Source organism: Caloenas nicobarica, chromosome 5, assembly GCF_036013445.1.
Source record: "Caloenas nicobarica isolate bCalNic1 chromosome 5, bCalNic1.hap1, whole genome shotgun sequence".
Lineage (NCBI taxonomy): Eukaryota > Metazoa > Chordata > Aves > Columbiformes > Columbidae > Caloenas > Caloenas nicobarica.
Window position 1 is genome coordinate 3,124,189 of NC_088249.1, and position 141,596 is coordinate 3,265,784.

Genomic DNA, 141,596 nt, shown 5'->3' on the forward strand with positions numbered 1-141,596 from the left:
ATCTCTTGGATCAGCTTTGAGAAGCTGTTGTAAGGAACTGAGAAAGAAACCTCTGAAGAGGGGAACTCCTGAGTGATGCAACATGCTCCAGTGTGTCCAAACAGACCATAGGAAAGTGAATGACAAAGCGTCGTTTTCCTTTTAGCTCACTGAAGTGGTTCTGGAGAGACACGCTTACTATTTTGAGCAGTAGCAGATCTTTTTCTGGAGGATAGATTAGCACAGTGGTGGCTCTAAACTGACTTCAGCTTGACAGCAGAAGAAAGCACTTATTGAAGCTGCTTTTCCCCTTCTGCTCTTCCTTCAGTGAGGAGCAATCGCGGCTCGCAGCCAGAAAGTACGCACGCGTGGTGCAAAAGCTTGGGTTCCCTGCCAAGTTCCTGGACTTCAAGATCCAGAACATGGTTGGGAGCTGTGATGTGAGGTTCCCCATCTGGCTGGAAGGTTTGGTTCTCACTCACCAGCAGTTCAGCAGGTAGGTGGAAGTCAGAGTTACAACCCCTGGCAACTTGGAGTGGTGTCTTTGTAAGCTGCAAACAAAACTCAAATTCTGAGGCTGTGCAAGCCTGGGAAAAGAGAGTAATATAATAATTAGATACTGAATATCAAGCAAAAGATGTGCCCACTGATTCAGCAAGTGTGAAGTGGCCGCAGATGCCAAGTGTTAGAATAAAAACAGTGAAGGTTCATCTTCTGCAATAACTCCTGCTCCGAGTGGGGCACAGGCCAAAATGACCCTTTTCTTAATTGCCAGGATGACGTATAGCAACAAGCAGCAAAGCTTCCAGTGCTAAAAACTGCGACTGACACAATTCAGTGGTGAATTGTGAATAACCTGCCCTCCCCTGTCGTGTTCGCTGTTTTCTCCTTGCGGGGACACCATAAACCAGGGGTGTCAAACTCATTTTCACTGGGGGGCACATCAGCCTCCCAGTTGCCTTCAGAGAGCCGAATGTAATTTTAGGACCGGATAAATGTAACTACTCCTACATTTACCCCTAAACCATTGGGGGTCGGACTAGATGAGCTTTGAAGGTCCCTTCCAACCCAAACTATTTTATGATTCTACAATAAACACCAGTTAGAGAACCCTTGCAACTGATAGCATACTGCGCAAGTGTTTGGTCGCTTCTAGGGTAAATTGCATGCACATTAGATCTGGTGAAGATGAAGGCCTGAAGGACTGCAAGGATCTCCTGGTTTATTTGCTCAGTTGGTTAATGAAGATTTTCTCTTTTTTTTAAAAAAAAAAAAACCTCAAATATTTTATCTTTCCTTATTTTCTCAAACACTGTTCACACAATCTTTGCTGTTGCTGCATGTCAGCAATGCGCACCGGAGATTTACATTAATCCGAGCGGTGTTGGTGATCACAATTTTACTGCTCTCCTGTTACTTCCAAATGGGATATCAAATCTTAGTGGGTATTTTTCTTCACTGCAGACTGTGTCAATAGGAAAATAACCACTCTTGATTAAACACTTCAGGTTTAATTGGAGTAGATCCTAAGCTACTTGAGCCTGGTCTATGTCCATGCTCCATTGTGAACCTTTGATGCTAAGCGGGCTGCTTAACTCCTATCAAACCAGCTGCCTGTCTGCAAGGAAAAGGTTTCTAAGCTGTGGGCATGAAGCCAGACTCCAGCTTCAAAATAGAGAACTGAAAATATGGTTTATTTTGGGGATATCACCTCAGTTTTGTCTGTCTGGATGTCTTACTAGCCATTGAGTTCAAGTAAACCTGCAGCTGAGTGGTGGGCACGCTGTGCCTGCAAGATGGGCTTGTTCAGGACTAGTTCTTGCCAGAACTGAGGAAAGGAGGAAGGTTTTGGCACTGACAAAAATCTAAATTCAGTTGTGTCTTTTATTAGCACTGCATTTAATATTTTGCGTTTAATTTGGGGACGGAATATAAAAGATTCATTTGGCTGTCATCTTGTCGTAGTTGCACAGGATGCTTCCTGGTAAGGGCTCTTTGCAGACTGAGAAGGATTGTTTGAAGGCTACAATAATGGTTTTGATGCTGTGGAAAATGAGATCCAGAAGTGGCTCAGAAATATTTAAAAATAAGCATGAAGAACTCCTACCAGCTCCAGCTGGGATTACCAGGTTTCCCTTGATGTCTAAAACCTGACCTGCCTTTCTCTGGGTAGCTAGCTAAAAATCCATTTAATTACTCTGTTAGTATGATTAAAGAGCACTTTATGCATACAATACTGAAACAGTAATTGCATTTTACTAATCTTACCTGCTTGCTTTGAAACAGCTACGAACCTGAACTGTTTCCTGGCCTTATTTATAGGATGGTCAAACCAAGAATAGTGCTGCTTATCTTTGTGTCTGGAAAAGTTGTACTGACTGGTAAGTGGTGTCCCTCTGTGTATCTGTAATTAAGTGCTACCACATCTTCTGAGAAAGGATTTAAATTGAACATTAGCTAAACTAATATCTTGCCACAGTAAAGCCATTCTGATTTTTTTTTTTAATGCTTACTGCTGCTTATCTCTTTTCTGCAGACAAAAATATTAGCATTGTTGCACTAGATTTTCATATTGCTTGATATAGTGTCACAGATCTCCATGTTGTTAAACTTGAGTATTTTTATTTTGTTGAAAGCGCAATGCCACGTGTCAATGTATAGAATCCCAACAGGATGCTGACATGCCAGTAGCTCCTCAGTTATTTAAACATGAATATCACAATAAGCAATTTAAAATTGCTTGGACAGGAAGCAAACTTCTTAAAACACTTGACTGACAACACTTAGCAGGGATTATTAGAGGAAAGGGTGGAGATCTAAGAACTTGTTCCCGACTTTGGCAAAATGCTCGTGAGACAAAAGCCTTGCTAAGTGTGCCCAGATACCCGTGCCTCAGATCCCATATCAAACATGTTGAATTCCTGAGTGCATGTACCTAACACTTTTTGTAAAGCTCCTTAAAATACTTTTATTCAGATTTATTGAAAGGTAAATAGTACTTATTCCCAGAGGACTCAAATGCTAGATGTGTATTCACAATGCAGCTCTGAGATGTGTGAAAGATGAAAGAGAAGCACCTGCCTTTAACCAGGGATTTACAATAATAACTGAAGAATGGGGCCCACAGTACAAAGCTTAAATATGTCCCCCCCACCATCTTTTTAGGTCCAGTAAAATCATACTGGACTGACACTTGCATTTTTGGGTACACTAATTTTAACACCCTTGAGTGCAGCAGGACTAAGGTAAGTCCTTGCCCTTCTCCCCATCACCCACTAAACCTGATCTCAGCTGCTTTGAAATCACAGAGGTGCCCTGACACAGCTGAAAAACATATATACTTTTTTTTAAAAAAACTGCTTAGAACTGGAGGAGGGGAGATCTCAACTGCAGCTCAACTTCCACTGTTGGAATAAATGCCTCTCATTGCTTGTTTCTGTCTTTCCAGTTTATCAACAGGCAGAGCTCTTACTGTTAAGCAGATAACCCCTTGGTTCATCTCATTGGCCTTTTTTTTCCCCTCAAATCCAATGTTTTCGCACCGGTCAAGAGTAGCCAACTGCCGTTTTGCTTCCACAGACTAAATAAAGCTGGTCTAGTCTTAAAGCAAAGCAAGCTGGAAATTGTTCCCTGTGAGGCAGCACCAGTATGATATAAATTCTGCCTTAAAATAATATCAACTCATTTTTAAAGTTGCTTTTGAGCTCTTGTGTTTCTTCAGGGTTTGTAATCTTATCATTAGGTTTGAGTTGCAATCAGTTATTATCAACACTGTTAAGAATTAACCTGTTTGAGGGTGGGGTTTTTTGGGGGGGTGGGTTGGTTGGTTTGGTTTTTTCCCCAAATGTCTTTCCAGGAGCAAAAGAGCGTTCTGAAATCTATGAGGCATTTGAGAACATCTACCCCATTCTAAAAGGCTTCAAGAAAGCATCATAATGTGGCCAATAAAGCAACTTGGAATAATACATGGGTTTGTATCATTACATGTGGAATAGAGACAAGGGGTTTCCTGGGCCCAGTTGTACCATTGTGGATTATTAAGCAAATGATGCTCTTCTGAATGCTATAAATGCTGATGCTTTCTGTATTTTGTGAAATGTTAGGGTTTTGTTTGGTTGGGGTTTTTTGTTGGGGTGTGTTTGTGTGTGTGTGTTATGGTTTGATTGTTTTGTGGGTTTGTTTTTCTATTTTTACTTTCAGATTAGCTGTCTGTAATCCACTTGAGTTCTGACAACTTCTGTCAAACTGGAAAAAATGCCAAATTAATGTACTTCTAATAGAATGTATATTTAGGCAGCACTTACATGGTTTCTATTACAAAATACTTTTTTTGTTTTCCCCTGAACAGTTGTACTTCAAACCAGCTTTATCAAAATCCCCATTTCTAAGTGTACCAAACCTCGCTCTTGCCATGTTGTATTTTCATGTTGAAACTCAAAATATATTTTTGTCTACAACATAGCTTACAAAATCCAGCATGAGCTGATTTCAGTGTTTTAAAGACTGATTGTAGTGGACAAACTGAATTCCTCTGATCCTACTAGTTGGATAAACTCTTGGTTATAAAGGTGTTTGGTGCTCTTTACAGAGGAGACATTCAAGGCCCCTGAACATACCTAGAAAGTGTCGGGGTGGAGGGGTAACTAATCAAATTATCTAATTTGTCATGACACAAATTAGATTTTAACAATTATACCCATTTGTATTACCGAGGTCCCCTCAGATGATGGGAGTTTGCTTGGCCTGGACAAAAATATGCTGGTTAGGAACTGCCTTTAAAATACACTCGAGGAAAATACAGAAAGTCTTGGATGTTCAAGATGTGATTATCCAGGTTATTCAACCAGAATTCTGCCCAATTTCGTAGTTTTGGAGCTGAAACAATGGGGTTCTTGTACTGATTTTAATCTGAGTGACCTCAAGTCTTCCTTTGTGAAAGGTGTCACGCTCAGACTGGTGACATGACTGGGAACAGTGTGAAGATTATCCCTCAAGTCTTCTGGTACCTCCTGTGATTCTGTGGAAGCAACTTTCTGGTTTTGTGGGGTGGGTTTTTGTCTCTTTGCTGTTTGTGGGGTTTGTTTTGGTTGTTTTGTGTTTTGTTGTTTGTGTGTTTTTTTTGGGGGGAGGGGGATGTTTAGTGTTTCATGTGTCTATTTTTGTTGGTGGTGTGCGCGTTGTTGGTTTTGGTTGTGTGTGGGTTTGGTTTTTTTGTGTGTTTTGTTAGTTTGGGGTGGTTTTTTGTTCTGGTTTTTTTTTGTTTGTGGGGCTTTGTATGTTTGGGGTTTATTTTGGTTGGTTTGTTGTTGAGGGTTTTGTTTTGTTTTCCTCTCCCTCCCAGAACAGGGCTATGGTGCTGTTGGGATTTGTCCACTGTCCTCCCCCTGTCCCCTGCTGAAGAGGGGACAGATGTCAGGAATGTCCCTGAGCCACTAGAGGCTGCTGTTAGATGACTTGAGCTCAACCCAGGGCAAAAGCCACCTCTGTCCTGGATGGAAATGCACACAACATTGGGCAATGGCTTCATCCAGAACAGAGTGTCACGGTCTTGCTGGGCTTAGTTTTGCTGTCACAAGTTTATTTCTGATTCGGTGATGATGTGGTTTCAACTTTTGTGTCTGTAACATGTCTCACAAGTGCTTTTATAACTGTCTGTCCACTCTTCTGGGAAAAAAGTTTGAAAAACTTCATTCGCTTCCTTATGATAAACTGGTCCTAACCATGTTATCAGTTTCTTTGTCACAGTCAAACTGTGGATTTCCACACTCAAATCTATTTTAAACAGAGGCTTACTTTTCTGTTTGTTTTCTAATGCTGTAGACTTTCCACAGCTACGGGTGGGACTTTTATTTGCATTGTAGGTGTAATCGCTGATAAGCTTGAGTTACAATAATCTTCAAGTGAAAAACAAGCTGCGCTTACTGGGGTGCTGGGAGAAGTTTGAGATGAGCCTTCTCCAAGAAATTGCATTTTACTTGAGAGCTTGCCACATAATTTCACCAGTAAAGTTAATGCTTTTTAAAAGCATGGATAAAGTCTCAGAGATAAGAAATGGGCTCTGTGCCTTTTCACTGAGCTACTGATAATGTTCACTGTGGTAACACTTGACTTAAAAAAACAGTCTTGGTTCTACCTTAGCAGTGCTGGTCACCGTAGTGGTTTGTAGCACTTAAATACACTAGGAAAGGGAAACAATATAGGTTGGGATTATTTTTTTTTTAACTGGAACATTTTGGGGTATGTTTTGCTTTTGTGGGGTTTTGGGGTTGTGTTTTGTTGTGGGGTTATTTTCTTTCAAGGGGTATTGTTCTAAGTTATTCTGGTTTATGTGAACTCTGGTTCTCTTCTAATTGCCTGGTGTTTCCCACTCTATCCTTGCACACAGGACTAGCCTCTAGATACTGTAATAGTTGATCTCATATCCATTTAACCCTTGATTCTGGCTCCAACCTTGAGGCTGGGGTGAGGAAACCAACTGGCCTGTCACTCTTGAGGATGTATCAATATTTGATCCTTATACAAATTGTTCTTTGTGTTATTGAAAAATAATATGATTGGCAGGTATATGTAATCCATGTGGCAGTGCTATTGCCTGGCTACGGTGCAGATGTCCCTCCTGGGACAGCAGTGAGGACAACTGCAGCTGGGGCCCCGCCACTGGTCAGAGTGTCATGGAATTGTCCCTTCCAACCCAAATTAATCTACTTTTAAGGTCATCTAGTCCAACCCCCTGCAGTGCTGCCTCTCCTGGGTTATGGACTTGTGTGAGGTTCATGTGAACACTCAGCAGCCCAGGCAGCAGGACCCAACCACACTGCTTATTGTGAGGTTTAGTATCTTTTCTGCCTGTTCTTGCAGAGATGCTCCTCCTATATAGACCTTTCTGTTAACAGCTCAGCCAGGTATGTTCTGCTCCTTGTGTGTGTCCTACTGAGGAGGCTGATATGAGTGCTCAAAGAAAGGCACTGGTGCCCTGATTTTAGGTGTCCTTTTTGTAGAAGTGAAGCACCATTACCTCTTGGACAGTTATGTTGAAAAATGCTTAATTCAGAAAAGCTTAAGATAAAAATAAAATGCCTTTTTTTTTTTTTTGTTTTAGACGCGAAGGAGCCTTTTAAAATTCTTCCCTTAGGCTATACAAATGCATCTTCTCTCCCTAAGGAAGAGAGTGGACCAGGTACCTTCATAAGTGAATAGATAAGTCAGGGCCAGGATGCAACATATAGTCTGAAGAGATGTGTGCAGTCAGTAGTCCAGGAGGAACAGTCTTGAGTAAGTCTGAGATCAATAATCCTTTATGGAAAGCAAAATATGAATTTCTATGCAAGACCTTTCCTTTTGCTGAGCCTCTTTAGTTTATAAAACCCTGTCTAAATTATGCCTGTCAGCTTGCAAATATTTTAAAGGAGCTGATGCCTGTGGCTTATTGCTGACCTTTTATTTCTGACTCGGTGGGGTGGAGCATCCCTTTCCTAGGATGAAGCAGTACAGGGAGGAAAAAAGAAAAACCAAACAAACCCAAATACAAAACAGTGGATGCTGCGTACCTTTATTTAATTCATATTTTGATCTTTTCCAAATACAAGAAAAACAGCACAATTTCCTTACCAGGGCCATCCCTCCCTCCTCCACAGAATTCAGATTCTTTTTTTTTCACCACACTCTATTCATAATAGAGGAGTATTACAAAAAATAAAACCCCCAGCTTAATCCCTGGGTTGGTATTGTACTGTTAGCATGAAGTCCTTATTAGTCTCCTTTCTTTTACTAATTAATTCCAACTCGAATGTTAATAAATGTAGTTTTACCTATGCTGCAGTTCATATTCATTAATATACTTTTGAATGTTCTTGGCATTATGAAGCTAAAAGACATGTAAATATTCTGTGTAACAGGGGTTCTAGAATTTCATACTAGTGGACATGCTATCATTGGACTTAAATTTTGTGTGGAATGTTATTAAAAGCTTTCTAGACAAAAGCCACCACTTTCTGTTGATCAGGCATCATCCCATTAGCAGCTGCATATCAAGATTGTTAATGTTTGGACATGATCTTAAAGGTCTTTTTGAATCAAAATGATTCTATGGTTCCTTCAGCAGGTGCTGCAGACAGATTGTGAGGCTGGGAGAAGAAAAACCAAAATGTTTATTTTTAAGGCCATGATTGAGTCTAGTTCCGGGCTTCCCAGTTTAAGAAGGACAAGGAATTACTGGAGAGAGTCTATGGGAGGGACACAGAGATGCTGAGGGGTCTGGAGCGTCTTTGTGATGAGGAGACACTGAGAGAGCTGATAGGACAAGGGGCAATGGATATAAACTGGAACACAGGAGGTTCCACTTAAACATGAGAAGAAACTTCTTCACAGTGAGGGTGCCAGAGCCTGGCCCAGGCTGCCCAGGGAGGTTGTGGAGTCTCCTTCTCTGCAGACATTCCAACCTGCCTGGACACCTTCCTGTGTAACCTCATCTGGGTGTTCCTGCTCTGGCGGGGGGGATTGTACTGGATGAGCTTCCGAGGTCCCTTCCAATCCCTGACATTCTGTGATTCTGTGAACTGGGGCTGTTCAGCCGGAGAAGAGAAGCTGAGAGGGACCTGATCAATGGGATCAATATCTCAGGGTGGGTGTCAGAGGATGGACCAGACTCTGTTCAGTAGTGCCCAATGACAGGATGAGGGGCAACGGGCACAGACTGAAGCACAGGAAGGGTCCATGTGAACATGAGGAGAAACTTCTTTGCTGGGAGGTGCCAGAGCCTGGCCCAGGCTGCCCGGAGCGGGTGTGGAGTCTCCTGCTCTGAGACATTCAAACCCGCCTGGACCGACCCGTGTGCTCTGCTCCGGTGACCCTGCGTGAGCAGGGGGGTTGGACCGGCGGATCTCCTGAGGTCCCCTCAGCCCCGACCTCCGCTCCTGTGCGGACGCCGCTTCCCCGCCCGCCGCCTCCTTCCCGCCCTCCCGCCGCTTCCCACAATGCCCCGGCGCCAACACAAAGTCCCACGTGACCGGCGGCGCGACGAGCCCATCATGGCGTCTCCCAGCGGCTGCCGGCCCCAGCCCGGCGGGCAGGGCGGCGGGGCCGGGCCCGGGCCGGCGGCTCTGCGGGGCGCCGAGGAGGACGCCGAAGGGCTGTACGTGGCGGTGGAGCGGTGCCCGCTTTGCAACACCACCCGCCGCCGCCTCACCTGCGCCAAGTGCGTCCAGAGCGGCGACTTCGTCTTCTTCGACGGCCGCGACTCCGAGAGGTACCGAGCGGCCCTGAGGGGACGGGGCGGGAGCGGGAAACCCTCCCCTGGCCCTGCCCCGCCGCCGGGGGGCCCGCCCCGCCTCACCTCGGGCCGCGGCCGTTGACTGCCCTTCCCCCCGCCCCCCTCGGGGTGGGGGGGGCGGTTTGTCCCCCCCTTGTTGCTCCCTTGTCCCCCTTCCCTGCCCCTTGTCCCCCCCTTCCCCGCCATTCAGCCGCTGCCCCCGGCCGGGGGCCGGTAACCGGGGGTCTGGGGAACCGGTCCCGGGGCTGCCTGAGGCGGGGGGATCGCCCTGTACAAGCAGAGCAGGACCCACAGCGCCTTGCTAATAATGATAGTACTACTAATAATAACAATAATATAACGCCCTGACTTAGGTGCAGCTGTCAACCTGTGTTCATTGTATTTGGTAGAAGCTCCAGACAGTTCAGGGCAAAAAGAGCCATGCGGTGGGATACTTGAAACGCGTTATCTGTTTTTCGGCAGCACGCGTTTTCTTTTAAATCATTAAATAAAATCCGGAAGGTGTGCAAGAAAACAGCACTTTTAAAAATCTCCTTGTCTATATAAATAGTCCTAGTCATAAGCCCCATTTTGGAATTACAAAGAATACCCCACTTGAGTTAATCACGCTCCTTTTTGCGAAGCGCTGGCTCTGCGGGAGGGCGGCTGAATGAGCGATACGTCAATAAGCAAATATTCTTGTTATATGACTCAGATGCAGATCGTCCCCCCATAGCTGTGGTTCACAACACGTCCCTCCGAGATTCTAAAAAACTACGCCCAGCACCGTCTCCAGAATAACTCTGATTTCTGGCTGACGCCGTGTTTGCGGTCCTTCATTTGTAGCTTCGTTAGCAGCTGTTGGGAGTGATTTCTTGAACTATTTTGGGAAGGTGGTGAGCAGCGTGTGGTCCTTGCACCAAAGGTTCTTTGTGTCCTTCTGCCAAACACGGGAACGGCCGAGGGGACGGAGGTGTCTTTGTTCCATTAACGTTGGTGGGAGTGGGCAGAAGACCTCAGCCAGTGTGCATCAACCTGCAAAATTAAGACCTTAGTCTGCCCTGGATGGGTTTTCTCTTTTTTTTACATGAAAGATTGTGGCATGGAACCACAAACTGTATTTAGTCTTTCTAAAATAGACGGAAAACTTGTGTTTGTGTGAGACTGCTCAGGGTTATCCGCAGCTTCCGTGAAAAAAATTTGGTTTGGAGTTTGGAACAAAAACCAACTTTTTTCCTGCTCCTTTTGTAGCCTTAAGATTTTGGGTAAACATCTAGCTTAATTATAGAAATTTAACCGTAGTCTTTGTTACAGTGGAACCACTGTTGTTCCCTGCTAACCAAGGCTTAAGGAATTTCTTTACCCACCAGAAAAATGAAACCATAAAGAAGCAGCTTTAGCCAAAGTACCAGAAGCAACAGCTTGTTGGAAAAAAGACAAACAAAAAAACCCCCTTACTTTATCTTCCTCATGTATTCTCATGTGAGACAAGATCAGCTTTTCAGTCTGCCAGTTTTCACTGCATCCTCCTAGGATTTAACTGTCCCATTTATCTATGGCTAGAAGACATTCAGTATAATTGTGCTGTGTTTTTTGAATGCAGGAGGTATTTTTGCTTTTTTTTGTCTTTTTTTTTTTTTGTTCCCCTCTGCCTGGACATCATGGTCCCATCTGCGGGGGTTGCTGCTGTTCTTTCTACAGCCTCCATTCAGAAACTTTCATTGAAAACAGCAGCTTCACGTTAATAAATTAAAAGAACAGCATAACATATATGAATAACACGGTAACATAAGCGTGCTTGGTTGCAGCAGGAGCGCTCAGAGCACGGACAGAGCCCTGTAAAGCTCGGATTTCTTCTTGTTCTTTTGAGGATAATGGAATTACTTTTTTTTTTTTTTTAAACTGTGCTTGAAATATTTTGTCCGCGTTCTGTAATGCTTAAAATGGCTAATACAAAAGCAAGAAAGAGCCTTTGATTTCAGAGGTCGGTTTTCTTTGTTTCTCCGTCAGCAACGAGTGGGTGTCTATGAATTTCTTGCGATGTGAGCGGAGAGAGGGAGCGACTTTTGAAACGGTGACCCCACAGCGTGGCGAAGTCATGCGGGGACAGGTGCAGTGAACTGGCAGGATTTCAGGCTGTGTTTGCTGTCATCGTTATTTATTTGTTTATTTTATGCCTTCTAGTAGTAGCTGGGTTAATTTTAGACCGGCGAGGAGGCCGGCAGGATCGTGACAAGGGCTTTTCTGTGCGACTCGGTTATAAGCGCAGTGTGAGAAATTCAGAATGTGGAAGCGCGTGGGGTCGCTTGGGCCTCCTGTTCGTCTTTTTGAAGTGTGGCAGGTTGGGGAAAAGGATTGTTCTCTCTCTTGTGGAAGTAAAGAAAGCAAATGTTACTCCTTGTATCCAACAGTGTTTTATTTTTAGAAATTTCTCGTGATTTTTCCTTATAAGAAGATAAATGATTTCATGTTCTAACAGCTAGATTTATTTCGGATTCCTTTTTGTTGGACTACTTTGTGTGCTATCTTTTATAATAGCTACAGTAAGATCGAAGTTGTTCATATGTCTGGCAAAAATCACACCCTGCATCTGTGAGGGGGAGAGACTGAGGAGCTGTTAAGATAAATTATTGAAGTGCAGCTACAATTAAGGATGAGTAATCCGGAAGTCCTCCCGTAGAATAATCACTGACATTCTTCTTTTCATTAGTAATGTGTTGTATATCTGAAAGCTAAGCCAGCATCTTGATGTTGGCTCCAGCTCAGAGTCTCTTCTTCCTCCCAGGACTTTACTCCAGCCTGTCATACACATAAATTTACAAGCGTCCCAAATTGCTTTGCTTTATACATCTGCAGGCGGCAAAAGCCAAAGACAATGTAATTGTGACATCTAAGCCTGTCTGGCTTCTCTAAGCTGGGGGTTATGATTAGGAATGGTGACTTTTTGCAGCAATTATGTTTTATTATAGTGAATAGGTACAGTAATGGCTGCATCTGTTGCTGTCCTCAACTCCTTCAGCATTAATCAATTCCTATAGATTAAGAAGTCCTCTTTTCTGGTTGCTTCTCTGTAATTATGAACGCGTGGAAATAAGCCAGGTAACCATAGAAAATCTCAGCTTAACGTGATAAGACTTGAGGAAAGAGAAACATTTAATGGATAATTTGAGATGTTGAGTTCTCTGCTGCTCTCAGTTTACGTTTTATGGGAGTTCCTGTAATAGTTCATCCAACATTTTGTTTCTTTGCCAAATTGGGAGGCTGTAGATACATAGAGAAAAATTAGTTATACTATGCAATGCAATTAAAATTAGGGCTATATAAAGAAATGGAAATGCTTGTTTAGGAGAAACCTGCTAAAGAAGTTTGTAGGAGCTGTTTGACACAGTTGCTGAAGCGTGTGGTGAGCAGTAATTTTTGCAGGGCTTTCACAAATATTTCTGTCTTCCCTCCCCAGCAAGAACTTAAATTAAGTCTCAGATTCTTGACAGATCATTCAACTTTTCGCCGATGCGACGGACGTGATTTGGGCAGCTGCGTTGAGTCAGACTCCGTGCCCATCAACCCGGCATTGAAAACAAGAATTGCCAAAGCGCCACAGCTCCCGCTCCCTGTGTTGGTGCCCGGTGGCACGTTTCTGCGCCAGGTTATTTTTGGTTGCAGCCAAAGGTCAGGGCTACAGTAGGTGTGTTTGACCGTGGTAAACAGGAGCCTGGTACAAGGTGCTTTTTGCAATTTCCACGATGACTGGTGGGGTGAGGACACGCAGGAAGAATGAACGGGCTCTGGTTGCGCCACATTCCTCTGGCTCACGCGTGGCCTCCGGCTTTTGCGCCAAGCACCTGCGTTTGGTTTGTTTTGGAAGGAAAACAGGTAGTTTTTGGTTGGCTACAAAGGCAGCAGCCGGTGGTTTTGATGTTGTTTTAATGTTAACGTCATCTGGAAGGATGATTACACACTTTCTGAACCCAAGGTTAGTGCCCAAGCTTTCAGGTTGCAGCAATTCAAGGAAAAAAACATGAATTTTAAAGGTTTACCTGAAATCAAACCCACAGAGTTGAGCGGACAGAAAGAGGCCCAAGGTGCCATCCTGTCAAGGCTTACTGTATAATTTTTTCTAAATAAAGCTTAGATATCCCTGAAATAAAGGACTTGGTGGGTTTTAAGTGAAATATTAGATTTTTGTTAGGATGAAATTGTTGATTCTACGTGATCCAGAGGGAAATTAGTGAATTGTTTCTCCGTACATGGACTTAACCCAATACGCGCTGTTGAGGCTGAGAGCAGGACGGTGCTGCAACATGGCAAACACAGAGAAAGCTGGGAAGCCATATGCTGGCAGAAGACAAAGCACATTTGCTTTTTTTTTTTGTCTAAATCTCTTGGCTGTCTCTGCCGTTTGCTCTTTCTGCTAGCTTTGTCACTTCATGCTTCATTGTAATGTCTCAATATGCATTGTTCATACTTTCTTCAGATATATTTCTCAATGCCTTGTGGAACGTGGAGGGGAGCAGAACGTGGTTGCTGCATGTTCAAAGGGTTGAAAACACAGGATGATGAATCTTAAAAAAAAAAAAAAAAAAATCCCTTCTGGTCAGTTCTTTGCAGTTCCCCTACCTGAGACATCTGGTGAAGCTGAACTCAAGCAGACACTTGAGTCACGGACTCGTGACGGCTGCAAGCACCTCGTAGAAATAAAGATAAGGCAATGCAACTTATTGCTGTTACGAATACAAGAAAGATTTGGCTGTCATGTAAAAGGCTTGAGAGCGCGCTGTCCTGTTTGGACCCATTAATGAATAAAGTGTGAGACACGCGATAGAAGGGAGAAAACACAGTGTATAGTGTGTGAAAACCTGCGTTTCCCACTGCCAGAGCGGACCCAGCTAAAACCATCCCAGCTTGTGAAATGACACAGTTCAGACTCACTGTGGTATCTGAGGTAGTACTTTAATTTCTCCAGCCGCTAAAGGTTTTTAGAGTACTATTTTTCTTCGTACACAAAATATTGATGTTGCTAAACTATAAGTCTTCTCAAAATAGCAAGTGATTTGCTTACAAGTTCTGACAAGCTGATGTTTCCTCAGCTTAGAGACTCTGTTGCAATTCCTGTGAGACAGACGCTCTAGGATTCTGCAAGAGTTTTATATGTTTAGCCATTGCTTCCCAAGATTAAGACAGATAGTTGAGGTTTAGAGACTCCCACAAGCTCCAATCCTTTTATTGTTTTCAAACAACTTACAATGCCATATTGTGCAAAATATCGATAAAGCCCATTTAATCTCTTCCAGGTTTTCAGACAAGAAAGAAAGGCTGATGCATCTTAAAACCAAACAGAGGGAATTCCAAAACCAGTAAGTTGTAGTTATTAAATGAAAACAAACTATATGAACTCTCAGAAAAACACAGCAGTCTCTCTAACGCACTGTTGCTGGAGACAGATGTAGTCCAGATAGTCATAAAATTTTCAATCGTGTTTTTTCTTCTAGTGTTTTGAAGGCCATGGAAGGGAAAGAGATAACTGATCAGCTGGTGAGTTGTTCATGTGTCCCATAGTTTTTAAACTCTCTGAATTCCTAGATCTTAAAATTAAAATTTACCTTGAGGGTGTTGTGTTGCTTTCCCAAAAAGCCCGTTGTAAGCAAAACTGAAATTGGCTCTGCAAGCAGAGTGCTCCAAACGGTCAGTATTTTTCATTTCTTCCTAGATATTTGTTCAATAACTTATTATACTGATTGACTTTATACTAAGCATTCAATTTTTTGGTGGTATTCTTCTGTGCACAAAACGGTAAATGAAATATTAATTTGTTCGTCTGATGCAATTAAAAGCATCCTGCTACTTTTGCACTAAAGCTGCTGGCTTTGTTGTTAATCATTAGTCAGGGTGCTTGAAGTCGTTTGTGCCCTAGAGCTGCTGAATGTTGCTTTTTTTTTTTTTCAGAGATGGAAAATAATGTCTTGTAAGATGAGGATTGAGCAGCTGAAACAGACCATTTGCAAAGAAAATGATGAAATGACAAGATGTGAGTAATGCCTGTGCTTTTGCGATGTGCAAAACTCTATGCTTTAGAGTGAAAAATCAATTGATGCGAATTTGAGTGTTAGTTTTTAAAAAATGGTGGATTTCCAAAACCGTCCCTTCTTAAATCAGCTTGAAGGCAAATCGGTGAGTGGAGTTTAGCCTTTTTATGCTCAGGTTTTAATTAGCGAACAGTAGACATTATTCAGCTGGATGGAGATGGTTTTGCAACAGCTTTAAAACTAAATGCTTAGCAGGCGATGACTCTGGCTTTGTCCCTAGAGATGGCTTTATTCAGTATAGCGGTTTTGAAGAGGAGCAAACAGCTCTGCAGCTGTTACAAATTTCATGTAACTGATGAATTTTAACCCCCACCTGTCTAGAAATTCTAAATTCCTACTTGAGCAAGACTGAAATATGGCATAGGCTGGGGAGTTGTTACCATTCAGCAGCTTCAGTTTTGCAACTCATTAAATATTTTATACACGAGAGATTTATAGGGTCGTTTCTCAGAAGAGAATATGCAGCACTCCTGGCAACCTACATGCAAAGGAAAAATAGGATGCATATTCAGAAGCATATTGATTAAGTCAGGAACGTTTTTATGACTTGAAATTCAAGAGGAGCCATAGGAAGGGTGGAAGCACAGGCATATACTTGGGAATAGTTGTAAAGGAATAGCACAAGCTTGTGGTGATAACACCAAAAAGGCTGAGATGCGAAATGATTTTCAATTCATAAGGAGGATGGATAGTAACAAATATATAATAAGAAAAAGATGAGAGAATATGCAAGCCTGTTAGCTAACAGGAAAGAGCAAATAACAGCGCAGAGAAGTCTGAAGCATTCAGCTCCTTCTTTGTTTCATCTTCGCACAAAGAAAATGTGATCAGCTGCTTAGCCAGATTAAATTTTACATCATGGGAGGATTGCAGACTAAGGAAAGAAGAAGCCAGCTAAATATTATGTTGATCGTAAGGCCTTGAAATCAAGATTCACCTTAGGGAACTTAAGGAAGAAGCTGAAGGAGTCTGTGGAGCACTTGAGAACACATGAGGGAGAGAAGATGTCCCAGGAAACAGGGTGAAAACAGCATCTTTTTTCCAAGGGTAGAGGAAGAACTGGTGACACAGTCGTCCTGTTATGAGCCTCTGACCGCTTCGTAGGTAGTTAGAAGGTAGGGAAATGAAAACCAGGCATCGCTTTGTTAAGAATAGGCCATATCAAATCAACCCCTTGTCTGGGGGTCAAGTGGAGGATGAAGATGCAACACACCTTGTCACTGGGCACTACCCCAGACTGGCTCACGAGCAAGAAAAGACATTTTCTCTGGGTGTAATAACTGTAAAGTTGACACCAAAGGCTCGGAAGGCTGCATTCAAAGAGGGGCGATACTTGTCAAACTGAGGGGGTGAGGCAGGTGGAGCTCAGCAGGAACCAGCTCCTGGCCCAGTTTTGTTCAGTGTTTTCCATAATGGCTTGTGTGGTAGAATAGAAGGTGGAATGGAGGAAACCAAGGTGGATGATGATACGACTTCTGTGGAGAGCAGGATCAAATTCAAAATTGTACAGATAAATTGACAATATCATCTGAAAAGAACAAAGTCAAGTGCATGATGTTTGGGAAAGAGAAATAAATATAATCAAAACCTGAAGTGGGGGATGATGGTGAGATTGGACAGGAAGGGACCTGGGGATTTACAAATTAAATAAAAAATATCAATCTAATGCTGTTCCAGAGAGGTTCAGACCTTATTCTGGGTTTTACTTACATGAGCATTGTATTTAAGGTGGAAACAATGATCCTGCTGTTCCCAGTATTGGTGTTACCTCAGTGGAAATCTGGAGTCCAGTTTGAGCAATTTAAGAAAGGTACAAATCAACTGGACAGAGTCTGGAAGAGAATATTAGGAATAAGACACAAGGAATGGTGAAGAAAACTCATGTTTGGTTTGGTTTAGAGAAGAGGAAGGTAAAAGCTTTTCAGTAGGTAGAAGATTATTAGGAAGAAGATAACAACTACTTTTTGTCTTTAGCCTGTGAAGAAAGGAGAAGAGGAAATCAAGAAGACTTTGGGCAACTTTGTCACCTTTTCTGCAAATGCAGCTCTGAAGGTGGCAAAATGTTAGGACCAACTAGGGGAGTGAAGTTCTTCCAGTTTCCTACTATTCTGTGAAGCATATTATCTGCAGCTTCTCTGATTCACACTCAACTTGATTAGATTTAACCTGTTAACTGACCTGTGGCCCAACCAAATTGTTGTTAGCTCAGTTACCTCAAAACTGCCCTTGCAGATAGACCCCAAATCAACTTTTGCCGTGAGTAGCCAATACATCAGGAACTCAACTTGATTCACTCTTTTTTTTCTCTTCTCTTGGATGTGGCATGGTTCATTTTTCTGAAATAAGAACAATTTCTAGAACATTGGTCTCCTGCTTTTGCAGTTGACTGGATAGCTCAGTAATTGGTGCTTCTTAAAATAAGGTTTTAAAATACGTGTGTTTGCCTCGTGTCTGTGGAAAACAATTCAAGGAGACAATCTTGCAAATGTCTGGCAGAGATCGGTGTGCCTGCGCTTGCATTTGTCAGGCGGTGTAGATGTGTGGGACATAATGGTGTCCTGAAATACTGCTGGGGACAAATTGTAATCACCTCATAAACCAGGTCATAAAGCAGAGGTGCTATGCCAAAAAAATAGGACAGTTGTTTCTGCACCAGGACCGCTAAAGAGGAAACGTGTGTGCAGTGTTCTCTGCTTCTCAAATAATTGCTGTTGGACCTGCAGAAAAGGGAGTTGACTCTGTGAAAATGTATCCTTTCAAGTACAACATGGATGTGAAAATTGAACAGATGGACATTTGACTCCTCCTCTGTCTCTTATTCTTTATGCAAAGGGAGAGTTTGGCGATATGAATTCAAGCATTAATTGATTTTTGTGTTGATGTCGCAGGGAGTACTTAAAGGAAACTGAATTACTGGCTGGCACATAAAGGTTCTTGGTATCACTCAGATTAAAGTTGATTTTTCTGCAGTTACTCTAGCACGGGGGTCACTTATTTTATAAATATGAAGACTGAAGTTCTTAGGGACATAGTTTAGAGGTGGACTTGACAGTGCTAAGTTAACAGTTGGACTCAATGATCTTAAAGATATTTTCCAACCAAAACAATTATATGATTCTACTATTAGTTCTATTCTGCATAGGAAAACTACTCTCACCTTCTTTAATTTGGGACTCTGCATCCCCCAGGTATCAGATCTTCCTTCCTACCAAACACATTGTGGATCACAACAGATCAGTTAGATGACTAGAAATAGGATCAGAGAATGGTTCGGGTGGGAAGGGCCCTTCCCAGCTCCCCCAGTGCCCCCCCTGCCATGAGCAGGGACATCTGCACCAGCTCAGGTTGCTCAGAGCCCCGTCCAGCCTGGCCTGGGATGTCTCCAGGGATGGTTCAGCCACTACTTCTCTGGCCAACCTGGGCCAGGCTCTCACCACCCTCAGGGCCAACAATTTCTTCCTCATGTCCTGAATCTCCCTCCTTTAGTTTAAACGCATCACCCCTTGTCCTATCGCAACAGGCCCCTGCTAAAAAGCCTTATAATTAATAATTCCTGCCTTTCAGGGAGAGCAGGGACCAGCTGAGGTCTGGGCAGTTCCAGCTCTGCAGGTCAAACCAGGACTAGCAGGACAGTTTGCACAGACCCAGGGATGGGAATCAGTCTTGAGTCCCATTTTTGGAATGTAGCCTTTAATTTTTGTGCACCCCTGTTGGGAAGACTGACAGTTTGAATGTGGTGTTTGAGGTAGCTAGAGCTGCTTAGAAGTTTTCTTGATTTTCAGTAGTATATAATGCAGCTGCTTTGAGCATTCTTATTGTAGCTCTGGTCTCATCTGTGCCTTGCAATCAAAATATATCAAAGAAATTATGTCAGGGCTTAGCGCTTCCCTTCTGTGCAAGGGACAGTTACCCCACTTCTTGATTACAAGAAAGCAATGCTGTCAGAGAGCCTGACTAATACTGTATCTTTTCAGCCGTAAAAACGGGAAGCGAGGGACTTGTAAATGGGGGGCTTTCGTTCACACCGAGCTCCACTAAGTTTTAGACATGTATTTGGAGAGTGTGTATAAGAAATATTTTCCTACACTTCTGTAAGACAGAGGTGGTTAACTCGCTCTCTTTAGCACCATATGGTTGTGGGAGCATCACCACAGTCAATTATTTTAGAGGAGAATCAGCAGATGCTCCTGAAGGAGATTTTTCCGAGCCGCAGTGTGCCTGACACGTGGAGTAAATTCAAGCAGATGCAGCACTTCAGTAAATAAGCACATTTCTCTTTTTGTGACTGGAAAGGGAGATTGTCAGCGTTTCCATGTGGTAACGAGGAGTCTGCATCGTTGGGATCCAAGCGCTTTAAGAGCACATACGTTGAGTGCGAAGCCCAAATAATATACACAGCTAGCAGCTGTGGTGCCAGAAATGGTGAATGAAGATGCTGTCTGCACTGGATTCTGGCTGCAAGCGATGCGTGTCTTTTTGGCCAGCACCATGCAAATGTGTACAGTCAAGTTATTTCTGTCATGCTGGTTACCTCAGAAGTTTAATTAAACTATGAAATCTTGGCTTTTCTGCTCCAAATCAAAAAATAGCTGGGGAAAGATTAATCCAAATTTCAGTCTGTTTGGAGACTTTCAGAAAGTATCGAGAAATTGTACCACTTATCAGATGGAAAATACTTAGAGTTTAGCAGGGGGTTGTGTTTTAAGCTCCTGTAGATCTTGTTTTCTATAAAGATTAATAACGCTTTTCTCAAGCTTTCTCAAGTTAATAACGCTTTTCTACAAGCACCTCACAGCTCCTTTTCCAGGGTTAACATCTGGTGCTGTTTTCACAGATGCCGAGGGGCTTCTGAGAATTAAAGAGGAGAACCAGAAGCATTATCGCAGGGCTCAGCGGCATCAGGAGAAGAAAGAGAAGATCCAGAGGCATAACCGCAAGCTGGGAGACCTGGTGGAGAAGAAAACCTACGACTTGAAAACCCAGTACGAGCACCTGGCAAACCTTCGTCGGACGCATATCCTGGAGCTGACATCAGTCATATTTCCCATTGAAGAAGTAAAGACAAGCATGAGGTACGGGAGGCTTATCCCTTTGGACTCGTTTTGCTTTGCTTTAGACACCCAGAAGTGAGTCACGTAAGTCTAAGCCAGATGCTCTGGCTCCCTTAGCACCTGTGGGGAGAAGATGTTTCCCAAAAACGAAGCGTCTGACCCAAAGACAGAGGTCCAGAGTAGAAGAATCTGGAGGTGCTAGCATCTCCCCACTGAGAGATCTGAGGTATATGTCCAATGTTAAACCTTCTTAAAATAGATAATTAAAAACCTCAGAAGAAAGGAAACTAGTTTTCGAAACAGGGAGTTTTGCAGGAGTGTTTCTACAAGCATTTTGCTCTTTGTGAAATCTGTCCAAGTTATAATCTGTTCAAGATTATATTTTTTAAAACTTCTGTAAAAACACTTGGTTCCTCTTTGGGTGCTACAGAGATCCTGCAGACCTGTCTTCTGAGAGTGACAATGCCATGACCTCGAGCACTGTGAGCAAGCTCGCGGAAGCCAGGAGAACCACGTATCTCTCGGGGAGATGGGTGTGCGATGATCACAACGGGGACACCAGCATCGGTATCACAGGGCCTTGGATAACCCTTCCTAATAACGGAGATTATTCAGCCTATTACAACTGGGTGGAAGAGAAGAAGACGACGCAAGGGCCAGGTAAGGAGCAAGGTCGGATTAGATGTCTGGGTTACTCCAGAAGCCGCGGAACTTGCAGCCTTGGATGCCAAAAGAAGGTGCTGAGGAGCAGCAGCCTGGTCCATTTGTTCTCGCCCAGACAAACCTGAGTCAGAAATAAATACCAGGACAGGGATTAGTCCGCTGAAAATCCCCTTTTGCAGGAAATGCTCCCCGGGACACAGCACAGTGTAATAGATAGTTAATTATTCACAGTTTTGATATGGTTCACATGCTGTCGTTGTAACAGGAATTCCAAGAATTACTATTTTCTACCAACTTCTGACAGATTTCACTGTAAATGATTGCTGGATTCAGGCTGTTCTCAATACTTACAAATGACATTTTCCAGAGTAGACTTGAGTAACACATTAGCACACCCACTGAGGCTTCATTCAAAATGAGACTTTTCATGATGTTTTTATTTCTTTCAGACATGGAACATAATAACCCTGCTTATACCATCAGTGCTGCTTTGTGCTATGCAACTCAGCTCGTTAACACTTTGTCTCTCATACTTGATGTAAATCTTCCCAAGAAGCTCTGCAACAGGCAAGTAAATTCACCTCTGAGGAGGTGAATCAGTGACCAGTTTTGACTGATCTTAAATTGGTTTGGTTTTGGGAACAAAGTCATTACCCAGAACAGCTTTCGTGGTAGCGGTTGATGGCTCATGGGTTTTTGTGTTGTTTAATTTTGGATGGAGGGCTAGTAGGATTTTAGACCACAGTTAACAGTCCCTCCCTCCTTTTTTACCTCCTGAGAGTGTAGACCAACCATCACAGATAAAAATAACAGCTTTCTAACTGGCTTAAAGCAGCGTCCTCAAATTAGAAATGAAATATGACCTTCCGTGAACAGCACTTTTCATTTTATGAGACCCTACTGTGCTTTACAAAATCCCAGCCCAATTCAGCAGCTCTTAGTCATCTTGAATAACTCTGCTACATTAAGCGCTGTAGAACAAGTCCTTATAATATGGCATGACAGCAGTGTAATTCTTTTTGGGATAAAACACCTATGGGGAACACACCTGCCTGCCAAACGTCTGGGAGTCTATTGCGTAAACCCCATTTGTGATGAAAAGCACTATTAGATTTTTTTTTTATATATATATATATATATGTCTATGTGGAGCAGATGGGATCTGTACAGAAGTAGAACTGAGGGAGCTTGGACCTCGTCAGTCTTCCAAGGTCTTAATTATGTTGTTGAGATTCTTTAGGTGTTTAAAATAGTGGCTGCCAAAGTGAGGGCACAACAGTTGTGTGGGGTCTCTGCATTTTTTTTTTTTTTTGTACTATTATTTGGGTGCTCGGTCTCCGCAGAAGGAAAAGGTTGGGAACGGGAAATGATGCAAGATGTAAAAGGAGAGCTGAAATAGGTTGGCTGCAGTGGACCTTTGAGTTTCCTACAGTTTACATCACTTGTCCTGCTGAAACCGGTGAGACCGGGGCAAGCAGTGCTCGTCGATGAAACGCTCACAGTCTTGCTAGGTGAAAAATTAATCTCCTGAGCACTCCAAAACTGGCTGTACAGTTTAAACAAGTGCATGCTGTGAGGATTTTTACTCTGGGATTTTTTAGGAAGCCAGGGCACAGAATGCTGATGTCTCCAGTAGGTGTATTTTCACAGCACTTTGCTTTCTTTATATATGTATATACATGTGTTTGATGTTTCAACAGCGAGTTCTGTGGAGAGAATCTCAGCAGACACAGGTTCATGCGGGCAGTGAAGAAGCTGAATGCGAATATCCTTCACCTTTGCTTCTCTCAGGTAGGGGGAATGCACATTTGGATTCTTTTGGACGGCTTTTAAAATATCAGCTGTGCCTGCAGGTTTCCTCCTGTAACTGATCATGTATTTTTCTTACCTCCCCCATGGAAGCACGTCAATTTAGACCTGTTGCACCCGCTGCATACGCTCAGGAACCTCATGTACCTGGTCAGCCCAGACACGGAGAATTTGGGCAGGTAAGAAAAGCGATACCTCAGCACCCTTGTGACCCTTTTGGAGATACGCGTTTGCCATGTTACTTACGAGGAAAATTCTTCTCTTCTGCTGTACCTATAGATAAGCCCTCAGCACACCAGAAATCAGGATATTTACAAGGAGAGGACAGAAAAAGGGGGTCCTGAGTAGGAAATTAGGTTTCAGAGATGTGTGGTGTGCTTCTGGCAGGCTCAGCCAGAGGCTTTGTAGCTGATGATGCCAGGCAGTCTCACTCTGCTCTGAATATGACCCTACCAGCATCTTGCCAACAGGTAAATACCTAAGAGAATCCAGCAATATAAACCCTTAAACGAATACTAGGTAAACCTTTCCCAAAATACTTCAGTCAACGAACACTCTAGACCAAAGTCAACACTTCAAATAAACTTAATTTATATGTAAATTAAGATTAAAGACAATTTTTCTGTTAACTTAATACATGATGAAAAGAACATCAGTTCCTGTGGGCTACATGCACCAGATTTAATAATTTTTTTTTTTTTACAACTTATATTTAAGAAAGCCAACAACATTGATTTCCTGATGGGATAATCCAGTCACAAATCACTTGTGTCTGAGGTAGTCTGCAATTATTTGTTTAATCTGACTAGTGCTTTATTCCCCCTTAAACACAGTAATGTTCTGAAACCTACTTTTCCACTTTGTTCTCATGTACAGATCTGGTTTTATTTAAAAACCTGCAGTGCCACTACCAGGACCCGAATGCACGTCTCTAATCACTTACCTTCTGTTCTTTGGGTACATCCCTACTGATTCAACCTGAAGATACAGGGAGCCAAATCTTTGTAACGTAGCTCAGTTTGGAAAAAAAATGATATGCTTTTGCTGCTGCTTCTCTGCAAACCAGGAGAGTGCAGGAAATACCTGGAGAGTGAAGAACTGTGTCCTGGAAAGCAGCTGCTGTAAAGGTGCCACAGATGGGCTCATGTCTCTGTGCAAACGTTACAGAGCATCAAATGCATCAGTTGGGTCCATGTAGTGAACTAAGAGGTTACAAGGAAGAGTCAGAGAAGATCCAGTCTGTATGAAACAGTCTCAGCTCGCTAGAGATGAGATTGAGAGAGAACTTGATTTCCACACCTTCACAGGGAGAAAATACAGGCTATTGAATGGCTTTACAGACACCATTGGAAGTGAAGAGTTTGAGCTAGGTTGAAATAAGGCACATGCGTTTAATGCAGAGATTAATTACATGCAAGAATGAAAGGGGGGATTCTCTTTCCTTATGCTGTCAAGGCTGGATGCATTTCTGGAATGGATGTTTTCATCAGGCAGAGGTTACTGGGCTCCTCAGGACAGGGGGAATGTCTAGAATGTAATCATAAAATCACAGAATTATTTGGGTTGGAAGGGACCTTCCCAGGTCCCCCAGTGCCCCCCGTGCCATGAGCAGGGGCATCTGCACCAGCTCAGGTTGCTCAGAGCCCCGTCCAGCCTGGCCTGGGATGTCTCCAGGGATGGTTCAGCCACCACCTCTCTGGCCAACCTGGGCCAGGCTCTCACCACCCTCAGGGCTAACAATTTCTTCCTCATGTCTGGCTTGAACTTCCCCTTCTTTGTCTTAAACCCATCAGCCCTTGTCCTATCACAACAGGCCCTGCTGAAAAGTCTGTCCCCATCTTTCTTATCAGCCCCTTTTAAGTATGGAGAGGCCGCACTAAGGTCTCCCCAGAGCTTCTCTTCTCCAGCTGATCACCCCAGCTCTCTCAGCCTGTCCTCCCAGCAGAGCTGTTCCAGCCTCGGGTCATTCCTGGGGCTCCTCTGGCCCCTCTCCAGCAGGTCCATGTGTGTCCTGTGCTGAGGCCCCAGAGCTGGCCCAGCACTGCAGGGGGGGCTCACCGAGCGGGGCAGAGGGGCAGAGTCACCTCCCTCCACCTGCTGCCCACGGGGCTGGGGATGCAGCCCAAGATACAAGTGGCTTCTGGGCTGCAAGCGCACTTTGCTGGGTCATGTCCAACCTTTCATCCCCCAGCACCCCCAAGTCCTTCTCCTGGGGGCTGCTCTCCATCCCTGCATCTGATACTGAGGGCTGCCCTGACCCAGGTGCAGGACCTTGCACTTGGCCTTGTTGAACCTCCTGAGGTTCGCATGGGCCCACTTCTTGAGCTTGTCCAGGTCCCTCTGGATGACATCCTGTCCCTCAGGTGTGTCAACTGCACCACTCAGCTCTTTTTTAATGGCCTTTGTGATAGAACAGGTCACTCTAGATGATCTAATGGTCCCTTCTGGCCTTGAACCTGATGACTCTCTTCTCAGGTTGCCTTGTTAAGCAGAATGCTTTGCCAGAAGGCAGTGCTCCCATTCCTTTCCGCATTATGAAAGAGGAGTGTTTACCTTTAATTTCTCAGCTGTCTGCAGAGTTTGCAGCAACCAGCTCTCTTTATTTTCCTTTAGATATCTAGGCCTAGAGTTGCCTGATAGTCTCCTGTATAAGTTACCGTTTTCAGATATAATTTTACCAACCTTCAGTTGCTGTGGGGAGTCCCCCGTGTTTCACCACCTCCGTGAAAACCTCACACAGGGTCACCAGCCTCTGAAACCATCTGTTTTGGCTCAGTAAGGGTATTTCAGATTTTGGCTGCCCGTACTCCAGTGCAAAGCAGCGGGATGGGGCGGATGCAATTGCTTCTCCCACCAGGCAGTGGCAGCAGGTAACACAGAGTCACAGCACGGGTGGGTTTGGCCAGAACCTCCGGAGATCCAGCCCATCGCCCCACTCAAAGCAGAACCGACTGGAGCACGTTGGCAGACCGGGGACAGATGTTTTAGCAGGGCCTGTTGCGATAGGACAAGGGCTGATGGTTTTAAACTAAAGGAGAGAGATTCAGACTGGACATGAGGAAGAAATTGTTGGCCCTGAGGGTGGTGAGAGCCTGGCCCAGGTTGGCCAGAGAGGTGGTGGATGAACCATCCCTGGAGACATCCCAGGCCAGGCTGGACGGGGCTCTGAGCAACCTGAGCTGGTGCAGATGTCCCTGCTCATGGCAGGGGGGGCACTGGGGGAGCTGGGAAGGTCCCTTCCAACCCAAATAATTCTGTGACTCTATGATTCTAAGTTACTCAGGACTGTGGCCGTCAAGATTTTTAATATCTCCAGTTATGGCAACCTCACAGCCTCTCTGGGCAACCTGTTCCAGTGTTTGACCAGCCTCATAGTAAAAAAGTTGTTGAGATGTTGCTCAGGGTAAGTGTTGCTGTGGGCAGTATCTCCAGTGAGTTGTGCCAACCTGGTTCTCTAAGCTGTGAACTCCACCCTTCCGCTGGCTGACAGAGCCGCAGCGTCTCGGCCTGGCCAGGGCTGGTGTTAAAAATAAAAACCGTTCCACATCAAGCTGAGATTTCCACCAGTGGAGCTGTGAGGTATTACCAAAACTGGGGTTTTTTTTGCGTGTGCGTGTTTCGCCATCCGCTGCCAAAGTGGAATAGCTTTTGGGCCATTCCTGCTCTGTGGATCGGAACCAGCTATCGCTTCCTTGGCCAAATGTTTTTGTTTCACCATTGTCAGTTACCTCTGTAGCCAGCGAGTTTCTCTCTTGCTGACTGATAAACAAAGAGATGTTTTAATTTCTCTGCTAGATGCAGGACAGAGCAGGGTGCTTTGGGATGTCTGAGGCTCATACCAGCGAGGTGACCTGGGGATTGGAATAGAAGATCTTTTGGGGTCCCTTCCAATCCCAGAGTGTCAGGGATTGGAAGGGACCTCGAAAGCTCACCCAGTCCAATCCCCCCGCCGGAGCAGGAACACCCAGATGAGGTTACACAGGGAGGTGTCCAGGCGGGTTGGAATGTCTGCAGAGAAGGAGACTCCACAACCTCCCTGGGCAGCCTGGGCCAGGCTCTGGCACCCTCACTGAGTTGTTTCTTCTCATATTTAAGTGGAACCTCCTGTGTTCCAGTTTGTACCCATTGCCCCTTGTCCTATCATTGGTTGTCACCGAGAAGAGCCTGGCTCCATCCTCCTGACACTCACCCTTTCCATATTGATCACCATGAATGAGGTCACCCCTCAGTCTCCTCTCCTCCAAGCTCAAGAGCCCCAGCTCCCTCAGCCTTTCCTCACACGGGAGATGCTCCACTCCCTTCAGCATCTTCGTGGCTGCGCTGGACTCTCTCCAGCAGTTCCCTGTCCTTCTGGAACTGAGGGGCCCAGAACTGGACACAATATTCCAGATGCGGTCTCACCAGGGCAGAGCAGAGGGGCAGGAGAACCTCTCTGACCTACTGACCACCCCCTTCTAATCCACCCCAGGAACCATTGGCCTTCCTGGCCACAAGGGCCCAGTGCTGGCTCATGGTCACCCTGCTGTCCCCAGGACCCCCAGGTCCCTTTCCCCTACACTGCTCTACAACAGGTCATTCCCCAACTTATACTGGAACCTGGGGTTGTTCCTGCCTGACTCTACACTTGCCCTAACATTCTGTGATTCAGTGATTCTGTGACGGTCCCACGCGGGCTGACCCCGTTGTGTCCGCATTCACAGGTCCGGCCCTTTCGAAATCAGTGCCGACCTTGAAGACTCCATGGAATTCGTGGACCCCAGCGCTACCGGCGAAACGGATGAGAGCGGCGACGAGCGCGTCAGCGACGAAGAGACGGACCTGGGGACGGACTGGGAGAACCTGCCGAGCCCCAGGTTCTGCGACATCCCCTCCCAGCAGGCGGAGATGCTGCAGAGCCAGAGCACGCAGGCGTCCCAGCCCATCGCCAGCAGCAGCGCCGGGGGAATGATCTCGTCCGCCGCCGCCTCCGTGACCTCCTGGCTCAAGGCGTACACGGGACATCGCTAACCAGCGCGGGAAAAGGCTCGGAGGGTTCGCCGAAGGGATCCCTCCCCACCGATGCTGTAGTAAAAACCTTACATATTCAGTTTAAGTAGTGCCTGGAACAAAGGAAAGGTCAGACTTTCATTTTGTAAACCAGAAAAAAAAAAACAAAACACAAACCCCAAACCTTTTTATTTACCCAAAATGACTGTGATGGTACCATTTTTGTAAATTAGCTAGTTATGTACTTCTGACGGATTCTGTGATGGCACTTTGTGTCCTGGTTCTGTCTGCGTTATTATCGAGGAAAAAGGACCCGGCAGCCTCCAGCTCTGCTTTCTGAAGAAGAAACAGATTTTGGAGATTTGGATCGGGATCGAGAAGGCTGCTCGGTGTGCAGCCTGGACAGCCCTGCAAATGCAGTTCACATTTTCTTAACTCCTTACAGGGTTTTTTCATTTGTGTGTGTTTTAAATCTGTCTTGCATAATGCAAAAATGCGTATTTCTAAATTTTTTTCATTCAGGACATGAAAATGATGCATTTTTAACATGTTTTCTAATCTCTGTTGCCATATTTTTAATACAAAGAATCAGCATGGACAGGAATTCTCATAGCAAATTGCTCTTATTTTAGATTTGGTTGTGAATCTTTACCCAGTTTTGCCGTAGAAAACTGGCTTGTTTCATGCTGTTTCCACTGGTTGGTAGTCTGGAAGTTTCGTGTTGTGCTGGCCGAAGCACACAGGCTCTTTACTCTTAATATCACACACCAAAGAAACACTGGACATTCTCTTCGCTAGACCCACATTTGACACCAATACAGGATTGCGTTGTTGCAATAATATTTATCGGTTACGCCACCACGTTGCCACTTTTTTAATACTAGAAAAACCTCATTTCATGCTAATTTAATGAAGTCACATGTTCTCCACACTACATGTATTTTAAACCCGATTTTATTTTGTGTTTATGGTGGGGTTTATGTTCTTCTCTAGTTTAGTGAATGCCAAGACGTCGGTTTCATTTCGCTGCAGAGCTGGGACGTGGCGCTTCTCCATGGGGTAAACTGGTGTAAAGGCAGATTCCCAGCCCTCCCAGAGGGAAGATTTCTGCCGTGTTTGCCGTCCCAGCCCCGGGGCTGCTGTCCTGCCGTCTCACGGGGCGTTTTGGGTGGTTTTGCTCTGTTCTGACGCAGGTGGAAACACGGTTTTGGTACTGATGTCCACGTACCCCAGCGAGCTCCACACCAGGGGGATCGGCTGAGCATCGTGTCCCCCAGCCCCTCCTGTACAGCAGCTCCTTCTCTTTGGCCTGGGGGATGGAAATCTATGGTCAGTAGTTTCTTTTTTCTTTTTTTAAACCAAAGATCCTTAACTCCACTTGTTCGATGGGGACACCCTGGGTCCTGCCATTCTTTTGGTCTAAGGCAAGGCTGTCAAACATTCATTACATGAACCTCTTGGTTACCTTCGGAGGGCCGAATGTAATTTTAGGACTGGATAAATGTTGGAGTAGTTACGTTTATACAGACCCAAAATTACATTCAGCCCTTTGAAGGCAAATGCTAGGCTGGTGTGGTCCCCAGCGAAAATGAGTTTGATGCTCCTGGTCTACAGGGTGTTTCAAAAAGATGGACCCAATTTGAAATCGCCGCCTTTTGAAACTGGGTCGAACTTTTTGAAACACCGTGTAAATCCAGCAGTTGGGTTTAAGAGATCAGCCAAGACTCCCTTGACTGTGGTGATGGGCTGGGAGGATTTAGTCTGCTCAGTTCACGGCATTTTACTCGCAACTATTGGACCCTTTGCAATTTTGAGTAACCATCACACACCAGTGCTATATACTGGGTATACTGGGCTCTTAGCATTGCACAGCTCCTTCTGCTCCCCATTTATTTTGCACTGGACTCTGCCATATAAATATCTTCCTTTTTTTTGTTTTTTAATATGCATTTTAGTCACTCTTTCATTGCTGCCTTTGTGCTACTTTGAACCCCTAAAGGTCAGGCCGTGATTCTGCTTTGTGCACTCTCATTTACTTAGGGGTAAAAAAAAAAACAACAACAAACACAACACCATCACAAAAACCTTTTAAAGCCATATACTTCATAACCACGTTTTCCAAATAATTTATTTGCAACCATGTCATATTCTGAAAGTGCACAAGGGCACTGCGAGGAGGTTAAGACACATTGGGGAAGGTCTTTTCACGAAAATGTTTTTTGTACAGAATACAGATTGTGGTTTGTGTTTTTTAAAAGTGTTCTGCACATGTGTAGCTGAGGAAGACTCGTGTGTGTCCAAACCTTGAGTGCAATCACCAGGATTAGTTTTCCAGGTTTGTTTTGGGGGCAGGGGAGGGAATACCTGTAATTATAGATTTGATGACAGCCAGCTGTGGGTTTTACAAAACACTTTGCGTAGCATGAATGCGGGAATTTCGGTTTAGGCCTTGACTTTTGTCCGTGACAGGTGATCTGGGGTGGCTGATTAGAGCCGCCAAGGAAGAGCCTGAAAATCGGGAGCCTTGGCCAGGATGGGCCACCCGGGGTCACTTGTCACCCACAAAATCTCGGGGCCTCTCTCTGCAACTTCCAAACTAGATGTAACTAAACACAAATGGTTTTGTTTTTCTAAATTTTATTGTATTATTGCAATAAATCTTTAACAGTATTTTTTTTTTTAAGTTGTATATTTATAATTGTTACTTCTGTGTGGTTTGTTTTTATCCGTGCTGGGCAAGTACACAAGAATTTCCAGCCTTCAAAGCATCGCAGGGACCGGAGCTGTTACAGTGCAGTCGTACAGCAGTGGAATAATAGTCATCCTACAAAAATACTCTTACATCAAATAACTGCATCTCTGTTGGAGCAGGGAGAGGAGTCCTGCAAAACGTCCGCACACGTATGTAACACGCAAACGGGTAAATCCCTCCTGGCTTGGAGCCGCTCCTCTGCCCAGTGGCATTTGTTTCACCAGGTGCTGAGCCTGAATTATTTCCGTGCACGATTGCGGGAGGACACGAGCGCGCGTCTTTGGAAGGAGGTAATTATTGAAGTGAGCTGTTGTGTGTCTGAGCAACGGGGATGGGAAAGGGCAAGATTTGTCACCAAGAAGCTCTGTCCTGGGTCACTGAATGATGGAGGGGAAGCTGTAGATGTCCCTGCTCATGGCAGGGGTTGGACTAGTTAAGCTTTGAAGGTCCCTGCCCACCCAAACCGTTCTCAATCTACAAAACAACCTGTCCCTGCTCTGAGGTTGCCTGGACCAGCCCAACATCTACAGCTGAGGCTCTCGGGGACATGGTTTAGTGCTAGGTTTAGGTTATGGTTGGACTTGAGCTTAAGGGTCTCTTCCAACCAAAATGATTCTATGATTCTAACAGGCTGGGGAGGACAAACAGCCCTGAGGAGGCTTCAGCACCGTCCCCACCTTGCAAGAAGTGGGACCCTAGACAGACACTGGAGGCATCAGCGCAGTTTGGTGTGAAACGATGGTTCTGCGGGCAGAAACTGCAGAAAGTGAACTGGGGCCAACGGCGGGGAAGGGAACCCTGATAGAGCATCGCAGAACCCCCTTCCAGGGAGCAGAGACACCACGGAGGGGAAAAGCTGCTCTAGGAACGGGCAGGATGGAGCGATGGTGGCTTTTCCAGTGGTGTCCGTGCCAGGAGACCCCGGAGACTGAGGAAAAGTGGCCGCTTATAAACCATGGAAATGTTATTACCACTTCAGGCAGGGCAGTCAAGCACACAGCACCGTCTTTAGTTCTTCTGACCACTGAATTTTGTCAATCCAACACCGGATTTTTTTAATTGCCTCACGAAAAAAAAAAGTTCATCAGGCTTTGGGTTGTCCCTGAACTGGCCCTTAAGGAAACAGAAATCTGCACTTTACGGGGGAGGGAAAAAAAACCCACCAAACAGGCTTGCAGCTCAGCATGGTTAATCTGGATGCAAAAGTGTGTTCTGTAAAATAATTGTTAACAGCAACACTGTGCAACGGGGATGGTTCCGGCAAATAGCGTTAATAAATGATGGATAAAACAGCCCACGTTCCACTGCAGCTTGGGACGAGGGTGGGGATGGGGCAGAGAGCAAATTATCCTCTGTAGTCAACTGCTCCAAGAAGCAAAATAGCCCAGTGCACTTATTTTATTCTCATTTTTTCCCCTTGTTCAACAAAGGTGACCAAAATCTCACACCCTGTTCTGAAAAAAAAATGACCTCACTGGCCTCTTATCTAGTTACAAAATATTTTCCTCTCCCGCTTCTATTTCAGCCTCGCGGGGACTTTCCTCGCTGTCCGCCTGGCAGGTTATCTCGAGTTTTCCAGTCCTGGGTGCGGGGCAGGAAAGCGGCTTCTTCCCCCTCTTCCTTAACTGAAATGAAGCTGGATGCTGATGGTTTTTGCCAAGACAACTCCGGCCAGAAAGTTGTTTTGCTTCTCATTGCGGTGCAGCTGAGCCTGGCTTGGGAGAAGCCTGCGCCCCATTAGAGAACGAAATCACGGATTACCGAGGGGTCCTGCTCTTCCTCTCCCTTTTCGCAGCCGATTCACAGGCGGCCACACCCTCCTCTGAGATTTTTTAATGTCATTCCTGCTTCTCATCATCACATCTGCTGCATTGCAGAGATGGTTGAGCAGCTACTGGGAGGATTCGAACACCCGGGGTGTCAGGCAGTAGGTACAGGAAAAAGAATTTTTTTTTTTATATATATATATATATATATTTTTATATATATATATATATATATATATATATAAAATCCCTTTTAAATCTACTGTGAACACCCTGAGCTTACCCAACCCAGTTTCAGGCTGTAACTGCTCAGTTTTATTTGCCTCGCTGTTAATGGAGAGAACCTTCCTTCTGGAATCGGATTCCTGCAAAGAATCAAACCTTCCCCGTCCTCGTGCTCTGAGCAGGAGGCGGCACCGGCTCTTCTTGCAGAGATTTCATCTCCTCCAGCCGAAGGATGACACCAGGAGTCCGGCCTTGCTCTGAGAAGGGGCAGCAAAACAGCCACAGACAAATTTTGGGGAGAGAAGGGACTTGGAGAAGGCAAAGGCACAAGGGCTGCTCCGCTCATGGGGACCGACCGAAGAGCTGCGAAGGCTCTTCTTGTAAGGGCAAAATTCCATATAGAGCGGACAGCAAAGCTCCCAGCGCATCCTCGAGCTGAGGAGACTCCAATTCCATCCTGCACCAGTCGAGCGAGTCCCAGTTCATCCCAGTTCTTGCCAGTCCTACACCACACGCCAGGGAGAGGAAGGAAAAGCCGGGATGACAGCAGGGAGCTCTCCAAGTGATGCAGGTTGGTTTGTTTTGCAGGGGTAGGGCAGGTTCTCTACAGGAAACACGCTGCAAGTCCCAGCTACATCACAGCACCAAGTTTCTGCCACGCGTTTTACAGTATTTTTTTTTTTTAATTTGGGGGCAGAAGTTTTACAAGAGAAAGTCAGGTAAGGCAGATCTAGAATGCACATTTTATTTAAGTAAAAAAAAAAAAAAAAAAAAAAAAAGAGAGAAAAAAAAACCACCAAAAACCCAAACCAGACAACATGGGTATGGTAGACAAGATATATTTTTTTTTATTCTGACTATACAATAATATTCCTCTTTTTTTATCCACTGCCACACTACTATAATGGATCTGTTCTAGTCTAATTTTAAGGTTGTCCAGTTAAGTTGTCTGAAGATTCTTTAAACAAGTTGACCTTTACCTATTTAGAGTTTCCTCTCGGAAACATTCATATATTATACAGGATATACAGATTTTTGGAACAAGACACTTAAAAACACACACAACTATAGCCGCAACACTATCATAGCTGCATTGTAGTGAGTACGTTGTTCAGCCAGCTGTAGACTCTGTATGTACAATTAGTTTTTATAGTGTTATTTACATAGATGGACTAAAAGCTATCTTTAATCTAAAAGGTAAAGGCTCTTGTGTTTAAGTATGTGCAGTTTCATAGCCCTGTGGAAAAAAAAAAATCAAAAATAATAACCAAGGACGACAATTATATACACTGTAAACAGCACAAGGCATGAGAATCTCCTCCTACCCCAAACAATCTTGCAGGAAAGTGTGCGTGCACTAATATTCCTCTTCCACTTCGGCTCCCGCTCCTCTGCTTTTCTTATGAATCGCGCGATTAAAGCTGTGACAAGCGGGAACCCAATGATTGTCATGAAGCCCCAACTTACAGCCCGGGATGCCCTTCTGAGAGCGGTGACAGCACATCCAGTAGCCGGGCCCGTAGGGTAACGCTTGGCAATAGGGTTTGGGATGCCACCGGCACAGCGATACGTCCCCTTTCACGTATTTCTTCTTGCACTGCTTGCACGGGTCTTCTCTGTACCGGGGATCACGGACCCAGCGGGAATCCGCTGGCCTGATGTTGTAATATTCGATGATGAATTTGAAGTAGTAGCAAGTGCATTTTAGGGCAACCAGGCTCCTGGTGGGAAGCAAACCAAAGATCTTCACTATGATGTGGTGAGGCAAAAAGGCCATGTACTGCTGAGGCTCCAAAAGCTGCTGGATTTTAAACCTGGTCTCCAGAAAGTCATGCGAAACCTGCTTTTTCAAGCAGGAAGGATCAAGTACTTGCAAAGCCCCTTCTGCGGGAGGAACAGAGAGGGCGGATGGCTCTGTGGGGACACTGTTTCTGACAGGTGATCTGTCAGACGCCAAAGGGTCCTCATCCTCATTTTGGGCTACTTCTGGCTTTTCTTGGGCGCTTTCCCGCAGCGGCTGCTGCTCGTGAGCGGCCAGCTGGTCAGCACGGAGGAAAAACAGCCTCCCCGGGAGCGGATCGTCACCAGGACTGGAGTTGCAGAGCTTCTCTTTCCTGCGCCCTTTCTCCGTCTTGGCGACCGATATACTGATGCATAAGGGCTCCTTCCTAGCAGGGTGCAGGCTCTGCTTTGGGAAAATCACAGGCTCTTTCGACGTACAATCGACAGTCGTGTTCTTGCTCCGCAAGGAATTGGCCGGGAAGGCAGCGGGACACGCGGGCTGCAGAGGTCCGGGGGGCTCGATTCGCGTTTCGGCGTCGCTCCTGCCGGCGGTTATCGTCAACACCGCGTGAGCGAGTCCCGAATTCACATTCCCCACCCGAGCATCCAGCCCAGAGGAAAAAGGCTGCCCGGCAGAGGCGGCACCATCCCACAGCCCGGCGTCACCCAGAGCGCCACACCGTCCCCCGTACCCACCCTCGGCTTCCCCAGCCCCCTCCAAACCTTCCCCCGGCGCCGGGACCCCCGAGGAGCCCTTCCCCACGTCTCCGTCGGGCTGGGTGCCGTTGGCCAGGAGCACCCTGCCGACGTTTCGGCGGAAGCTGTTGTTCCGCGAGAGGCTCCCGGCCTCCCGCTCGCTCTGGCGCCTCAAACACTCCGACTCCAGCTTGGCCACCATGTCCAGCACCCGCACGGGCTCGCTCTGCTGCTGCTCGCCGCCGCACGGTCCCCTCTCCGCCGGCACCTCGCACGCCTCGGCGGAGGAGAAAGGGTCTGAGGCGGGGAAGGCGGCTTTCGGCGGAGCGCTCAGCCTCGTGGCGGGAGCGGGAGCGCAGGTTTTAGCGCAGTCCACCAGTAAAGCGCTCGCTCGCTGCTCCAGAAACGCCACCATCTCAACCACGGAGAGGGACCGGCCGGGGAAGATGCCCTCGCCGTGGTCGTTCCCGTAATGCACCGAACAGTGCTCGACGCCGCAGGCGAACGGCTCCGGCTGGGAGCACCTGGCGTTCGCCTCCCTCATTCTTTCCAGTTGAATTTTGGCTTTTTTAAGATCGACGGATTTTTTCCTGCGTTTAGCCGTTCTCCCATCGATGTCCCACGTGCTTTTGATTTTCATGGAGCCCAGGCGGTTGCTGCTGCTGCACTGCTGGGCGGCGAAGAACGCGATCTTCTCCTTCGTATTGCCGGGTTTCACCACAGCCCACACGTCCAGCGGCCCTTCCCCTTCTTCTCCCTGGTGAATCGTCGCGGACAGGGCGTTCTTCTTTTCCCTGGCGCTCAGACCATCCGCTGGACCTTTCCCGTTCATATTGCACATAGTATTTGGATAAATAATCCCCAGAAGCTTTCGAGATGGAGTCACGAGGGAGGGTTTTGGGAAAACGCTCAGTTTGGTGCGGTTGTTGGTGTATTTTTCTTCTTGCGCTGGTCTCTGATGGCTCGCAGGTGGGCCTCTCAGGGAGTCCTGGCTAATTTCTGGAGATCGCTCTTTCTTCTGTAACTTGAGATATGGCTTTAAGTGCATACCAGAAACCCTACAAAAACAGAAAGGAAAGAAGTCAGAGTTGCAAAATATGCCTGCCCGGAATCAGAGAGAGCAGGCACCACCATCGAGCAGCCCCCACCTCAAAAGGAACCACATGAGAAAGGAAAAGCAACAGCCGAGCTGCAGCATCCACCCTTGGAGAACTTCTTGCAACAGGATCATGATCTTCAGGATGGCAGAGATCTTCCCGGGAGAGAAATCTCCGTCCGGGGAGTTGCAAACAGAAATCCTAACGTTTGAGTTCTGTCTGTCATGCAAACGTAGCCAGAGGTTCATTCTACACTGAGAGCCACCCTTGTGTCCGCTCGTTCCTTAATCCAGGTGCAAGGCACACATGGGTCCAAGGGTTTATCTTGATATTAGCTACCAGATATATATATTATATTATATTCATCAGAGATCCCAGCGGATATCCAATCTCCTAACACCACGCAAAATAAAATCTACCCTTTAGTATATCAACAATGGAAATTTGGTGCACTTTCCCACAAGGATCCTTATGCTACACATCAGATGCCACCCCTCAAAAGTGAGAGCAGCATCAGGCACAGCTGAAGAGAACCACTCTCAAGGACGTGTTTTTATTGCTAGGAATTTAAGAGCTGTGAAGGAGACACGTGGATGCTGCGGACACGACAGTCCCAGGCGCTCAGCTCCTCCGCTTTGTCACACCTTCGCTGTCACCTTCAACTCGGAGCTCAAAAAGACACGAAAGCCCAGGGCACTGCCACATAAGATGCAATTATCAGGAGACTTCAGGCTCCTCTCCCAGGAGGATCGCATAAGCATACTGCAGAGCTAACTACAGATTATGTTTCCATGGTAAGGTTTGAATTGTTACATTAAAAGGCCTTTTTGAAACGAGGATAATCTGTGCTTGCTGGTTTAAGAACAGGAGGTTCAATGCCACGTTTAACATGAGCTGATATGGACACATTTGGACACTGAATACATTTCCCTTGACAGCCACCACCAAAACAGTTGCTTTAGTATTGCATTTCTAGCCTAAACCCGACTTTTAATTAAAAACCTCAAGCCATAACATCTATAAAGTTGGACAAATTTATAGGTGTAACACCCCCAGTTAAGACACACGATGAGTTTGTATCAGATGGATGCGGCCGGAGTCCAGACGGGCTCTTCCCGACCGTGCCGTGGTCCAGACACACCAACCTCGGGACACCCTCAGGATGCTACGCAGGGCACCGGTGGGGACGGTGCACGAGGAGGGGACGTGGGATGGCTGTAGCGGGAAGCCAGGAACAGCAGATGCCAACCATGAATAGAGATGGATGTACGAGCAACCTGGAGCGCAGCTCAGGGACGCTGCAGGCAGCTCTGCCCCATGGATCGCAGAATCACGGAGTGGTTGGGGCTGAAGGCACCTCTGGAGATCCCCCAGTGCAGCCCCCCTGCTCAGGCAGGGTCACCAGAGCAGATCACACAGGTCGGGCCAGGCGGGTTTGAATGTCTCAGAGGAGGAGACTCCACAGCCGCTCTGGGCAGCCTGGGCCAGGCTCTGGCACCTCCCAGCAAACAAGTTTCTCCTCATGTTCACATGGACCCTCCTGTGTTTCAGTCTGTGCCCGTTGCCCCTCACCCTGGCGTTGGGCACCACTGAACAGAGTCTGGTCCATCCTCTGACACCCACCCTGAGATATTGATCAGCATTGATCAGATCCCTCTCAGCTTCTCTTCTCCAGCTGAACAGCCCCAGCTCTCTCAGTGTCTCCTCATCACAAAGATGCTCCAGACCCCTCAGCATCTCCGTGTCCCTCCTATGGACTGCCTCCAATAATTCCTTGTCGTTCTTAAACTGGGGAGCCCAGAACTGGACGCAGCAGCCAGGGCTGGGGACCCCGCGCAGTTCCCGAGGGCGGAACGCGGAGCTGGGCCTGGGAGCAGCGGAGCCAGCGCGGGACGGCCTGGGAAGGAAGATGCTCCAGGTCCAGCTGCTGACACCACGCAGGTTTCGGTTCCTCCTGCCGGCCCTAGAGATGAGAGCGAGGGGATGGGCGACAAGCATGGGGAGAGAGGTTTTGGGGAGGTACATCGAGAGGAAGGGGCTCAGTCCACCTTCCTATGAGTGTGCATAGAACCTCGGGGACCCCCTTGGACCCCAGCAGTGCTTTGAAGGCCAGGAGGCAGATACTGCAAAGGATGCAGTTGTGTCCTCTCCCCTCCTGATCCCTCCTGATTTTATAGGAAGATCATCACCTCATTTTTGCAACAAGACAGTGTCAAAACCACCTACCCATCACCTACAGACTGGGGGGGTTAAGAGAGCTCCCATTAAAACAGATACATCTACCCAGTCCCTGGGTTAGTTCTCTCCCCACGCCTTCTGCTGCTGATTCCAGCTCTTGTTGGAACTGGGTCACCTCCCAATTTAGTCTCCTCTGCAAAACACAACAGAGCTGTTCTGTTTGCCTTCTCAGTTGGATGCTAAAAACCAAAATGACCTGATAAAAATAGAACTTCAGGGTGCTGCGACAGATGAATAATAGAGAATGGGAAATCAAGGCTGCTGTAGCTTGTTTCAGCCTCATTCTGCATAGAATCACAGAACAGTTTGGGTTGAAGGGACCTTCAAAGCTCCCCCACCGCCCCCCCTGCCATGAGCAGGGACATCTGCACCAGCTCAGGTTGCTCAGAGCCCCGTCCAGCCTGGCCTGGGATGTCTCCAGGGATGGTTCATCCACCACCTCTCTGGCCAACCTGGGCCAGGCTCTCACCACCCTCAGGGCCAACAATTTCTTCCTCATGTCCAGCCTGAATCTCCCTCCTTTAGTTTAAACCCATCAGCCCTTGTCCTATCACAACAGGCCCTGCTGAAAAGTCTGTCCCCATCTTATAGGCCCCTTTTAAGTACGGAAAACAGAGTCTGCCTCATCTCAGCTGCACTTTAGAGCTGAGCAGGGTCCAGCCACCAACGTGCTCGGACCAGAGCCCGGCCCACAAGAGCATCAGGTGAACTGCAGAGAACGGTGCCTACACCTCCCCATCCCCATCCAGAGAGGAATTTTGGAGCTTCAGATCAGAGCAAAGCTCCAATGGTTGCCCACCACTGTATCCCAGGGAGAAGAGGTGAATACAATTAACTACACAACTTCACATGTTGAAATCTCATGAGCCAAAAGCAGAAGATCCAATTTCATCCGTGAGTTTTCGTGCCGGGGTGTTTGAAAGATGAGCTGAACATGTTTTTAACAGGCGCTCTTCGAGCTGTTTTCAGGAATCTGGCACGACAATCGGTTCAACACCCTTCATTAAAGAGAAGTTGCAAACGAAGGTCAGACCAGGCATTATACGAAGGAGAACAGGACCAAACTGGTTACCCCAACGCGCTGAGAGGACACGTTCAGCCAGCAAAGTTGGTTCAGCTGCTCCCAGCTATTTCTGGTCTCTGGAGAAAGACAAAGGGCAGAGTTCTGCCTCACCTATCACGGATTTCTTGTTTAAGGTTATATTTCCTCCTGTGTTTCAGTTAGTCTCTGGCTCAGCCAACAATACCATTTAAGGTTGAAAAGTTATAATTTACGTAACAAAATTATGCCTTAGTCAGAAGTTCTCCTGCCAGAATAATTGCCTCATTTGAATTCAGCGTTCGGTTCGTTGCACTTGTTTTAATGGATCCAGATTTGAAGAAAACCTTAATTAATAACTCCAGACAGCTCTGAAGAGTACTGCTAACCTGACCAGCTGAATCACGGTGCCACCTGCCTCCCGGTTTTTGGGCAGCGAAGAGAACGTCCATTTTAAACGAGATGTTAGTAATGGACCTTACCTGAAAGCGTCACTTGGAAAAAAAAATGAGCACCCACACACACTTTGCTGTGAACATTAAGAATGAACTTCCAGGCAAACTGAACTTCTCTGCACGTCAGCAGCACATTTCGTTTCTAGCTCCTAGAATTAGAAAGAGGCTTCCCAGCAGAAATCGCTTTGAAGATGAACCAGAGCCCAGTCCCCACCCACAGACTCACTTGTTTCTGCAACATTTCAGCGCTGGCAAGCAGAGAATCGCGGCAGCTCCAGGTAAGTTTTAAATATTTAAAACCACCAAAAATAGCTGTTAAAAGGTGAAGTCACTGACAATTCCCTATGATACCATTCCAGAATAATTCTGTTTGTTTCCTCCACCCTTTAAGTTATCAAGCTTTCTAATTTTATCTTTAGAGACAACGACTCTTCAGAAGTTCATGGAGTAAGCATGAAAAGGTTTTCAGTCCCAAACGTGCGGTTTTGAATTGCTGATAAGAGATAATTCTGCCAGGAATGATCAGCACTGAAACAACCAGCCGTGCTGCCTTTATACTGTTATTCCATCCTTAAGCTGACGAAATAAAAAGGGCCAGGTTTTTTGTTCCTAATCAGCCGTGTCTGAAAAACAGGATACTTGCACACCGACAATTTTTCAAGTCGTAACTACAGCTTATTTCCACTACAGTTTTATCAAGTTAGTTACTACGTGGGATTGATATAGAAATATATGTTTTCATGTGCAGACATGCATGTACCCCTCCTTGCCCTGAAGACCCATAAGCTACTTAGCCAAGCTGGCCAGAATCTTTCTGCATCCTTCTGTATTTTTATATTTTCTAAATCACAGCAGTCTAAAAAAAAAAAATCATATTTGCTTCAGTGGAAACTCCAAAGTTGGAGGAAAAAACTGGTAGAAAAGGCTCAATTTTCACAGCTCCTTTCTAAGGTCCACAGAGAGCCCAGATGCCCCTCGCTGGGCCGGGGACTCTCGCAATGCCCTGTGAAGACAGAAGATTTCAACAACAACAACAACAAGTGTAATCTGCTCAAACACCACAGTCGTACTGCAAGTTCTCTGGCCGAATGACCGGAAGGTTTTATTAAGGCGAAAATTTCAATCAAAACCCCAAAGTTTCCTGTGGATTTCTTTTTGTAAACACTAACTCCAGTCGACAAAAGTTCCTAGCGTTGCTGACTGCACACGCAGTGCCAACTACAACTCTGTAAAAACCCTCAGGACATACTAACACAAAGCAGAAGCAAAAAAAAAAAAAAAAGGAAAAAAAAATCCAACAACAATAAAAACCCACACCAAGCATAACCTCTGGCAAGGCATTTCTCTTCCCTGGCATCCCATTTCTCTGTCCACAGAGCTTAACTCCTCTGTAAAGAACACCGATAATTACAAAGGACTGAGTACTAAATGCAAATTAAACTATGGGCAACCGCTTGTTATTTCTGGAAGGCCCTGGTGGGTCCTTTGGGCTCGATCTCCAGTACCATTCCCATCCCTTTCGCACTGCCGGGACAAGGCGACGCAGACGGAGAGCTGCTTCAAAGGCATTCCAGGGATTCTGCCGGGCGGGAAAGTCCCGGCCGAGCAGTTGGGATGGACGATGCCGCTCACTGGAGCTTGTTCTGCTGCGTGGCAAGTGTCCAAAGGAGGGAAAGGCAGGTTGGGAAGCGAGATGCTCCAGACCAGGGGCGGGTTCCACTTCAGCAGCTGTGGAGGCATCTGATTTCTAGAAAACTCACTCCCTTGCAGCAATAACTTCGCATTAAAGCAACTGTTCCTGACACATAGAATCACAGAACAGTTTGGGTTGTAAGGGATCTTCCCAGCTCCCCCAGTGCCCCCCCTGCCATGAGCAGGGACATCTGCACCAGCTCAGGTTGCTCAGAGCCCCGTCCAGCCTGGCCTGGGATGTCTCCAGGGATGGTTCAGCCACCACCTCTCTGGCCAACCTGGGCCAGGCTCTCACCACCCTCAGGGCCAACAATTCCTTCCTCATGTCCGGCCTGAATCTTCCTCCTTTAGTTTAAAACCATCACCCCTTGTCCTATCACAACAGGCCCTGCTTAAAAGTCCATCCCCGTCTTTCTTATCGGCCCCTTTTTAAGTCTGGAAAGGCCGCACTAAGGTCTCCCCGGAGCTTCTCTTCTCCAGCTGAACAGCCCAACTCTCTCAGCCTGTCCTCCCAGCAGAGCACATCTCCCAGCCGCCGTCTGCATCAATCAAGGGGCAAGTGAGGATTATCACGGGACCGGAGGGCACACAGAAGGTATCAGAGTGCTGAAGCGTTGCTCCGCGCTCCAGCAGCCGGCCTGGGGGGAGCGGGACAAGCCCAGAAGAGCCGAGGAGCTAAATGCAAAGCAGGCACCTAACTCTTAACATTGGATCCCTCTCGGCTTGTTCACCCACGTCAGGTGTTCAAATAACCTGAATTGGGGGGAGAAGACATCAAAATACAGCTGCACACAGGAGCAGCTGTAAAATCCATCCTGTAAAACCCCCCATCTTCACCCAGCAGAGGTTTCAGGTGACAGGCCGCACACGCAAGCCCACGGCACAGACTACTCCAGTTTGAGGGCTCCCACCCATAATAAGTTTTGAACACATTTTTAAGCAAGTGGACACACATGACATCCTTCAGCATAAAGCACAGTAGCCTCGGCTACTTTCTAAATTTTTTTTTTACACAGGAAAAAGCGCTTTGCCAGTCTTTTGTACAAAAGCATGTACCGTAAAGCGAGTGACATAGAAACAATTCTTTGCTGAGCTTAAGGAAGCTCAAACCTGTGCTCCCCGCTTCCCAGCCGTACTACAGATGACACGGGGATGACACCAAGCAGAAGGGAACGGAATAAAGGGAGAGATTTGGCATTCAGGGTTATAAGCTGCTCCAGAAACATGTAGCTCAAAGATGAGGGGATAGCACACATGCCTGGGGTGGAATGGGCTAAGATGAGAAGAAATCACAGAAGAATGGTAAAAAAAAAAAAAGTGGTGGTTTTACAGGGCTTCTGCTGAAAGCTGCCCAGAGCAGCACAGATAAGTGACACATTTCCATCTGGAAATGTTTTATCTTTCTCAATTTAACATTCGTTTTCTAATTTATTACCTGCCAGAGAACCAAGACCTTTTTTAATATCACAGCACAACAAATTTCTTCAAACGGTTAACGAACCAACACAAAGTGACGCTATTTAGTCTTCATTTTTTGCGCATGCATAATGAGAACACATAAAAGGTTGTACGAATTAACCTTGGATTGCACTATCGTTAAGAGATTCAGAATTCAAAAGGAAGAATAAGCAAAAGTAGATCTGAAAGCAAGTTGTCAGGTTGGTTTTTCAAAACTCAAGACCAAAAGGAACTGGCTCATGAAGGATACAAGAAGCAGAGACAGGTTCCAAGTCATCGGGTCACATCGCTTGGAAACTTGTATCTTAGAGATCAAAACTTCTAGGAATAAACATGAGAACTCATCCGGTGTTAAGCCACTGCAAAGATGTTTAAAAACAAAGAGTAAAAGGCTCTTCGGTTTGTGAGAAAGGACAGAGAGATAAACAGGGCTGCAAGCAAGGTCAGGGCAGAGATTAGGAGTACTCTAGGTACAGCTCAAACTACCAGATTGGATTTTGCATCACTTTTGAAGAGGGGTTGTACAGCTGATCATGAGGGCAGAAGCCCAGGGGTTAACCTGAACAAGAACACCAGTAGGGGGAGGATTAAAAAGTTTCATGAAAATTGCCAGGATTGGCTCGTCTCAGTTTTAGAATCCAAAACAGACAGGCTCATGAACTGCCAGCCAAGAAGCAGGATTTATAAAGCTCTTGAAAGGCAAAGAGTTAATAAAATATGTGGCACACTGGAGGTGGTGCTGCAGGAGAGAAAGAGAAGAGACCGCAGCCTGTCCGGGCCTGGCAGTCTGACTTTAATATAAAGGTGCTTTGCAAGCAAAGAGGAGTAAAGGAAACAGCAAGAAAGAGGGAATAGTTCAATAGGCCAGACTAACCCGAACGTTCTCAAAAAAGCAATCTTTTGAGACAAATGTACTACATCTTACTGACATGGACTTGAGAAGGCACAAGGAGATTTACTGGTTAAGACAGATTGGCAGAGGAAGGGGAAAACAGACAAAGGAGCTAGCTTAGCAGCAGACAGCCCCAGGTGATGCTGAATGAGAGAATCCGAGCCTGGAAACCAGAGACATGCCTCAAGAATCAGCCTTGGGAACATCTCACTTTGTCAGGAATGACCTCAACACAAATACTACAGGTGCTCCCACAGAAATGAAGGCACTTCCAAAACAGCAGAGGCACAAAGCACTGAGCATCAGAAACTTAGAGTTTAAAAATCCAGCCGGTGATGCACCGGCAAGCTGAACAGCAGGAAGTTTTGGAGGTATCTAAGAAAGGTGCATTGGCCACCACAGACACGTCCATGGAACAGAGGTAAGGGGAGGTGATTCGTGATGCATTCGAGGCAGCAGCAAAACCCCTCCTGCCAGATCTGCTCTGCACAGCAGCACACGCTTTCTGACATGACTCAGAGGAGACTCATCGACCCTGAGAACGACAACGACAGCAGCTGTTGTTCAAGAAGCTACTGGAGAACACTTGGGCCATTTAGCACAGCAAAACCACAGGGGAAGGTATAGAGGCACAGCAAAAGAGGTAAACCACTGCAAACAAGAAGAGGTCCTTATGCAGAAGGAAAAAAAGGAATATAAGCTCAAACGAGTATATCGACTGGCACAAATATTCAGTCTGGAAATCAAAAGAAGGTTCCTAATCGCACGGCCAGCTCTGTCATCTTCAGTAATGGATTAATCTACAGGAGCAGAAAAAAAAAAGTAACTGTTTTTAGGCTGGACTAAGTTTACAAAAGGGATTACGAGATACTGCTTGGGAAAGGAAGGAGCTGGGTCACCCAGGAAGTCTCTTCCAGCACTAAATTACCTTGAGACTAAAAGAGCAAGTATATGCTGTCTACACAACCACAAAGAACAAAGCTGAAAGCTTGCTTTAAACCCACACAGCTTTTGGAAACCAGAAAGCTGGCTCTCTTCCTCCAGATTGAGGAAGTTTAAGAGTCTTGGTTTCAGAAAAAGAAAAAAAAATACATATATTTTCAAGTAGCTTGAACTCAAACTGGCATGCTCTTGCATTTGCATAAGGACAAGTTGTTCTGTACGGTGTTCCTATAATGAGACACAGTGAGAGGCGTTCACTTAATTGTCACATAAGCACAAGGGTTTGAAATCAGTCGTGCATTTCTGCTTAATAAGAGACGCAGGAGTGAGCAATACAAAATCTGAGCTTAAACTAATCTAATTACTTACTCCAGAGTAAGACAAACCGCAGCAACGATTGCCAGCACTTCCACTTGCTTTAAGCTGACTGCGTGTTTTAGAGTCTCCTATGACAAGCCATTCCCCAATTAAGTTCTTAGTAAAAGTCGTGTTCCCTAATTAACAGCTGTTGCTAAAAAACCCAAAGATTTCTCCAAGTACATACCAGCTGTAGTGAATCTGCAGTTGTCATTATCAAATTAAAATGGCAAAGAACATTTCTCCTCTTAAGCCGTTACAACATTTCTCTTAAGTAAGAATTCAGCCCAAACATTTGAGTGAGGAGAAGGCTAAATCGGTGCTCAACACTCAACTACGGCCAGACCGGCCGCTCCGTTCATACCGTTTGACTTGATGGAAGGTGGAGGATGTGGAATTCAGCGGTTCCCTGTGGAGACCAGCTCTGCAGGAACTCTTCATGGTAACCACCTCTCCAGCTAAGGCACAGCCGTCACAGCCAGTCCATCCTCGCTACGCGCACGGCTTCCCCATCAGCTTCGCCGCGTCTCTGCCGCCTGGAAACTGAGCAAACAGGAGCCACATCAGAAAATCACCGTTGAGTACAGCAGCGGCTGAAGCACAGATGAGCGGGACGAGGACTCTTTCCCGAGAGACAGAAAATAAATATATATATGAGTTATATACATATATATGAGAGCTATATAGAAATATATGAGAGAGATATATACACAAAAATAAAAGAACTTAACATGATCACGCCATTATTGCAGCTGGAGTTTCTCAACACCATTAAAACACAAATTGACGCCCCCCACGACAGCCTGCCTGCACATACAATGCGTCTTCACCTTATATACGACTGCAGGGCCGCCTCGGCACCTCCCGCGGAACGCGCTGTCCGCCGAGCTCTGTGCAAACAGGACGCGCAAGATCTTTCTGTTTGTTAGCACCGCATCAAGCTTCGGGGGGGAAATCGCTGCTCGCAGTTAAGATTTGGCGCTGCCAGGGGTTACGTTAGCGTTCTAATCGAAATAGCGTGGCGGATTTCATAAAGGACAAAAAACATGCCACCGTGAGGCCTCCAAGCCTTGTGAAAACTGCATCACACGCAGATAAGGCAGCAGATTTCAGCAAAACAAAGCTGTCCTGCAGTATCTCCCGTTCGCACTAGGTTGCTGCCTTCGACGCCCTGTCCTTGGAGCAGACGCTATTACTGGCGCTTTGACGGTGAAAGAACAACAACCTTCGAGTTGGAACGTGAAAGGAAAAAGTGACACAGCAAAAGAGCCCTGGAAAAACTCAAAATACTCGAGCCTGAGTTGCCAGCGGATTGTTTTAAAGATTGTTTTGCTTCCTCTCGGGAGGACCCCGCACAATGATGCTGTAATAAAAGAATGTCATTTGAAGATGCTAACTACAGAGCTGCGACCCCAGGGGATTTGTGATTTAGCGGAGCCGGTTGTTCTTTTCTTTTGAGCAGCTTTGCGCCATGTTCCTACCACTGCCCTGTCCCAACAGCAGCATTTCCAGAGCGCAGCAGGTCCGTCCTCGCCAGCGGCCAAGCTCTGGCAGACACGGAGCCTCTCACATCAATCCTTTTGCAACACCTGCCAGAGAAAAAAATCCCCAGACAAAAGAGCACCTACCTAATCAGCACTTGATCAACCCGGTTTACAACTCCGCGCTGCCACTAACCACTCCCAGCCTGGAAAGCCGGCTCTAACTCGGTAGCCACGCTTGCTGAGAAAGTGATGAGGGATGACTTTCCAGGCAGGGAAAACAGAAACTGGTTTAGGTCCAGCTGACTTGATGTCATCGCTACGGCAATTTCACGGTTCCTCTAGTGACGGTGAATGAGAGCTAATCATTCGCCTACGCTTGAGTAAGCGGGAGCCTAAAATAATATGTAAAATATTACATAAACACGTTCCAGTCTTCATGGAGAGATCTCTGCTGAGCTCTACACAAGGCAAAGGAACATGTTGGATGGAGGAGATGGAGGATGACAGTATGTCCTCTACTCCACGAACTCTATAACAGCAGCAGAAATCAAAGCTTTGTAACTAAACACCATTTTCATTAGACTGTCTGGAGCCTACAACAAGGATCCACCTGCAAGAGTGAGACCTAGGCACAAAAAATCAGCCATTTCTGCTGTCTTATGGGCTGTAAAATATATATATATTCACAAGCAGTAATTCAGAGAAAAAAGCATTTGCTTAGTGCTCTACAAAACCAAAAGTTACACACAAAATCATTACTTTTCCATGAACCATCAGTAAGAGGCACTGAGTTTCTGACTTTTATCCAAGCTTTTGTCTGGCTTCTCCTTCTGGCTTTACTGACACCAGCATTTCAGACTCAGCAGGAACTGTATCGCAGAAACACGATTATATCCACACCCAAATAAATGCAACCATACCATTTCAAGAATGCCAGCCGCTTTTTCAACAGCTAAAACTCCATGTATTCCCAGTTAGGAACACCAGACATTTTCTCCTAGTCCTACTCCTCTGCAGATCAATCAAGAAGGAAACAATAAAAAGCCAGGCAAAAAAAAAAAGAAACCGAAAGATACCTCGTTTGCCATAAAGAGCTTAAGAAACAAAATCATCAAGCGAATGTGTTCAGCTCAGGGCAGCCCCAACGCAAGCAAAGGCATCGTATAGGGGGATGTCATGAGTTTAAGAAGGGAGTAGCACCTACTAGAGGAAAATAAAAGCTGACAAAATTGACACAGAGAAGTTCAGCCGGGTGCAGATCCGTGCACAGCTCCACACAAAGCACGCTTTTTCTCCTCCTCGAGCTGCTGGGCTATAGAAAAGAGCTAAAATAGACTATTAATGCCAGCGAGCTACAGACAAATTCCTACTGTGTAAGTAGTAAAAAGCTGTGCTTGTGAATTAAACAAAAAAAGGGAAAAAAAAAATCAGCATCTGAGCTAGCGGAAAGATACTTACTGCCTTTTAACTACCACAGTGTGTTTCTTTACCAAGGCTGATCCTTATCAGTAGGTGCTTCAGCTGATTTGTTAGTTCTGCACAGAGCTGGGTACAGCCCGAAAACTGAAATACAGATACACAGAGGAAAAAAAAAAAAAAAAAACAGAAGAGGAAGTTTAAAACTTAATCGTGTTGCTCTCCCTTCCTGAAACCATCCCCAAACATACGCCTTTAAGCATAAGATGTGGGAAGGGCTCTGATTTTGGCAGCAGTACCACGTCCTCCCAGCAACGGACAGGTCGCTGAATGGTCCCACAAAACTCCCCGTCTTAACCATCAAATTTTGAACGCTGCTGCGGTTTAGGAAAACAAACGTTTTAACTCAGGGTGGATGGGGCGGGGGGGTCAAGGTCTCCTCAGCTGTGCAGCAATACACTATAGCTTCAGATATTCTGACAGCTAAAGCTTTACTGCAAAAGTGTGTTTTAAACCAGTAGCAACTCTTACAAACGAGCACAAAAGTACAGCTCCACGCACAGGTCGCTTTGGGACGCTTGGTGGGGCCATCGCATGGGATCAGCCGGGCAAAGAATCACAGGATGTCAGGGATCGGAAGGGACCTCGAAAGCTCACCCAGTGCAATCCCCCCGCCGGAGCAGGAACACCCAGATGAGGTTACACAGAAGGTGTCCAGGCGGGTTGGAATGTCTGCAGAGAAGGAGACTCCACAACCTCCCTGGGCAGCCTGGGCCAGGCTCTGGCACCCTCACTGAGGGGAAGTTTCTTCTCATATTCAAGTGGAACCTCCTGTGTTCCAGTTTGTACCCATTGCCCCTTGTCCTATCATTGGTTGTCACTGAGAAGAGCCTGGCTCCATCCTCCTGACACTCCCCCTTTCCATATTGATCACCATGAATGAGGTCAACCCTCAAAGAGCATCAGTGAGCTCAGGACACAGAAGAAAGCGACAGCAAGTATTTCAGAGGGGAACTCGGAAGAGTTAACACCAAAAAAAGTCTTTATAAGGGACAAATAATCCTTATTAAAAAAAAAAAAAAAGCCAGTGCTGAGGCCTTATAAAAGAGATCTCCACGTGAGTTTTTTGTTGTTTTCTTGCAATAACCGAGTTGCCAGCTCATTACCTTGCGTCTCACCTGAGGACATGATACTTGTCTGTAAAAGCGTATTTCACCAGATATGCAATTCTGACACCTCTAACAGCACCAGAGTCTCCAGAGCAAGAGGCTTTCCCAGAAATCTTGCCCTAATCCCAACATTCCCACTCTGTGGTAAGAACCAGTGACCCACAGCAGCTCCCAGACTGGGTCAGACCATGAGATGACACACCAGGTCTTCATACTCAGCCTCTTAGACACCGGTAAGAACACAACCCTTTCTTTAAAATAGGTAGATGTTACAGAAGGAACAGTTAAACACTTTAAAGAACTACCTTTTAACGCTAAGTTCACCAGCTAGGTTTTACATCTTTATTTATTAGAACATTCTTAGGCAAAATAAGAGAAAACAAGCACATTTGAACTAAAGCTATCTTAGAAAGAGTTGCTGAGTGACCTCACCTTTATGTTCCACCCACCTGTAGCTGGCAACAAACCTGCACCTGAAACCAGATATTTAGTAAAGACACCATATCCAACTTACAAGCGGTAAGAGATGCCAGGATTAATACCTACAACCAGATGAGGGGAGGTCAGGGAGACGTTATTGCAGCCTTAAAAGGGACTGGTAAGAAAGATGGGGACAGACTTTTCAGCAGGGCCTGTTGTGATAGGACAAGGGGTGATGGGTTTAAACCGAAGGAGGGAGATTCAGGCTGGACATGAGGAAGAAATTGTTGGCCCTGAGGGTGGTGAGAGCCTGGCCCAGGTTGGCCAGAGAGGTGGTGGCTGAACCATCCCTGGAGACATCCCAGGCCAGGCTGGACGGGGCTCTGAGCAACCTGAGCTGGTGCAGATGTCCCTGCTCATGGCAGGGGGGGCACTGGATGAGCTCTGAAGGTCCCTTCCAACACACACCATTCTGTAATTCTATGATTCTATAACACGAGATTCTCTGAGTCCTGCTGAACTGCATTTTGGCCTTGCCATCTGCAGTAAGAGGCTGCAGGAGCCACCACAGACGTCGCTTGCCTTGTGAAACCCTGCGTGCTCAGCTTCCCCTCTATTTGATGGTCACAAGCTCTAAGAACTTTGCACAGATCTGATGTTCTCCAACCTAAAAGCAACAAAGCCAACACAGCTGGAACACGCTGGGGAGGCTCCTGTGCCTCCTTACACACCAAAACCTCCTGATACCACCTCTAGGCACCAGCAACCAGAGCTGGCCAAGCAGCAGGACCTCGTTACCATGGCCCTTGGCTCATTTCCCCATCAAATTCACTTCAGCCCTTCTTAAAGCTCCACCAGCCTCCGGTCCCTACTCTGTACCCTGGATAACACCAGATGGAGCGTTTATATGACCGAAATCTGACCATTCCCATGTAAATTTGACCTTGGGCATCCATGTCAGCAGGGAGCACATGGATGCTCCAAAACATCACGTAGACCCGTGGCCCATCACTAACTCCTGCCGTGATGGGGTCTTCCATCTCTTCCTCCCATCCCTTTCACACCTTCTCACCTGAAGCAGCTGAAGGTGTTGAATTAGGAGAAAATTAACCCAGAAGAGGTCGGTTCCCTGAACCCACTTACCCCTGGACCTGGCAGGCACCAGCAGAGCTGGTGGGACGAGGTTTTCAGGACTCAGACTGGACTCCGCTGTCTCGAATCCACACCTTGAATCGTGCTGGGAAAGGTCTCTGCCACAACGTGGGGTTTAACTTCTTTCAAGTCAGTGGAAAGGAACACTTTTGAATGCACGCTGTGCAAAATACAGAGTGTTTCGGAAGCGGGGAAACAAGCATGTAGAGATCCAAAGCAACGTTTGACTCTTCGCTGCCACCAAACAGCCCTACTTGCTGTACTGATAAGCATATGAAATGCTTATTCTAATGAAGCGCTACAGGGAGGACCTGTCTTCCTTCCAACATCACATCAATAAAGAACGAAAGGTTTCAAATTTGCAGCTGCCGTGATTCCTCTCTGCGAGGTGTGGTTGGCATTGGAAGGACTGTCTGCTCTCCCCTTGAAAGAAAAATCTCAAAAGGGAAAAAGCTCTGCTGCACCTTGTTAGCCCTGTATTTTCATATTGGAAAGCAATAACATCACAAGTGTTTCCCTTGTTTAACTATTCCTGAAAGGTTGCAGCTGTCTTGCACAATTTGGGTAAGGACATCATCCGTTGCTCAACTGGGAAGAAGTTCAGAACTAGCTCATTAGATTTGTTCTCTGCTTGATCCAAGAGGAAAACAAAACCAGCAATCCCTCGCTCGCCAACGCTGCTGCAGCACCCAGATCACACGTTACTCTGCTTTTTAGAAAGCTACCACCTACTTTGGTACTTCTTGTCATCACATAATCTACGGCGTGCCCCGAATGATAAATATGGGGGGGCTGAACACCCCCGAGCAGGGACACGGCAGCTGCGTCCTCAGGGTGCGAGTAAAGATCCTCGGGGTAACACTGCGCACCCCAGGGCACGCGATCTATGAGCCACATCTGGATTATTTAGTGTATAAAACCAGATTTGTTTTGCCATGAAGATGCTGAATTAATGAAAGCTCGGCTGAAAGGGTACTTTCTTGGGGCAAGGGGAAGGAGAAAGCTTCCAGAAGCCTTCCTATTATAGAATAGAGCTGGTTCCAAAAATAGTCGAGGAGCGCTCCCAGAGCTCCGGAGACGTTGTGCCCTCGTTTTGTGGGGCTGAGGTCTCTTCGGACGGCTCCTGTTCATGCAAAGAACGACTGCGAGATGCAGAAGTGACGTTAAATGGGAGTTTTAGGACAAACACCAGAGACGGAAATCAGCCTACATGAAAGACATCAGCCTGAATGACAACAGAGACCCAGCCCGCCCCACTTCAGAGAAAGCCAGTTAAAACCAGCAAGAAGAATCCCGTCTTTTTCAAGAACGCAATGTTCGTTTGCTAAAGAAGATGCCGATTATTGTAACGGCACTGACGGCATGTCAGGATTGTCAACAATAATTTCATCACCCTGTTTCGCCTGTGGAAGCTGGGGGTCCTGGCTGGAGAGGTCCACTGGACTCATTTTGGCAGATTCGTTTTTGCCAGGACAGGTAATAAATTGACCATCACACGGCCTGCCTGGCACTAATTACTCACTAGTTAGCCCGTAATAGTTTGTTAGCGATCCAACAGCCCGGCATAACGATCCACTCCAATGCTTAACATTAAATTTGCCTGTTTTGTGGCAGCTCTTACAACACAGTGAAAATAAATCCATTTGTGATACTCCTCTGATTACGAGTGTATCTTTGTGTACGCTGCCATGGGACTGGCTATTTTATGGGCATATTCTGGCAAAGTAAAATGTCAGCAGGAACCCAAAAAGCTCATACTTGACACTATATGGGCAAGAAGTCTCCCTGCACCATGGCATACAATGCACAGTAGGAACTGTTTCTGTACATCCTTCTGTAAAATATTTATAAATAGTTTCTAAAGTACAAGAGCAAACCTACAGCCAGCATCTAAATATCCAGTATATAACTACATACGGTTCCTTCTTCAGAACTTCGCTAATAAGGAAAAACACAAGAGCGGATGACCCAGTGTTAAACACCAAATTTATCAGCTTTGAAACTTCATTCACTGAATTATATATGGCTTTAACTGGTCTATATGTTATGGATTTCTCTGTCCTATAGCACTGTGGATATTTACCCAACAAAACCCAGGCACAAACAAAACAAACCCCCCCCCCACAAAAACAAGACTCAAAGCCGAATGACATAATTTTGTCCACATGGATTCATTCCACCAATCCATGGCAGAGCTGAGAGGTTACAATTTTCACCAGGCATCTCTAAAACTTCCAATTTTTCCTGAGGGTCTGCAAAACCAAATTCAACCACCAGAAGCCTTGCTCAGCAACATGAACACCAGATTAAATATAACAGTACTCAAAAAAAAAAAAAAAATTCATAAGGAACTGTAAGTAACTGCAAAGATTTCTGTAATTCAAAATGCTCCAATTTTTCTATCATACTCCTGAATCCCCTGACTCCACCCTGTTTTCACACACCAGCATCTTTCCACAATTTTTTGCAGCAATGTCTCATGATTTGTCATGAATTCTTAAATCCTTCCAAATTTTTGTTTAAACAAGGATACTGCTGATGCCCCAATGTCAGGCTTCCACAGAAAACTATCTTGCGTCTTGTCAGGATAATGTAAAAATGCTGAACTCTCAAATTTCAAATTTCTATGTCAGCACTTTACCAAAAATTGCGCTCTGCAAAGTTAGGAAGAACTATACTAAGTATATCCAACTTCAGGACAGAATTCATGTAGAAGTAAGCTCAAACTATTTTTCATGGAACATTTTACAACAAAGTGCATCATTACATCTGCTGAGGACAGAAAACTTCTAAGAGAACAGATTCATTAAGAGCATCTAAAAACAACCCACCCACAAAGAAACAAGACACACCACCACCCACAGCCTCTCAACAAGCTTTGGATTCACTGGTCTTTCCAGTGGTGCCTTATAAAATAATTAAAAAAAAAAAAAATTAAAAAGGGTTGCCAAAGAACAGTCTACAGTCTAAGACAAAAAAAATTAAAATAAACAATAAAAATTAAGATCGCTAATTAGTGTCAGGTCCAGCGTGGCCACTGTGAGAGGAGGTCACCGTGGTCCCAGGTCCTTTCCTGTTGGCTCCACCATGACCCAGCGCAGGACACAGCAAAACCCTCCACTCAAGTGACTGGCACTGCTGGGGAAATGTATTTCTTAAGAAACAACAACAACAACAAAAAACAAAAAACCACAGAGAGTAGGTGGAAAAACCTGCCAAGATCCCAGAGCAAAAGGCTAGAAATGCTTCGAGCCAGGGCAGGTATTCCCCTGCAGCCAAAAGGGAGAGGAAAGGTGTTGGTTTAACATTTCCCTTTTTGTCTCTCACTGCCTAAATCTACTTTAACTGGTAGTAAATTAACGTTTCTGTTTTGCCCTGACTTTATCTTGACCCCGAATCCTTCTGAGCCTGTTGGCACGCTGTGCCGCTGAGGAGAGGGAGCGAGCGAGCAGCTGCGTGAGCGTTTGGCTGGTGGAGAAGGACAACTCGCCACACACCTTGTCACAAAACCTGAAGAGATTAAAGTCATTCTGACTCTGCCGTTAACTGACACCACACACAAGAATCATACATTTTCAATTAGACTGCGTATCAAAGGCTGCCGATCGTCACTCTTCATTAGGAGATTTAATTTGTCAGGGTGCCGGAGAGATTTGCTCGATACAAGCAGGATGAGGCTCCATCATCTCGATCCAGCAGGGTATTTTTTGCATACTGCTGTGCATCGCGCTGCCATCTCTCCAACAGCTCCAGGTCTGCAGTGTGAAGTCATACTGGACATGAGGAAGGAATTGTTGGCCCTGAGGGTGGTAAAACCCTGGCCCAGAGTGCCCAGAGAGGTGGTGGATGAACCATCCCTGGAGACATCCCAGGCCAGGCTGGACGGGGCTCTGAGCAACCTGAGCTGGTGCAGATGTCCCTGCTCATGGCAGGGGGGGCACTGGATAAGCTCTGAAGGTCCCTTCCAACACAAACCATTCTGTAATTCTATGATTCTATAACACGAGATTCTCCGAGTCCTGAACTGCATTTTGGCCTTGCCATCTGCAGTAAGAGGCTGCAGGAGCCACCACAGACGTCGCTTGCCTTGTGAAACCCTGCGTGCTCAGCTTCCCCTCTATTTGATGGTCACAAGCTCTAAGAACTTTGCACAGATCTGATGTTCTCCAACCTAAAAGCAACAAAGCCAACACAGCTGGAACACGCTGGGGAGGCTCCTGTGCCTCCTTACACACCAAAACCTCCTGATACCACCTCAAGGCACCAGCAACCAGAGCTGGCCAAGCAGCAGGACCTCGTTACCATGGCCCTTGGCTCATTTCCCCATCAAATTCACTCCAGCCCTTCTTAAAGCTCCACCAACCTCCCGTCCCTACTCTGTACCCTGGATAACACCAGATGGAGCGGTTATTTGACTGAAATCTGACCATTCCCATGTAAATTTGACCTTGGGCATCCATGTCAGCTCCATGAGCTTTAAGGTCCCCCCAACCCAAACCATCCTGTGATTCTATGATTCTATACACGTGCGTGGCAAGGAAATGGGACAGTAGGGTGTCAAAGCCAGCAAAATAAAGAAATCCAAACCAGGGACAGAAGGAATAACACAGCAACGCAGATGAGACTCGAAGCGGGATACCCGAAAGCACAGGTGTGTGACCAGGGACACGCTGCGGATCCGTTGCTGAAGGGGAAGACAGAGGACAGCAAGAGTAAACACTAAAAGTCTTGTCCAGCCAAAATATCTGGTGGGTTTTTATACCAATTCTTACAAGAACATCCTACACAGAACATCTTCTGCTGAACTAGCTTGGGGTTTTGGTAGGTAGAAACCAGCATTAAACACATTATATTTTTGCATTATTGTTTCAAAAGACTGTTTAAAATCTAAGCTAATTTTGAAACCCACCAACTCTATGGATCTTTAATCTTTTTTTGGCTACATTGTTAAAGATCTTTTTTTCCATTAATAACTCACGAGTTACTTGAAGTAAAAAATAGTTTTATATTTTCAGAGCTTCGTAGTTGATACGCCTAGCAACTAACACAATTAAATTTTCAGAAATTCCGAACATAGCACGAATTCTGCTATAATTCATTCTTTCAAGAAAAAAATAAAGTCCCCAAAATAGCACCTACATTTCAGAAAAGGACGGCTTCTGCATGCTCAAGTGCCTTCATAACTGCGAGAACTTTTGCTGCAAATCTTTCCCTTTCCCTCTTTCATTTTCAAAATTCGGTAGCACAGACCCACGACAAGGACACCAGAAATAATTTTGGTGCAATTCTTTCCAGATTAATGACTATTTTAGAAGTATGAACCTTCCTAATAGTTCACCTGAAAACATCAGGCTCAGGTTTGTTTCGTGCTGCTTTTAGAGTTATTAATGCAAAAGCAGCTTTATAAGCAAAACGCAAAAGGGAAAATATATGTATTGCTGTCTAACTCAGTATTTCCCACTGCTCCCCCACCCACTACAATTGATATTCTTTTTTCACGGCTTCCTCCTCTTGGACAAAACATAGAAAATATGAATAAGGACCACCAAATCACCAAGAAACTAAGCAGAAAATAAGGCACCCACAACGATGTTTTTAAAAAGGAGGGTCTAAGTAAAGCAGATTTTGAGCTGGGGATTGTTACTTTACTGTGCAAATACCCAGCAGAAGATCATAACCTGACAAATCCATCCCGCCAGCTCCAGAGCTCCTGCTCACCCCGCTGGGGTTCGTTTGCTACCAAAACCCCCTCCCCAAAGCCAGCTGAAGTTCGCCAACCTGAAAACTAAATTACCAAAGTAATCGCCAAGCCCTGATCTCTCGCCATTTAACATCTCTTCCTAATTCTCCACGAGCTTGCAGGAAACAGTTTCAAAAGGCTCCCTCAAGAAAATAAGTTTCAGGCCTTAAGTTTTTCCATTCTGAGCCATCCCTGCACTATTTCATAGTTCTGATAATTGTATCACTGACTAACCTCCAACTGGGAATAGCTGTTTTTATCATCACTATTAAAAACAGTCCCTCATGCTGTTAGGAATCTGGAAACTCATTGTAGCTGCATCCCACCCTTCGGCCTCTCAAAACACTACAGAGCGATGAAACTATGTGCTGAAACCAGAGGATCCCCGAGCTGAACAACTCCTGTAATTTCGGGGTAATTACAACCGCTTCCTAAGCAAAGGCAGCCACGGAGGTTTGGTTATTGATTTTAGGGGGGGGGCAAGCAACACGAGATTTTAGAAAGTCAAAGTGAACTTAAAGGTTTTCGACTCCAGACTGGGAAAGTTAAATTATTTTTAGAAGTGCAACAGCAATGTGCACGTTAAAAGCCTCACACATTCACCCAGTTTTGTAGTTTTTGCCTTTTTAAAAAAGATTCATCTGCAGTTTTCCTTTCCTAAAACCACGTTATCTTGGTTTTTACACTTTAGCCAGAAGACCGACTGACGGCTCACAGAGATGCAAAAAAATGACAGTTGAAAGAAGAGTGGATTTAAAAAACAACTTTTAATTATCTGAAGGTACAGTTGCCAACTAGAAAGCAGAGAGGCCGTGCAGCACTTACAGATGGGAAAATTCCCCCAGGTTTATTTCACAGTCAATTACAGTGGATTAACCTATTAGTAAGAGCATTATATATATATATATATTTTTTTTTTTTTTGGATGCAAGCTTCAACAACTTGAAAAATCATTGCCACTTGTACTTTGATACACAGGATCAGCAATCTGGTTTATCGCACTTCCAGTCATCACAGCCCATAAACACACCCTACAAGCAACCTCGCCCTCTCTTTTAATGCATCTTCTGTCATTATTTCCTTCTCAGGGAACGACATCCCTCTTGGCTTCCTGCTTTGCGTTATCACTTTATACATCCATCATGGTATTTTTTTTTTTATTGTTATTAAAGAGAAGCATCAAACAGCTCCAACCTCTTTTAGACGGACCCTTGCACAAACTCACAAGTGCTTATATTATTCACTTCTGTCCACATAAAATGTATCTGTCAACCAGAAAAGCATCGCGGCACCAGAGAGCAGCTCTCCAGGATCCCTGTGCTCAGGGCTGGGTGTGCCTACTTTTGTTTGGTATCAAGTTCCTTCTGCTGGCTCCGCTGCAAGAGCAAACTACATGGATAGTTAAGTTTTTCCCCACCTCCGAAAACATCTGTTCCTTTTCTAACTTCTCCAGACTTCCTTCCCTTTCGCCGTATCACAAAGCCTCTCTTTTTCAGCCGGGCTGCCTTCTTCAGAGTCCGTCCCCATTATCTTCTTGTTTGCTGCGGAGCAGTGTGAATCACTGAATTTTGCGGAGCTTCCAGCCCTTTCAGCTCAAGGCCAGGCAACAAATTCAAGCATCCTGATTTAGAGAGGGGAGTTGTTCAAACTCCTTCCCTGCCTCTTTTTTAACACTCTACAGCTTCCTGTCCTGGGAGGCAACCAAACTCCTGTAAGAAATGCCAATTTCTATTAAATATCCTCGATTCCTGCGACACCGAACATTTAGAACAATTACGTTACTTCCCAATGTCGCGTTTTTATTCCACGACGTGCAGAGATGAGCAAAAATTACTTCAGCACAAAGGAGTTAGTTTGGTTGGGTTTGGTGGTGTTTTTTTACTTCTTTTTTTTTTTTTTTCCCGAATCCCACTGCATTTCAAGTTAACATTCAGGCTTGGCAGGACCGACCACCCGCTCAAACACACAGCACAATGTCCCCCCTCAAAACCCCACTGTTCAACCTAAATGCACTTTTTTTCCTTTTAATTTTAAGGGTGCGTCAGCTGCTAACTGAAAGTGGGAATGCTTCATTTAGCACACACACTTGTTAAACTGCTCACAGCATGCAAATAAAATACCGCATTGTGCAAAAGTCATTCAGTCTCCCCATCCGTAGATATGAGCAATGGAACCGTGTCCAGGAAAGAGAAACTTGGAACAACATGCAAATATTTCAGTCCCTTATTCCCAGTATTCACATCCTACACTAAAGCCCACATCCCTGTCACGCCGAGGGGTGACTGTGTTGAGAATTTGGTGGACATAATGGGTGGGAAAACGACCATTATCTGTCTTGCCCCAGTACTGCACCCTTTTATTTGTAGTTATTACTGCAAACTGCTTTTTTTTCCAGACAATGGTTGTGTTATTATAGGTACCTTCATGCCGTGCCAAAGCACATACACACAGCAATTCAGAACAATCAGCCTTGTTTTCATGGGAGCAAAGGTTGCAGCCAAATGAAATGGGTGGAGATCACATTAAACAATCTTGGAATCTGCTAATAGGATATAGGAAAATGTGACCATAATGCAGATGCAGAGCTCCCCTTTCACCTTCCAATGTTATGGATAAAATAAAAGCTTTGGAAAACCAATTAAACTGTTTGAACAACATTAAGTAAGTTGAAGTGTTCTCAGCATGCTTGTAAGACCACCGAGAAGTTCTTTAAAATTAAAACAGAAAAGTGCCCTTCCAGAGCTCTGAAACCAGAGAGCAAGTGTCCCCACCCCAGAACACCACCTCTTTAAAAGATACAGGATACCTGCAACATTTCTGCTTATCCACAGTAAAGAGCAGCTCATCACGATGACTGTTCCTGTCCTAAAGACATGATCAACCTCTCTGAGAGGGGAATTTTCATACCGAAGCACCTTGCTTGGTCAGCTGTAATCCTGCATTCCCCTTGTTTGCTTTTGAGATGCGCATTAGTCAGCTTTCTCATTCACAAACCTGATCGTGCCTCTGCATGATCATACGCTGAAGTCATGTCCTTGAGCCTGTGACATCAGTCTGTTGCCGTGGTAACGTACACGGCAGTCCAAAATTCAGTATTATGGCATCACTGCGGGATCAGACAGCAGAACAAGCCAACGCCTGAGAGCTGGTTAATGCGGCACAAACAACTACGACATTTCGACCTAAACGCTAAAGTGCAACCGCACTTTATCATTATATTCTTCATAAATACAGCTAGAAGCCTCTCATCAAGAAAGACAGACAGGCAAGCCACCCTGCATCACTAAAAAGAAGGGCAATATGTTTCCAAGGATGGCCACCAAGTATGAAGAACGCTTAGCTCAGCTCCCTGAATAGAAACCACCATCTGTTCCTAAGGCAACATGCAAGAGATGATTCCCAGAGAAAGAGGGATGGCCCCTTGGCACCCCAGATCAAGTGCTGGGCTGCACATGTTTTTTTTGGAAATCAGAGCCCCAAATGTCACAGCGCTGTCACCCTTTTGGAAGGGACAGCATTACGTAAGAGACGGTTCTTCAAGCTTTGAAGCAAAGACCAGTGCATCATTAACCCAGCCTATAACGAAGCCATGTAGTTAAAAAAGGGTGGTACCTTCAGAGAGTTGTTACTCCATGTAGGGTTAGACATTACAGTTCTGCAGGTTTCTTGCACGCTCACGAGAATGGCATTTCTGAAGAGCAAAAGGGAAGGAAAAAGGAAATTAGTTACATGTTAACGGTGTTACAGCTCTTAAAACTAAAATGATCTGGTTTGCCCAGTGCAAAGGGCACGTGGAAATGACAGTCAATGCATTACTGACATGTGGAGCACCACCAGTTCGAGGAGGTCTTCAGTGCCCACTGACCAAGTACACCCCAAAAAGAGTCCAGCAAGTACAGTGGCAGAAGATGCTTTGGCATCACAGAAGCCCAGGCTGCAGAGACAGCAAAGAGCGGAGACCACAAGGCTCTCAGTAGCCATGCCAGACCCCTTCCTTCACCTGTTCCTCCATTCTCATCAAGCACACGTGTTTTTGGGGTCTTGGTGTGGACTTCCCAGTCGCTTCTCTAACACCCAGATTCCTCAAGACCCTTGAGTGCCGTTGCTTTTGCGTGTTCAGCCTCTGTGTAAACCAACCACTCCCCACACACTTGACCAGTTTCAATCCACCTCCTTCCGCTTTCTCTTATTAATCCCCACGTCTCCTATAACTCACTCAGCGCTTCCTTCTGCCAAGCTGACCTCCATCCTTCCTATAACCTCAGACGCACCCACCGTTTCTTAACAGGGCCATTAACAAGCTGCAGGCACAACAAGGAACATTTAATGTTCTCCACACGGTGTAGCCCTCACCCTCTCCTAACCCCTCCACCCAGGTCCCAGGCCACAATTACCCCGTGCCACATTATCCAACACCGAACACCAGCCTCGGGGCTGGGAACCAGTGTTTATTTGGCTCTGTGATGCCACACACCCCAGTGGTGTTGTATAAATAAATTCCACGACCTGTTTGAGCCTGAGCTTGATTCAGACCTGAATGAGACCAGTTTCTCGATGACTGGTGCAAACACCTTCCTGTGCTCCCTGTAGCAATAGTGGCTTTTGCAATCAGCCACCAAGGCAGCTCCAGTGCCAAATGTCACGACAGCCAACCGCTCCTCTGCACCACAACTGCAGAGAAATCGAAGCTTAAACCCCTCTATTTTTAAATATAAATTGCAAATGATAAAGGGAAGAAGAGACAGGCAAGAGAACGCTGCTCTCAGCAGGACACCTAAATGGCAAGTTCGACATACCAATGTCCCCTCTCAGCCACCAAAGCATCCAGGTTTTGCCCCAACCTCGGCCCTTTAACACCCAGCAGGTTAGACCCAGCTGCAAGTCTGAAGTACCACAAGGGCTGAGATCCTGGAGGTAACTCGAAGCCAAATGGATTCCAGAACAAAATGAAGCCAGCAGGCTTCATCTCCATGGAGCTCCTGCAACATAACATGGGCTGAACAAGTTCCTCTGGGCAGAGGTCCTTCTTTTTAACTACCTAGTAAATTCGGATTAAAGTCAGACAGCTTTTTCCCCTCCCTCGCATAAAGATCAGATGCTATCCAGCCCTGAGGAATCAATCCAGCTTCTGCAATAAGGAAAACTTGCTCACAGCTACATGACACCACACAAAATTGACAGGATTGCAGCCCTTCAGGTACTCATTAAACTCCTTCCCCAGAAAGTCTCCAGCACTGGATAATTTGCCTTCAATTCATTTTCTACAGTCAAGATGGACCGTAACTAAGTGCTGGATATTGAAGTACACGAGTAGCCCCAGTGCACCCATCCCAGCTCATGAACGCACCAAAGCAAAGACCTGAGGACGCTCTTCATCTGCCCTCCCAGTCGTGTGACGATTCAAGCAACTGTGTGTTGCTCCAGAGAGACAATGAAACCCTAAAATCAAACACAAGAAAGAGAGCAGTGCTAAGGCACGTTTTCAACCACTAAGAGGTAAATAAAGGTCAGAGAAGAGCCAAGGCTGGGTGGCTGCTGTGGAGGTTTGGTTAACAGACTTCAAGAGGAGAAGCACAGGAGGTTCCATCTGCATCTGAGGAGAAACTTGTTTGCTGGGAGGTGCCAGAGCCTGGCCCAGGCTGCCCAGAGCGGGTGTGGAGTCTCCTTCTCTGAGACATTCAAACCCGCCTGGACCGACCTGTGTGATCTGCTCTGGTGACCCTGCGTGAGCAGGGGGGCTGCACCGGGGGATCTCCAGAGGTCCCTTCAACCCCGACCACTCTGTGATTCTGTGGAACGTGGGCAAGGCAACTTCACCATCCCAAATGGCCACAAGAGCCTTGTCAACCTGCACAGACCCAACAGCAATTCCAAAATACCAAGTGCAGTGCTGGGAAGGCAAACAGACCATTTTGAGGTGTGGGATGAGCTTTCCTGCTGTAGAAAAGGAACACAACTGCACACAATGGTTCAACAACCAACAAAGGAGAATCCAGGACTGGGGGTTTGAGACGTGTGAGTGACACCAGTTTATCAGCCAGCAGCCCACCGCAGCACAGAAAGTCGCCAAGCTCTTGCTCCAAGCAATGGTGTTTACCCTCCCTACCCACACAGGTGGAGGAACTTCACCCACTTGTAGGAAGAACCTGTGGTTTGCAGACCCTTCCTCACCACCCAGCTCCATCTCCTGCCTTCCTCACGTCCAGCCTGAATCTCCCCTCTTTTAGTTTAAAACCATTACCCCTTGTCCTATCGCAACAGGCCCTGCTGAATAGTCTGCATGTTTCTGTCTTTCCCTCTGAAAGCCACCCTATAAATGCAAAACCCAACTAAGGGGCCTCATACTCTTAAATTCTTTGAAATCCACCATCACTTTACCTTAAGTTATTCCAAGGGCTTAATGCTGCAATTGGATCCACACTGAGCCGCTCTACATGATCAACCCTGTCGGCCCAGTTACAACCAACACAAGCAACCCCAAACTTGCAAAAACTTTCAACATTAAAACAGTATATTACATTTTCTTTCCCAATATGTTTTTACCTGTCAACAAATATCCGCCTTGGTGCGTTACCATCCTCCCATCGCTCTGATTTGAATTACCGGGCTTACAGCAAGAAGCGGCGAGAGCCAAGTGGACTCTGCCTGGAGTCCAAGCAGAGCCTGCAAGAGCAGATCCCCGCTGGGGCAGCGACACTTGGGTTCGATTTAATGCGAAAACAAACTGCTTTTCCATTCAAGTCAAAAGCAAAGAATTGTATGTGGCTCAGATTGCAGAGTCAGCTGTCTTTTTAGGAACAGATCAGATTTAACAGTTCTGTGGCAGGCCAGAAGAAGTTAGCCCGACATGAGTTTTTGTTTTGCCCAGTTTTATGCAATGCAAAACCCAGGCACTTCTCTGCGGTGCTCTCACAGCCTTAAGTCAGTACCTCAAAGTCATCATCACGATCAACATCAGTTCCAAGAAGGCATTTTATCAGCACCCAGCCTGATGCACGAATGCACTTTTACTCAGTTTCAAAGACAGACAAAAATCTTCTCCGAAGCTCTGCCCAGTAAATCTCTTTTGCACCACATGGGTTGCATATAATGCCATTTCTACCCTGGTGAACCGAAAATACGTAAGTCCACTACAGCCTCGTCAACACGACCACTCTGACCGCAGGTGCTCGTGTTCGCAGACTTGGTAGCAGCTCAGGCTGTTTGACTTGACTATTCAGGGAAACTAATTTACATGTATCTCTACAGAAAGGAAATATTATCTAAAGCTGCATTGGTTTATATCTAAACCCTCTGAGACATGTCACGTCAAAGTTAAACAGACCTTCACCCAGCAAACCACTTGGAGAGCCTTCAACTGAAGCTGCCAGGTACGGGAATGGGGTATTTTAGGATATTTTTGCTACCTATACTGGGGATGCACCTCTAACATGCACAAAGCCCAGAGAAGCATCATGACAGCTGCAGAAACAACTCTGTCCTGGCTAACACATAACGAAATTACAGTTTCACTCCAGGGAAGAAGGAAAAAAGCACTTAAGTTTTGTTTAGATTGAAGTGCTGCAAGCCACGCCACTTATCTGCTATCAGAGCAGATTGCAGGGCTGCTCCAATGATTGTTCAGTAACGAAGTAATGGAATTGGAAGGTACGCGATTAGTCCCATCTCCTCCCCTAAAAAGGAAAAAAAAAAAGAAACAGCACAGACATTATCACCTCTCCTTCTAGCTCTGCTACCCTCAACACTTAAAATACCTGCAAAGCAGAGCTGTCGCTTACCAGCTGCTAACAAGCCCCGCTTGACCTGGCTGGCAGCACAGGTGATATTCTCAGCATCTCCCCAGTGGAAAGTTACTGGTTTATCTAATGGGACATTTTCTCAAGTACCCACACACATGCATATATTAAGCTTAACACACCTGCATTTAGCTGTTCCAGCAAAAGCATGCCAGTTTTCAGAAAACAGAAAAAAAAAAAAAAATAAAAGCATTGCTGTTCCTACTAGCTTGAAGTTAAAGCATCTCTCGCTGATCCCCCTGGGCACGACCACTGTGAATATATTAAACTTAGGATACAGGTATCACTTGCTGGCACTCTGTCTAGCTTTACTGACTCCAGCCTGAAAATGCTGGCTCATTTTACCCGAGCAGTTTGCACCGTACCTGCCCTTAAAGAGCTGCACTGTATGTTTGTAAAGTGGTATATGCAGCTTCTTCCGTAACTGCCGCTAATATACAGAAGATGCAGAAAAGCCCCAGACACCCCAAAGCCAAATGGCAACTCACTGTAAATCCCCGCTTCCAAACTGCAATTCTGATAAAATATGTTGACATTTATTCATGCTCAAAAGCTCAACCACCCTCCCCAGCGATACCAGTTGGTCTAATTAAAGACTTTGCCGAACAGTCTTTGCCTCACGTATACCCCAGTAAAGTTTCTGTATCTGTGATCACCGACTTCTACATGTGCTTTATTTTTTTAATCTCCAGGCTTCTTCAGATAGAAAGCAGATTGACAGACTCCTCGGTCCTTAACTGTCTTTGTTCTGCCTGGACAGACACCTGATGAAAAATATTGCCTTGCTGCAGCACTGTGACCAAGCAACACAGGGAGGGTTAAACAGCCCTAAACAAAGAATTAAAAACAAACAAAAAACACAACAAAAACCAAAATCAACCAAACAAACCAAAAACCCCAATCCTTACAACGAATATTAACGCAGCTAGCGACATTGGTGAACTTGCTCTCTATGGCTCCACTAGGATGCAACAATTTTACACTAAGTTCCTCCACTTTTTTTTTTTTCCAAGCTAAGTTCTTCCCAACATCTTAAAAATGTTTTCCCAAAGACGAATGGCCCATCCCTGCAGGACTCTCTGGTGCCTTCACTTGCTTGGATTCAGTCAGGCCAGTGATGGAGTTGTGTTATTTCACCAAATCCATCCACAACCCTTTCCATGCTGGCTACACCTGTTGATCCAAAAGAGGAAAAAGAGAAAAAACAAAACAACCAAACAACCAAAAACCAAACACCGCCACCTTTTAAGGCAATAACAAGACACAGAATGCTGCAGAGATTTGCCATACAGGTATGTAAACTACTCCTATTTATCCTGCAATTTACCCCAAAGCCCACAGCTGACATATCAGCGAACACCATTTTAACAAGCCCATGACCTGTTAAAGCCCAACAAAGCAATAATTAGGAAAACTGGTTTAGTCCACTGCTGGCGGCACCCAGGGAACCATCCGTGGACTCAAACAGCTCTGAGCTCCCGCTCGCAGCGCAGCCTGTAAAACGGATTAAAAGAGAATTAATTCCCAGTAACTTGTACCCAAGCCACATCTCCAACTGCTTCTGTCGCGAGACCAATTCAAAGCAAGTTATTATACATTTTAATATGACTGCATCTGCAGTCCTACTGCATCTAAAAAAAAAAAATCCACAAGCATTTTAAGAGAAACACGGGGACTTTTTTCTTAACGCCATGGGAGATGGATTCATTGCTATCGGTTATCCTCCCACAGCTCGAATTTCAGAAGTGATAACAGATTTACTTAGATTTCAGACGCATAAACAAGCACTGTTTGCATCGCTTCACTCATGTGCTTATTAAGATAAAGTTACCTCATTTAAAAAAATGAAGGCAGAGTGCCATCCTTGTTTAGGAAGGAAATTAAATGAAAAACAAAATGCGAGAAACCAAAAGGCTGTCCCATGCTCCATGGAAAGCTCCAGTGACCTGATGGTTAAACCAAGGTCTAGAAACCCATTTCTGGAGCATTTTTCCATTTCTAGAGCATCTTTCTGATGAGGAGACAGAGAGAGCTGGGGCTGTTCAGCTGGAGAAGAGAAGCTGAGAGGGATCTGATCAATGGGATCAATATCTCAGGGTGGGTGTCAGAGGATGGACCAGACTCTGTTCAGTGGTGCCCAGCACCAGGGTGAGGGGCAACAGGCACAGACTGAAGCACAGGAGGGTCCATGTGAACATGAGGAGAAACTTCTTTGCTGGGAGGTGCCAGAGCCTGGCCCAGGCTGCCCAGAGCGGATGTGGAGTCTCCTGCTCTGAGACATTCAAACCCGCCTGGACCGACCTGTGTGATCTGCTCTGGTGACCCTGCGTGAGCAGGGGGGTTGCACTGGGGGATCTCCAGAGGTCCCCTCAACCCCAACCACTCCATGATTCTGTGAGGACAGGCTCTCCCTAAAGGTGTTTCTCTCCCAGGATGGGGACACATGCGGGTAGGTCAGAAAGGCAAACGAAGGAGAAAAATCACGGTAAGCGTGCAAGGCAGCACAATACCAAAGCAAGAGCAGCCAAACAGCAGGAGAACAAGGGGCAGCTTGGCACAGATGTTCATAGAGCTGCTCTCGACCTCAGCAGCCAGGACAGGAGGAAACACAAAAGGTTTGAAGACGTAAAATACACGAAGACCTCAGTCCCAACACCAGATTGGAGGATTCATGATGGAAAGCATTTCTATGCTTTGCAATAAAAGACTAAGGTGAGGCAAAGTTCAAAACAAAGACCTCGATTAAGAGCTTTATAAATCAAAAGGGAACCGAGTTGCCTCTGGGAGCACGTAAGTTGGGGAACACGATCCCCAATTCCACACTAGCTACTGTCGCTCGATACACAGCAAGTCCTGCTTGAACCCGGTGTCCAAACTCTTTTTTTAAAATATAGCCTCCAGTAGGACACATTGCAGAAAACACCAAACCACAGGCACAAGCCGTGAGTTGGTCTTTGAAGTTTAGATACAGCAGAAAATTATTTCACCCACCCAGATGCAGAGGGATAGCTGCTGCCTTTGATGCTACAAGGAATTTTGGTTTTAAACTGCCCAAGGACTCCAAATTGCTCGCTGGGCTGCAGAGTAGCAACACCCAAGCCTATACATACACATAAATATAATTATGCCTGGTCTAGACTTGAGGAAAAAAAAATAAAATAAAATAAACCCCACCTTCTCAGTGATGCTAGTATATAAAAAAAAAAAACCCAACATGTACAAAGAAATCTCTAGAGTGACTTACGAACAAGATTTTATGCTTGGCTTTCTGCCAATTAGAGAGGAATTAATGAGCCCAGCCATAAAACCCTGTTCATCCCAAGGAAGAAACTGCATTCTTAGGTGATCAACAGAATCAGAGGGAGGAAGAAAAACGGACAAAGACAAGGGACTGCGATTGCACGTAGCAAAATGAGAAGTTTCTGATGGTACCGAGACAGAAAGCGGGCTAAGACCGCAACACAGAGAGAATAGTTCAAACTTTAAAATGAATCCAGCCTATTGCATCCGAAAGAAAATTAGCCAGTAAATAACGGCATTCCAAAAAAGCCGAGTGTATTACTATAAAACTCCAACTGTTTTAATATTTTACAGATTATGACTCCCCTGACTGCCAACCAGCAAAACCAGTGAAAGGAGAAGGTCACAAGAACAAAAGCAAACCAAGTGGAAAAGACATGGCGAGGCACCTCGAGAAGCTGAAAATGTGTCAAAACCCACTCTTTTAGTAAGAGAGAACATGTAGTAGCGATCTGCAATTGTGATTTTAAGCTCCAAAGAGTCTGGATACAAGAATTCACATCACGAGACCAGTTTTTAGCAGAAGTAGGACCAGACTTGACATGCCCCAGTTTCCCCAAGGTTACTTTTTGGAAACCATCTACACCTGAAGTATTTCAAGTGCTCTTCTCACACTGCAGAAGAGCAACCAAAACCTACCTTCTCATTTTACTGTTTCAGCATTCGCTCTGTGAGAATTTAATTTCAACGCTTTTTTTTTTTTAATTTGAACGGCAGAAGGAATTTTGCATTAGATTGCAGGTTGAAAGTTAATGGAAATGGCAGCAAGCTGCTGTTATATATACATAAGTCATTGCAAGGAGAAAAAAAAAAAAAGTTACTGAAGCTTATAAAATCAAAGCTTGTAAAACACCAAAAATACAAAATTAGGTAGAAGTGGCTTAGGAGTTGCTAGGGATGTTTAAAGTTAATAAAATTCTACATTAAATGGCTGCTGCTTAGGTTTGCCAAAAAATTATGCAAATTTCCAAAGTTCATACATAGTAATGAGCCCAGCAAAAAGCGGGTCCCAAAGAAGCGATGAAGTTAGCCTTGCTCTTATTTTTCCAGCAGATGGAATTAGCTGCGTGTGATGTTATTTTTTTTGCAATCAGAGATTAAACATATTATTCTGAATATCAATTCTGCAAGTACAGCATATTGGATACATGTACACATGGTAGCAGGAATATGCAAAAAACAGTTGGAATCCTTCTTTTCCATCATTCTAAACATGACGCTAAAGAGGCTGGGGGAGGGTTAACATGTTTAATACCTTATTTTTCAAACCAATTGACTATCTGCCAACAATTTAGCTGAAACAAGTTCTCTCAAAGTTTATTAGTGTTATTAGTCTGAACGGGTTTTTCCAAAAAAAAATGTCTGCCTTGACTGAAAAGACATCCTCTTGATGTGCTAATCGACAGATCACAAAAACTCATCCAAACTGCAAGTTCAAACAACGCACATAAACTGAAAGTCTCCAATTTCTGCCCATTATTTCTCCAAAACCTGGTTTACAGGCGCCTCCATCACATATTGTATATAATATACTGTAACATATAAATCCACCTTTTCCGTTCCTATTACTGATTCGCCACTTCATGCTTAATTAAAACGACACAGTCTTCTCCTGTTATCCTCAGCGACGGTTGAACCTTGTGTGTGCCCTTGACCAAAATACTCCACCTACGTTCCAAATTCTGAATTTAGTTTAAGTGCGCACCCCAAGAGCTGCCCCAGTATACCAAGTTACTCTCAAAGACACTGAAAGCGCCAGCAACTTCTCAGTTTTTGCCTGACTTAACCTTGGTATTCTATTTATATCATGCTTATAGCAGCACGGTCCATTAAGATGTACGTCAACGCACGCAGCCAGTTTCAGGAGCACCCACCTAAGAGCATCCAACCTCCTCCTGCGAGTATCTGCAGTGTTGAGAAGGTGCAGGGAGGTCAATCAAAACCACAGCTAAAAACCTAGATAATTAAAGGAACACATGGAGAGGAAAGTGAAGTTCAATTCTAATTGGAGTCAGCGACACACTGGATTAAGCACTATTAACCAAAACGGTGAAAATTAAAAGTAGATGTACTGAAAGCAGCAGAAACCCTGCCCAAAACAAAACGAGAACTCTCATACAAAAATACTTCCGTGGCCAAATGAAATAGTGCGTTTAAGTAAGAAAGCAAGCACTTACACCTATCATGCTCTTTCCTTCCCACCACCCCTTTGCTATTAGGGAGTCTCATTTATCTCAAAGCACTCAAAAGAAAACACTTTGATTTTTAAAGCGAGAAAAGCTGCAAAAAAATAAAGCCCTGCCTGGCACGAACAAGTAATATTTGAGAATTCAAAAGGAGATTCTCCAAGTTAAGGGAAGGATGAAAACAGTCCTGAATAACTTACTTTGCATAGCCCAGTTCCTGCCAAAACAGTTCCGTAAATCCCATGGTAGTTCAGATAATTTCCATTCTTAGAACAAAAAAAAAAAAGCTAGATTGAGTGTTAGCAACATTAATTGTGTGATATGACCTGAATGATGCAAGAACAAGTAGTTACGTGAACCGCAATATCTGCTGAATTTTTAATCACTGGTTGTTTTGCTGCAAGGCAGAAGAACATTGTGTATTAGCTTCCAAGCACTGTACTGAACGGCACATTAGGACAGCAAGATTTTAACTGGCAGAAATTCAGCCTCCGTGCTACCTAAATGCCATTACTTTGCTATGAACTGCAGATGTAGCAGCTCCTAAAGCTTTTTGTTGCGTTTTTTTTTTTTAAGTCACATGGAAAATAGCACTATTTTCTGCACCCCGAGATACCAGTCAGCCATTTCTTAATGATATATTTATTTTTTAAAAAGCCGACGTTTTCTTCACAGCCATTTCTGCATCCCTCCGTAGCGTATTTTTCCTCTCAGAACAGTATCAAGCGATGATGTGGTTGCCCAGCAGCAACTCACTATCACATGTAGTCAAACCTGGGATGTGTAGGAAGGTGATTTATGTAAACACCTGTATTATCTCTGCGCTGCAACACCAGGTGCAATTGTGCCATGTTTATGCATACCTGAGCTATATTTAATCTACCTGCCTGGGACACTCATTGCAATGACGCTGAAGACACCCAAATTTACCATGAACTGGCTGCCCAAGTACCATTGCTGGGAGTCACAGAGGTCCACGCCGTACCAGCCAGTCCTGCTGCGATTTCTCTGCATTTGATACCCAAAATAGCTCGATTAAAACCTACCACCATGTCTCCAGTGGTAAACACAGCTCCGGTAATGCTCTAGGCATAAAACTGCAACAGCAGGATTAGCAAGCGACAGGGCAGATACTCCCCTTCACACAACAAGGCAAGGAAAGTTATTTGGGGAATAAACACGAATTCCCCAAATACAAATCCCACAGCTACAGCCAGAATCTGCACTATGGGCAATTATCCCGATTCATATTTTAGACGTGGGAAAAAAAAAAAAAAAAAAAAAAAAAGGACATCAAAAAAAAAAAAGACAAAAGTCTGTCACGCTGACTTTAATAGATGCTAAGTTTAATAAGTTAATGGAATTAGAATAGCTTGGAAAACAAAACCAGTAAAATATGGTACAAATAAAAACTGAGCAGCCACACATACCACAGCAACATTCCTGCGCCCTCCTTACTGCAGAGCTCCCAGAGCTGGCAAGTCCATCTCTAACCAGCAACTTCCACTGAACCAAGATCGCCTTCAAAAACTTAAACGTACGGATAGGACCAGAGAGTGACACATCCGATGGCCAAATAATCCACGGGAGCCAAAAGAAGTGAGAGGGACAAAAGATTATTGGTCCCAAAGCTACATTATCTTTGATCATAGGCTTAGGATCAGTCCTGTGTTTTATTTACAGGCTCAACTACCATCTACAAGGAAAGCTGCCGCCTTCTGTGAAACCGGGTATCAAACCTAGGACAGGAATACTGAAAAATGCCGTATCTGCTGGTAATAAAGCAACTGCTGTTTGAGTATTATACAAAATCGCTTGTTTCGTGACACTACAGGGCAGCTAGAAGTAAAAATAACACATCACGGTGAATGTGTTGACACTTGGAACCTAAAGGACAGTTAGTACCCAGGTTGTATTGTCCACCTACTACGCAGTACTCAACTTCACGGCACCAGAAATCGATCTGGGCACCTCCATACCCCAAAGCTGCAGCCCTTCACGGCAGAGGAAGCCAGCCGAGAGCTCACCGATGCTGCAGCACGCTACAAGACGAGCTTCTAATTTTAAGGGACACAGAAAGATGTTTTATATGCCTATTAAAAAAAAAAAAAGCAGTTGCAGCTTGACAAGTCACTCACACTTCTTCACGATCCTTATCTAGAAGGAGAAAAGATTTTAAAGAGCAAGTGGAACGCATGCAGCTTCCTTCCAAACCTCTGCTCACTCTCCAATTGAATATGAAAGAGACAACAGTCATATGGAACGTGCAAGATGATTTTAAAACACCGGCATTAATCAAATCCCATGACTTTTCACACCTGTTAAAATAGAACTTTGTCACGAGACGGGGAGATTTTGATAAGCACGATGCAATTAACAGATACCTCCTTTGTTACCAGGCTGCTCGTGATGAAGCCCAGGCTCCTTGACATTCCATTTCTTCCCCTCAAAGGCTCTGCGCTCCAGCAAATTTATGGTTTTTAGCATGCGAGAGGAGAGTTGAGCATGTTACCTTCAAAACCAGTCAATGAGGGTCTTTCAGTTGGGCCGGGGAAGGCGGGTGGCTGCTGGAAAGCAAGACAAGGCGCTCCCTTCCCCCTCCCCTCAGGACCCAAAAACGCCGCATTCAAAACACTCCCATCCCCTGCAGCAAGGGATTAGCCATTTATTAAAAAGGAATCAAAACACTGTAAAAGGCTTCCAGTTAAGATTTCAAGGGGGGAAAAAAAAAAAAAAGGAAAAAAAAAAAGAAAAAAAAAAAAAGAAAAACACACCACATGCAATGCTGGTGCAACTGGAGTCGCATTAGGAATTCTTCTGGGCACTGAAGAGCAAGTAGCTCAAATGTAAGCAGGGTGTCATTTGTCCGGACGATGCGTTTCAAATGGCTCAAAAAGAGAACAGAACTAAATTTTTATATTTTTTTTTAGTCAATCATTTTGCTGCCTTCACATTAAGCAGTAACAACATTAACAACCTACAGGTTTAGACTTTGGACTTCCAAAACAACCCCCTACCTCCACACTCGTGGGGTTTTTTTTGCTTTGGCTCTTCTCTGGGGGTGACAGACAATTATAATGGGCAATTATGTAAAACCTTTCATCCGAGAAAACCCGAAGCACCACGCAAACACCCATTAAGACTCACGGCTCGAGTCCGTGCCCCATCTGAACCGGTTTCAAAGCCAGCCTGCATACCTCGAGCTACCAAAACTGGATCCCGAGAGCTGTGGCATGGCCAAGATAGCACAGAGAGCAGCAGGGCGAAGCACTCGGGGACGTACGCAGCCTCACAGGTGGGTTTTACAGCCCGAGCTGAGCCTTCCAGCCCCATCCCACCCGGTTATTTAAAATTGAGACGTACGCTGCTGCTGGGTGTCGTACGAAGCACCTCGCCGGACAAGCGTCAGACCCACTTCTCTGGCTGATAAAAGGAGATTTTTTTCCAACTGGAAGCCACACAGCGCAAGTCAATAACCTCGGTTTACTGAAGAAATTAAAAGCTGAGCTTATTGTTTCGAGTAAGGCCTCGGAGGAAGTAATTTTAAGCAGAAATCGCTTCCACCGTAATTGTACTTTTAACCTCTCCTTACATTCTTACGCCGTCCCCCGCGAACACATTATTAGAAGTATTATCTGCAATATCTACTGATGATTAAAGCTTTATTTTTGGATCGTTTATGTTTACTGAGCTTCACAATCCTTCCCCTGAAAGGCTGACAGATGCACGAAGCGCAGGGTAAACCGTGCAGAAAAACACCAGCAGGAAGTGACAGTGCTCAGAAGATGAAAATTTGGGAAAAGAAAAAAAAAAAAAAAAAAAAAGAAGACGTAAGGTTTTTTTGTTTGGGTTGGGGCTTTTTTTGGTTGGTCGGTTTTGGTTTTCTTAAGAAAACAAACCCGTGTGCTCGCTCGCAGGGCCGCGAAGAGACCACGACACGGGGTGGGGGCGACCCCCGCGCGGGCCGGCCCCGCAGCACGATCGCGTTACGCAACCGCGGAGGAGCCGAGATGCTCCGCGACCCGCACCCGCCGGAGCGGGGCCGGGACCGGCAGCCCCGGAGCGCCCCGGCCGCGGGCTCGGGCTGTCAGACCCGCCGGGAGGCGGGAAGGCCCCGGGAGCGCTGCCAGCGGAGGGGGCACAAGGGGGAAGCGAAATACCTCCCCCCCCCCCCCGCCCCGGCACGGGGAGCGGAGCACCGGGAACAAAATAAAATAAACCCGGGAGAGGGCGGCTGGCAGGCGCGTTGCTGCGGGAGCGGGGAGGCCCGGTGCGCTCCGCGGGGCCCGGCGCCGCGCAGCCCCTGCCGGCGGGCGGCCAGCGGCCCCTCGGCGGCCCCCGGAGCCGCCATGGCCGGCCGGGAGAGCGGGCGGTGCGTGCGGGGCCTGCTCGCCGCCCACCTGCCCGCCCCGGCCCGCGGCCCCGAGCCGTCCCCCCGCCCCATTCCCCGGTCCCGCCGCGCCGCCAGAAGCCTACCCGGAGCGGGGCCGGCCGCGCTCCCGCGGGGAGGAGGGGGCGTCCCGGCGGCGAGCTGCACGGAGCCGCCAGGCTGGGCTCGGCGCGGCCGGATCCCCTGCGCCCAGCCGCGGCGGCGGGAGGAGCCGCGCCGGCCGCGCCAATCCCTGCCCGGGGCGGGGCGGAGCGGGACGGGCCCGGGCCCGCCGGGGAGGGCCGCGGTATCGCCGGCCGCCCCCGCGCCGTGCCAGGCACCGGCCGCTCCGCCGCGCAAGGCAGCGCCGGGGCCGGGGGCCCGACTGAGGGACTGTCGGGTCTCCGCAGGGGCCGCCGCGCTCCTCCCGCTCCCCGCCCGGGGCCCGAGTTCTCCGCAGGGCCTCAGCGCTCTCCGCAGCGCGGGGCCAGGCCCCGGGTTCAAGGCCAGGGACGTTTCAAGGCAGAGCCCGGTGCAGGGGCGAGGACCCCCCGTACCTGCCAGCGCTGGCAGCCCCTGGTGCCTCGGGCCTTAGTTTCGGTGTCTGTGAGGTTTAGCAACAGGGGTGCGGGCTCCCAGCCCTCCACCTGGCACCGGCTGCTTACAAGTGGATTTAGTGTGGTGATAACAGGCTAAAAATCACGGAATCACAGAATGTCAGGGATTGGAAGGGACCTCGAAAGCTCATCCAGTACAATCCCCCTGCCGGAGCAGGAACACCCAGATGAGGTTACACAGGAAGGTGTCCAGGAGGGTTGGAATGTCTGCAGAGAAGGAGACTCCACAACCTCCCTGGGCAGCCTGGGCCAGGCTCTGCCACCCTCACCGGGAAGAAGTTTCTTCTCACATTTAAGTGGAACCGCCTGTGTTCCAGTTTGTACCCATTGCCCCTTGTCCTATCACTGGTTGTCACCGAGAAGAGCCTGGCTCCATCTTCCTGACACTCACCCTTTCCATATTTATAACCATGAATGAGGTCACCCCTCCGTCTCCTCTTCTCCAGCTCTAGAGCCCCAGCTCCCTCAGCCTTTCCTCACACGGGCGATGCTCCACTCCCTTCAGCATCTTCGTTGCTCTGCGCTCTATACAGTCCTCTGCAGGAGGCCAAAGAAACTCATTTGATAGTCCTTCTGGCTTTAAAATGTACTTAACTCCTGACTGCAGGGCCAAAAGAGCTGCTGGGAGGCTACTGGAACCCCACCAGTGTGGTGCCAGCTGGCTTGTTTCATTAAATACCCTTTGCCATCGTCTGTGCCCTTGGCAGAGAAGAACAAGAGCTGGTGTTCCTGGTGTAGATGTACGCTAGGAGGCATGGCAGAGCCCAGGCAGTGGTTTGTCATGCAAACATGACCCCAGCCATCTTCTCTGTGTCATCCTCATGAAAATCTCAGTCCACAGGGAGAGAGAAGAGCATCGGAGAAGTCCCCCAAAACCAAAGGTATTGAGAGCAAGAGAAGGGAGCAAGAGAAGTTGGGAAAAGGGGAATCAAGGGGTGGCACCAGATGGTAGCTTCCTGCAAGAAGGAGCCTTCGTGCTCCTCAAAAGAAGATTTTGGCAGCTTGATTCTGCAGGGAGGGAAGCGGAGGGGGACGCAGGTCCCCACGGGAACCACGGATGATCCAGGGTGGCAAACTGAAAAGTCCTGGTTTCTCTGCCCTGCAGGAGGGCAGCAGTGGAGGCACCACTTTTTCTGTGTAATGCAATATTGTGAGAAGATCCTTGAGAGCATTCTCAAGCTAAAAAGCAGTATTGTGTCAGCACAGTGGTCCTGACGAGGGGCAGAGCTAATTAGCCAAGGCGCAGGATCACATTAATGTGGCGTCTCAGATGAATCTCCCAAAGTCTCTGGAGTCCCTGTAGACTACAGCCACTATATACAAAGCCGAAGCAAGGACAGGAGGGAAGACAGAAGTAAAATGAGTTTCCAAAGGTCAAATATCAGATCAGTGACAGGACAGAAAACAGAACCTACAGCTCCTCTTCCCTCCAGTACATTCTCATCTCGACCGTAACAAAACCCCAGCACAACAATGGGATTTAGCTGCTGCTGACACAGTAGCTTCATGTGTTCCAGGGGAAAATTCAGTATCTTAGTATAGGATCATAGTGGGTTTTGGTGGGGGTTTTTTGTGCATATGGAAAAAAAAAAAACCTATTTACCAGCCTGGTACCACACACTGACACACACGATATCACCAGATGACTTAAAGGGGAATAAAATATGTGCCCTGTCATATTAGAAAAAGGCCCCACAACGGTACAGACTCAATCTTTCGTTTTAAGTTGATAAAGACCACTAAATGCCATTTGCTGCTAAGTGACTTCTAATGATTAAATAACTTTTCTCCTGCCCCCCAACCCCCCCTGGCATTTAGTGATAATATAAGAAAGATTTTGCACATTGTTTAGCTTAGGGCCATCTGGCACTTTTGCATTTCTGTCGCCTTGAACATTAAAAAAACAATAGATAAACTAGTCCTATCTTATCAGAGACCTGGAGAAGTTTAACTCTGTCAGAGTACATAGGATTAACCAAGTCGTTATTGTTTCCAGCTTAATTAACGGTCATATTCCTCAAAGCTTTGAGTTGTTGTACTCTGTAAACCAGGCTGTTCCTTATCGCCTTTGTATTTGATTTAGCCCTGAGACACTTAACTCCAATAGTCACATTCAGCTTCCATAAAAGATGTTCTGCCTCTGGGGAAAGGAGACACAATGGAGATGCACAAGGAGAAAAATACATACAGGTTTTAAACCATCCTAATAATAAAAAATACTGGAAGTTTTGTCTAAGCTAGGGGAAAGGATGCTTTTTTCAAATGCAAACGCAATGGTCCTGGCCTAACTCAATTAGAAACCTGCTACAGCTGAAACATCATTTAATACGACCGCACTAAGCGGTTTCTTCCTCTCCTTTTGCTAAAGGAGCTAAAAGTACAATTCACCCAAAGTAACCCACTCCAAACACTCTCTGAAAACAATAAAAGCTTTGGTCTCAACTCAGCAGCGGCTTAAGGTTGAATCCAGCGTTTGTTCTGAGGCTAATTCCCGCTCCTCTCTTCCCCATAGAAGAAAAGCAAGAAGGTTTGAGTTTGTTTGGAAAGAAATGGGATTTCCTCAAGAACATGGCTTTGGGCCTTGGAGAACAAAACCAGCTGCAGCACGCTTTCACCTGTAGTGCCAGAGCAGGGTTTTGACCGAAATCTGTAACAGCAGGGAACAGTCGGTGCAAACACGCCATAAATAACAACAGATGTAAAGATATGCTGAGATAAAAACTACCTAGACTTTGTTTCCAACTGTACTTCGCATTATAAGATTGCTAGTTTGCATTTTGGACTAGCTCTAGGGAAAGCTGGGAGCTTATAAATGTGCTACAACATCCAGCTATTAAGTATCAGGCTGCCAGAGCGCAATATAATACTTGAAGTTGGGTACCTTGTCTTTCTATTTATAACCTGGAGAGTGTTACAAAGACACCACCAAAGGGCGAGTGGAACTTCCCACCTCCTGAGCAGAGACTTGGTGGGAAGAAAAATCAAATGCGAGATGTTATTTGACTTGCTTTGCACAGCCAGCGCGTCGGTGTTTCTGTCAGCTCGGGATCCCAGGCCCATATAAATTAAACCTAAAGAACCGAGCAAGAAAATGCAGCAGAAGACTTAACTGTGTTTCCTGGTTAGTTTAAGAAAATAATTTAGCTTTTATTTTCTGCTTCTAGGATTTGTTCTGTTTTTTAAACTAGTGATCACTTGAGATGAAAAGCAGAAGTGGGAACAACAGCCAAGGTGCCGCAGTGGTTTTGCTGTGCAATACTTGATTAAGAGGTTATCAATTAAATTGCACAGGAGGACCTCTCTGTGCTCTCTGCAGCATCGTGCTGGGCTCCACATGCAGTTTGTCTACAGAGGTTTTTCTTTGACTCCATGCAAGTGCCATGGGCTACAGCTTTATAACTCCATTTGCCTGACACTTCACCAAAAATAAAGTCAGAAATTGCAATTGTTTCAGGGCTAAATTTGGAGACAGGTTTCCCTGCATATTCTGTATTCCTCTTCAGTGAGGTGCATTTATACCAGGATGGGAAGAACCACCCTCACAAAACAAAATCTCTTGTAAACAGATGAAGAGCAGAAAGAGCAAGTTACCAGATTTTTACACAATGATCTCCTCGGTACAAAATATATCTGATAATGATAGTTATATTGTCAAGAAATACATCCACTCAAATTGGTTCTCAAAGCTTCAGTGGCTAAAATGTAGGCATATTATCACAAAATCATCAGGACTGTATGAGAATTACACAGTTAATCTTTCAGGCATGTCTAATATCTGTACAGGATGAGGTTTTATATTCATATTGCTTGTTTATCTCTACTAAATGCTAATATGCTTATTCCTCTTAACACAATAAAATCAGTACCAATCAGGAATTTGGTTGAAAAACACCCAGTTACTGTGTTTTTATCCTAAAGTGACATTGCAATACTTTAAAATTGTGGCATTATTCAAATACATCAAGACCCTTGCGGTGACCTAGATATTGCTAGCGGAAGGTGTTACTGCAGCGTGTCAAGGAAACTCACTCTGGCTTCAACCTAGTTAGCTCAGGTAACAACCAGCAAGGCCACACGGCAGAGCCAGAGCCCGCCAAGGACCCGAGTTAGTGCTCAAATTACCTGTCTGTTATTGCTGATGTTGTTATTTGAGCAGGTGAGATTAAAGCCTTGGCTGCAGTGCAGCCACATGTCCTAAATTCAGTATCCACACGAGTGGGAATTAGTAAATGCGCCAGTCTAGATGCTCTGAGGAGCAAATAAGTATTTTCAGCGTGACGGAATCCTGCAGATGCAAAAATTATTTTGGGTTGGAAGGAAGACACTCCCGAACTAATATTTTCCCTAAAACTTGTGGTTCAGCGTGGTTCACATAGAATCACAGAACAGTTCGGGTGGGAAAGGACCTTCCAAGCTCATCCAGTGCCACCCCTGCCATGAGCAGGGACATCTGCACCAGCTCAGGTTGCTCAGAGCCCCGTCCAGCCTGGCCTGGGATGTCTCCAGGGATGGTTCAGCCACCACCTCTCTGGACAACCTGGGCCAGGTTCTCACCACCCTCAGCGCAAACAATTTCTTCCTCATGTCTGGCCTGAATCTCCCTCCTTTAGTTTAAACGCATCACCCCTTGTCCTCTTGCAACAGGCCCTGATGAAAAGTCTCTCCCCATCTTCCTTATTGGCCCCTTTGAGTGCGGAAACGCCGCCGTAAGGCCTCCCTGGAGCCTTCTCCAGGTTGCACATCATTGGACTATATCCTGATATCATAAGGTGGAACTGCTGAACACCCTCAGTTTCACTAATTTGGGAGAGAAGGGAGAGTAATAAATATCGGCAACACTGAAGACTGCATTGGACCGGACCCTGTGGGCAGAGTCTACAAACAAGAACTCCTGTAGCTCTGTTGTTTAATTACATCTTTTTCATATCATTGGGGAACCTGGCAGCAGTCAATAAACTCCATATTAATCTTTTATTATCTTATAGCAAATTAATGATTGTAGGAGTTCGAAGTTTGCAAATCTTCGCCACAGCATATCCCTGGCAGTCTATACAGAGGACTGAGGGGTGACATTTCTATGACTGCTGCAATCATGATCCACAGAGCCACTCTCCAATCACAGAATCATTTTGCTTGGAAGAGACCCTCAAGATCATAAAGTGCAGCAATAAACTATGTCCCTAAGAACCTCATCTCCACATCTGTTCAACCCCTCCAGGGACGGTGACTCCACCACTGCCCTGGACAGCCTGTTTCAATGCCCGACAGCCCTTTCCAGGAAGAAATTTTTCACAATATCCAATCTAAACCTGCCCTGGTGCAAATTGAGGCCATTTCCACTTGTCCTGTCACTTGTTACTTGGAAAAAGAGACCAACCCCTTCCATGCTCCAAGCTCCTTTCAGGCAGTTCAGAGATCAGAAGGTCTCCCCTCAGCTCCTGTTCTCCAGGCTGAACCCCCCAGGTCTCTCAACTGCTCCTCACAATACAAGACTGATCACAACCATGGGGAACAGCTCTGCGCTCTGAGCAAATGGCCTTCAACCCACTTATTGCTGTCTGCCTCCACCGTAATCACACTTATATAAAAATTTACTGACGTTTTAGTGTCCTGCCATATGGGGGTCCTGCATTTTTAGGCCGTTTGCCAGGTGTCTCGTCCACAGCGTGCCCGCTGCTCAGCAGTTTCCTGGTTGGCGACACTTTTCTCAAACGCCGTCTACATTTTTGCAGTGCCACCAAGTGGCCGCTTTCTAAACATTTTCGCATTTTAATTTCGCAGACTCTTATAAACAAACGCAAACTGTCTGGCGGATGAGAATCACAATCAGTACAACCCACCGCAGCAAACCGGAGGATGCAAACATAGGAGGGAATGAAGGGGCAGCAAACCTCGGCACAACCTGTGGAAACCCGGCTCCGGTTCCTCAGGAGGCGGCACGGGGAGGCCACTGAGGTGCGGACATACGCCTGCCTGGGCGCTGGGAGCGCGGTACGAGGCCCCTCACCCTGTCCCCAAGTCCCTGTGGGGCGAGAGGGACCCGCACCCCACATCGCGGCCTGAGTCACCCCCCTCAGGCACCGGTAACCGCCTCCGCCATCTTGGCGCGGCGCCCCCGCGGCGGGCGGGACGCCAGGCCCCGCACGGCCCACAGGCCTTGCCTCCCTCATTCCGCTAGCCAATGAGCCGCAAGTACGGGAGGGGAAATTCTCAGTGCAGCCAATGAGTATCAAGCGTGGCTATCACGGGCAACCAATAAACAGCCGGCTTAGGGATTTCGGCTCTGCCCATCAACCGTCGGCCGTGAGCGGGCCAATGAGAGCTTGCGGGCAGGTGGGGACTGACCAATGAGCGTTGGCAGGTGAGATTTGAAAGTGAGGCGCGGCGGGCAGCGCTGAGGGGGTCGGGGAGGCTGGTACAGGTATGGCGGGGCTGGCGGCGCTCGGGGCTTGTTGGCGGCTGGCGGGAGCGGGAACGGGCCCCGCAACGGGCCCTGGGGCAGGGATCTTGTCATGGGGGCCTGGCCGCGGTGCCTCCTCTCGGAGCCGGCCTGGAAACACGGCGGTGAAGGGGCTGAGGGGCCGGAGCTGTGGCGGCCCCGCAGAGCAGGGGGCCGGGAGGGAGGTGTCCCGCTTGTCGTCACCCCCGGGGCCTCGTCTCGAAACCCTTGAGTCTGGACCTTATTCAGTCCCTAAACTCGCCGCGTTCCTGCTTTAAAAATAGCGGTGTTTGCAGTTCCTGCTCTGCTTTGTCGCTATTCAGGCTGAAAATGCAAAATGTGCACCTCAATATTTTTCATGTCTGTATTATTCCTTTGGTTCTTGTGGCATTGCTGTTCAAAAGTGGTTATTTTCCCTCATTTTTAAAAAATTTAAAAACCACTACTATAATTTTTCAACTTTAATTTTAGTAGTATATACTCCCCAGTCCCACGCCTTATATTTAAGCCCTTTGTCACTTTCCTGCTACTAGATTTTACTTGAATTCATATCAACTTAAATTCCAGTTGATCTTCTAGACTCCTGTTTGGGCAAGGTACTACTCAGGAACCATAACCTGGAAAGAAAAGGAGACAGGTATTTTTGTCCTAAAGAGATGCTTAGGACATTGAGCATGCCATACATTTTTTTAACGAGCTCAAAGAGATAATGAGTATTCAATTGTATTGCTTTTGCAGGCCCAGGATGTGAGTTGATAACACTTTTGTGGGAAGTTCTCTCTGTGTCTCTGCTTATATTATATTTGCCTTATTCAAGTTTCAGATGAATTCTGCTGCAGGGTTACTTATTGCAAGGTAGATCACTTGCTATTGAGGCTTATTTGTGGGAAAAGGCCTTAAATAGACTTATACTACAATAGCTAGGATAATATTGTTCAAGGTAGAACGTAGAACATAAAAATTCTTCAAATGTGTTAAGTATTTATCAATGTTTAAGGCAAATGCAGCTTAAAAATCATGTTGAAGGAGTCCCAGACACAGGGAATTTGTCCTGCAAGAGGAAGAGTGTAGAGACTTGATGCCAGCTGCTGCTTTTAGAAATTATTTTCATCCACTGAGCTTGAAATGCCTGCTAGGTAGGTTGTAGGGATATATTACCATTAAATGTATTCTTCATGGTTTTCTGCGGGAATTCCTAACAAGACCAGTCCAAAGATGATTATTGGAGATGCTTATGAACTAAGCTTCCTTAATCACTGACATATCGAGCAAGGCAGGTATGACCTATGAACAACAGGGTTAGTCTGATCATTTGCAATCATCCTTAATTAACTGGCATCCTTAATCAGTTTCTGAAAGTTAGAATGTAAGATGCAGGATGAAATGTAAGATATTCACAAATCAGGTGGCATTGACTTGCACCAGCTCTTCCAGGATTATGTGGAATAAATACAGTCTGATTTGAGTGCTTTAAGATGAGTTTAGTTTTTTATTCCCATTTGCTTCTCTATGTTTCCATGGACCATTTTGCTCTCCTGCAGCAGTGGTGGTATCTGAATAGGCTTTGTCGGTGTTCCTTCTTAGAATAGCTCAAATTCTCTCATTGCTCACTTCATTTATAAGTATATACACTTAAGAGCACGTTGTTATTTATTCCTTTATTCTTTCTGTTTATTTTGTATTCTTTATTTTTCCTTCTGACATTTGGGTTTTTCAGTTAGGCTGCTGGTGTTGGTTTTGGTTTGAGATACTGATGGCAAATGGAGGAGGGGGGATCGACTTTACGAAATCCTGTACCCTCACAGTCAAGGCTGATCTTTTCAGTCTGGTTCACTGATGGTTCATTTAGCTTGATCAAAGCTGCCGTCTTGAAAGTAAGAATTCCAGTAAATGACCAGTTTACTGGTCAATGAGTTATTGTTGCCTGTTTAGTTTGGCTCTATCACTCTCCTTATTGTAAAGCTGTTTTCTATAAGTGATAGAAAAGGAGATTTCTAGAAGACCATGGTTTAGGTGGCAGTCAGAGTAAGACCAATCGCAAGAACTGGTCTTGACCTCCTTTCAGGAAGAAAGAATTAAAACCCTGCACAAGACAGGCTTTGGTGGGGTGCAGGGGATGCAGCTTTTGACATCCCTGTTAGCACAGCGTGTACAGACCAACTGACGTTTGCATCGAGTCTTCTTCAGGTTAAAAAATCAGGGAGAAATCCTGCTCGAAATAAACGCTATTGTACTGCGGTTGCATCCTGGAAACTCGGCTGGGAAATGGTGCCGAGCCCTCCGATGCAGGACAAAAATGCCTCGCCATCAGATAGGGTATAATCTAAACGCTCGGTGGCAACGTTGCTTCCAAGTATTGTCCTACAACCTTGTCATTTACTTGCTTGTCTCCTTAACATGAAAACCATCTGTGCTGAAAACAGAAGCAACAGGACAATCCCTGGCAGCAGCACAGCGTCCCCTGCTAATTCTGTGTAAGGCTTTTTGACCACTTAGCAAACAAACTATCCCCTTGACTGTGTAAAATAAAGAAGAATAATGAAGAGTCATTACTGAAATTGTCATTTGTATTTTCTCTGGTACACATAGAAACAAAGAACCTAGGAATTTGTTCATGATGTGCATAAATGAAAAGGAAAAAAAAAAGACAGGTTTTGCCTTAATCGCTGTGATTTTTGTCTAGGATAATCAAGATGGCTGCAGCCTCCCAGTTTGCCAGTCGATACAAGAAGGATTTGAGTACAGAAACCCTCAGAGCAAAAGTTGCACGCAGGAAATCGATGCTTCAAAAGGAGAACAGACACAAGTTGTTTGAAAAGGGCAGACAGTTTGGATTGGCAGATGTCAATGTTCAGCTCCCAAATGAGAGGGGAAATTCTCAACCAAACAAGACAAGTGAAAAGTGCTCTCAAGAGAACAGCAGTGTAAAACAGAGTAAGAAAAGACTTGTTCTAAAGCTTTTTTTTATTATTAAAGATGTTTTCTAAGTAGATTTAATAATATTATCACGGGAACCTAATGTGGTCAATGTTTTAATTTCAAAAAAAAATTTAAGATTTAAAAATCAATGACTACAGTTCTTCTAACTGTTAAAAAAATCAAGAAAATAAAGCCTTAATACAACTTTATCTTCCTCTTTGCTTCAGTGGTATGAATAAAGCTTTGCTCTGATTTCTGTGCAGCAGCTAAAGGAAGAATGCAATTCGTTATTAATATTTAATGGGAAGTCTCTTAATTTGGTTGTTCAAGAAACGAAAACCCTAATATAAAATCTCATCTAACTTATAACTGGTGTCAGTCATGTGCTTAAAGTATCCTTAGAAATAGGTAATTGTATATAATAATTTGGTATATATAATTATAAATGGGTAAATGCATAGTCTAATTTTATTTTTAAAATTGCTAGTTTTCGATTACTTACCTTTCCTCTCAGCAAACAGGGCCTGCAAATACTGAATTCTACCTCCCTGGCTCTCCTGGATGCTTATGGTCTAAGGCAGGGCTTTCAAACTCATTTTCACCGAGGGTCACATCAGCCTCATGGTTGCCTTCAAAGGGCCGAATGTAACTTTAGGACTGGATAAATGTAGGAGTAGTTACATTTATACAGACCCAAAATTGCATTCAACCCTTTGAAGGCAACTGTAAGGCTGGTGTGGGCCCCAGTGAAAATGGGTTTGACACCCCTGGTCCGAGGAATTCAGTTAATCTTTACAAATATTAACAGATTTCCTTAGAACTATTTCAGTATTTTGATAGAAGAAAGTTATTGGAGGAAGGAGTGCAATCCCTATGTAATCATGACAAATATGAAATTTAAGAAATGTATATATATCTTGTGATTATCTTCAATACATTTTAAGTAGATATTCATTTTTAAGATAGGCATGTAATTCAAGTTTGACATAATCTTAAGGTTTCGTTCTTTCATATAACCTCTGCCTCATCTATTCTCAGCTCGAGGCAGACTTGGGTATCTAAAGCTGGCCTAAACTTCAGCTTTCAATGACATTACAAATGTTTAAATAAAGAAACCAACACAAATAAACTAAATCAGTAATTAAAGTGTTAACATTAATGCTAATAACCTTGCAGGATCAGCATTTATGCTATGAAATGGATATGAATTCACAGTATCCCTCAGGTGCAGATTTGGGGAGATGTATTTGCAAGCTGAAATTTACAAGTAAATGCTCTTTTAGTGAGGATGGTTAAAGCAATTAAGAGAATGTAAGCTTTTAGCAAGCTTATGTATTTGCATTGCAAGACTTTAATTGAAACTTGCCGGCACAGACTGCAGACTTCTGCTCTTTGATTTAGTGCGTTCCTCTTCATTTTGGAAAAGTTTTTTGAAATTTTCTGACTTTCCTCATTGTTGGCTGAAAAATCTTTTCAAGATTTTTATAACATGTCTATATTTTATCTTTGCTTCAGAACAACCTACAGATGCAGCCACCAAGAGGATTACTGACCGGAGGGAAATGCTCCAGCGCTATAAAGAAGAAAAGGAACTTCGAAAACTGATAGAGCAAAGAGAGAAAGCAAAAAAGGGTGTGTTTAAAGTTGGGTTATATAGACCAACTGCACCTGGATTTCTTTCACATGTAACTGCAGATCCTGTGACAGTGAAGCCAAGAGAGAAGGTAATAATAATAATATATACTTAATTTAGATATTTAATATTACTATTTTAATTATACTCTATTAAATTATACTACATCACTATATTAGATGTACATTATAGGAAAATTTCTATTTGTATAAAACTTATGCATATGTTATGCAAAATAGCCAGATTATTTTGTAAATACTTGATACATATATTTTTTTTTAATAATAAGGAACAATCAGGGACTAATTTGGCTTTTTTTTAAAAAAACAGGAAGTAGTACAAGAGTTTTGGGGTGGGTTTTTTTTGTATTTATGATGGTTCTCAGTTTAAAAACTGGAATGGTTCACTCACAAATGAAACAGCCAAGTTATTTGAGAACTGGTAACATGTTCACTCTTGCTTCCTTGGGGTTGTTTTCAGGCAGCTCCTGCTTCCTCTGGGAGGATTACTCGATCAAAGGCCAAGAACCAAGAAGAAAAAACTGTGATACCAACTGCATCTAAGCACTCTATGGTTTGTTGTTGTAGGGTGTTTGGGGTTTTTTTTGCAAGTTTGGGGGGGGCAGGGTTTAATAAACTTAAGCAAATAAATTTAGATGAAAGAATCTCTTAATTGCTGCAAGTCTTTCATGATGCAGATTATAAAAAGTCAGTTCATTTTTCTCCTAGATCACATGTGATCATCAGGAAGTTGTAGGCAACCCAGCAAATTGACAGCATCCTTAAAAACTTGCTACAGTAGGAAAAAAATTTGTTTTTAAAGTTGAACTTAATAATATTCTTGCATAGTAAATTGAATGCCACCCTGTTTATCTACCTTTTGAAGTTGAGGGATTGAGTCAGCCTGACTGTGACGTTAGTTTGACTTCTTGGAGTCTGTACAGTGACAGATCTGGTGCACATAACTGTGGAGATACTATTTATTTTGCTAATTCTGCATCTTAATTTCATAAAGTTTCAATGGCATTTATGTTTTAAAAAACTGTAAAATGTTTCACCTCACATTAATGTGTGCAAGTGCACCATTGCTGAATTTAGTATTTTCAATGTGTCGGACATTGAGCTGTTTTATTTTCTTGGGGAATTTTAGCAACAAGAGTGAGGTGTGTGTTTTTTTTTTTTAAATTTGCATCTTTACTACAGTACTCAGTACTCTAAATGGGTAAAACTATTAGCTAAAAGTCAAAATTGGTATGTAGCATTTGTACGAATTTCTATCTAATTTTTCCTTAAAGCCATATAAATGGAGATGTAATTTGTTGAGATGCAATTACTGTAGGTATCACCCATGATTAATCCTTACTGCTCAGAACAGCTTTCAAAGTCAAAACCACTTCAATGTTGGCATATTTTTACTGTGGGTCTTGGCAGTCCCTTCTGCTTTTACTTGTATAAAAAATTAGGGGGGTTTGAGGAATTTCACCAGCAGGAATCTGTGGAAGACACTATAATTTGGATCTATCAATCTTGCCTTACAAAACTTCAATGTATTTGAAGGGTTTCCAGTTATAACTTTACAAAGGGATGACTGAGTTAATATTTTTTTTTTTTTGCTGAAAACTGTTTTTTAAAGCACCTAATATGTACTAAGATGTAGTAGTAATTGACATCTAGTTTCCTAGTAAACTGAAACTTTCTTAAATATTTTTCTTCATTCTTTTTCTGGCAAATTCCTAGTTTCGAATAGTGCACGTCAATGCATGCCTAAAATGAGCTATTTTAGTTATTCTTAATTTCTCTTTACTTTTTAAAGACTTTTGTGCCAAATTACTTGACCATTTGTTTTACTGAACTTAAGATAAGTGAAAGAAATCAAGCTACTTCACCTCTGACAAAACCCAATTTTTCTCTTGTAGGTCTGTGCCAACAGGGATGGTGTGCGCCCTACACAAGCAGGACGTAAACAGATGAATACAGACAAAGTGGCGGAAAAAGAGAAAGGTATGGAATGATCCCTACATCTCAATCTGAAAGGGCATGACTGTTTTATTTTTCTGACTCAATAGTTGAGGAGGGAGGACAAGGAACATCTTTGGGAGAGATCTCTAGTATGTTTTTGGGTGTAGGAAACAAGCAGATTTTATGACAACCGTTTCTACCACAACGAGGGGAGTAGTTGGAAGAATATCAAGCATGTGGCTGTAGGTATTGCGTCTTGTCACTTCTATAGGCTGGGTAAATGGAATGCAAGATATTTAATGCCCTCCTGGCTGCTGATTATTCCCCCTAGGAGAGGGAAAAGAAAAAGGTCAGTAGGCAGAATTGCATGACTGCTGCTTCAGCATTCGGAGCTGCACAGAGCTTCCCGTTCATCTCAAAGAATATCAAGTGTAGTAGCTGCTGCTATTACAGAAGAGCAAGTGACTTCACCTGGAAAGATGAAGAATAGCTGATATAAGGAAAATATGAATTTTCCTTGGTATTGTGGGTAACCTGGAAAAGAGCTGATTGAATCAACTCTAAATATTTTCAGTGAAGTCTTTCTGTCCATCAGCAGATATGCTGCTGTCTGTGGTCGCCAAACAAAACTGCTTGTGTAACTTAACACTGAAGAAGGTTTGGAAAAGGAAAACCTTCTGGCAAAGCACATTCACATAGATATATAATATTGGAGATAGGACCCTGATCTTCCGATGCACACCAATGCAACTGAGTAAGTGTCTGGTAGTCTTCTTTTAATGACAAGCACAATCCTGTGTTTTCATATTTTACAATAGTCCCTTCTGTATCTCCGGTTATTGGGTTTTCTGTGTGACAATTACACACGTTTCTGGAGAAAACAAAACAAACCAACTCATGCCACCTTTGTTTAAGGGAGTAGAATACCTCTGATTAGAAATTCTTCCTGGTAGCACAGTGATGCACATGCCTTAAGTAGATAAGGCTAAGTCATGTGGAATACTGATGCTAATGCAAGATACTCAGTAATTCAGAGTGAAATGACTCTCACATCGCTAACTTAATTAAATCAGCAAGCAGCAGACCTTTATTTAAATAAATTTGTCATGCTTTCAATGGATACTGAAAAGATCCGCTGTCAGTGCTTGATATCACAATTAAAACTTTTTTTTTAATTGTCATTGATAATGCATTTTGCTGAATGTATTTAAACACTGGTATAAAAATGTGAGGGAAGTGAATGTTTGGATAAATCAAATGTTATTTATCTCATCTTTTTTTTTCCCAACATGTCAAGCCGCAATTCTGTGGAAGCTAGAATGACATTAAAACCACAAATGGCGTTAACAGTAACTAAGTGGTGATACTAGATTTCAGGCAGATATAGAAAGGGAGGGTATGAAATAAAGAGCTCCTATTAAATTTCTCTGTGCAGGAGAATGTTGCCATTTTTTTGAAGGAAATGAAAAACGGTACTAAAATACAGAGATGAAAATTAAGATGGATAATACAGTGCAAAGACTTGAGTCAGATTAATCTTAATTTTAGGAATACTTTGTTAGATTACATTAAATTCAGATCTTGGAATGCTTTCATAGAATGACCAGGGCATCTAGCACACTGGTACCCTGATGTTATTAGGACCTGGACTGTACAACAAAACCTTCTTCAGTCAAGATCCTGCAGAGTGTCGCCTTGATGCCGAGGCCGAGCTGTGCTGTCCGTGTTTAGCACTGCTTGCCCTGAACTTACGAAAAACCCCTGTTGATTCTGGCAAACTAATGCAACTAATAATTCCTAGTGCGCTTTTTCGATTTCTACAAAATGTTAACCCTCAACTACATTACTTAAATGCAGCTTCTTATTAATTGCCATTCCTCACAGTGTTACAGCCTGCCATCCAGCCAACCTCCAACGTCCGGATCACCAGAGCAGCCGCCTCTGCAGCTAGGCAGATGATGAAAACAGCTGCTACTGCTGGTAAGCCCTGCTTGTGGAGCTCAGGCCTGATACCTAAGTATTTGGAATAGTGTGCTGTAAAGATACCTTCTACTACTGGATAAGCGAGCACTGGAAACAGCATATGTACGTTTATATGCTGCTGTTAGACTCATTGTCAAATTATATACTAAGACAGCTCTGTCTTTAGGATCTTGCTCATATCTCAGGCACTCTGTTGTGCTGTGGAGATAAAGTATCAGCTTTTCCTGAGCTATCTTTGCACGCTACATTGTGCTGTGTAGCTACTCCTTTGAGTAGATGGACTGTATGTGAGTCATGCCAAATTGTCACGTGAGAAAAGGACTAAATACTCTATCACTTAGACTCTTATCCGGAACTCTATTGCAATATTGAAATCAGGGTGTTGAAACCAACGCTGGACAGTTTCCCTTAAAAATCCATCAGTGTGGAGCATCAATACCCATATGGTAATTATAAACTGAAAGCACAGATCCAGAATTGGTAGAGATTTGCCAGTTTGGTGTTTCACTGTTCAAGAACACATGATTATTAAGTCCCTGATCAGGAACAGAAAACTCGGGAAGAGATAAGAGCCTACAATTTTCAGGTCAGGAATTTCCCTTTGTTCATGTTTGTCTGTTTACTAGACTAGGGGAGCTTAATGGTTACTGAAGGGAAAATTTTTAGTGCTTATTCTCAGGAAATTCTCCAGAATGTTTTGCAGCATCCTTTGTAATATATATGGTAGAAGTTAACTCCTAGACTGAAAGCTCAGCTTTGATAGTATCAGGTTCAATTCACCAACAGAAACCCTATGCTATATGGAAATTAAAAATCTGAACTCAAATTGACTTGACAGTAGCTCTTCAGACTTTAAGGAAATAAGATGACTTTTATTTTTAGTATATGACAATGTCTAAAGACTAATGACTTAGTGAATTTGTTTTGCCTTGTTGGTGATACATCTCTTACTAGGCTGTTAAATCCTAGGCCAGGTTTTCTTTTGAATAGACTTTTGCAATTAGGTGTCTGCCCTCTTGCCACCTCCCACTCAAGAAACAAAACAGTCTCTCCTTGTCTCTAACCACCAGACTTTTATGGTAATCTTTTGGTGAAAGACTGTCTTAATTAGATGCCTTTATGACCTTTGGGAGTTTCTTTCCTTCTAGGTAACCAGTCACAGAGAAAGATGGCAAATGGGGGAAAGCAGAAGAAAGCAGTCAAACCTGATGTCACGGAGGTAGGTCATTTAATATTTGAAATGGCAAAGCAGTAAAACTGATTGAAGAGCCAATAACAGTGTAACAGTAGCTCAAATATACTTGTGTTCAAGTATGGAAGTAATAAATTCACTAATAAGCTAGATTTTTGGGAAGAAGCTCTAAGCATTCATATTGCCATATTTTTAAAATTAAGATCAAATGTAGTTTGCTTATATGAATGACTTTGTTACTAATCAAGATCTGGATAATGATTTAAATTAGACAAGAAGTTCTTATGTAACATTTTATATCTGATGTTTAGTTTTTTGAAAAAAGGGACTGCTTTGCTAGTTGTATCTAGCATTTGTGAACTTTGTGCAGTTCATTCCTTTTTGAAACACGATCTGAATGCATCATTTTCCTGCTAAGGTAATGATATGAGACTCTAGAAGCTAAGAAATAAATGCATTTTTAGTTTTTGAACAAGTAAAGCTGGAAATGTTATTCTCTGCCAAGTAGACACATCATCATTAAAGGCAGTCGTTGTGGTTCTCAGTGCCACTGCTATAAGGAAACTTTTCTCCCTCTACAGAGAGACAACAGCATGTGAGCTTATCATAGCCTTCTAACTCAGGTTCCTAAACAATTTGCCTATGAGTTCATGTGCTGACAGTCCTGTGCGAAAACCATCGATGATATTTTTTTTTTTCTTTTCGTTGCACCACACCATTCCCTCTCACCTCGCATCTCCCTCACATCTCCCAAGCCTGCTCCTGTTTCCATAACCACAGTTGTGCTCTAGTGCTGTCCTGAAACGGGTGCGATCACACACAAACGCCCGCAGATGTAAGCGGCTCTTACGTCTTCACTCAAATAAGTTCCAGGAACCGCTTTCTGCTGCCCCTGGGTAAACTCTTGCTGTAACCTCAGTCATCATGTTACAAGAAGTCAGCCTTGAATTCAACTTTTAACACATATTCCAAGCAGGGGTATCTAAAGTACAATGAAACTTGAAGATGCATATTTTCTGGAAAAACATCGTAAGCTCTTTGGGCTGGTTTGTGCTAACAATATCTCAGTATAGGTATCCCAAAGTAGTACAGAATGTGTATCTAGTCACTCATCTCATAGGAATGTGGACTCAACATGTTGAGTAACTTTTTCTTGCCTTTGAACAACGTTCTGTGATCCTAACTGCTTTTGTATTCTCCTTGTCTTGGGCTGCATTCCTCAGCTATCAGGTTATTTTAGCTTGTTCTTCGGTCTTTGGATTAAAGTATGTGTATAAACTCTGATTATTCAATAGGCCTACATGGATTTGGAGCCAGGAACTCTGCTCTCGAGGATCTTATCACCTTAAAGCATTTTTTTCTAGCAGTGGGAGCAAGCATTTGCTAATTTTAATTACTCTTTTGGTAGGTGAGGTGTTCCTCAAATTTAGCCCCTTCAGTGGATTGTTGCATTCCTTGTAGTGAAGTGCTACCCATGTTGCTAGAATGATTTGCAGGTGTCAAAACCAGTTGGGCTTACTGGTAAACCATGACTTCTGTACACTTATGCAAAATTAACAAAGTGACTTACCAGAAAACTGTTCATTCCCTGCTGACTTTTAGACAGTGATGTTATAATTTAGCCCATGTCTACAGTAAACACTTGGTTGATTTGATAATGTAGCGTTTGGTTTCTTTATTTGTGCTGTTGTAGGTAGTTCCTTCTAAAGGTGAAGTGAATAAAAATACTCAACTGGATCCAGCGATGAAAGGTTCTGCAGCTGACTCTAAACATTCAGCATCAGTAGAACTTCAACAGGAGCAAACCTCAGTGGAAAACAACAATTCTGCTCCAGGGAGACCCAGAACACGCTCCTTTGCCCCTCAAAACTTTGTGTTTCAACCGTTAAGTGGATTAGCGACTTACAAAGTTACGCCCATGACTCCTTCTAGAGCAAATGCATTTTTGACACCTAATGCCTTTTGGGATTTTTCAAAATCTCCAATGTAAGATTCTTTCTTCTTATGGCCTAAAATGCAAGTGAAACTGTTGTATTGTTGAAACACCTGATCATCATGGTTGTTATTGTTGCTTAATCAAATCTGGACTAAATAAAACAGCAAAGAATTATATATAATCTATAATCCTGTCTATGCTTTAAAGTAAAGCAGTTCCAGATATCAGAGACTTTGTGCCATATATATACACAAATTTATTAATTTTAATAGGAATTGCATTCTCTAGTGTTGAATGTAAGACAGCCTACCAAATGGGGCAGTTTTGTGTGTCTGACCATATTTGATGTCAGTTTCTCAGTGTGTCTTCATGTTGAATGTATTTGTTTGTTTCCAGTAATATAACTGAAAAATCCATGGCACAAGAGCCTAATCTAAAAAGTCAAGTTTCACCTGCTGGTAAAGGCATTCAAGAAGAGCAAAACACTACAAGTTTGAAAGGAGACACAGGTAGGAATTTCACATTTGGTTTATTGTTCCAACATTTTTCGTTTTCACCAGATTCTGAAGAAATGCCTTTTGTATTTTTCAGCAAGTGAATCAGATGAGAAAACTTACAATGAGAGAACGAATGAAACAAGCCCTGTCTGTACAGATATAACAACGCCGGAAACAAAGTCGGATGATATAAGAAAGCAAGAGCACGACGTGCCGTATTTCAGGTTTGTGTTCATTTGTTTCGCTTCCTTGCTGTCGATTCAGAGCCTCTTAATATGAGTCACGAGACATCTTGTAAAGATTAACTTATGGTGGCGGGTGGCTGTCAGCAGTGACCTGAGTAGGCACACAGTCCTGTTTTCCCTTTTGTATTGTTAGTGCAAGTAAAGAGTCCAAAATTCTACAGACTTAGCACTTTGTCCTAAGGAACATGAGCTTGAAAGCAGTAGAAAAGTAATTGCACCTCAGTCAGTCAGCAAACTAAAGAGTCTAATGGCTTCTGCTCAAAGACAGTGTAGGAGAGTAATCATTAACAGCCACAAGTAGTGACAGCAGTTAGAAAATTCTCCAGAGACTTATTTTTTTTTGCTTTCCCTTTATTTTTAGAAACATTCTTCAGTCTGAGACAGAGAGGCTGATGTCTCAGTGCCTCCAGTGGGATGAAAAACTTGAGCTGGACGTTCCAGAGGATGGTAAGACTGAACTGTGATAGGCACTAAAAGGAGCGTTATGGTAACTGAAGGGGACAGAGGGAAGTACGTGTAGCTGAATATATTTGCAAAACAGCACTTAGTAGGAGTTGTATTAGATAAAGTTTGGAGCTGTGTCTGCTTTGAAACAAAAAGGCGTGCTTTATCTCCTAATACTAAAACATATGGGTAGTACTTGACGTGATCGTGCTCGGCACTAAAGTGAACAAAGCGCATATTGAAATAGTTCTTCTGTTGTCAGTTTTAAGTGTATTTAAATGTATGAACTTTGACCAAGCTGATTTTTTTTTTTTAAATTTGGTTTTAAAGTAGAATAAGTGTCCTTATCTGGGAAAACGCAGATGACTCATCAATGCTTATCTTAAAGACTTAGAGACTTAAACAATCTTTTTTTTGAAAGCAGCAAGTTTAGAGCAGTTTGATGGATAGGCACGCTCCATCTGAATTGTATTGCAGGTCTGCAAATAGATTCATATAGTTTAGTCAATAAACTAATTCCAGAGTCTTCAAATACTTATCTAAATCAATTGTCAAATGATGGATTATTCTAAGATGTACTTTGTTTTCTTGTTCCTATCAGCTAAAGATCTTATTCGCACCACAATTGGTCAGACGAGACTGCTCATAGCAGAAAGGTTTAAACAGTTTGAAGGACTGGTAGATAACTGTGAATTTAAACGAGGTGAAAAAGAAACGACGTGTACAGACTTAGATGGATTTTGGGACATGGTTAGCTTTCAGGTATGTACCTGCATGCTACCTACTAGAACAAAGTTGATCGGGTTATTTACTAACAGTGGATTGAAACTGGTTTTTTGGTTGTCCGAATATGCAAATTCTGATTTTTTTTGTGTGTTTAAAAAATGCAAGTTGTTGTTTAACACTCTCTGGTGAATAGTTGGTATACTACAATTTGTAACTTGTGGACCAGTTCATCTGTTGTGCCTTCTTGTGGCCTGTTTATGTCGTTTTTCTCTGGAATGGAGGCATATAGCCAAGTCTTATTCTGGTTTGGAGTGAGGATAAAGTCACAGTGTCTACCTGAACCAAAAGCTGGGAGCTTCTGGAAAATTCCTGGAGCTCATCTGAAAAGCAGGGGTTCCATGCTTCAGTAGGAAAATAATGAAGAAATTACAATAACCTTATATAGGGATGAGCTCAGGTGGTAGAAAACCTTCATCTCTCTTTATTTGTTGGTGCTTCAATTGTTTTCAGCATGAAAGATAATATTCTAAAAGCTCAAAATAGCCCTCGACAGTATTTGTAAATCAGCATTTAACAAAGGAACTTGTAACCAGTTAAATAAAATGCAAAAGTGGGTTTATTTTTAAGGTCCTAGTCATAGGTCTTGAATTCCTTCCAGAAAGTCCAAGAGTTTGATCAGCTTGTTCAGAGATACTTGAGGGGAACCTTAATAGAACCAGGAACTTGAAAAACAGCATTTACCTATAATAACAATGTATGTGGGAGCAGCTCAGGTTTCTCACAGAGTCAGAGAACAGTTTGGGTTGAAGGGCCCTTCCCAGCTCCCCCAGTGCCCCCCCTGCCATGAGCAGGGACATCTGCACCAGCTCAGGTTGCTCAGAGCCCCGTCCAGCCTGGCCTGGGATGTCTCCAGGGATGGTTCATCCACCACCTCTCTGGCCAACCTGGGCCAGGCTCTCACCACCCTCAGGGGCAACAATTTCTTCTTTGTGTCCAGCCTGAGCATTCCCACCTTTTCCCTTAGACAGACTTGGAGTAACAGAATTACAAACTCTGCCCTTTTTTGCATTTGTTTTTTCTTTGTGTCCTCTGAGTTTCAGGGAGGATGTAAAGGACTTGTGACCATACATAAATAAGCCTTGTATGGCCTTAGTAGCAAGTGTCTCCCTTACAAAGCCTGAGAACCAGGCTGTTGCCCTGAGTATCAGTCGGGGAGGAGGTAACGCTGCAGAGCTGGTTTATCACAAACAAGCACAACCTGCATCAGGAAGCTGTTCAGGCCAGCAGTTTAACAGAGCAAACAACTTCGCATGACGTGTTTCCTACATAATGGAAGAGTCGTGCTTGTTTGGCATCAAGGCTGTTATGCAATGGGTTCTTTTGCATTCCTGAAATGTGGCCATTGTCAAAGCGCTTAAGTTCAGCACAAGAACGGGTCGTAAAACAGCTCCCTTATTTTAGATGTTGGGTCTTACTGAATGATTCCATATTTCCTCTACTAACCTTTAAACTATGGGAATGAGACTGATCTTGTCATGTAATCTGGAGCTTGTATATGTTTAGTGTAACCTTCATGAGTCAACTGTATGAGAATGTTTAATACTTAATATTGAAATACCTAAATGCATAACTGCTTAAATTTGTTACCTGATTTTATGAAACGCTGTTCTGTTGCAAATCTGATAATTTTAGAAAATTAAACCTGGACTTTTGGGGGATTTCTAATAGGTAGAAGATGTAAATAAAAAGTTTGATAATCTGAAGAAGCTTCAAGACAATGAGTGGCAACCACTTGATGTCCCAAGCAAAGCAATTGTCAAGGTATGAATACCCCCTAAAGTGTCTCCTAAGGCATCAAGATGCAACAGTCATGGACATCTAAAATAATTAGTAAGCTGTTATTGCAGTAATGAATATTCTTCTTAAATGGATGTTCCTTCTAAAGCCCTACTCATCTGGCATCTTTAAATGTTAATGTTTAGAAATTCAGTGAAATTCCTCTCAAGGTGCACCCTTCTCCCTTGCATCTCCCGAAAGTGCACTTGTATTTGTTCTTGTTTGTAAAAACGTTAGTTGTCTGTTTTGGCTATAGGTAGATTAGAACTCAGAATTAACAATGCATCTTTTGGAGTTGTTAGACTCTCTGCTAGTAAGACAAGTCTGTTAAATTTAAAATAGAAATTTACCCTTCAGATGTAGGGCGCTTTATCTGGGCCACTGGTGTTGGCACTGAAGGAACGGAAAAGGAAACTACGCAGGAATTTGGCAGTGACTCTCGGTTTTGAGCCTTGAGTGCTAAATTATAACAGTGTCCCATGAATACAGTACCGTAGGTAGAATTATACTGTTAATTCTGTAAGCACAAATGGCCCTGACAGTAGCCAAAATAAGTTATTGCTTATTGCAAAATGAGTTTGAATGCAGGCTATTTTATCCTCTCTTTGGTTTGGCATATGTCATTGCTTCTAACACCTCAATGTCAAGTCCTATTCACATTGCCTAAACTCCATCCAGTTCCTTGAGACTGCTCAACTAATTGTAAAAATGAAAGGAAGGCTGGCAAGAAATTCCAGGCACAAGAAAGTGGAGAGAATGTGTTCTGTGTGAGCTGACCATGAATGTCAGAACCCTGCAGATGGTACAAGATATAAATCTCTCTTTGAAAAATCGAATGGCAGGAGAGGTTTCTTTGTCTGCCTGGTGTCTGTCCTGCTGTTATCACACTTTATCTCCCTGCCCCTAGGAGTCCCTGTTTTCAAAAATGTTAACTGGAGTCGTTGGAAGAAAGTCGTACTGAGTATTTCTGAACTGCAGACTCAATACGAAAAATCCTTAGTATTGTCATCACAAACTAACCTCAGTAGCTGAATTGTGGTCTGGGACATTCTGGAGATGAAGAGACCTTTTCTCCAGCGTGTTTTTTGCCTGTTGCTGTCTGCAGCAGCTCTGTAGATGTTCATGTGCAATTGCTTCTGTCCGAAGCTTCCAGATGTGACCCAGACTTCCTTACAATTTCAGAAAAAGACAATTCCAAATGGAGCGGCCAAACCAAAGCTGGGAGCGGCTGGAAGAACTGCTGCCCGAAACAGGCTTGCTGCTATAAAAGCAGCAATGAGGGATAAAATGAAGCATGATGGAGCTGCTGAATGTACACGTCAGGAGAAGCTGCCAGACGTAGAAAAAGTGGTTTTTGAAGGGGGATTTTTCAGAATTGAAAGCCCCATGAAAACGTTTGCAGGTGGGTGAAGCTTCATCATGATTTCCGTGACCTGAAAGTGCTGAAAAGAGTTTAACTGATCTCAATGGGGAGAGAAATGGTGCCGTTTAGACTGGATCCGACTCCAGTACTGCACACAATATTTCAACTAGTGGTTAATTACATCAGGGATCCAAAGCAAACTGTTCCGCATGAATGTGCCGATTTGAGTGATTATGGCAACGTGAAATCTCTGCTTAGACAGAGGTAAAAGTGGCTGGTTCATGCTTTTTCAGTGTGTGTTTAATGATGTTTTAATCTCAGGGTTCCAACATTTGGCTGACAAACCTGTTCATCAGAGTCAATGCAGGCTGATCTCCCCTATTTGCAAGATGGGAATTGGGACTTTTTTAACTAAATCCCTTGCAGTGCTGTCTTCAAAGCTGCAAATAAAGTATACCTGTACTGTATTCATGTTCAACAAGATTGTAACATAATTCCAGTCTGCTACAGAAACCGTTTAATAAGAATTTTTTTGAGCAGATGCTTGAAATATAACTTTATTTTCAGTATCTTTCCTATTGCAATCTGCATAAAGCCTGTGTTTTCAGTAATTCTTGGATCTTTAGGAGCCATTCTGTTTCTCTCCCATTTCTAGTTTATAAGTTGTCTTTGAATTTCCCAGTTTATTTTTTTGTGTAGATCTCTTTCTTCATGACAAGACTAGTACTTTGTTTTGTACACCTCTTGTTAGCAGAGGAGACCTGAAAAGCTTCAAGCAACGCTGGATTTAAGCAAGCTGTAGCAGACAATCTGTTATAAAAATCAATTCTGAATCTGTCTTTTTAAGTCTGTTAAAATTCTTTAATGTGAAAGATGAAAATTAATGACAGCTTTCACCAGATGGACTTTTTAATAAGAACAGCAAGTCTCATTATTTCAGGTTCTTTGTGAGGGGATAGTCATTACTAAATTGCTTACCTGGAGTTAAGGTAGTTTCGTAAATTATTGACCTACTATTCTCACCTTTTTTCAATATCTTCTTGCAGTATACGTAAGATTTCAATATAATATTTATAGAAAACAATTCAGCAAGCTGAAAACAATAGTGTTCTGAGCTAGAATCCAAACAAACAGTTAATTTCATCTTGTGGAAACTGCTGTAGTAATGAACCATTAAATACTTGTTTTTTCAGGCTTGCTTTCAAAGACACCTCGCAGATCTTCCCAGCAGACTTTGGAAAAGCTGGCAACTCCAAGATCATCCAGCAGAGCTTTGCTTTGTAATGTTCCTTCTGCTCCTCGTGACCCTGAGGGCACAGCTGCAAACCAGACAACACCAGTGCTCCAAGGCTTCCATCCAGCACAACATTTGCAAATGCACCGATTTCCTACCGGAAAAACTCCCCCACTGGAAAAACTCTCCGGTGGTTTTCATGAACAAAGGTAGACATGTTAAGGAAGCTTTTCATTAACTTTATACAAATAATTTTATGTTTATGACTCAAAGAATTAATATTAATACCTGTTAAATGTTACCTTCCAATTTGGCAGTGGTAAAGGTTGCATCCTTGTGTTTTTTCCTTCCCTCAAGCAACTATTAAGAGCTTTGCCCAAATGTAGTTTTTCTGCTGGGGTAGAAGTTTTTCTTTTTGCTTAGAAAATTTGGTATAGCTGCCCAGTGCCAAATAAGCAAGCTTAGCTGCAGAACAAATTGTAAAATCAGTTGGGCAAGTCAAAAGATAACTGAAGATGATTAAAGATGATTGAGAAGAATGAAAACATCTTGGTTTCTCTTTCAGCATTTCCGCAGTTGCAGAAGAACGCTGTCCTGTTGCTGGCACAGTGGAGGGAACTAAGGCAAGTCATGCATAGTTCATATATGTGCTTTAAATATTTTTATTAGTAGTAGTAAATTTTTTTTTTTTTTTATTAGCCCCAGACACTTGGATTTCTGATCCAATCCTTGTCAAGGTATCTTGTGTAATTCTCAGGCTGGTGCTTTTTCCTTCCCAGCATGGGCACAAACAGGGGCTGCGGTGGTTTGGGGACCTTGTCTCCAGCTCTTTGTGAGCTGCCTTTTGTTGGCTGCTGTGTGATGACACTTGTCGCTTGGGCAAACGATGTTCCTTGATGTCCGCTACCTGTTTTCTGGTGTGGATTTTTTTAAATGCTTTTGCATTTGGGAATCAGGACTAAAGGCAACAGGAGTGTTTATGTTTCTGGGGCCCTTATGCTGCTGTAGCAGAGCAATGGGCTGTTTTATTGTTTAAAGGTGTGGCAAGTGCAGTGTTACAAGTACCAGAGTTGAGAAGTCCATGTCCTGAAATGTCTGAGGACTTGGTGACGTGCCCATGTTTTAAAAAGACAGGAATGTTGCTTCCATAGTTCAGATGATACTGTGCTACTCAGCAAAGGCCAGTGCTTTGCAGTTAATCATCCTTTAGTACCTTTAATTGGAGTATCTTCATTTCATTTGTTGCTGCTTGGATCTGTGCATGACTACAGCAGTTGTTCCCTCCCCAACCTATATATAGAGAGATTTTTTTTAAAAAGTGTATCTTGGTTACTAGTTCTTAGGCCTTTTTGCTTCATCCTTTCCCTGTCAAATGAGAAATTGCTTGTTGATGGTGTCGCTCTCTGGGGAAAACTCTGGTAATCTTTAACTTTTGGTATTGCTGATTGGTTTTTCTTGAGGTAAAGTCTCATTAGAAAATATTCTCAGGATGTTTTTGGCACTCAAATCTTCTTTCACGTGGAAGAACTTCCTTTTTACTCTTTAAGAGCTTACCCGGCTTACAAGGCTGTCTGGGAAATAGTTTGTATGAAATGGATCACAGTGTTACGCTGCGCGCCGTGTCCTGCCTGGCCTTTGTGCAGGGTCTGGAGTTAAACCCCTGTTTCCCCTGAATTGTCCATAAAAACTGCAGATTAGATGCGTGGACTTGGTTTGCCACACCAGGGACATGGTTCTGTAAACACCCATCCCTGGCTACCTTTTCACCTTTGTGCTTTCTGCATCAAAAGCTCACAAACTTCCTTTTGTTGCAGACAAAACAGAAAATAAGAAAGCTTCTCAGTGTCTTAGGTGCTGCCTCACGTCTGTCTGATTCCACTGATGCTTTCCTCTTCGCCACTGCAGACACCGGAGCCTCTCAGAGGGCAAGGAACACTTAAAATTCCTCTTTTTCAGGTGCTGGAAAATTCTAGCAGTGAATTAAAAGTAACAGATGGCATGGAGGAGATGGAACTAGCTGCTGCAGAAGAACAGGGACAAGATACCGTCATGTGCAGCCCAGAGAAGGAGACCTGCACAGGGAAAAACTTTGCTCTGTCTGGAGAACCAAAAATACATCCACCAGGTGCAGATCTTAAAGCTGCTTATGTAGTTTTTGTGGTATTGCTGGGGCCTTAGGTTTTTTCAAAAGCTTGGTAGTCTGAATTTACTCTTTGAAATGACTCTCATTGCGGCTGGGTTACAATCTCTGTTGGCGAAACCTTCAGCTGGTGTGACTGACACACAGGTTGCACATGAGCTAACGGTGCCCCTCAGGTTTTTCTATATAGTTCTATGTGATAATGTGAAGGAGAAAGCTAATAATAAAAGGCTTGAAGTAAATGGAAATGCAGACAGTTTGGGTTTTTTTCAGTAAATGCAGAAAACTACTGGGGTTTTTTTTCGGCTTTGGCAGTGTGGGACTAACCTTTTTTTTATTAAAAAAACCCCGAAATATTCTTATTTTTCAGCTGTTTCATGTGGTGATTTGACACCCGTTGACAGAAATCCTTTTGATATGGTAAGTTGACCTTCAGGTTTATTTGGCAATCTGCATGTTACAGCACTGTTAACCTTTCCTACAGAATCAGTTACTGCACAAAATAAATTAAACTCTGGAAGATGTTATCAAGCCAATTCGTGTAACTTCCTCTAAATACAAACCACGATTCCTGTCGCCCTGCTCAGGCTCACACTGTTATTCCTTATTGCACATGATGAATGTAGCTTGAATCGAGACATTTTTAACAGAAGAATGTCTGATTCTTTACAGATCGATCCGTTAAATTATATTTCTCATGGCTTTCCTTGTAAATATTTACTAACATAATGAACTACCTGGTCTTTTCCTTCCACTTTCTTCTTGGAATTTTCCAGATCTGTCCCATCCTTTTTTTTTTATAGCTTTAACTTCTAGAGCTGCAAGTTACATTCAACAGGGAAAGCAGGTGGGCGAAAACTTTCAAACTGGGTGTCAAATTTCTTAGGCTGCATGAAAAATCCTCTTTAAAATATGCATTATTGATGTAAGTAATGAGTGCCCTAAAAATGGACCATGTATTTTGAACGGTGGTTGTTGCTTTGAAACGGTCTCATATCTAAGCAAGCACATTTTTGTATATTTACATGTACTGACTCGCTGCAGGTTTCAGATCTGTGCTTTGCTTATTCTAAAGCTGTGATGTGTCCCCAGCACTGAGTGAGAGAACCTCCTGCTTCTCCCTTTTCCTTTTCAAAAGTATTTTCTGCCCGTTTTTGTCCCACGATGCTTAAGTGGCCTCTCAAGTGTGCAGGAACCCAACACACCTGAGCTGCTGCCTCTGAAATTATGGCTGGTCTGGTGTTGATCCAGAAAGGGGAATTTGTTCTTATTTCATGTGTTGATGCAGCGGTGTTTTGCAGAGCAAATAACTATTCTTCAAACGTTTCTCATTTCTCCCACAGCCCATGCTGGATGCTGAGCTTCCCTTCACCCCAGTCAGGAGCAAAGCCCAGAAGTTTCCAGCAGCTGAAACATTCACTGACCTTATTGTATTTTCTCCCCTTCCTTCCTCTGGGGGAAAATGAAGAGCGATTTGGATTTCAAAACTGGTAAATTACATTAACAAACCCACAGAAGATACCTGGAACATAGTCTGTTACCTTCGAACTGTGTTCCGAGTGACTGAATACCTGTAGTATTTTGGTAGTGGAATTTATTAAAATATTTTGTGACGTTTTATTGTGCCGTCATTACGCACTGGAAGTACCGCTGTATATTAGTAACGAGGTGTTTGCTGGTTGTACCTCCTGTATCCGATGACTGTGTATTCTGATTACAACCCGCAATATTTTTAATTTTTGTATAATTTCATGTATTTCCTGTCTACTCCAAGTTGCAAAACTCGTTATCTTTAAGCTTTTCTCTGTCCTGACCTTACTGACCTCATGAATTATGATTATTACAAGATACCTGCCAGACCAGCTGTGCCTGATTTCCGATGCGCGGGCACCTTCTGGGGGTGAGTCTCAGCCTGTTACCTCCCCCATTCCACACTCAGTCGCTGTTACACCCTTTAGGCTCCAGAATTCTGTGCCTAATCAGCAGCTGTGACAGGTTTGATGTGTGTCATTCTTTGCTGTGGGAGCCTTTGTGGTGTTTAACAACCCTCTTCCTCCATAATAGTAGAAACTATCTCAGAACAAGGATTTCCAAGTCAGATAACAGCTTTTCCTGGCAATATATTTAAATAGGCATTGATTATAAATTCCTTTAAGGACACAGTTACCTCTTGAATAATTTAAGTACCCTCAAGCCAAACTCTATTCTCTCTTTGCTTTTCCATGTGAAAATCTCTTAACCTCTTTCTCTGACTGCTTGACACGTTAAACCTTCATCTCTTTTCGCATCCTGTTCCTTGTACATTCTTTTATCTGGACTGTAACATGTATATGCATAAGGAGCATGCCAGTTATATATATATATATATATATATATATATATATATATATATATATAAAATTTTATATTTGACTAGTAGTATTAGAGTACCTTCCATCATTATATTTTTAAGAAATAACTGACTGGGCTGCTTTTTCTAATGGGAACCTCTGTGTAATCCACACATTCTTCAGCTTTTAGTTTAAACCAAACAAAGGTAGTTCGGATCCCTCAGCAGAAAATGCTGCCGCTACGGCTGGGGGAGTTTTAACCTGAAAGCTGTGTACTGATTACACTCAAATAAATAGAAGCAGCTAATATGTGGCTTGGTGTTATGGTGCTGGAATCTACTTTCTTCATTACTAAACTCCAGTTATAGGGGTGGTTTCAAACAGGAAGCTCTTACTGACTCACCTGTACCGCTTGGTCTTCAACACTGTGCAATGAAGAATGGTCAACGAGGGATTTCTGACACCTGACGTACGTGCTCAAGCCAATGTTAGCAGTGTGCTGCTCTAGGCTACCACATCTGCTGGAAACTTCGACACTGTGCTTGTTTTCTACTTGGAAATGCCAAATTATGTGAAGTGACTTTTTTATAAAAGAGTATGAGACGTGTCAAAGAGACTTCAGTGGTGGCTGTTGCGCTGTTCTTGTTTTGCAGACAAGACCAGGAGAATGACTCACAGTGAAAGGAACATTCTTCTACTTATTTTTTTTTTTTAACCAGCCTGACTCACGAGGTGAACTTGCCAATAAACCTCCCCACCCTTGGGACCGGTCTCAGCTGACACAGAAGTGAAGAGGGGAGGGAAGCACAAGGCTCGTGACCTGTTCCACAGAGTACGTAACGTTTGTGTAAACTGGATCTCCCTGGGGAGGGAAAGGTAGTCGGGACACACCAATTTGGGCCACCAAAAGGGGCAAAATGGGCTTTTGAAGTGAAGGATGGGGTAAGTTTTCTAGCCATGATCTAGGGGAGTGTTTGCATCCTCCAGCTCTGAACCCCCTCTTGAAATACCTCATTCTGCTCAGGATCACAGGTTCTAGAGTTTTCCCCCTTTTCCAGTGTCTCCCAGTGAACAACTTGAGTGAGGTGACACTTTTGTGCATTATGTATGAGCCATTCACAGCCTGACCATGCACCTCCTCCTCCCTTGAGTCCTTTGCACTATTTTGGTTATTTTAAAGAAAAAGCAGAGAAACTGAGGGTAAAAAATACCAAGTTCCTGCACGCTACCTGGTACTTGGAGAAGATGGGGTTGAAGTTTTTTGCCCCAGTTTGCAGGGCCAGGGGCAGAACACCACAGGTGCCTTCCCTTTACTCTTCATCCAAATCAAACAGCCCCTGTTCATCATCCTTTGGCAAACAGATTCTCTGTCTCTACAGCAAGAATTCAGATACTTCCACGTTTGAACTTGGCTTGCTGGAGGATATCGTGTCTTTCGAGACCTCATTGAAAACAAATTTTACTTGTGAAAGTACATTTTATTACCTCAAAGTATTCATGTGAGAAGGCACTTCTGTTACAGCCATGTTAAGAGCAGTAAGTTTGAGTTAAGATGACCCCGCGGTCCCTAGATCATGGTGGGCATGACACTGGTGAGGGTGATGTCCCCACCGATGCACAGCTTGGTCACCTCATTCAGCTTCTTCTCGCGGAAGCTGTACTGCAGCAAGTGAGCGTCGTTGACCGCTACCTTGAAGTGATCTGCCTCGCAAAGGACCTGGAGCTGAAATATTAATAAAAACCCCATATCAGCCTCTCCCTTCTAGGGAGAAGATTTAAGGCATGGGCCGGATCAGGCTGGCGCTGGGTCCAGCCTGGTGGCATGTGGACAAGCTGGTGCAGCAACTCGCGGCTGCAAAAACAGCCATGGTGACCTTGGCCTCCCTCAAAGCCCCACAGTGTTCTTCTTCCTTCATGTTTTGGCCCAGAGATTCTGTCTCCTCGTGACTAGGACGGTGTTTGCAAGAAGTGGGACTGGGCGGTTCAGGCAGCAAGAGCTGCGTCCTCACCAAATGGGAACCGACTGCAGGAGGAAAAGCTCAGGAAGAGAGCGTGACCACAAATGGGGGAGATGTGGCATTGAAACCTGCCCAAGAACTGCTACAGAACACGTGTTTAAAAAAAAAAAAAAATTAAAAAGAGGATTTAATAATAAATCACAGGATCATTTTGGTTGGAAAAGACCCTCAAGATCATCGAGTCCAACTGTTAACCCAGCCCTGGCACTGACCCGTGTCCCTGAGAACCTCATGTCCGTCTGTCCAACCCCTCCAGGGATGGTGACTCCACCACTGCCCTGGGCAGCCTGTTCCAATGCCCCACAGCCCTTTGGGGAAGAAATTGTTCCAAGATCCAACCTCAACCTCCCCTGGCGCAACTTGAGGCCGTTTCCTCTGGTCCTGGCGCTTGTTCCTGGGGAGCAGAGCCCGACCCCCCCTGGCTCCAAGCTCCTTTCAGGCAGGTCAGAGATCAGAAGGTCTCCCCTCAGCTCCTGTTCTCCAGCTGAACCCCCAGCTCCCTCAGCCGCTCCCATCACACTTGTGCTCCAGCCCCTCACCAGCTCTGTTCCCTTCTCTCAACTCCTCCAGCACCTCAAGGGCTTTCTTGGCGTGAGGGGCCCAAAACCGACCGCAGGATTCGAGGTTTGGCCTCGCCAGTGCCCAGTCCATGGGGACAAGCATTTCCCTAGTCCTGCTGGCCACACCAGTGCTGACACAAGCCAGGATGCTGGTGGCCACCTGGACACACAAATAACCAGGTGCTGTAGGACCTGCTCTGCGACTGCCCCCAAACCGATCCTGTACAGAAGCATCAAGGTCCTTCCAGTGCCTCTTGTTACACAGCCTTGTGCGGGATGCAGGTGCTGCTGGCACGTTAAAACTATTATTTTTTAAAAAAATTTGCTACCTTGAAGGGTTTTCCAGCTTCAAATGGAAACCTTGGAGCCGTCCTCTCCTCCTTTCCCCAGTTATTCCGGAACATGGAATTACAGACGATAACTTTCCTGCCATCTTCCTTGAAGCGGGGGTTGAAGTGGAAGACGATGTCATTCCCTCTCTTGAAATTCACTGAAAACCTGCAAAGACAATAAGAGATTTGCTGCTTTTTCTACAAAACCCCTGGGCTCTGTTACAGGGTTGGCCCAAAGCAGCAGCAAGAGGGCAGAAAAAAACCCCAGCGCACAGGACCTGTGGGGCAACGACAGAGCATTTACACATTTATTTCACGGAATATTTGATTTTTACACTAAGCAGGTGTTATTCAGGAATGGAAAGCAAATTCCTCCCAACAGAAACTCCCACCCTCGGTGCTGGACACCCCGGTACCTGTCTGGGTTGGGGTTGATGGTCCCTGTGATGGTGATGAGCAGCCGGGGGACGAGTCCTGCCTGCAGGGGCAGCTCGAAAGGGACTTTCTGGGGGACAACAGGGACTCAGTGTTAGTAAAAAAAACCCACATCCAAAGCCAAATACTCGGGCACAGGCCGGGTAACGGTGTCACAACATACCAGTGACCGCCGATGCCACCACCTCCAAGGGACAGCCAAGCCCCAGGTCCCTCTCATTGCACAGAAACCCTTAAAATACGAATTATAAATTCACTGAATTTCTGATGAAATCCTGCCCAAGTTAAATGGGCCTGTGGTGAGCTTCAACTTCCTTTTTAATTTTAACCTTGATCTCAGCAGCTCTCCTAAAGATAGTATCCACTTACAAATAAAAGCACCAGCATGAGGCAGGCTGAAGAAGCTGGCCAGAAGTAATAATTATTTCTAGTCTTTAATTTAGGATGGGGAGATAACACCCTCAAAAGCCAAACAAATTTTCAATGCCATGTTTGATGCCAGCTGCTATATTACATTTGGAATTCGGTATTTTAAATCCCATATATCTTTCGTTACATTCTCTACTGACTGCAGGAATTTTAACACATTTTGTAATTGTCAGTTCGAGTCATGCCACAAGCAGAGTTTAATAGCAGGTCTAGAGAACTAAGTGTCTGTGCTACACTCAGAGGGGCCCTTGAGATATGGATGCATGGAGTAATTTGAAGTAGTTTAATTCCACATTTAAGTCTTGCTTTCGCTTAAAAAGTTTACCAAATGTATCAGCAAGATTATATGATTTAAAGATAAAGCCCGTGCATGTAAAATACGATGGAGATGTTACCATGGGAGGAGCCGGTCCCCCCTGCGGAGGCCCAAATCCGGGGCCGCTGAGCGGTTGTCCTGGGGCAGGATACGGCCCTGGTCCTCCTGAGAACGCTCCAGGTGCTCCTGGATATGGTCCTGGTCCTCCTGGGTATGGTCCTGGTTGTGGGGCAGGGTGGCTCCCCGGAGGGCCGGGGTACAACGGGAACCCCCCGGGACCCTGCGGCCCGTTTGCCCAGAAGGGCCAGCCCTGGGGTGGGGGGTCAGAGGGGTTGTTACTGGTGGGCAAAGCGTCAGATAACTGGGGACAGAGAGGAGAGGAGGAGGGTGACGTTAATTGATCCTGGGGTCGGGCTGAGTCCTCCAACACCCAGTTTTTGTGCCGAGGGCAAGAGCTCAAGCGCTCCCCACCGTAGTGGGGGGTGAGTGCCTGGGCTGAGGTTTCCAGAAAACCAGTAAGTGGTTTTGGGGAGCAACCTGATCTGGGTGAATCACGCTACCTTTAGCAGCAGCGGTTTTGATCTCTAATCTATAAGTCTGTTTTCCAAGCCCACGCATTATGGTTTTCACGTTCATGCAAAGCTCTGCCTCTCCCATGGATCCAGCTGCCTAAAACTAAGGTTGTTTTTTATAAAGGCATAAACCAGCTTTGGAGTCAGCTTCAGTTTGGGGCTCTGCTCTCAGTCTCTCAGCACGGATAGACTGTGACAAATCAAGTGAACCCCAAACCTGGTCCTTTCCTCCCCATTCCCTTACCAGACTTCACCATCTCCATCAGGCGGGTGGTGAGAGCCTGGCCCAGGTTGGCCAGAGAGGTGGTGGCTGAACCATCCCTGGAGACATCCCAGGCCAGGATGGACGGGGCTCTGAGCAACCTGAGCTGGTGCAGATGTCCCTGCTCATGGCAGGGGGGGCACTGGGGGAGCTGGGAAGGTCCCTTCAACCCAAACTGTTCTGTGGTTCTATGAGTTAGGCAGGTTTAACAAAGCCGCACTCCCTCCCCACGTCAAGGCAATTAAACTATCAGCCCGATGTTTTTGTTTTTAAGGCAGGCATACTTACAGAGAAACCGTCCGACATTTTTCCTAAAACAAAAGAGACAAAAGATGCTTAAATCATTTTTAACATACATATCTGAAAACAAAACAAAAAAAAAACAGAGATTTTTGGGGAAGAGTTACAGTTTGCAGCAGCAAGGGGCTGGAAATTAGCGAGTCCCCATCAGGTACCTGCCACGGAGAGCTGACAGCTCCAGCAGCACAGAACAAACCCCCTGGTACCTGCGGGAGACACCGAGGGGCACGGGCAGCCCGAACGGCTCTGGGGCTGAATCCAGCCCGGACATGGACGGATCCATCCTCTGGATGGAACTGGCCACTGCAGGGCTGGTGTCAATGTCACACCACCGGTGACATTATATCTCTGCTGGTGTTAGAGCGGGGAGACAAGAGCTTGGGTCAAGTTGCACCAGGGAAGGTTCAGATTGGATCTGGGGAACAATTTCTCCCCCAAAGGGCTGTGGGGCATTGGAACAGGCTGCCCAGGGCAGTGCTGGAGTCACCATCCCTGGAGGGGTTGGACAGAGATGAGCTTCTCAGGGACATGGGGCAGTGCCAGGGCTGGGTTAACGGTTGGACTCCATGATCTTGAGGGTCTTTTCCAACCAAAATGATTCTGTGATTCTATGGGGACCTGGTGCTGCTCTGCCCCGAGAGCTCTCGGCTCCCTCCAGCCTCTCAATGGATTTTCGCTGGGTTTTTGCTCTTTGCTCACAGCAAAGCACCGCTCATGTCATGACAAACCACATGAGCATTTTTGTCCTTTGAGAACCCCTGGTCAATGCAGAGCTCTGCGTTTGATCTACCCAAAAAATGCCCACGCCAGCTCTGCTGCGCTCACAAGTCAGGAAGATTTATTCCGTCCTCGGAACACTTTTTATAAAAGAAAAAATAAAAAAAGACAACAAAAAAGCGTGCGAGCTGCTCTTTCTGCCTCCAGCAAACCCACCCCGCAGCCAGCCCTCCGCTGTCGCCCCCGCTGTCACCGCAGCAGCGCTGGCACCAGGAATGGCCCTGCCAGCAAAGGGGGTGACAGCAGCGCGGGGAGGGGACACGGCCACCTCCCTGCCATGGCCGCGTGTGCTGCCTGTGTGTCGGGACTCCGCGTGACACCCGCGCAGGTTCTGCGCAAGGGGAAGGTGCCCGGTGACAAAGCTCTGCCCCCAGCGAGGCGTGACAAGGGGTGAACGCCACAGCGTCAGCACCCACCCGTGTCACGGGAGGGGTTTTGTCTGGCGCGCTGGCTGGCGGAACTCACTTCCCCATCCCCAACGCATCATGTGGGAGAAGATTAGAAGATTTCCATTTAAAATAAAATCCCTGGGGGTGACCAGAGCAGCAAACGCGAGCAGCACAGGGAGCTACAAAACCACGCCGGGGGACACTCGGCCACCCCACGACATGTGGGCAGATGCTTTTAGCAGCCGTGGAAAGGCAAGAGCAGGGTGGCACCCTTGGGTGGATGTCCCTTTTCTCCCCCGCAGACACCCCCGTTCACCCTGTGCTGGCCCAAGGGCACCGCGGGATGGACGCAAGTGCCACCGGCTGCTCCAGGCCAGCGGATAAAAGTTGCTTTACAAGTTGGATGAGTCCAGACGGAGCCGCTCTGCTGCGGCAGGGCCGAACGCAAACCCGCCTGCCTGCAGGAATCAATAGCTCCAGCCCTGCGCTGGATTCCTGCCGTGAAAGGGAGCATTCATAAGAGGGGGAAAAAAAAAAAAAAGGAGAGGCAGAAATGGGGAAAGAAGGAAAATTCCAAATTGAAAACAGAGAAGGGAAGTTCTTTTTTGAAAGAAACATTCAGGTGCACAAAGGTCACAGCAAATGTGGCTGCCCTGCCTTAAGAATAATGGAAACCCCGAGTTTTTACAGCCAACAATTTATCCCTTTCCCTGCAACACATTCACGCTCCCGAGCCCACATGATTTTCAAGCCAGTCTTTCAACCAGCATCCAGAAGCCCAGACTGTTTGAACAGCCCATATCTCACAAAGATTTATTTCCCTTCTGGGTTGTTTTTTTTTTTTTTTTAAGCCCTTGGGTTTGCCCTCTGGAAATGCTCCGCGGGGTTATTTCCTGGCTGTCACGGGTGTGGGAGGGGGATTTCTCTCTCTGCCCTTTGGGATGCCCAGCACTGCCCTGCGATTCCAACACCATTGGGGCTGCCAAACCTGACTTTGCTTAATCCACCCCTGAGCCCTTGCTGAGCTGACGCAGGATCAGCCGCGGGGAACATCCCAGGGCAGACGTCTGCGAATCGTCCCAAGTATTTTCCATATACACACGAAGCAGAAAAACTTCTATTTGGGAAAGAAACAGAAGTTTTTCACGCCCTGGCGCTGTTTCCGCAGTGATTTCCTGGGTGTGTTTCTGGGTGTCTCCAGCCTCCCACACACCGCCACTCACTCCCACACCCCCACGTGGTTTTTGGGGCGCAGGCAGGGCCACCCCGACACCCCGCGTGTTGCAAACAGCCTTATAGCTCCTTCATATTCACCATCCCCCCGTTACCCCGAGCATCCCTAAAGCCCGCGAGTGCTTTCTGTGCATTTCACGCGTGTCCCGCCTCCCACTCCCACGCACAAAGAGCAGCCTTAACCCTTCCTCTGCAGGGCAATATTTGCTTTATCCCCCTTGTCTCACTCGGCCCCCCCCACGGGGGGATGCACCGAACCGCCCCCCCCCCCGGGGACAAACACCCCCATTAACCCCTTTTCCACCAGGCGACACCCGCCTTAACCCCACAGCTGCTCCCACTCGGGACCCCGCGTGGGTGGGGGCACCCGCTTACCTGCGGTGCCGCGTCTCCGCGACTGGGATCCCGCGGTGACTGGGTGGCCCGGACAAGGCAGAGGGGACCCCGCCTGCTCGGGGCGGGGACGGGGCGGGGACCGCGGGGCCGCACCGGGACCTGCCGCCCACGGACCCCGCGGAGCCGCCGGCGTCGCCCCGTCCGGCTCTGGGAAGGTGTTGGCGGCAGCTGGGATTGCAAGAATTACAGTTTTGCTGCGGGCTAAAGGTGAATCGTCTCGTGTTTGCTCAACGGGCTGCGCGGCTTCAAGGGATAGAATAGAAAAAGGGGTGTTTTCGCGTGGAAATTGCGACCTGCTGCACGGTGCTGCTGGGAGAGACAGGAGGAGAGGAGAAAAGGGAAAAGAGAGGAGAGGAGAGGAGAGGAGAGGAGAGGAGAGGAGAGGAGAGGAGAGGAGAGGAGAGGAGAGAAGGGGAGAGAAGGGAAGAGAAGAGGAGAAGAGAAGAGAAGAGAAGAGAAGAGAAGAGAAGAGAAGAGAAGAGAAGAGAAGAGAAGGGGAGAGGAGAGGAGAGAAGGGGAGAGAAGGGAAGAGAAGAGGAGAAGAGAAGAGAAGAGGAGAAGAGAAGAGAAGAGAAGAGAAGAGAAGAGAAGAGAAAGAAGAGAAGAGAAGAGAAGAGAAGAGAAGGGGAGAGAAGGGGAGAGAAGGGGAGAGAGGAGAAGAGAGGAGGAGAGAAGAGGAGAGAAGGGGAGAGAAGGGGAGAGAAGGGGAGAGAAGGGGAGAGAAGAGACGAGAGGAGAAGAGAGGAGAAGAGAGGAGAAGAGAGGAGAGAAGAGGAGAGAAGAGGAGAAAAGAGAAGAGAAGAGAAGAGGAGAAGAGAGAAGAGGAAGAATAAAAAATAGAAGAGAAAATAAGAATAAAAATAATAAAAAATAGAATAGAAGATAGAATGCCCTTTTTTCCCCAAAAAAATAAGACCTACCCCAAAAATAAGCCCTAGCACAATTTTTCAGGATTTTTGAGGATGCTCAAAATATAAGCCCTACTTCAATACTAAGCAGTAGTTGCAGTTAATTTAAAAAATCAATTTAAACATTATCCAGGCAGCTATACATGTAAAAAAGTAAAATTAATTGGCAATATAATCACAGGGTGGTTGGGGTTGAAGGGACCTCTGGAGATCCCCCAGTCCAACCCCCCTGCTCACGCAGGGTCACCAGAGCAGATCACACAGGTCGGTCCAGGCGGGTTTGAATGTCTCAGAGAAGGAGACTCCACAGCCGCTCTGGGCAGCCTGGGCCAGGCTCTGGCACCTCCCAGCAAAGAAGTTTCTCCTCATGTTCACATGGAACCTCCTGTGTTTCAGTCTGTGCCCGTTGCCCCTCACCCTGGCGCTGGGCACCACTGAACAGAGTCTGGTCCATCCTCTAAAATGCAGCAGGACAGATAGACCCTTCTCTAAGAAAAGTGGACACCCCCAAAAGAATTGCACTTGGAAGACCCCACGAGACCCTAAAAAATAAGGGTTGGTGAGTGCTGGGCTCTCACACACAGATTGGGTAGATCAGGGTTTGGAGAGTTATGATGATGCTCCAGAATGTGATGACATGACTATATTTGAATAAAAGTTGATTTTTTGTTTGAGAATAAATGTAGATTGTTGTTCATGGAAAAATAAGACATCCTCTGAAAATAAGCCCTAACGCATCTTTAGGAGCAAAAATTAATATAAGACCCTGTCTTATTTTGGGGGAAACAGGGTAGGAATGGAAGTGAAAATAGAATGGAATGGAATGGAGTGGAGTGGAATGGAATGGAATGGAATGGAATAGAATAGAATAGAATAGAATAGAATAGAATAGAATAGAATAGAATAGAATAGAATAGAATGAAAAGAGAAAGAGAAAGAGAAGAAGAGAAGAGAAGACGAGAAGAGAAGACAAGAGAAGGGAAGGGAAGGGAAAAAAGAAAAGAAAAGGAAAGGAAAGGAAAGGAAAGGAAAGAAAAGAAAAGAAAAGAAAAGAAAAGAAAAGAAAAGAAAAGAAAAGAAAAGAAAAGAAAAGAAAAGAAAAGAAAAGAAAAGAAAAGAAAAGAAAAGAAAAGAAAAGAAAAGAAGATATTTCAGCTGGAAAGGATCTACAATGCTAATCTAGTCCAACTGCCTGACTAATTCAGGGCTGATCAAAGGTTAAAGCACAGTATTAAGGTGCACACACTTTAATTGGTGTCATTAAAGACATAGAAACAACTGCTAAGGCAGTGGTTGAACTAAATGGCTTAGCTGATAATGTAGCTGATATGGAAAAGAAAATAAAAAGCGGGGGGGCAAACATCTGTTGAGCTTGGTTTAAATGAATTTTAAATGAATTTTATTCTAACTCCTTCCAGTTCATTTCTGCTTATCTAAAAGACTGGGCTTTAAAAGAGGGCACCCTCCCCAATACTGGGGAATGGGCTTGGATTTTAGCATCCTTCAGCTTCGTATAATATTTGTCACGGGGATTCAGACCACAATTAAGCGTGTAAAAATGCCATAGGCTGATGCGAGATGCCGGGGAGACTGGAGGGAGCAGCCCCCATGGGATGCTCCGCTCGGGGAAATACTGAAGCAGGGAGTTCTGCTTCACATCCTCAGCACCCAAACCTCACCGCAGTGAATACGGCAATATCTTCTGGCATGTTTTAGGGCAAAAGGACCCGGAGAGGATTTAAGTCAGTAACACTGAAGGATCCCAGCTTCTTTGGCAAGAGATATTTCCATTAGACACCTGTATTGCTATTTTCAGGATATCACTCTAAAGCTCCAAACATATACCGAAGAGGTTTGCCTGTTTACATTTTCCACTTCAACACCATCAGCTTTGCGGCTTCCAGCTACGCAACAGACACGCGGCGTTAAAATAAAATATTTGACCAAAAGGGAAAACACGAATCAAAATCTGAGCTAATTCCTTTACACCGAACAGCAGCTGTACACCGAACAGCAGCGAGGCCGACGAGCGAACATGCTGTGAAACGTCCGCGTTTCGCTCCGCTCCGCATCGCCTGAGCCACCGCCCCGTGGCTCACGCGGTCGCGCACGGAGCTGGGGCGACTCGTGTTTCCAAGCTTTGCCTCTCGGGATGGAAATAAAAAAGCAGCCAGGTTTATTGCCAGAGCGCTGAGGCGATGCACGGAGGCACCGGCTCGGTAGGAGACGCGAGTCCCGGCGATTGCATCTCCGGCTTGCAGGCTTGCGACAGCCCCTGATGCACGGCGTTGAAACGCGGAGCTGGCTGCACTTTAAATTGCATGAAAAACCAGTCATGTCTCAAAGACAGGGATATATTTGTTGGGTTTTATTTCTTTAAGCACTCCTACGTATCCAGTTTGCTTTAGAGACTCAACGTAAAATGCAACCCCGCTTGGTACCACGCAAAATCTTGTGCTGGTTTGGCTGAACCGAAGTAATTTTTCCGTGAGTTAATTTTCTTGTTGATAGTTAGTGTGGTCCTTTGTTTTGGATGTAGTTTGAGAATAATAAAGCAGCACCTTGGGGTAGAGTTAATGTTTTCTTCCATAACTCTCCAGCGTTTGGGACTTGGCATGACGGAGTGTAAGAACTCACTGATGTTGGTATTTGTTGATAGGGAAACCGAGGTCGGCCCTCGGTTTCCCGTGTTTTTGCGAGGAAGCAGGTGTGCGATGTGGGGAGGAGCGGATCCGGGGCAGCTGCCTCAAGTTGACCAATAGAAATATTATATACCATGAACATCACATTCCATATTTAAGGGGGTGGTTGCTGGGAACGTCCCTCTTTCCTCAGTGGCCACCGTCCCTGAGGGGGTCCTGCTCCTGTTCCTGCTCTAGTGGGTAAGTATTTGTTTTGTATCATTTTTAGTGTTATTTTATTAAATCTGTTTCTATTTCAGCCCACGAGTCTTTCTTCCTCTTTCCCTTCCTTCCTTTCAGAGAAGCAAAGCTGAGCGAGGAACTGTTTTGCTGTTTAGCTGCAAGCCCAGCGCTCAACGGCACCAAATTTAAAGCTCTGAATTGCAAACCCAAGGGATAGGAGAGTCGGGGGATCCCAGCAGATCACACCGTTCCTTAGGGGCACACCCTCTGATGTACCCACTTGCCCTAAACGCGATTTACTTTCCCCATTTTAAAATGCCCAGAGTTTTTCTGACAACATGCAAGAGCCAAGTGATATTTAATGGCAGCTCAGCATTAAGGCAAAGACAAACTAATTACTGTAGAATTACAGAATGGTTTGGGTTGGAAGGGACCTTCCAAGCCCATCCAGTGCCAGCCCTGCCATGAGCAGGGACATCTGCACCAGCTCAGGTTGCTCAGAGCCCCGTCCAGCCTGGCCTGGGATGTCTCCAGGGATGGTTCAGCCACCACCTCTCTGGCCAACCTGGGCCAGGCTCTCACCACCCTCAGGGCCAACAATTCCTTCCTCATGTCCAGCCTGAATCTCCCCTGCTTTAGTTTAAAACCATCACCCCTTGTCCTATCACAACAGGCCCCGCTGAAAAGCCTGTCCCCATCTTTGTTGTTGTCCCCTTCTAAGCACAGAAAGGCGGCGATAAGGTCTCCCCGGAGCTTCTCTTCTCCAGCTGAACAGCCCAGCTCTCAGCCTGTCGAAGGGCTCACACAACCAACCTGGCCCTGGGGGTTTTTGCCTCCATCTGGCCCGGACACGACTTTGCCACGGGAAAGATGCTCATTTCTAAGGGGAGTGAAAGCCCCGTGTGATACCGCACTGAATGCACAGGGTTGGAAAGAAAACATGAAGGTCAAAGCCACGACAGTTCGGCCCGATCCAGCAGAAAGGCAGCTGCAATACCAACCACTCTGAAGCGTTTACTCTGAAATAACTTTATTACAGGAGCAATATATGGCTTCTACGTAGCTCAGGAAACCAGAAGAGATAAAACAGTGAAGAGCTTTTTAATTGCCCTGGCAGGTTAGCAGACACTCCTTCTTTGCTGCACTGCTTTTGACACTTGATTTTTGCAGAGCACAGAAACGAATTCTCTTACAAAACTTTATACACTAAACGGCTCAGGTTTAAATCTCGCATGCGGTGTGTTTGTCTTCTTCCTGCAGAGGTCAGACCAACACAGCTTAATACAAGTCTGTGCAATGACGTGAATTATAACGTCTCCCAAACAGCATCATAAGTCACTAAAATGTTGCTTGCTTTCCCCATTTTTTTTTTTTTTCAATCAAGTTCAATGCTAAAAATCATCAGTAGCAGACACAACCTTGTCTGCCCAGGGGAGCGGCGCCAGTGCCCTCTGCTGCTGGTGGATGATGTGCTACCAGCGCAGAGGGGCCACATCAGCCTTTGCTTTTACGCAAGACTCAGGGGCTCATTTTCCCAGCATCTGATTTTTCTTTGCCCCACTCAGAGCGGTTTTGTCTCGGTGTCACTCCACAAACACGCTCTTTTTTAGCCACGACTTACTCGGACAGCCCAACAGGAGATGAGGAGACGGTGGCGGCAGCTCCAACCTGCTGATGTGATGGATCATCCCCGCGTTCCAGGTTACGCGGTGTTCTTCACTTTCCGAGCAGGAAAATCAGGACAGCGTCAAGGTTGAAATGGAAAAATTAAAGCATAAAGTGGACGCTGCAAAGACTTTAAAGTGTCCGTATTAGGTGCTTTCAAGACGATCAACTCTGATGTTGTCTCCCCGAGGAGCGCAACAAAGTCCAGCTTTATGCAGCCCAACACATACCCTGTTTCCCCAAAAATAAGACCTACCTCAAAAATAAGCCCTAGCATGATTTTTCAGGATTTTTGAGAATGCTCAAAATATAAGCCCTAGTTACAGTTCATAAAAAAGGTCAATTTCAATAGTGTCTGGGCAGCTATACATGTAAAAAAGTAAAATCAATTGGCAATAGAATGTAGCAGGACAGATATGAGAGAATGTCATGACGTGACTGTATTTGAATAAATGTTGATTATTTTGTTCAAGAATAAATGTGGATTGTTGTTCATGGAAAAATAAGACAGCCCCTGAAAATAAGCCCTAACGCATCTTTTGGGGCAAAAATTAATAGAATACCTTGTCTTATTTTCTGCATTTCTGCTGGGAAGCAGTATCAGGAGGTCCCTAATCCCAGCTCCAAGGTCAGCCCAGGCTGCTCAGGACTTTATCCAGGCTGTGCTTTAAAAACTCCAAGGATGGAGATTTCACAGCCTCTTTGGGTAACTCGCTCCAACGCTTGACGGTCTTTACAGTGAAAAAGCCGTTCCTTATTGTGCATCTCACATCATCATCCAACTTTGGAGAAATACAGGCTGGTGTTTGCTCTCGTATGGGGTCTCCAGCACCAGCAGGCAGTTTTCCTCTTCAAACCTAAACTGTAAATAATTCCCCCCCGCTTTTATACTGATGCCAGCTCCAGCCTAAAGGTCACTTGGAAACAGCTGGTAACAGGATAAGGCACAGCAGGGTCCCCAACCTTGACCCAAACTCTCCCCACAATCCAACCTTTAATAATTTAAATATCTCATCCTCCCTACAATCTCTCTCTAGCTCAGAGAGAGAATTTCCTCTACTGAGCATGAAATTAAAGCTCCTCTTCTGGACAAGCTTCCTCCCACTGACAAATAGCCCAACACCAGCACCTCCTCACCAAGGTCACAGGCCCATTTATGTTATTCGGTGTCTGTGGGATGTACTGGGATTGTATCAGAGAAGCAACTGGTTTGAAGAGAACAGGGTGGTGGCACAGGGAGGAGATACGGAGATGTGTTGTGTATTAAGCCATCGCTACTGCCAGCTGAAACAAATGGAGGCACAGCTTGATGCAAGAGCTGAAGGGTGACATGTTGCAAGAGTTCCCACCCTGAATCACACGAATCTGTGAGAGCAGGTAAGATCTTGTGCAGACAAGAGAACAAGGAGCTGAAATGAAAGCCAAAGGCGTGTGCTGGGTGACTGCAGCACAAACCTTCCCTGGGAGAGCCGCAGAGAGGACGGAACCAAGTATTGCTGGTTTATCTCTCGATCTCTCATTTAACAGGGAGGGTGCCCTTTGGAAAGCGATACTACAGAACTGAAGGGCTTGTATTATACTATTACGTTGACAATCCCTTTTTACTTATCTAGGTGTAACTTCAGTGTAACTTGTGATGTGCTACGCAGGGAGTACAAAGTCCCTGTTCTTCTGTTTTCAACTCAATCAGCAGATCTCTGAAACTAAATTACCCACTTTCACCAGCACAGCCTCACTGCACCCAGCGTGGAATGGCCGATTTCCCACATACCTGAAAGATTCTGCAGGTGAGAGTGAGCAAAAAGAAAATTTTACCTTGCTGTCATCAGCTTAGCGGGTGTGCGCACCCACCTTTTTACATCAACTCAACTCGAATTCCACTGAACTGTGAGGGCAGAGGAAAAGTTGTAGTTGATGCTCCCTCTACAACCACCTGGATCCAAGATGAAGTACGCAAAGGTCACGTCTAGTACTCATTCTCCCTCACATCGTGAAAGAAAAATATGTATGAGAGGTTTTGTCCTTACTTAGATGCCCAAGGGCTCTTACTACACAGAGACTAAAGTCAATCTTAACATCGACATCCCACCCCCTGGACAGCAGGGAGGCAGTTTTGAACCGGCTGGGCAGTGAATCGATGCCCGTGCACAGAAATGGGTCTGAACTTGTCTGGAGAGTTTAGGCATCTCCTTCACAATCACAGAATCACAGAGTGGTTGGGGTTGAAGGGACCTCTGGAGATCCCCCAGTGCAACCCCCCTGCTCACGCAGGGTCACCGGAGCAGATCACACGGGTCGGTCCAGGCGGGTTTGAATGTCTCAGGGAAGGAGACTCCACACCCGCTCTGGGCAGCCTGGGCCAGGCTCTGGCACCTCCCAGCAAAGAAGTTTCTCCTCATGTTCAGATGGAACCTCTTGTGTTTCAGTCTGTGCCCGTTGCCCCTCACCCTGGTGTTGGGCACCACTGAACAGAGTCTGGTCCATCCTCTGACACCCACTCCAGAGATATTGATCAGCATTGATCAGATCCCTCTCAGCTTCTCTTCTCCAGCTGAACAGCCCCAGCTCTCTCAGTGTCTCCTCAGAAAGATGCTCCAGAACCCTCAGCATCTTTGTGTCCCTCCCATGGACTGTCTCCAGTAATTCCTTGTCCTTCTGCCAACAACTGCAGACCAGAACCGCCGCATCCTACACTATCTAACCATGCACGTACTCACCGCTTCTCAAGGCCCCTGGAATAGTTTTTCACAACTAACCACTCCCCTAAGAAATCTGTGGAGAAGTATCACTTGTCAGATGCCCTCCCCCCAAAAAATTCAATTTAAGTTTTTTTGGGTCTGCAGAGCAGCCAGCAATTAACATAATTGCATCATGTCTTCATTTCTACCAACGCAAAAGAGATGCAAGATAGAATTCACGTGAGGAATGCTGAGCAGCGGTCAACGCCACAGCTGAACGCTGTGAAAATAAAGCATTGCTCATGCATTGGACGGTTCTGCTAACAGGTGTAAGGGTTACATTTGGTGCACAGTCTAAGAAAACTTGATTTCTAAGCCTTAAAGCAGATAAATATTTCTGTTTCCACTCTTTACTACCGGCTGCTGCTGTTTTTACCTTCCTGAAAGGGCAAAGGTGTGGACAAAGGCAGAAGCTCTGACCAGCTCAGCGTGAACCGTTCTGCAAGCCACAGGTAGAAAGAACGTAAATGCAGTGATGCAAGATGCTCAAATTCTGTAGTTCACACCACTGTCAAGCCCCTGAGTTTCTCAGTTACCCACCCTACCGCAAACTCCTGATAAACCTATAAAAACCTTGGTGTGCAGGTCACTTACCACATCCACACACATCAATCTAGTGCAGGATTTGTTCAGAGCCAGGAAAACACCCACCACGCTCTTCACAGTTAGAACATTAAGTCCCATTCCTCCCCTAGAACAAGCAAGATGAGATTTTGTTTTCTCTTAATGAACAAGGTGGTTTGTGAACAGGCAACACCTGAGGCCGACGTGCTACAAACAGCAATGGTCACATCTGCACCTAATGTGCCTCACGCACAGGCTGCAAAAATTCACAAAAGGAAGAGGAAAAACACAGAAGTGAGGTAATTCTGATTTTATATTCAGTCGTTGCAAATCAAGGACGTCCTATTTTTACTATTCATTCAAGGCAAAAGTCTACACAAGCATGTCAAAAGCAGAAATTGAAAAACAGTAAACACGACAGTCTTGAAAATACGTTTAATGTCTAATCTTATACAAAAGTGACAGCATTTTCAAAAAAATATCAAATCCTGTATTTATAGCTTCTCACTATCATACAGCAATATTTGTTTCATCTAAAGAAAATACAGCAGCAGGTGATAATCTATACTTTAAAGATGTGATTGCTTATATTCCATATTGTAAACAAATGCAGTATGTCGATCTCGAAGCACAAGTCAAAATGAACTTCTCAGCAATTTAACTCAAATGATGCATAGAAATGTACAAATTCCATTGCAAAAGCTTCAGGCCAGAAGTTGCTCACACTTGACATAACGTGATAAAGTTACTACACGGTATATAGTGACACCTTGAGTTTTTACACAATAGATTAACAGGTATATACCCTTTTCACTGCTATGCAAAGAACTTTGCTCACAAAAACAAAGGGGTTATGAAACAGTTTTCATGACCTCAAGAAATACGAATATACATTGAAAAAACATCCCATATATACTGAATTTTAGCCTAAATGTTCCAGTAATAAATCCTGCCTATTTGAGGAAGAACCTAGAAGTCTAGTTACTTTCACAAATCCCCTTTCCAAAAATCATCACTTGCTACGTTTGCTTTACCCTTTCCTGCCTCTTCCCGTTCCCCACAAAGACATCCGGCCGGTGCAATCTCAGACTGGAGCGCTGCTACTGCATGAGCCATTCATTTGGAATAAACGTGTTTTCATCACATCGGTGTATAACCTAAGGCTGCAGGTATCAAAAAAAGCACTTGAGCAAATGCGGTCAATGATCTGTGTTTATTTTCACTCGGTCTTGCCGAGATTTAAGCCAAATTTGTTGTTTGGGGGAGCAACTGGGGGTTAAGGTTAATGAAGGCTTGGACTTTCGGTCCCTATTTCTAGGGTTACAGATGCTCGGTTTTAAGCTGAAACGGTATTTTTGTTCGGCTCGGGTATTGTCTTCCTAAAACAAACAAACAAACAAAATACATGTACCTTTGCTATTAGCTTTCATGACATTAGATTAAAACAGCCACAGCTAAGCTGACTGTTTTCTTCTGCAAAAATAATTGCAGGACTTTGCCATAAAGGCCAAGACTACTCACAAATGTCACCACCAGCTCACCCCATATGTGTTTTTAAGAAGTCCATCACACACATGCAGGAAGCCACGATAAGGTACTGCAAAAGAATGAACTCGCTTTCACAGTTCCATGATACAAAGACTCCCTAACGAGCTAGCACGTTAAGCAAAAATTTGTTCCTAATTCTACCTGCAGAGGCTAAGTGAGGATACCCCCAGCTGGGGACGAAACAAACTGTCCGTGGTCAAAGTCTGGGCTACGAAGCACCAGGAAAAATGGCAGAAACTGTCGCCGACACGTGGCTGTGTCTCGGCAACGCTAAACCAGCGTCGCAGCAAACCCCTTGTGTGCTCTTTGCACAGATATGGCAAGAATAAGAAAACTTACGGCAGTGCACAGGCTTCTAGACATTCAGGGACTCCCAAATGACACTTGCTCGGTGAGGTATGAGACACCCAGCTGAGAACGCAGGATTCTCCCCATTACAATAATTACAATATCCAGCAGAGCTCCAACGAGACCTCCTCGTTCTCAACTGGACGGATCTTTGTAGCTGCTAGAACTAAATGCCAAGCTGGGAAGGGAATTGTCAGGTTGGGGTTGTTTGTTTTGATCTTTTAAGCTCAAGTTCAGTTTCCAGGGACTCTGAAAACGTCTGCTGAGTTTTGCAAAGTCCAAGTCTAAATGACTAGAACCCAGGTTAGAAACAGGGAAGTACCTTACCTACGTGGGAATCGGGTTCTCTTTACACAGACCAAGCCAAACTTCCAACCACCACAGAATGAGAACTGGCAAAACGATGTCCTCGTCGGCATGCATAAAACTCACATTTGTTGATTCAAAGTTAACTGCACATCCAGGTTATTTAGTTAATTTGCACATAAACGCCTGTTTGTGAACAACAGTGTGCTGACGAGTTGGACCGAGTGTTTCAAATGTGTCTCTTCTCTTCCGCAGTCCCAGACTGAGCAATCGCTTTGAGTATATACAAAATGCTGAGAAAACCTTCAAGTTCACATGCTCTGCGTCTCTTTAGTTTGAATGACTGTAGCATCGTCAAAAATTAGATTTCTTGACAAAAATCTTGAAACACTTTTTAGTGACATTTTAGAATAACCTGAAATTAGACCAAATATGACTATCCATCCATTCAGTGACCAGCACGAGTCTGGCAACAAGACTTAAAGCATTCACAGAAATTTAAGAACTTTTTTTAAGTCCTTGGGCCTGATTCTTTATAATCCTTACTTGGCAATTCCCATTTTTCCAGGGAATACTTGCCAACGTAAGAACCACAGATGTTAAGTTTTATTTCTGCTCTTCATAATTCATTTTATGAAACCAACCAATTATGCCAGCATATGAGCAAGGTAAATTCATGCAAACTGCTCCTTCATACCTCAAACGCACATACAAGAGGCGAGTATTCTTCATAGCCCCAAACATTACTGAAACAAAAACTGTAAAAATCTCTGTAAGTAGTGGATGAAGGTGGAAAGCTACAGTATTTTGTTGCCCAGAATGTTTTCAACGGTAAGGCTGCAAGAGACAATAATTCACAGTCAATACAGGCTTTTCACAAAGCAGTTAATTCCAATACTCTCAATTAAAACCAAATTCATCCTTATATTTTGTTATTCCCTCCCTCTGTGCCCCAGAAGCAATCTATTTAGATTACAGAGACTAGAATATTTTCACTTTGAGAAAATATTACAAGGCTTTCCCCACTTTTTTTGCCTTTTAGAGGCAGTTTTCCAAGTAGTGGAAGACAACTATAATGTGATGCTTAGACACACTCCAACTTGATATAATTTCCTCGTCCTAGTATAGCTAGTTAAGCATTTAAGAAGAAGTTGGCTATTATTCCACTAAGGAAGTAAGACAGATGTGATAGAATTTCACCGTCCTAGTATATTAATTAAGCATTTAAGAAGATGTTGGCTATTATTTCACTGAGTACAGAAGACAGATGTGCTGAAATTCTTTACCTGCTCTACTGGGTCTTATACTATTGAATTTCCATGCTTAAATGTATAACATTTTAGAGCAGGGGCATCAAACTCATTTGCACCGAGGGCCACATCAGCCTCGCGGTTGCCTTCAAGGGGCTGAATGTAATTTTAGGACTGGATAAATGTAGGAGTAGTTACATGTATACAGCCCTAAAATCACATTTGGCCCTTTGAAGGCAACCATGAGGCTGATGTGGCCCCCGCTGACACCCCTGCTTTTGAGTAATTCAAGACCAAAACCAAATACTCACATGGGGACCACCAGGCATTGATGGAGCACCAGCAGGACCAGACGGCACTTGAAAAGGATTAGGGGGCGTAGGATATAGTCCCGGAGCTGGATATGATCCTGCGGGTGGAGGAAACGGACCTGGCGGTGAAGGTCCCCATGTCCCAGGTGGAACCGTCCCCCACGGTACTGTTGGCGCAGCCCCTGGAGTCTGGGTAGGAGCGGAATATGGCCCTGGGGGTGGATATGGCATGCTGGGCGCAGGATACTGCCCTCCCATTGTTGGTCCCCATGCTCCGGAGGGCATGGATCCCCATGGCCCAACAGGAGCAGGAGGTGCAGCTGGCTCTGTCGGACCACCGTAAGGTCTTGGAAGCTCTGGAAAGGGCATATTTGGTGGAGGATATTGCCCTGGTGGGACAGGACCTGGCACAGCTGGGGGTGGATATGGGCCTCCGGGAGGAGGGCAAGTGGGTCCGGTAGGAGGAGGAGGAAATGGAGCAGGCGGTCCGGGGGGCATTGAAGGATACATTCCGGCTGGCGGAGGTCCAAAGGGCACACTGGATGCGGACGTACTCGGCGGCAGCCCAGTCGGGGCCGTAGGAGGAGCGCTCGGGTTGTTCCAAGGATTTGAAGCCGGCCAACCCTGCGGTGGCTGACCAGGCTGCTGGCCGGGTTTTGTGCTGTTCACTTTGGGGGTTTTAGCAGGCGACTGATCTGGTAAAGCATCTGCCAACTAAAAGATAAAGCATCAGTGAGAATGTAAAATGTCTACCGGACTTCCTAGTTGCAGGCATTCACCCACTACATGTATTTATTTCAGTTGCCAAACTGGGAGGAAGAGAGCTCTTTGCTGCTGCACAGAGACGATTACATTCATTTTTGTGCAGCTTCTATCGTTAAGGTAGAAGAGGCATTCTGACATGCTGCAGTTCCAAAACCAAAGATAAAAAGCGACGTACCGCACATAGCAATAAGCAACTTCAGAGCAAATCTAAAAAGAAAAGATTTTCATAGCTTTCCCTTATAGCTATCCTGACACTATTAAAAACACGACTCTCTTAATATCACAGCAGAAGAGAACCCACAAGGCACCCTGCAGCTTCGTATGCTTAGTCCACAGATTGCTACATCTGCCCAAAAGGAAAACACCACGACTGCAATACAGAGGAAATATCAATACAGAGGAAATAACCTCTCCAGCGTAAGCTCCCTTTCCTCTTGAAAAAGTATGTCAACTTTTGTAACGAAGTAACACAACTTGCTGATCTTCAGGAAAGAAAAACTGTTACTTACCGAAAAATCATCAGTTCCAGACATTTTGCTGAAAAGTAAGGTAAGATAAAGTGAAATTTGTTGAAAATAATAAAAGTATTTCAAGCAAGAGTTCATGAGACGAAGTCTACTTTTGTCTCATTCAAACCACAGTATGTGTTGAACTGGTGGTGCCTCTTAGCAGCAGCTTTAATATGTGCTACCAAATACTTTCCTCTTGCTAAAGTTCTTGTGAAAAGTTAAGTCTTCAGCTTCTACCTGTCTCATCTCAGACAGGACCGACACATCATGTAAATGGGTCACATTACACAAAGAAAAAAATATTTCAAATATTCATACTGAGTAGGCAGCCGACCCAGACAGTGATGCCTATAGTTTTCTTTTCTAAACCGGGACTCAGAATTATGGCAGGCTGCTTAAAACCTCTTGACATAAAAGAACTATAGTTTGCCGATGCTTTATCTTCCAATTGTTTCAGAACATAACAAAGGTACTGGCATTTGGAACAGGCTGCCCAGGGCAGTGGTGGAGTCACCATCCCTGGAGGGGTTTAAAAGACGCACAGATGAAGTTCTTAGAGATGTGATTTAGTGCCACAGTAAGGTTAAGGGTTAGACTCTATCTAAAAAGTCTTTTCCGAGCCAATTTGGTTCTTTGATGCTCTTTACATTCACCAACTCCAGCAAGCCAGACTTCACTGAACATAGACATGGCAAAGTCATAATTAATGCTGACCTAACTTCTAACCTCTCAACACTGACCAGAAACATTGAGAACAGGGACCTTGTGCTACCTTTTCATGAATGCAACCACTGCACTCAGAGCTTTCTAGAACTTCACAACAAACACCGACCAGCTTTGTCAATCATTATTAGCCAGGTGGACATGCCCCAGCGCAGCCAGAAGGTTTTACGGGAGAGCACAGGAGATAGAGAGGAATGAAAGAGGAGGAAAAAAGTGCAAAATGTGAGAGTTCAAATACCACTGCCAAGTCGATCCCCATGAAAAACAATTCTTGTTTTCCCTTATTGATGGTGAAGACCTGATTTTTAACACAGAGACTGGTCTCAGGGTAGAGGTTTGTACATACAGCCTCTAACAAACAGGTTTATACACTCCTTTACACTAAAAATTACACAGTGTAAATAATGCACATAGACACTAAAGTCTTCTCTGAAACTGTATTTACTGTAATCTAGACAATTTCCTAATCTGAAGACAGTACTAGATCAGAACAAGTGGCTCTTTAGCTCAGCATCCCATTTTATCTTCAGCAATGACAGTAGGGAAAAACAGAACAGGGATGACGCCCCAAAACTTCAATGATTCCAAGCTCAGAGACTTCCTAAATTGGAGGCAATTTCTATGGAATAACAACCCTCAAAGAGTTCATTTTCTGAAAACATGTCTAGTTCCTTCGCTTGTACCTACAACATCCCTTGGTGAGGAACTCCACGGGGCTGCTATTTGTTACACAAAAAGGCACCTTTTTTTTGGTTCTAAACCTGGATCTTCCCAACTCCCGTTGTTGCTCCTTCATTCTTGCAGCTGAGAAAAATCAGTAAATCTGTTCTTATCCACCCTGCCCATGCTGCTCATTATTCTACAGATTTTTACCACTTTCCTTTAGCTGTTCCTTCTGTGGGTTATTTCACTGACCCTTGTGCAGCGGCTCTTCCACACCTTTGATTATTCTCACTGCTGCTCTTTGAGGCTGTTTCAATTCTTTTGTATCATTTGAGACGACTGACAAGAAAGAACCGCAGAGAATTCAAGATGCGGGATAACTATTGATTTATGCAGTTTCATAATTATGTTCTGGTTTGTCTTCTACTTCCTTCCTAATACTTCTTAATGTTTCATCTGCTTTTTGATCACTACAGAACTGACACTTTTGTGGGAATATTTCATTCTTCAGTGCTAAAGGTCAGCCCATCATTTTACATATGAAATTATATGCACCACTCTACATTTATCTACTCTGAATTACCTCAGATTTATCAAAATTGAATTATAGCTGCCATTTTATTACCTAATCCTTACCTTCCTGAATAGCTTCATATCAACAAGACACTGCCCATCTCATTTACCCAGTTATTTATGACCATACCAGGCAACCCAGACCCCTGTGAAAATACAGTTAATTTATCAAGTTACACCTAATAATTTAAATAAACCCTTTAAGAAATTCCTAATAATTCAAATAAACCTTTTAAGAAACAATAATTTAAATGAATCCAAAGGTTTCTTAAAGCTCCAAAGTTGGCTTATAGCAGCAGTAGCTCCTTAAAGTAGAAAACCTGAATTTCTGTATCAGATGGCATACACTTCAGATCAATGACTATTTGTTTAAAGTTGAGAAACCAACAGAACTACATCAGGAAAGTGGTTTATGCTCCTCTTACTAACAGCTCAGCTGTTCAAGAGACACCTACCAGATAAAACTCCATTTCTCCCTAATAGATACCTCTTATGCTAGAAGAGTTGGTTAGTTTTTGCAAGGAACCATACTCAATAATAGTCAGAAGTTGGTACGTGCTTTTTGGTGGCACTGTAGTTCAATTTACATACACAGACACAGAAGTTATTTATATAACCCACAAAATAAAGGAAAAAAAATCATTAATATAGAGACAAGTACAAAACCAAGTTTTTACATAAGTGCACATCTAAATGTATTCATAAACAAAAACCAAAACAGGTTATTGAAAAGCAACACCAAAGCAGGCCAAGAGAATCATCGTTTCTTTCGGCAGATGGAGAGATGGGATAAGACCAACTGAAAAACAGATCTACAAGAGACTGTAAAAAGCCCACAGAAGAAGCTAGAACATAACACTGCAAGGGAGAGAAGGAAGAGAGGAAACAGACCTGACGGAGAACTCGGAAGAAAATCCCACGATCTGTCACAAAAGGGACACAGAGTAGTAAATTCAAGTCAAAGCAGTGGATAAATTGAAACAGGCCTGCTTACAAAATATCAATAAATATCCCCAATATTTATCAGCAGATAATTTCAAAATATGTCTGTGCCGTGAAAATTAAAGAAACAACTCTGCTGCATGATTTAAGAAAGGTGCAGTCAAGCATTGCTTATAATGAGATTTAGTGGCTTTTTTACTTTGGCAAGCAGACTAGAGCAACATTTGTTGGCAACATTTGGCATAACTGAGTCAATGCCAAGCATGTCAAGGACCCTCTTGCAGACAGGACGGCCCACTTCAGGGACTGGTTTTAAACACACGCTTAATCTGGGTACTGCCACCTTTATTTAATAAAAAAAGAAACTCAAATCACCCTTCGACACATTCAGACAATATACGAACTAATTCGTACTTAAATCTAGAATCTGTACTCCATTCAAGTTGCTCAACACTAGTATAAAGAATTTCAATCAAAACCTTACAGAAATGTCAATTATATTTGTAAAAGTATTGCCCAAGGCATCCACATGCTTACAACTTAGACTCAGACAGTGTCAGACAGAAGATCTCCAAGTAACCCCATTTTAAAGTCCCCACTGGTCACATGCGGGCTCAAGATTTCAGAAAATTGTGCTGAATGGTGCCTTGACTAAATTTTTAGAGTTGGTAGAGTTAATAACAAATGGACTCCCATTTTCTCTTGAAGCTTTCCTAGAAGAATGCTGCACAAGCACTGATAACAGCAGCGAAAAGCTGATTCATGTAACAGACGTCTGTTTGGCCACGTTTAAACCCTACTTCAAATTATTCTTTCCTGTCATTGCAGGGAAGAAAGAAGGAGTGGAAGAAGGAGGCTTCAGGAGTTTCAGTTAATTTGGCAGGGAGTAGAAAGACTACAGGACCGGCAGCATTCAAACTGGAGTCCTGTTCGCATCCACTGCGCTGCGAGATAAGATTTCCTTTGTTTTCCGAAGGCCACTACCCCTGGAAACATCCCCGGCTTTCCAGAAGCACCGAGCCTGCCAGCTCCAGGGCAGCTGCTCCAGGCACCGTTTCTCTGCCACCTCCAAGAACACACTTGGCCACAAGCATGAAACTAAAGCAATGGAAAGAAAAGACTGATGTCTGCAAAAAAAGGCATCTAGGAGCAGCATCTTTCTCATCCTTTATCCTGAAGAGTGATGGGAGGGCGTGAAGGGCTTCCACTGCATCTATTCAAAAATCATACACAGCAACATCTTCAGGCCAGGGTCCTCCACAAGCTGCTCCCGAAAATTAACAGCGGGCAGGTGAGACGGGAGCCTGCCGGGCTCCGTGCCGCCGGCTGGAAAAGGGCTGGGAAGCACTTGGACACAGCAGCGGGATGCGAATCCTGCCCACAGCCTTCAAGACGAAGTGGTGATTTTCAGAGAAGTCTGTGAAAAGCCTGTTCCTGGAAGCACGGTGCTACGTGTGGCGCACTAAGTCCGCCCTACTCACCAGCTTCTACAATCAAACAGCTCCACAGCGGTTTTCAGCTCGAAACCCTCTCTGCTCACATCCAGCCCAACCGAGCTTGATGGCTGCAGTTGCTTTTTTTTCCCCCCATGCTCATGCCTTTCCTGGCTTTTATCCATCATTAGTCCTCAAGGACCAAGCTGTCCTAAACGCTTCTTTCTTTCACAAAAGCTATCCAAAACTAAGCATCAATTGCTTTCATTTTTTTTCATTGTATGACATTTTTCAAACACTTGATGCGCCAGATTTAGTTCCCGTCTCCAGATCATCTTTAAAACACAGGAAAAAAAAACCAACCTCTTTCTAGATGCAACAGGCTCTGCTGCATCTCCACGAGGTGGCACGGCTCCGTCAGCAAAGAGGTTCTTTTGTCACCGTAACATGACTAATTCCTACCAGCATAACCTCATCTACAACAACATTTCTGCCCACATAAGTCTAACTACCCAGAGCTATACAGATAAAATGGAAGAGAGACCAAATCTTTGACGGCTTCTAAATGTTTTCTAAAATATGTAAATTTCTGCAGGTTCTACCTTCAGGCGTTAAGCATCAACATCTTATAGCTGGCCTTTCCCTAACTTTAATGCCTTCTCAGCAGCTGCACTGATGCACTACGTACTGTGCAATGCTGTAGTCTGACCTGCACATTTATTCATTGGGAGAATAAATACAACTGGTAAAAAGACTGAAGGGAAAACAACCCAACAGTTATATCATTAATAGCTACATGACATTTGGTGATCTTTTTGCCCCTTCCCACATCTGTCTTGTCTGAAAAAAAGAGGAGGTAAATCAGATTTTTAGTTTTCAGATTTTCAGTCTTCATATTTTCCAGACAATTTTAATTAAGAGTGACAACCGCAACGATGTGTGTTAGTGCACTTGCTATAAATTATCAACTACTAGATTAAAAACAACTATTCAAAATAGAGTTTCAAAGACCTGTAAAATATCAAGCCATAAGGAACTGTAACCTGTTCCGGCTTCCCAGCCATGGCAGGCCATGCAGTTTCACAGCTGCCTCCCCACCAAGACCAGATCCAACCACTTCGGATGGTCACCACATCACCAGCAGATGGTTCCAGAACCAGCAAACATCTACAACTTCTGAAGCAGCTTGTTTGTGTGGCAGTGGTGATCCAAAACCAGGGGAGAATAGTGACTCTCCACTGCCAGAGATTGTTCCTGTCCACAACAACCTACCCCGTGAATCTCACATAAGATATATTAGTTCAGTAGCTCAGAATAATTAAAAATTATCTTCCACAGCTACCTTTAAACTTCCTTGAGAGCTACAGAACCCATTCTCATTAGTTATCCTCATTTATAGCTTTAGTTTCCAATTATCAATACTTCAGAAGCCTTCCTGAACTAGCTGTAAAAGCTATTTAAAGAATACCTGCATTCTCCTCCTACCAAAGCTGTATACTCAGGAATTATCAGCTTAATTATTTGTATTTGTTTTGGAAGAAATAAACATAGTGACCCTGACTGTAATCAACTATCAAACATCTTCACTGTTGGTTTTTTTGGTTCCCTCCCATCAACAAAAACATCAAAACTGTGTCTCATATTCCAGTTCCAGCCTCAACAGTGACAAACCAAACCACACACCTTTCTGCTCCTTTACAAAGGCTCTTTTCCAGGATACAACCTCCCTGCATCTTTCGCATCTTGATCTGGCACTGTTAAAATGTACTTGATGAACTCAAGTTTCAAAAGTATCTAAAGCACTTTTTAACTTTGATATTCACCTCCAATTTTTGCATCAGCCACTGATTGTTGCAGAATGAGTCTCCACAGGTCATGGGGAGGGTAGTTTCAGGGTGTGTTGGTTTTTGTTTTTTTTTAAAAAAAAAAGCTACGTTTGCTCTCACACCCACTGACAGCAAGGTTGAACAGCATCAGATCAGTGCTGTTTTCCATAGAATTCACCTTGATACAAGCTCTTTCTCAGAAATGAAACCTGCCAGGTAAGTACCCTGTTTCCCCAAAATTAAGATCTACCTTGAAAATAAGCCCTAGCATGACTTTTCAGGATTTTTGAGGATGCTCAAAATATAAGCTCTACTCCAAAAATAAGCCCTAGTTACAGTTCATTAAGAGTCAATTTAAATAGTGTCCGAGCAGCTATACATGTAAAAAAGCAAGCATCTTTTGGAGAAAAAATTAATACCTACCCTGTCTTATTTTGGGGGAAAAAGGGTATTGCTCTCTCCAAGTAACCACACAGCACTACCTTTCGCAACAAGTCAGCTACCTTCAGTATGTTAACATTTGATAAAATGAATCAATTTCTCACGAAGAACTGACTTGCCTGAGACCCTCTTTAGCGAAGAACCTTTGAGTTAAACATCACTTACACGTGATCCACGTTCATTTATACATGATCCACATTCATTTATACAGTCATTTATAGATGATGGCCATACAACACAAATACAAGCCGATAAAATATTTTACCCGGCCAAGACACAGCAGCTACCACGGTCACACAGAGTAACGCAGGATCCGCTCCAAAGGCGCCTCCCGCGCTGTGCAGACCCAGCAGGGCCGGCCCCAGCAGCCATTAGGCCGCCACCGGCACCCCGGAGCCACCCGCCCTCCAGGCAGCGGGGTCTGGCTGCTGCCACCCACTCGAGGCCCACGACCCCCGGCACCACCATCCCCGCGGCCCGCCGGGTGGCGGCACCTCCCGCCCACCTCTGAAGGGGGAAGAAGCAGCTGCGGCCCGGAGCGCCCCGCGGGCGGTGTGGGATGGAGCCCCCTCCCTTCCCCACTCCCTCTCCCAGCCCCGGTGGGGCTCCCCCTCCCTCCCGAGGCTGCGGGGCCGGAGCGCGGCGGTACCTGTGAGGGGGAGCGCGGCGCAGGCCCGGAGCGGCGGCCCGCAGCACCACCGCCACCCCAACGCCCAGGCGGAAGCGGAACTGCCGTCATACGCCCCGCCTCTCACCACCGCCCGGAAGGTCACGCGCTTGGCCACGCCCCTCCCATCTTCCCGCCCACAGCGCCGCGGACCACGTGACAACACCCCCCCCAATCCCTCACACTGCGGTCACGTGGCTCCGCCCGCCCCCCCCGGGGCCGCAGCGCCCGGAGGCGGGAATGCGGAGTCACGGAGTCACAGGGTGTCAGGGGCCGGCAGGGACCTCGGAAGCTCATCCAGCCCAATCCCCCCGCCGGAGCAGGAACACCCAGATGAGGTTACACAGGGAGGTGTCCAGGCGGGTTGGAATGTCTGCAGAGAAGGAGACTCCACAACCTCCCTGGGCAGCCTGGGCCAGGCTCTGGCACCCTCACTGAGGGGAAGTTTCTTCTCACATTTAAGTGGAACCTCCTGTGTTCCAGTTTGCACCCATTGCCCCTTGGCCTATCACTGGTTGTCACCGAGAAGAGCCTGGCTCCATCCTCCTGACACTCACCCTTTCCATATTGATCCCCACGAATGAGGTCACCCCTCAGTCTCCTCTTCTCCAGCTCCAGAGCCCCAGCTCCTCAGCCTTTCCTCACACGGGAGATGCTCCACTCCCTTCAGCATCTTGGTGGCTGCGCTGGACTCTCTCCAGCAGTTCCCTGTCCTTCTGGAACTGAGGGGCCCAGAACTGGACACAATATTCCAGATGAGGTCTCACCAGGGCAGAGCAGAGGGGCAGGAGAACCTCTCTGACCTACTGACCACCCCCCTTCTAATCCCCCCCAGGTCCCATTGGCCTTCCTGGCCACAAGGGCCCAGTGCTGGCTCATGGTCATCCTGCTGTCCCCAGGACCCCCAGGTCCCTTTCCCTACCTGTTCCACCGCCCACCAAAGGGTGTTTGCAGCGGCGGGAGAGTGACCCGGAGCCCTTCGTCGTCCTGGCTGTCGGGTTTCCTCTGAGCACAAAATCCCACCAGATTTTCACAGAATCACAGGCTGGTTGGGGTTGAAGGGACCTCTGGAGATCCCCCAGTCCAATCCCCCTGCTCACGCAGGGTCACCGGAGCAGATCACACAGGTCGGTCCAGGCGGGTTTGCATGTCACCAGAGAAGGAGACACCACACCCGCTCTGGGCAGCCTGGGCCAGGCTCTGGCACCTCACAGCAAAGAAGTTTCTCCTCATGTTTGAACAGAACCTTATATATTTTATTTACAGAGTTACCCAAAACATCCAAAGTTCACATTTCTCTCAGCGCACCTGGAAGCTTGGCCAGTTTGGTCCTAAGACATGGTGACCCTGATGCCCTCAGCCCCTCTGGTGCTGAGAACTATAATAAATAAACTATAATAAATACACGGCACGGAGTTCCTGCCCTGCCCCTCCGAGCTATGACAGCAATTCTGAGCTATGACACAAATCCTGCAAGTGTTTGCACAGATAATTCCATTAAACTTGGCAGAAAGGCAGGCACGGGTGATGCTGACACTGCCATTCCCCTCACACATCTATTTGCACTTTTCAAGGTCATTATTTGGCCATTTCTGAAACACCTGAGGAAAATTCACCAGCAGGAGCAGACCCCAGGCTTGTGCAAACAGCCCTTCTGGTGTGGCCTCCTCGGGAGAAATGAGCAAATACGAGGGAAATCCATCTCCCTGCCAACCGGGCACCACGGTCCAGCTCCCTTTCACTTTTCCACGCTCGAAAAGCCTCAGTTGCTGCCATGTCCTCAAGTGTGGGCGGCCACAGCAGTAGTCCCCAGAGCAGGACATGTCTTCCTGAGCAATCTGGTCATTAGAAACCCTAATTAACGAGCAAACACGTGGCCGACGATGGTGACGATGTCTCACCTTAAATAGCAAACCGGGACTGTGACAGCATTTTTAATCAGTAACCTTACCAGCCAACCTTGATGTTAGGATCGCCCAATATGTAATGAACCCCCCTTTCTGCAGAAGGGATGATGAATTTTTCTACAAATATTTGTACAAATACAAATATTTCCCCTCCTTCAGGCACACGTAGCTCTTCATCTGTGTGTACGTATATGCTGAAGGTTGTAAAAAGAGCTGCAGATGTAACTTGACATATAATTCGTGTGCAATTAATCCGTCTTACTGCCTGGAATAGGACTTGGGGGGCCTGAACATCGAGCCCTGGAGGCATTCTGATGAAAGACATTAGTTTACACTCAAAATTATGTAATAGAAAAAAAACATTCAAATGAAATTTCAAATTTAGACCTTGTATGCAGCTCTTAAGGAGGACAATGGAAGCTGCGTGAAAGAAACCTCGCTCCCAATTAGTATGAGGCTTTATTTTCCATGCTGCCGTTGCAGGAGCCACAATGGTATTATTTGAATTATTCAGCGAGGCTGTTTGGTGTGATAAGGTGAAGGCAGTTCTTGGTTTCAGGTCCACCTCACAGGGCCTGTGCTCTTGCCTCTGTGTTATAAGCACAGGCCCTGTTTTCCTCAGCATCACATCAATATTTGGGTCGGACATAAGCTCTGGTCTAACCCCCAGCTCCAAACAGGACTCACCTCCAACCTTGTCCGGCTGAGTTTTGAGTGTCTCCAAAGATGAACTCCCTCCAGTTTGTCAACATCTCTCTTTCAGTGACAAAACTGGGCATAATTCCCTGCCTTAGCCTTTATTGTGGGGGTAAAAGTCCAGCAGACAATACTTGAATTGTCCCATGTAGTATTTTTCAGGGACAATAACACAGATCTTGAAATGTGACAGGCATCAGAGCCAGGGGAGTTTCATCGCACCCGGAGGGCTATGCATGCCACAAACAATAAATTCAGAGGAACAAGAGCAGTATCTTTTTTTGTACCTCCTGCTTTTACATCAGCTAGTCAGAAGGAGGAAATCTGAGACACAGCAGAGGCATCCCTTTTCTATCCAACCAGAAAATAAAAGCATTAGCGCCTTTTTTTTTTTTTTTTAACGAGATTACAATTCTGGACTGTAACGTCAGTTTTAATTAAGAAAATGCCAGTCTCTGATGATGGGCTAGAACAGTGCGATAGAAGATATTACACTTCAGTTACAGTGTTGATTCTTACTGGGCTACGTCACTCAGCTTTTATATTTCTGCTTCACTGTGCACTGTGAACGTCGTGGGCTCTGAAGAATTAGCTGAGCCGCCCTGAAGCGAGATTTAAAGGATACCAGATGGTAAGTTCAATGCATGTGGTGAGCTTTTATATGCTTTTCCCCTATGGCCAATGACTGCCTGATCATTCATTTCAAAACCCTCATAAAATAAATCACTTTGAAAACGACGCTGTCTCTAGTTAATAAGTGCTCTTTCTCAAGGCAAGAGGCTTGTTGCCATGAAGAGAAAAATCGTAAAACTGGTTCAAAGTGCGTTGGGGTGGCAAATGAACCCTGTGGAGGGGCTGGGATGGACTGGGTTGAACTGGGACGGGAAGCTTGGCTGGCTGCTGGCTGCGAAATTCTGAGCAGGTGAACTGTCATTAACGACACCTTGACAGTCACTCAGGCACTGACACACGGGTTTTCTGCAACAAGGAGTGAATTCTTTGGGTCCATTTTCTTTCCGCAGCAGTGGACGTGTAGAGCCTTGATTGTGTGTCGAGCTACTGTGTGAGTTTGTTTTCAGATTCTGGAGGCAGTGATTGTGTCTGGCAGCAGAAGACGGAGCTTTCTTCACTTTTTCTTTAGTGAATAAGAAGCTGAGAACTCCTCTTTGTGCGACACCGACGAAACTCGCTTAATCATCTGTCCTCTCGGAAAAGCGCCCACCTTCTCCCCACCCCCAGCCAGAGAACCACGGATGCCCCGAGGGATCCAAACCTTTTTCAGTCCCATTTCTCGCCTTTCCTTCGCACACCCGATCCCGAACAGTGGTTCCCGCTGCGGTTTTGCAATCCTCGCAGCCTCCCAATGAATTTTGTGACATTTGCTGTTTGGTTTCCAGCCACGGCTCCAGCAGGCAGATGATATGAAATTCCGGCCCTTTGTTCTCTGAAGGATCATCCTTTCAAGTGCTGTTTGTTCATCGAGAGACGCGTCTGTGCTTGGGCACTTCTCCCTGCAAACCCTCCGAGGGCCTCTGAGACCTCCAGTTTTGCACAGCTACTAGCATCTCCATTTCTATACATGCAATTAATTGTTCGATAGCAAGTTGCTCGTGTCTCTGCTCCAGATGTCTATTGATGGCGTAGCTGTACTGCTAAGGTCAACGATCCATGATTGGTGCCAAAGAACACATTTACAGTCAAATGGCTTGTAGTAATTCAGGGAATGATGCCCATAAGGACCATTTGAGCTCCTGAAGGATCTGTAAGTCGCTGATATGACAAAGGTGCTGCTGAAAGGTGTGTGATGAATTATTAACGTGAGGATGTTTCATCCACTCCATGGAAGGCGTTACATCCAGAGCTGATCAAGGGGTGTGTGGGCTGAGCTGCCTTTTCTGCTCGCATGAGGTTTGAGGAGAGCCTGGGTCCGGGGGCTCTTGCACTATTCACATATCATTCACATTCATAGCTGCTGAACAGAGCTGGCATCAGACCCAAAATCCTGCAGATGAAGGTGAAGTCGATGTTCACGTCTTAATTTCACTAGTTTTAGTAGTCTCTCAGAGTGAGGGTATTTCCCCCCAACATTTCTATACAGAACCAGGATGGACATTTCCCAGGTACCGGGTGTAGCTGAGGGAGTTTTACTCCATTCCAGAACTAAGGTTTTGTATTTTACCTTTCCCCTCCCTGCTCCAGGCAGGGACTTGACGGCTGCAACTGCCTTCTCACTTTTGTGCTACCCCATCCAAATAACACAAATTTAATCCCCTCCAACTTTAATACAGTAAAATCTTGTCACATCAGCTAATAGTTGTTTAACGCTGGGAGAAAAATCTGTGGGAATAACAACCCGTGTCATTCCTCCTCCTTCTTTTCAGCTCTCAGGCCCTGATTCAGCAAATAGCTGAAGCGGTGCCTTTTACTTGCTAATGCCATGCAAAAATGCCCTGAGAATAAAGCAGTTTTCATGACCACTGTTAAGAATCCGCTTCCTTCTTTGGGTTTTATTTTTCCATCAGCCTGCTGCAAGAGTACAGCCGGAAAACAGATTAGCCCAGGAAAGGCTTCTTCTGAACTACTGAACATACTGCAAATACGCTTCTTCGTCATATTTTAGGTCAAAGGGATTTGTCAAGTCAATAGTCACCCAAGTATGAAGGATTCCTATAAATAAATGAGACTTAAATATTTTCAGGATCTGTCTGGCAGAGCTGCTTTAAAGTGCAAATGTAGCTGGAATTAACTGAAGTCAAGATCATTTCAAGCAAGAGTCATTTAAAAAAGAAAAGAAAACAAACATTTGAACTTTTTAACCTTCGGGTTCTTTCCAGCCACATCTCTAGCAATGATAATAAATTCAGAAAATTCCATGAAAATCTCTGTTCTTTGGACTCTTGAGGCATTTAGTGTAATGATGTTCTCAGTTCCTCTTCTGTCTTATGAAAACAGGAAGAAATTATGCAGGGTAGTAGCTGTTTAAATACTAGGAAGTCTCCCTGGGGAGAATTACAGACATTTCAGTGATAAATTGGAAGTGAGATAACAGAAGGTTTGGAATGAGCCTGATCCAAAGTTCATTTCAGAGCTTCCTCATTGATTTCGGGGCTTTTTCTACGACGGTTGAGATGAGAAAATCTCAGCCCAGCTGAGTTTGGTGACAGGTTTGTCTTTCTGCTGGTTTACCCTGGGGAGTGCCCAATGAAGCAGGGCAAAAAAAAATGTTAATTCGACACTGGATTTTTTCATGGAAGTTCAAACTTCATCACGAACCTTCCCAGCTACTCCGGGCTGTATGAATAAGCATTATATATTATCTGAGTTCTCCCTGCCTGGGGCAAGCGCCACTTCTCCCTGTAAATGTTTGTAATATTGTCTGAAGAAACAGATTTCAAACCCCCACTGGAAGGTCTTTCTCCCCCCCAGGAGGGGATGCATCCTAAATAATTAGCAGAAATGCTCCTCTCATACAGCCATTTCGAAAGAAAAGGAACTGGCTATTGTGATAAAACACATTGTGAAACACGCTGGGCTCCGCTCTAACGATATCACAGGGATCTGAGGACGGAATTGCCGTGTGATTTCGTGCTCCCCAGGGCTGGGCTGGCGGCGGTTTAGCAGAATGGGCACATAAAATCTGCCTCCAGCCGACCTCATTCCCCGCTGCCCCTTCCCCAGGTCCCCCCTCGCCTTTGCTGGGCTTGGCAGGAGCTCATCCTCATCCTCCTCCCCTGGGAAATTCCCCTCCTTTGATTCTTCAGCCCATCACAAGGCCTGTTGCGAAAGGACAAGGGCTGATGGGTTTAAACTAAAGGAGGGAGATTCAGGCTGGACATGAGGAAGAAATTGTTGCTCCTGAGGGTGGTGAGAGCCTGGCCCAGGTTGGCCAGAGAGGCGGTGGCTGAACCATCCCTGGAGACATCCCAGGCCAGGCTGGACGGGGCTCTGAGCAACCTGAGCTGGTGCAGATGTCCCTGCTCATGGCAGGGGGGGCACTGGGGGAGCTGGGAAGGGCCCTTCCAACACAAACCATTCTGTGATTCTATGATTTTATAACTGCTGCCCCGGACTCAGTTCATACCACCGCTGCAGAGCCCACTCCCCTCCACTCCCTCCCCTACATTCATATATTGTTTCCCATTTTATGCTTAGGCTTGAAATTCTTTGGGCGATGGAGCACCTCCTTGTTTTACTTTCAAGATCAGCAGCGTCGAGCTGGTGTTGCAATACAAATAACGAACAGGAATAACACTTCCTCGGTAAGATTTCAGCCCAGCATCACAGGGTCCGGGCCGGTTGGTGGCCTGAGAAAACCAGTCTCATTCTGGACCGTGTCACACTCCTCCCTCGGCGTTACTTCGGCTAAACACGTTCTGGAAAAAACAACACGATGTGCTGCCAAAATAGCAGAAAGAACCAACTCCCCAAACAGGAGGCCTTCCCCCAGCTCCACTCTTTGAACCACAGGTTTAATGAAGAAACAGGAGGTAAAAACAAGTTCAATGCTCTTTAAACTTATGAATAGCTCCTATTCACACCGATTGTTTCTGAAGAACAAGTAGGTAGCAGCAAGGCTTGCAGGATCAGACACAAAAATAATTATGCTGAAGCACAGGAAAAAATTAATGGACTCTTTCCTTTCCCTCTCAGCAAAGATTTAATAGCCAGCACTGTAGTTAGGTCTGATGCTGTTAGAAATTACTTTTCTTTTAGACAAAATGTATATTACAGGCCTGTTAAAATGTAGTTCCATAATTAAAAAGGAACTGTAATTGGCAAATGAATTAAGCATACTTTTATGGAGATCTCTCATTCATTCGCTGATCTGCAGTCAGTTGTTTGCAACGCATCTCCCAACTGTGAGAAATTAAGACACTCTGCTGTATTTAGACTGTAAAAACACCAGCATACAGCCATTTAGTGCCTCATTCAGAGTAAATTCATAACATTGTCACTACTAGCAATGCTTATTTTGACTTTGAGACAAGCCTGTTGCTGAATTGGGCTTGGCCGCTGCCTGAGCTGCTCTTCCTTGAGCCTTTGCCCGTGGCCGCTCTTGGGGACGGGGCACTTGGCCAGGCAGACTTTTGGCCCAGCCTGGCATGGCCATTCACGGGTTCTGCTTCTCTAGATAAGTCCGTGTAAAAGGCCTGTGTTAGAGCACAAATAGGATGAAGCCAAAGCTGGCAGAGGCAGCAAAATAAAGAATTTTGGATGCTCAGGATGGTTCTCCAGCCAACATGAGGTGGAGGGAGCTGTAAACCTTTTTGCTTTACCTCCTACCACTGTGCGTTTCAGGTTAAGGTGGATAAGCTACACTTGGGATTTCAGCTGCTACAACACTAAATTTCATTTGCTATGCCATATGTTATTTATGTGACAACAAATGTGCCATGTTTAGCTCCTAAAGCACTGAACTAATTTATCTGGAATAATTTCTACCCTAATGTGGCCAAACATTTGACAAACAGGGCTCCAAAATGTGCTTTCGGGAGTGCTATTTGATTACAGTGGGTGGGTACCAAAGCAGTTAAAAGTGCAATTTGGGGGAAGCAGGACAGGAGATTAAAGAGCAGGGACACAACGCTTGGCTTGGGGAGCCCTTGGAAACAGGCGACTCCGGTTCTCCAATTTTCCTATCTCCTCCTTCCCTCCCTTTAGGTCTTCTCCATCCTCCTCTTTTTCTCCCTCCGTAATCCTGCCAGCCTGCAATCACAAGAAAGGAGCGCATCAGATAAAGCAAGGGATTATTTACTGGCACTTTTGCTATTAAATGAAGCACAATATCAAAGTATTTAGTGCACCCCCTTGGCTCGTGTGGAAGAAAGGATCCTTTCGTTCCTTGGCTGGTCTTTTGTCTAGCCAAGAATCTGCCGCCCACTCAGGTAATTTGTACCGGCAGATCGTACCTGTGGTAGCAGAACATCCTGTCAGGAGGGAATATCCAGCAGAAACCAAGCGCTGCTCATGCGTAAGAAAGGCTGGATGGGAAGGAAGGAGTGAGAGCTGATTCTTTTTTCTACTTGCTTGGAGCAGACGAGGACTCGGGAAGAGGCATTTGCTTGAACAGGGAACATTTGTTAAAATTCTTGGCTTATCTTAATAAATGCATGTGTTCTTAGTGAATCAAGAGGCAAAGGGCAAGTGCCTCATCGGGTTGGCATCCTCAAACTCACACCCTCCCACTCTTTGAATAG

At 45.1% G+C, this 141,596-nt stretch overlaps 6 protein-coding genes across 11 annotated transcripts in view; 3 read left to right on the top strand and 3 right to left on the bottom strand.

The window, feature by feature from the left end:
* The window catches only part of TBPL2 (TATA-box binding protein like 2), a 9,842-nt gene extending 5,927 nt beyond the window's left edge, over window positions 1-3,915 (top strand). The window contains exons 5-7 of the mRNA XM_065636598.1: window positions 308-475; window positions 2,266-2,360; window positions 3,836-3,915. Coding sequence (XP_065492670.1) covers window positions 308-475; window positions 2,266-2,360; window positions 3,836-3,915 — 343 coding nt within the window. The remainder of the gene's footprint in view (window positions 1-307; window positions 476-2,265; window positions 2,361-3,835) is intronic.
* Window positions 3,916-8,951: 5,036 nt separating this feature from the next.
* Window positions 8,952-30,501, top strand: ATG14 (autophagy related 14). The gene is made up of 10 exons (XM_065636956.1): window positions 8,952-9,223; window positions 14,518-14,580; window positions 14,716-14,758; window positions 15,170-15,251; window positions 20,144-20,381; window positions 20,791-21,020; window positions 21,473-21,594; window positions 22,728-22,814; window positions 22,926-23,011; window positions 27,533-30,501. The coding sequence occupies exons 1-10, from the start codon at window positions 8,952-8,954 to the stop codon at window positions 27,837-27,839; spliced, it is 1,530 nt and encodes a 509-aa protein (XP_065493028.1). The 3' UTR covers window positions 27,840-30,501.
* A 2,859-nt stretch (window positions 30,502-33,360) lies between these two features.
* On the bottom strand, window positions 33,361-74,448 carry FBXO34 (F-box protein 34). Of its 3 annotated transcripts, XM_065636999.1 has the most exons (5): window positions 74,349-74,448; window positions 61,938-62,029; window positions 60,203-60,281; window positions 45,574-45,752; window positions 33,361-36,097 (listed from the first exon to the last, which is right to left on the bottom strand). In XM_065636999.1, the coding sequence occupies exons 4-5, from the start codon at window positions 45,648-45,650 to the stop codon at window positions 33,919-33,921; spliced, it is 2,256 nt and encodes a 751-aa protein (XP_065493071.1). In that variant the 5' UTR covers window positions 45,651-45,752; window positions 60,203-60,281; window positions 61,938-62,029; window positions 74,349-74,448; the 3' UTR covers window positions 33,361-33,918. The 3 variants fall into 3 exon arrangements, with proteins under 3 accessions (XP_065493071.1, XP_065493070.1, XP_065493072.1); XM_065636998.1 differs by lacking the exon at window positions 61,938-62,029; XM_065637000.1 differs by lacking the exons at window positions 60,203-60,281; window positions 61,938-62,029.
* A 6,757-nt stretch (window positions 74,449-81,205) lies between these two features.
* Window positions 81,206-102,869, top strand: DLGAP5 (DLG associated protein 5). Its single transcript, XM_065636523.1, has 19 exons — window positions 81,206-81,219; window positions 83,981-84,231; window positions 85,744-85,940; window positions 86,330-86,422; window positions 87,765-87,849; window positions 89,692-89,787; window positions 90,939-91,009; window positions 92,676-92,968; window positions 93,315-93,427; window positions 93,510-93,639; window positions 94,022-94,107; window positions 94,706-94,866; window positions 96,559-96,651; window positions 97,849-98,068; window positions 99,223-99,472; window positions 99,829-99,886; window positions 101,220-101,388; window positions 101,774-101,823; window positions 102,747-102,869. Exons 1-19 carry the CDS (start codon window positions 81,206-81,208, stop codon window positions 102,867-102,869), a joined length of 2,553 nt encoding a protein of 850 aa, XP_065492595.1.
* Window positions 102,870-105,214: 2,345 nt separating this feature from the next.
* LGALS3 (galectin 3) lies at window positions 105,215-111,803 on the bottom strand. 3 transcript variants are annotated; one of them, XM_065636465.1, is made up of 7 exons: window positions 111,732-111,803; window positions 108,946-108,968; window positions 107,903-108,133; window positions 107,242-107,310; window positions 107,060-107,148; window positions 106,641-106,809; window positions 105,215-105,456 (listed from the first exon to the last, which is right to left on the bottom strand). In XM_065636465.1, the coding sequence occupies exons 2-7, from the start codon at window positions 108,961-108,963 to the stop codon at window positions 105,301-105,303; spliced, it is 732 nt and encodes a 243-aa protein (XP_065492537.1). In that variant the 5' UTR covers window positions 108,964-108,968; window positions 111,732-111,803; the 3' UTR covers window positions 105,215-105,300. The 3 variants fall into 3 exon arrangements, with proteins under 3 accessions (XP_065492537.1, XP_065492536.1, XP_065492538.1); XM_065636464.1 differs by having other exon boundaries at window positions 107,903-108,184; XM_065636466.1 differs by lacking the exon at window positions 107,242-107,310 and having other exon boundaries at window positions 107,903-108,184.
* Window positions 111,804-120,812: 9,009 nt separating this feature from the next.
* MAPK1IP1L (mitogen-activated protein kinase 1 interacting protein 1 like) lies at window positions 120,813-132,859 on the bottom strand. Of its 2 annotated transcripts, none has more exons than XM_065635943.1 (4): window positions 132,779-132,859; window positions 125,529-125,556; window positions 124,255-124,968; window positions 120,813-123,530 (listed from the first exon to the last, which is right to left on the bottom strand). In XM_065635943.1, the coding sequence occupies exons 2-4, from the start codon at window positions 125,550-125,552 to the stop codon at window positions 123,519-123,521; spliced, it is 750 nt and encodes a 249-aa protein (XP_065492015.1). In that variant the 5' UTR covers window positions 125,553-125,556; window positions 132,779-132,859; the 3' UTR covers window positions 120,813-123,518. The 2 variants fall into 2 exon arrangements, with proteins under 2 accessions (XP_065492015.1, XP_065492017.1); XM_065635945.1 differs by lacking the exon at window positions 132,779-132,859 and adding an exon at window positions 128,379-128,409.
* Window positions 132,860-141,596: the final 8,737 nt, after the last annotated feature.

What these genes read in the sequence shown, in the direction of transcription:
- ATG14 (XM_065636956.1), top strand. Translation starts at nt 8,952, where the DNA reads ATGCCCCGGCGCCAACACAAAGTCCCACGTGACCGGCGGCGCGACGAG. An exon ending in GACGGCCGCGACTCCGAGAG is followed by an intron (nt 9,224 to 14,517) that starts GTACCGAGCGGC and finishes AATCTCTTCCAG; the next exon opens with GTTTTCAGACAAGAAAGAAA. An exon ending in AAATGATGAAATGACAAGAT is followed by an intron (nt 15,252 to 20,143) that starts GTGAGTAATGCC and finishes CTGTTTTCACAG; the next exon opens with ATGCCGAGGGGCTTCTGAGA.
- FBXO34 (XM_065637000.1), bottom strand. Translation starts at nt 45,650, where the DNA reads ATGAAGAGTTCCTGCAGAGCTGGTCTCCACAGGGAACCGCTGAATTCC. An exon ending in ACCTTCCATCAAGTCAAACG is followed by an intron (nt 36,098 to 45,573) that starts GTATGAACGGAG and finishes CTGTTTTTGTAG; the next exon opens with GGTTTCTGGTATGCACTTAA.
- DLGAP5 (XM_065636523.1), top strand. An exon ending in TCAAACCTGATGTCACGGAG is followed by an intron (nt 91,010 to 92,675) that starts GTAGGTCATTTA and finishes GTGCTGTTGTAG; the next exon opens with GTAGTTCCTTCTAAAGGTGA. An exon ending in AAGTTTGAAAGGAGACACAG is followed by an intron (nt 93,428 to 93,509) that starts GTAGGAATTTCA and finishes TGTATTTTTCAG; the next exon opens with CAAGTGAATCAGATGAGAAA.
- LGALS3 (XM_065636464.1), bottom strand. An exon ending in ATCAACCCCAACCCAGACAG is followed by an intron (nt 106,810 to 107,059) that starts GTACCGGGGTGT and finishes TTGTCTTTGCAG; the next exon opens with GTTTTCAGTGAATTTCAAGA. An exon ending in AAGCTGGAAAACCCTTCAAG is followed by an intron (nt 105,457 to 106,640) that starts GTAGCAAATTTT and finishes TTAATATTTCAG; the next exon opens with CTCCAGGTCCTTTGCGAGGC.
- MAPK1IP1L (XM_065635943.1), bottom strand. Translation starts at nt 125,552, where the DNA reads ATGTCTGGAACTGATGATTTTTCG. An exon ending in CTGGAACTGATGATTTTTCG is followed by an intron (nt 124,969 to 125,528) that starts GTAAGTAACAGT and finishes TTTATCTTTTAG; the next exon opens with TTGGCAGATGCTTTACCAGA.